Genomic DNA, 144179 nt, shown 5'->3' on the forward strand with positions numbered 1-144179 from the left:
AAGAGAGAACAGCACGTGCAAGCTTAAGGCTGTGATGACGTGGCGCATGGTGCTGACATGTTCCAGGAACTGAGATGAAGCCAATATGACCACAGCCCAGTGATGGAGGGGACAGGCACAGACTGGGGTCTTGCAGTCATGTTAAAAATATCCGTCAATCTCCTAAGAACAAAGGAAAGTCATTTTGGATAGGGGAATGATGAACAGATTGCCATTCCTGGATGTACCTAGGCGTCTGAATACTTATCCAATTGTTTATCCTAGTGAAGTATCTCTCAGCTGGCAGATTAATCGCAGATCTGGTTTCTGTTTTGCTTTGTTTTGCTCTTGTAAGTTTTGCCAAGCAGGGTCTGCCTTTTGAGCCACTTCCCTTCCACCCTCACAATTTCACTTTAATTGTCTAGGAGAATCTTCTGCTTCTCCTCCTTCCAACTTTCAGGCCAAATGGTGACAGGAGTCTTTGGAAGAAACTTACATTATTAAGAGCCTGGGGTTTGCAGAGCAGATAGGACTGAGCACTCAGGAAGTTTTAGAGGCGAGCTTAAATTTCAGTATCAAAACAGAAGGCAGTACGGAAATTTCTCTTTGTCAGAGTGGAGGGGTTTGCCTCCACTCCAGTCCACGATGTTGACTTCATTCCAAAGGGGGAATCTGGGAACGGCTAACTCCATTTTGCCGTTTCAGTTCTCTTCTGGATTGCCTGTTGCCCTGGGAGCTTCGGAATTCACAGGAACAAATCCCTTCCCTTCCCTCAGCTCCAGCGGTGACTGCGGTTCTAGGCTGGGGTGCAGAGCTGACTCGGGGAAGTACACCAGGCTGGGTGTGTCAAGGGAAGCTAAGCTCCCAGGGCATGCACAAGGTTTATGTCTGGTGCCTGCAAATCCCCAGGCAGAATAATTCATTCAAATGGCAACAGAGTCCTGCTCAAGGTGGGTGCCCAAGATTCAAGCACAGCTGTACCTCAGGGAGGCCTGGCAGTCTTGCTCCTGTGGCCACGGACATGGGGCTGATGCACTGTATGTATTTTATTCAAAATAACTGCTTCTTGACAAGGAGACCATGACTCCAGTCTTAAGCAACCACCTTCATTAACTGTGAAGGATGGAAGCTATTGTCACCTTAGGAGAAAAAGCAGGAGCTGTTAGTTTTGTAATTATCTCCACTCCATTTGCTGACCTTTGACTTCTGCCTTTTATGCATTCTGAAACTCACCCTCCCACCCTGCTAAATCAACCCCAATTCTGGGAAGTTTCACATTTTCCCCTCAGCTCTTTGGACCCATCAAAGAAAATTTTCTTTAATTTAAAACAATGTTCTATGATTGCAATGAAATGCAATTAACTCAACAAACAGACCTGGCTTTGAGGCCCAGCTCTGTGTTTTACTATTTCAGCAATCTAACCCCATAGAACCTTAGTTTCTCAGCTATACAATAGTGGAGATAATAAAAGTCATGTCGATGGGTTGTTGGGGAGATTAAATTCAATGAGATGATGCAGTGATTGGCATATAGCATATGCTCAATAAAGCATACACTATGTCCCCCACTAATCCAGGCAGCAGTGAATTATCCGGGGATTGATCTTATAGAGAAATCTGGGACAAGAAGAAAACCTGAAGTTTGTCCACTGCAGCTCAGTTCTGTGCCTTTTTTTTTTTTTTGCGGTACGCGGGCCTCTCACTGTTGTGGCTTCTCCCATTGCGGAGCACAGGCTCGGGACGCGCAGGCCCAGCGGCCATGGCTCACGGGGCCAGCCGCTCTGCGGCATGTGGGATCTTCCCGGACCGGGGAACGAACCCGTGTCCCCTGCATCAGCAGGCGGACTCTCAACCACTGCACCACCAGGGAAGCCCCCAAGTTCTGTGTCTTCTTTGGTGGTGCAGAATTTAGACAGGATTTCCAGCAGCTCTAACTGCCTAGGTGAGGCGGTGTGGGTGGGGATGAACCACCTGCTAGACACAGCTCTGTGTTACACAGATGAGCTTCAGGACTGCGTGCCCTTCCAAACAAATGGATTCATGTAATGGAAGTACCAGTATTCTTTATGTAGAGTCCAAATGCAGAGACAGGGTAGTTCCAAGCCAATAAACTCAGGGTTCCAAAGTCTTAATTTCCTAGAATTTGGTGAAATCCTCCCATAAACTGCTGGTGGGTGAGTTTGGAAACAACAGGCTAATCAATCCCATGCTTCATCCCTGTCTGTAGCTAATTCCACAGCATGGAACCTTCTCACTGGGCCTTGGGGATGCTCACTTTCATAGCCCTCCATTGAGGTGACTCATAGTTTGTTTACTGAAACTTGGATGGGCTTCTGGGCTCTGTGCAAAGTGTTCCGGAAACAGCCCCTGTCCTTAAGTTCCTTTCCAGTCTTCTGTTTGTGAGTAAAATTGTGCTTCTCTTTGGCCCCAAACGTACCTGGTTCTTTGCTACCTCCAGACCTTGGCTTGTGCTGTTTCACTTCCAGAATACCGTCTCTGTTCCCTCCTCTCCTCCCTGTTATCTCTGCTTGTCAACATTCTTCCTATTTGATTTAAGTTCAGTTCAAATACCACTCCCCCTTCCTCCTCTGAATTCTCAGCTTAAAGTCCTCATCTTATTCAAAGAATTACTTGGAGTATCATTTCTCCATGTATACATTTCTCTCCCCTAATTCAGTGTAATACACTAGGGAGAGAAATCATCATTACTAGTCTTGGTGTCTCCCATGACATTTATAGAACTTAACAGTGGACACTAAAGGTTGAGTGATTGATTGAGTGAATTCATTCATTCCACAAATATTTACTGACAGCCCACTATGGACCAGGCACTGTTCTAGATGTAGAGGATACAGAGGTGATTAGATAGGCAAAGTCCCTGTTCTTGGGAGTTCACATTCTGTATGAATAAATTCCAAAATTGTTTAAAAGTAAAGGCAAGAGATGTTAAAAAACAAACAAACAAACAACAACAACCAAAAAACCTTGATGTTATCACAAGACAAGAAACTATTGCAAATATCTACTCTCTTTGTTATTCCTATCCTGATTTTCCCATCGACTAATATTTGATTTAAATTACTACCTTCTATTGTTTAGTATTTGCTGGGAACTCTGCTAAGTGCTTCACAGAAAATATTTCATTTCATCGTCACAACAATGCTAAGAAACAAGAACTAGTAATCCATTTGAGGAAACCATAGCCCCTGAAGGCTAAATAGCCTACCCAAGCACAAGAGCGTAAGGGAATGAAAACGCTGAGATTAGAACCCCACTCTACCTGACTCCACACAGACTATCTCTCAACCACTGTGTTGTACCAACCTTCAAACCTTAGCAACAAGAGTCTCAATGCTATAAACCACATGACCTACAGTTTGCATTTGTTGGTCTTCTACTAAGCAAAGTTTCCCTGAAACCAGCCTTCGTTGCCAAAACTTTGCATGCCCCTTCTGATATACATTATAAACTGGAAACATTTTCTCCATAAATTTCAACCAGCTCAATTGCTACATTTAGAAAAACATGAGTCCAGTGGTTCCTTTCTCCAAAGATCATGTGTTGGGACAGCAGCCATTGTAACCTGGGGTTCACCGTGTCACATGCAGCAACGGCTTAACCCCTTGGCAGGATTGCCACACCCGTCCACCTAACATGGCAAACTACTCACAATGTGTCCATTCTCCACACATTGTCAATGATTAATTTATAAATCACCTTCTAAAGCTCTCATGATTTCAACATAAGATGCCCCTATTGGGATTTGATACAATTCTATCCAATACCATCCCTGTGGGAAGCAGATCCAAACAGAATCAGTTGACCTTACAGGCAGATTCATGTAGTCCTTAAAATAAGGCATTGCGGAGCCAGCCCCCCGGTGGAGAACGACAGTCTTTCAAATTTATTATCTCCACTGACTATGTCTAGAACACACTCCTCATTCGATAAATGTCTGTTGAATAAATGAATGAGTAAATGATTTTTTGAATCATTCTGAAAATAATTTAAGGTAAGATGTATAGTGTGGCCAAAAGAACATTGAGCTTGCCGGTTTAAAAAAACAAAAAAGAGGGTTTAATTCCTGGCTCTGCTACTTAAGACCTGTGTTGTGTGCGGCATCATGCAAGTAAATGAACTGCTTTACAGTTGCTATAAAGTGAAGATAATATTATTCGGCCCCACTGTTGAGAAGAAGAAATTGAATAACATGGAAGAGCACCCAACAGAGTCTTGGTACACGGTAGGTCCTCACTGTTGTTTCTCTCCTTCAAAAAAGAAAATCCACTTGGCTGGGTTGCACTTTTCTGTAAAACATAAATGGAAAGAGTTAGATTAGATCTGGGGTGCACTCTTCTCTTGAAACTCCTTGTTAGGAGAAGGGGGTACGGGGTAGGGGTTCTATAATTTTAAAAAGTCATTGACAGGCCAGAGGCAAGTGCTGAGTTACTCTACTTGCTGGGAAGTCGGCAGTGGCACATTATCTCACAATGGCCAGGTTGCTGTGCTGCTTGAAATAGCTGCAGAATTCACAGGAAGACTGTAAGTTAGTTGAACTTCATAATGGAGGGAGTTTCAAGTAAGCAGAAGTTCCAATTATTCCACATCAGTGAATGTTACTCTCATCTTCCAGAGGTTTTCAGTCCAGTGATCTGATCTATATCCAGATATCACTGAGTCCAAATAAGGGAGAATGAAGTGAGCAAGATCTCAAGAAAACACTCAAGAGTGCTTGAAACCCGATAATGTAACATCAGCTCATTTGACTTTTTCACCCATTTCCATAGGCTTTGCCATCAGGTAGCTTCAAGAAGGTAAAGCTCAGGGCGCAGGTTCCGGGTACAGAGCAGACTCTCAAGAAATGTTACTGCCTCTCCTCACTCTTCTCCTATAAGAGATCCTGATATCACAGCCACGGTATTTGGGCAAAAGCTAAAATTTGAACAGAGAAAGAGGAATAAGAGAGTGCAGGGCAGTAGCTTTAGCAGCTACCAAGCTAGTGGCTTTGAGCATGTTTTTCACCTGTGTAACTGAGTGACAACCACTTGCAAGTTAATTGTCTCTTTCTACCCTCTTATTGGTTCTTTGAGATAAGTATGGTTATCCTCCTGGTGACAGATAAGGACAACGGCTATTAGAAAGGTTAGAAAGTTCCCCAAGATCACACAGCTTGTGAGTATTAAAGCCTGATTAGAACCCAAGTTCCCTTTGACTGCAGATTATGGTTCTTATCTCCATACCTCCAGATCTTCAGCTCTAAAATGGCATCTTAATCTTTTCCAAGCTCTAAATATCTAGCAATTTATTATTTAATTCATTCAAAAATATTTGAGGTTCTACTATGCTAGGTAGAGTTGGGTGATATTGGGAAGAATAAAACATGAAATTTAAGATCTATGTGGACACACATAATAATAACACAAGATAGAAGTAGAGACAGTCCCCAAGGGGTTCTAGAAAAAGGGCCCAGGGACTTTAGAAGAGGAAGGAATTTGTTTTGCTGAGCAGGCCAAATGAGACTTCCTGGTGGAGAAAGAACCTGCTCTAGACCTCAAATGTCTACTCAATGTCCAGAGCAAGAGACTCTTCTACTTCCAGGGACTGAAACTCCTGAGCTTTTTTCTGCTTCTCCATTAAAGTTGAGAGAACCCCTCTGTGAATTGAGAACTTGATGGTATTTTGGACAATTTAAAAGCAAGAGAACTCCGAGTGCCCATAATAAAGTACACTTCAAAATGCTTGCTTTAAAAGGTCATGACATTTAAGGTTCAGTTCACCTAAATTCTTCAATTCATCATCTTTGTCATTTATTCCATAAATCATGGACACATGGACATCCAAATAATACAGGAACCTTACCATAAAGCTTCTCCTCTTGGTTTGGGAGGGTACAGGGTTTAGATTTCAAATCCTTGACACTAAACAGAGCTCTGCTTGGGTAGAAGTCATGCTATGGCAACAGCAAACACAAGGACACTCAGTATTTGCCAGGTGTGGTTCTAAGTGCTTTACATATATTATTCTCATTTAATATACACAGTTACCCTATGAGGCAGATACTATTAATATTCCCATTTCGCAGATGAAACTCCAAGAGGTTAATTAATTTGCCAAATGTCATCCAGCCAGTAAGTGTCAGAGCCCAGGAATAAACTGAAAAAGCCCAATTCTGGAGAATATGCTCATCACCACTATTCCACATGGCTTCCTTCTATGCTTACACAGATTGATTTACCTGGTTTAAAAGTAATAAAGGAAGAAAAACTAGCACTATTCTAATATTTGGGGAAAGCCAAAAGTGTTTTGTTGTTTGTTCATCTTTTTGTTTTACTGTAAACTTTTGGTTCAATGCATAGTCATGTTTAGTGGTCTCAATTTTGTAGGCTTAGATTTGAAAAATTATTGTTAAAATTTTTGTATTGCTATTTTCCTAACTATAAATGTAAATCAAGGTCATTGGAGAAAAATGTTTAAATACAGAAGAGACAAAAAATAAAACAAGTCACTTATGAAGTAACCCCTGTTTACACTTTGGAGTATTTTGTGGTCAATTATTTTTTCCTATGTAGAGCTTTAGCTTTTCCTTCTAGATATGCCTATTGAGGATCATGGCATACGCAGTTTAGTTTCTTGATCTTTGTCCATTTTGTACCTTGTTACTAAAAATTCTTCTGAAGCCTCATTTTGAGGGCAGAAAAATATTCCACCAATTGGATATTCTATGGCTTATTTAATCAATCCTCTACTTTAAGTATTCAGACTGCTTCCATTTTCCTAATTAAAATAAATGCTTCAATAAGCATCTTTGTACATTTTTATAACTGATATTACTTTCTTAGGCTTTGTTAAGATTATATCAGATTTGCTTAACTAATTAATTCCACAAATGCTAAATATCTACAATGTGCCAGCTGCAGGGCTTGAGGATACTATGGTGTTACTGGGTCAAAGGGGAGGAATATGGTTAAGAATCTTGACATGTGGCTCAGTGCTTCATTTGAAAGGTTGTTCTAGTCATTTATGCTACGTGAGCTGTTGAAGGGTTTGCATTTCACTGAATCCTATATGGATTAAGAAACATATTTTCCAGTTTGAAAGATGACAATTATTTTTCATTGTCGCCTTTGTATTTCTTTGATTTTGAGTGAGGTTATACTTTTTGGTATACTTATTATTCATAAATGTTTAATTTTTAAATTCTTGTTCAGGCCTAGTCTAATTGAAGAAATTTCTCATTTCATATTTCTTTATAGCTTGAAAAAATGCAAAAATACTGCCTGAAAGCCTTAATGTTGCCTTTTAGTACCCATAAAATTCAAGGTCAGGCTTTTGATGCATCCAGCTCTCAGAAACCTGGGTTACTGGAGAATATCAAAAATGGGCCTACTGTATGAACTGAGGGCTTAGAATTACCTGGGCAGGGATAGTAAACAAATGTGGGCAGAGGTATAAAATCTGTTGGTCTCCTGGCTGAAGGAAGTTAACTGTATTAATAGTTGGAGATCTTCTTTCTACAAAATAGTTTTTAAATCCTAGTTTTGTCTCTAAGGTTAATTGTTACTTAATATAATAGCATAAATTAGCATAGTCATGTCACTTAATGGAACATGTGCATTTCACTGAATCTTAGATGCATAAAGTATTTCAAAGTACTTTAAAAAGATTTTCACAATCTATTGTCAGAAATGATATCCATTTACCTTTGCCATATTCCATCATTTAGAATTAACTAGGTCCAGCTCACACTCAAGTGGTCACACAAGGGCATGAAAATCAGAAGGTGGAGATTGTTGAGGACTGTCTCTGAGGCTGCCACTCACACTCTTTATGCTTTACAGTTTTATTTTTTTCATAGCACTTATCATTAGCTAAAATTATTTGCTTATGTTTTTATTGTCTATCTCCCTTCTCTAAACCGTAAGCTCCATAAGGGCAGGGGCTTTGCCTTGTTTGCCACATTACTCCCAGAACCTCCTCTGTAACTGGCACATAGTAGGTTTTAAATAAACATTGTTTAGTTACTTAATTAATTTATTTATTAATCTGATAAACTACAATGGACTGGGAAAGCAGTATTTTAGTGGTCAAGGGCAAAGTCTGTTAAGTCAAACAGACCTGACTTAAATTCCTGTCTTTGCCACTCACTAGCTGTGTAACCTTGGGCACATTGCCTCAATGTCCACGTCTGGAAAATGGGGATAACAATATGTACCTTGTTGAGTTATTGGAATTCACTTTAACCATATATAGAGATATGCAATATCATATATATTCACTTTATATCATATTGTATATATGTATTTTACTGTATTTATTTTATTTTGTATATATACACATATATATTTTAATACTACATAGATTTTATACCATATATAGTATATATTTTATATAGTATATATATTTTATATTTTTATATTTATTTTATATGTAGTATGTATGTGTGTGTGTATATATATATATATATATATATATATATATATATATATATAAAGACTGAGAGAGAGAGAGAACTTGGTACACAGTAAGTGTCCAGTACATGGTCATTATCACTACAATTATTACAATTCAAAAGATGATTCTCCTGACCTGTGGGTAAACTCAGCCCAGCAGCTGATGCTTTGCACTGGGCTCCTCTGCTGTGAACAGCTGCCTGAAGAGGAGGGTGTGTGTCACTTCCTCACACCCACCCAGGGTCTTGTTTGGCCAAACTTAGCCATAGAGAAGGAGAAGTTGAGGGCGGGCATCCCAAAGGAGAGATCCATGTTGTGTGGAGCTCGTTTCTAGTTACTCTCCAGCTTCTGGCCACTGCCCTCAGGTCGAGCTGCTGACCCTCACGGTGAGCTTGTGCCAACCCCTCCACACTCTTTCACTCTGGGACCCTAGTAATGGAGGGGGAGGCCTTGCCCTGAAGTTTCCCAGTGCCACCTGGGGTTTGGGAGCTAGCTGCGCCTGACCCCGAAGGAGGGCAGGGCTCTACAGGAAACCAACCCTCAGCACATGTCTTGCCCATCTGAACTAAAGCGCCAGGGTCACAATCTGATGAAACAAGAGAAGTCAATCAAATTGGGGTTAAAATTTTCCACTTACAGCAAATGATTCAGAGTTTCACACTAAACAACAACAATACATACACACATTTATAGTAATAATGTGTCAATTATGTCTTTGTCCACCTACTCCACAAACATTCATTTAGTACCATGTACCAAGTGGATTCACAGATGGGAGAAAGGATATTATAAAACCATGACAGAGTGCCACAGGAGCTTAGAGGGAACACCTAATTCAGATAGTTATAAGGGACAAAAAAACATTGAAATGGGTTTGGAGGAATAAGAGATTCCTTCCTTCAACTCATACTTATCAAGCTCTTACTCTATGCTCAGGGAAGTGCAAGGTAATGGAGAAAAACAGTGAATAAGATACAGTTCCTGCCCTCAAATTGCTCATGGTGCTGTGGGGAATCAATCGGTAGGTGGGAAGTCTCCTGGGAGTAGATGGGTGCAGGACTTTTGGAAAGGGAAGTCCGTGGCTTGTTTGGGAGACAGTATGGTAGGTTGGCTAGAATACATGAAACGCAGGGTGAGGGGAACTTGGCGGGAGTTGGTGGGAGGCAGCCTGAAGGGAGAGGTTTGGTCTCGATGTGAAGAGCCTCATGCCAAGCTAAGGAGTTTCCACAGTATTCTGTAGGCAACGTCAGGCTGTAGAAGGTGTGTGCAGAGGAATGATGTTACTGGATCCGTGTCTACAAACACCCCTCAGGCACTTGTGTTATGTATAGGTTGGGGAGAACCATTTTCCAATTTTCCAAGCAGGAAATGACTGGGCCCTGACCTAAGACATGGGCAAGTGCAGAGAGAGAGAGATGGGGAGAGATTCAAGAACTAGATCAGAGGAAGAAAAACTATCACATATTGGGAAATAACTGCCTATTCTCAAAGGATGTTAGAGTCCTTTTGAATCACCTACTCCATCTCTGTTTCACGGATCAGAAAACATTCTTCCAGGAAGGTCAATAATTTGCCCAAGCATACAGATGCCAGCTTTATCCAGTCTGAAGTGACATCAGTAATTTTGGTTAATGCCATATGTATTAGCTTCTTAGGACTCCTGTACCTCAAACTGGGTGCCTTAAAATGACAAATTTATCACCTCACTTTTCTGGAGGCTAAAGTCTGACTGAAATCAAGGAGTCAGCAGGGCTGGCCGTGCTCCCTCTGAAACCTGTAGGAGAATGTGGTTTCCTGGCAATCTTTAGTGTTTCTTGGCTTGTGGATGAAGCACTCCAATCCTCTGTCTTCGAACTGCATTCTCCCTGTACATGTCTATCTTCACACCATCATTATCTTGGAAGGACACCAGTTTTATTTGATAAGGGACAAGCTCCACTCCAGTATGACTTCACTTAATTTAACTAATTACATCTGTAATGAACCTATGCCCAAATAAGGTTGCATTCTGAGGTACTGGGGGTTAGGACTTCAACATATTTTGGAAGGGGGACACAATTCAACCTATAGCACCATATCAAGTTGTCCTGACACAAAATGACACTCTCTTGGAATGAATTGGCTTCACCTTGCCTAAATACAGGAAAGGATCTGCTAGGGCCTATATACAGAGGTCCAATCAATCAATCAAAAACAGGCAGGTCTGGACTCTTGGTTAAAGTGCAGTTGCAATTTTACCCATTTCTAACTTCTCTGCTTGGATTTGAAATGATTGTAATAACGGAGGTAGGTCAGGAGATCTCAGATTTCTGTTTCCTTGTATCCCTACTCAGTATCTCCATTCTGCTGTCCTAATATGGGCTGATCTTTCACAAATCCCTGAGCTTTGCCCACAAGCTATCAGTTTATCTCTCTGTAAAGTGGGATGAAGGTATCTTCTCAATGCCTTCTCTCTGGTGCAATAAGCCTTGAGTGAACAGAGAATCTAAGACATTGTATCTTAGACAGCAAATGCATATTTCAAGAGAAAGGCCCTGTTGAAATAATAGAATGTTACCGTTTCTGTAATCTTGACTGCTGACTAAAGAGGAACCAAGGAGTCTAAAATAGCTAATTTGGTCTCGCCCAGGAAGTACACCCCCCACCCCGACTTCCTCCTGTCTTCTCCTCCGGGCACCACAGCTGCTCTGACCTCTAACCTGCCCTGGGGCTTTCACATCCTCTCAGACTCCCAGTCTGTCCCAGTCGCAGAACGCTTTTCTAAACTCTGGGCACAAGAAGCATGTCCCCTTCATGGATGTTTAGATGAAGAAGGGGATGAACAGGATGGGTTCAGCTACTTGACAGTTCCATCTTTCTTGTCAAGAGTGCCAGGGCTTTAGAGAAGTATCAGAAAGCCCACCGCATTCATCTCAAGGCTTCCAGAAAAGTGAAACTTAGATCACAATAAAGCCACCTTCCTTTGGAGTTTGGGGTCATTCAAACAGAGCCTGAGCTGAAATTTAATTTCGTCCTAGCAGTAAGGATTTGCTGAGCAAATTAATGCTAGAGTGTAAACAAGGCTTCCCAAGTATGCCTAAGAGCCTGTAAAGGACGACCCGCTTTCAAGGCTTGGAAGCAATCCTTTTTCATGCTAATTACAAACCCTTCGGTATTTGTGAAAGCGGGTCCCTCTGGGATTTCTATTTGCCAACAAGTTGTTTATTTCCAGTGTAAAGGGGGCGGTGGGTCTATGAATTATTGAGTAGCTACAACGCGCCTGCCTGTGCTCAGTGAGAGATTGTTCCTCTGTATCTTCACAGCCATCCTTGAAGTTAAGCATTGCCCCAGTCTGCACCTGTGGAATGGAGATTTGACCCCAAGGGGCAGAGCTGGTAAGTAGTGGAACTGGGATTCAAACTTGGGTGAATCTGATCTCCAGAACCCGTATACTTTCCTCCAGCAGAACCACCCTTTGAACATGTTAGGTCTGCTTTTCTCTAAAATAAATTCCCAAAGTCAGTCTTCTCAATATTTCAAAATGGCTTGCCCCTAATTAGCCTTAATTAGCTAGCTTTTCTCAACTCTGTCTTCATTTCAGTAATGAGGAAAAAAAGAGGCAGTCGTCCAAGAACCAAGCTGTCGAAGGAGAAAGAGGTTACGGCAGGTCTGGGCTTATAAAATCCTAGTCCGCGGTGCTTCCTGAGACCTATGACACTGAAGGAGACAAGGTGGAAAAGCACTCCCTTTTTGTTACATATATTTTGCTTTTGGAAAGATGTCTCCACCACTCGCAGGAGAGATGCCTCTGGCCTTAGCGCCGAGTTAGTGCAAATTGTCCTCCCACAGTGCAGGCTGGGTAGGTGAGGAGCCGGCCTGGGAAGTGTAAGAAAGAGACTGGGATGCTGCGTGAGTAGGTTTAAGCTTTTGCGCCCTTTTCCGAGTCTGCTGTCACTGTATACTAAGGTCAGAAAAACTAACAAAATGCCAGAAGATAACTGCATGTTCTCAGCAGTACCACAAAGCTCTACCCTCACCAGCGTGAGCCGACTTCTGCAAGTCACCTCATAACCTTCCCACTTATTTTTAAAGCATACACAAAACACATTTTAGTGCAATTAGAGAACTGGAGATTTTGACTCAGAAATGAAACAGCTGTTGACTTCCAGTCTGCCCGTCAGTAGAGAGGAGACTTGAAAAATCAGAAGCAAGTTCAAACTCTATAAGGTACAGTATTGAACTTCATATGTAGCTCATGGGCCCAGAGCTGCCCAGCAGCACATAATGCATGAAACGAAACAGGTTTCAAACAATTATAAGGCATGACATATAAATCAAGCCTTTAAAATATTTATTAATGCTGCATTTTTAATTGCCAAAAAGTACTCGCCGGAGAGCATAGCTATGACTCTTATTACCCATAGGACTGGCTGTTTGGACGCGAATAATCTTAACTGCTTGCACGCCCATTGGTACCCTTTCAGCTGAGGAGCCATTGAGTCTCAGCTTCAAGAGCAGAGGAAGTGCAAAGAGCCTCTGCACTTCAGAGCTGAGCTTGCTTTGCTAGGAGACCGTTGAGCAGAATCCCAGCACGCTCTGATTTATTCTGCCTGCTGATTGGCGGTTCTCCTGGCCGCTGACGTCATCCTGTTGCTGGGTGGAAAACTTCTGCCGCACCGTCCTCGACACTGACTTCATTCAGATTGTCCTGAAGGGGACGGTGTACCCAACAGTGAAATCAGATTACAGCTCAAATGGAATTAGAAGGTCTTCTTTTTGTGTGATTGTTTCAGTTACCTTACGCCTCTTAAATGATAGCGTTTCCCCCTCCCCCATAATCTAGCAACCCGTTTTGTGTGGCAGTGTCTCCTCCAGGCCACCCAGCCCCCAGCACCCTCTAGAGCACCATTTTCCTTTGAGTGTAGATGGAAGGTGTTTTAAATATCTCCCAGTTGAGGCTGGCTTTCTGACTAGTTTACGTTTCCCTTTATCAACAGATTTGAAGTATGTCCTTACTTGCCATAATGATTGTGAAGTAGAGCTTTGGACTTTATAAGAAACCCTTTCTAGCTTTCATTTATTCTCCCAGTATTCTGTGAGGCACGGAAAACCAGGAGAAGTGAGGGCTCACTTGTCTAATTGCCTTTTACAGATTGCAAAGCCCTTTTTATGTTCATCATCTATTTGTCCCTCACAGCAATCCCACGAGTGAGGTACTATTACCTCCCCGATTTTGTAGATAAGGAAACAAGCCTCCAAATATTAAACTCTTTGCCAGCCACATAGCTCATAAATGACAAGGTGGGGGACTCAAACTCAGGCTTTCTGACCTTCATTTCTGAGTTCTTCCCACTCGGACATAGCATCTTCTGGTTCTGGGAAATTAAGTGGTTTGCAAGAGCCAGTGCAGAGTAAAGAGCTAAACCAGTGCCAGGTCCCACCAATCCCCCCTCTCCATACAGGGCCTTTTCTTCTAAACCTCTTGCTAGATCTCAAGAGGTTTTCTTTAGAGATGTTCTTAGATACACATTTATTTTAGAAATTTTTAGGCTTTCACAAGCTTTTACTTATTAAGTGCAGCTTTGAGGGGGAAAAAAATAGAAGCCTAATAATTTAGATGCGCATTTGCATACATTACATAATGCTTCTATAAGGGGTAAGAGTCTCTAGTTGCAGGCTTATTTTAACTTTTAATAGAATGACTTTGACAGAGCAGAAATAGCAGGCTTAGTACCCAGCTCAGGTGCTTAGATGTCAGAGACATTTTTGCCCTGGCAAGTGGGGCTCCTCCTCATCTCTGAGCAGACACTGGATTTCTCTTGTCGATCTCCAGCTGGGATGATTAACTGCTCTTTGCTTGGCTTTCATCTTGCCTGGCACAGATTTCTCTTTCATCGCATTCATTGCTCCAAACCCTTTCTCTCTTGAACTTTTCATATCCATTTGAAATAGTTCAGCTTCCCTAAGTTCCTTTTACATAAGCAGAGCAAAAAAAACATGGAGCCCCTCCATGGAACCCCTGGTTTGCTCAGGTGAAAACAATTCTCCCCCCGATCCTTATTTTTCAGTGAGACAGAATCCTTCAACAAAGGCTGAAGAGACAAAAATGTTGGAGGAGGGAACGTGGGAGTGAGGGGCACAGATGACTCAGACACCAAAGTGTAAGTTTTTATTTTCTCTCTCAATCTCTGTGGCTGCAGCCCCCAAACACATAGCACTAGGTCTTATGTTTCACGATTGACATAGCTGATTTCATGGACTTTACGTGCTTCTATCATTTTCCCAAGAATTGCCTTTTTCCCTCTGGGGACATTGTGGCACCATGTGTCCCCCTCCATCCTCCTGTCTCTCGCTTGCTGTGTGTGACTGATGCACACACGTCACTCTCGATTTCAGCAAAATGCTCTCTCTGAAACTGGCTTCGTTTCACACTGCTCAGATGTTCATGTTTTCACTGCCTGTGAAAGTGCAAACTTATTGATTTTTATCTTTCTGGGTTATTTTAAGGTAACAAATAATTTTTCATATTGATAAATAGAATCGGTCTCATGGACACTCCAGAGTGAACCTAGACAGTTCTGACATCCAGATCTCCCCTCTCTGTTCTGTGAACACAGCGCACCTTCGCTCCTGCTATCCTTTTGCATGAAATGCATGTCTTTAAAAATGCACAGTTAAGGGGGCTTCCCTGGTGGCGCAGTGGTTGAGAGTCCGCCTGCCGATGCAGGGGACACGGGTTCGTGCCCCGGTCCGGAAAGACCCCATATGCCGTGGAGCGGCTAGGTCCGTGAGCCATGGCCACTGAGCCTTCCATGCACAGGATCCACAACGGGAGAGGCCACAGCAGTGAGAGGCCCGCGTACCACAAAAAAAAAAAAAAAAAGGACAGTTAAGACAGTAAGTGTTTGGGAAAAAAATCCTTGGCCACATAGCTTGTTGATGGCAGTCAAAGCTAAAATGAGATTCCAACCTCACTTAATTATTCAACGAATATTTTCTTGCTGAAGTAATACATTAATGTAGGCTTAGAATTTTGTATAATATCCATCCAATTCCAGAGCTTTGGACATGAAAGTCCTCTCCTGGGATCCCAGGAGTTAGAGTCACCCCCCTTCTCCCATTCCTTCCATGCCCCTGCTCAGCCTGTCACTCTCCATTGGGAGGGTCATTTTGTCTAGAAAGTGATAGAGAGAATCAGCTTCATAAGTGTACATCATGTTCTAAGGTAGACAGTCTCAAAGGGCACTTCTAGCACAGCATTCTAAGTCTCTGGGCCCTTTGCAGAATTGTGTGTGCTGGCTTAAGAGTCTGGGTGCTGGAATCAGGCCTCATTCAAACCTCAGGTCTGCAACACACCAGGAGCCTGGGAAGAGGGACAGAAACCAATATAAATGTGTAGGCAATTTAATCTCCCCCATTTATGTCATTTTTTAATAAGTCAAGAATAGTCATATACATACCTCTTATAAATGAGGATTAAATAAGATAATGCCTGTGAAATCCATATTATAGAACTGGGATGTGGGGTGTAGAAAAGTCCCAATAAATGTTACCAAGAATTTTTTAAATTTTTTATACCATTTTTAAATGTTACACTCCATTTACAGTTATTAAAAAATATTGGCTATATTCCCTGTAGTACAATACATCCCTGTAGCCTATTGTACACCCAGTAGTTTGTATTCAATACCTCCCTCTCCCGACCGGTAACCTCTGGTTTGTTCTCTGTATCTGTGAGTCTGCTTCTTTTTTGTTATATTCACTAGTTTGTTGTATTTTTTAGATTCCATGTATAAGTGATATCATACAGTATTTGTCTTTCTCTGATTTATTTCACTTAGCATTATGCCCTCTAAGTCTATCCATGTTGCTGCAAATGGCAAAATTTCATTCTTTTTCATGGCTGAGTAACATTCGTGGTGTGTGTGTGTGTGTGTGTGTGTGTGTGTGTGTGTATACCACATCTTTATCCATTTATCTGTTGAGAGACACTAGGTTGCTTTCATATCTTGGCAATTGTAAATACTGCTGCTAGGAACACTGGGGTGCATGTAACTTTTCGAATTAGTGTTTTCATTTTTTGTAGGGGATATATACCCAGGAGACAAAATGCTAGGTCATATGGTAGTTCTATTTGTAGTTTTTTTGAGAAACCTCCATACTGTTACCCACAGTGGCTTTACCAATTTACATTCCCACCAACAGGTTACCAAGTACTTTTGTCAAACTGACAGAATTTCAGATACAATAAGAAAAAATCAAGGTAGCAAGGTATTAATGAAAGCAAATTTCAAAAATGAGTTACCTGTAATATCCCATGGTTAAAAAAACGTAAGTGTGGGAATTCCCTGGTGGTCTAATGGTTAGGACTTGGCACTCTCATTGCCAGGCCCTGGGTTCTATCCTTGGTTGGGGAACTAAGATCCTGCAAGCCGTGCAATGAGGCCAAAAAATAAATAAAAGAAAATATGAAACATGCAGGGATAATATGAAAAACTATAAATTTGTCTAGATGATTAACATCAAAAAGAAGGATTTTTTTTTTTTTTTTGCCTCACAGCATGTGGGATCCTAGTTCCCCAACCAGGGATGGAACCCATGCCCCCTGCCTTGGAAGCACAGAGTCTTATCCACTGGACCACCAGGGAAGTCCCTGATTGCTGTTATTAATGACCTTTGCCAAATTAAACCATGGCTGTTATTATATTTGGTATACCTGTTAACCAAAGTTCTGTTGGCAAAATCCAGCCAATACGTTGGGCACCATACAGTATTTTTTTCCTAGAAAGAGTCTTCCTATCTTGTAGCTAGAGATAAGTGTACTCTTTATAAGAATCCATAGCACCTGTGAATACCCACATCACAGTATGTGTGACATTGCATTTTAATTTTGTTACCTATCTGACTCTCAGTATGGGGCTGACATACCCTGCCCATGAAATTGGGGGATTAGTTATGTGCAGAAGAGGTTACACATCTCTTTTCTCCAGATTTCACTGCATCACTTGCAGAATCTCTAGGATAAACTGAAGACACTAAAAACTTTTATGAAATATCAGGAGATGTTTTAGAAAGCAAAGGGTATAATACTGTGGTGCCGACTCTGGGGAATGAATGTGAGGCCTTATTACTGACCCGTGTAAAGCTAAACTGGCCACAGACCTGGGAAAGATCTGGAGGGCTAAACTCTATATTTCAATCCTTGAAACGTATCAAATAGCCTGGCTGTTTCTGCAAATTCATAAAAAATTATTCAGGCTAAGTCACTGAATAAAGTGTGTATTGAGTGCCCACCATATGCAATACACTGTGCTTGCTGTTGGGAATATGGTAATGAGTAAAACAGCAGCCCCGTAATGATGGTCAGAGAAGTAACAAAATTAAAATGCAATGTTACAAATACTGTGACACAGGTATTCACAGGTGCTGTAGGTTCCCATAAATAGTGCACTTTAGCTACAAGATAGAGAGATTCTTCCCAGGAAAAAATACTATAAGGTGCCCAAGATGTATTGATTAATCAGTCAATAATCACCCAGAAGGGAAACTCTGTTACTACCGTGCTAAGAGGCTTAAGGTCCCTCTGACACCTGTCACCAATTTTTAATGTAGGGTCTTAAGTTTTCTTAAAAAGAGGACATATTCATCACATTGGCATGTGACATAAAGTTGGGAGAGAGAGCTAGAAAATTGATGACCAAAGCAAGATTCAAAAAGATATCGCAGGTTGGGACGATGGCCTCAAACCAAGAAAAAATGTGAAATTTTGTATAAAAATATACATAAGAACAGAAAGAGGGAAAACTGGCTCAGAAGCAGCCTATGTGGGAAGACTCAGGGAATGATTAACTGGAAGTTCTTCTTGGTCTGACTGTAAGCTCCTTTAACAAAGGAAAATGTCATTACTAAACTATGGTATCCTTGAGGGCAGGAATCACATCTTAAATATTGAATACCCCTCCCTTGCCTTGCATAGGACCTAATACAGAGTGTGAGCTCTGTAAAACTTTCTTAAATGGAGTCAAAACTAAAGAGCCCAAAGTAGTAGACTCCACGAACGAATGGGCTTTGGTCAGAACCATCAGGGAAGACTATCAGCTCTCCTCCTATGTACCACCTTCCTGATACTGCTCTGGGCTTTCTCCTCCTAGTTTCTTCTTGCAATAAAAATCAGAATCCTCTGCATGATTGACAAGTTGACCCCATCTCCCACCTGACCTCCAGCCCCACCTCACAAGACCTTCCTCTATCCTCACACGCTGCTCTAGCACTTTTCATTCCTCCAAGGCCCCAATGGCCCTTCCAGCCTGGTCTCTGATGGGAGACTCCACCCCACCCCCTCATACGTATACACATGTGTTCCACTTGCTTCTCCTGGTTCACCCTGGCTTTTCACTGTAACCTATGCAGGGAAACCTCCCCTGAGCCCCCAGCCCTGGGCATGTCCAAGTTCCTGATATGTCCCCTTTTTAGCACTTATCACCATCATCATCCAATGCTGACCATGGAATTCTTGTTTCAGATCCGCCTCCCATGCAAAAGTGTGAACTCCATGAAGGTGCAGACCTCAGCTGTCTTGTGTCTTCACCACTGAATCTCAGGTACCAAGAGCAGTATTTCTCAAGTTTTAATGTGCCTATGAATGAATGAATGACCTGGGGGATCTTGTTAAGCTGCGGATTCTGATCCAGTAGGTCTGGGGTGGGGACCGAGAACCTGCTTTTCTTCCAAGTGATGCTGATGCTACGGGTCCTCTGAATCACTTTGAGTAGCCAAGTCTTATGGCACAGCTTGTTCCCGTGTCCTCACTGCCTTTAATCCATCCCCTTCTTTCCATCCTTACAGCTATTGCCTTAATGGAATCCTTTTGCATCTCTTATCCAGATGATCTTTTCTCCCAGCTGTTCTTCCTGCCTCAGTTTCCTAGAGGTCCAACCCCTGGGTCTTACACCTTCAAAGTGTCTTTCTAATATGTAAACCTGTCATGTTGTTCCTCTTCTTTCAAAACTTTAGAGATTCCCTGTCACCTTGTAGGAAAAAAGTCTAAGCTCCTCAGTATGGCATTCAAGGCTCTACCCTGCCTACTTTTCTGATCCTACCTCTTTTGTTCTCCAATCTCATATCCCACACTCCTGACCTATCAAAGCCTTTGCAGTTCCACGGACTCACTAGGCTGTTTCATTCCTCCCTACCTTTGCTCAGCTGCTGACTCTCCCAGAAATACCCTCCCCCAGCTCCATCTGCCTGTCAGAAGTCCACACTCATATTCTGAATTACCTCCCCTTGGTGGGAAGCATTTCCAAGGATTCCCCTCTCCAAGGAGAACTGGCAGCTCCCTCATTTTCTTACCAAGTCCAAGCTCATACTGCTCACCACATGACAGGTCAATAAATTGAGAGACAATTTGTTGAGGCAAGGAGTAGGGACTGTATTTGGAAAGCCAGCAGGCCTAGAAGATGGTGGACTAGTGTCCCAAAGAACCATCTTCCCTGAGTTAAATTCAGGCTTTCTTAATACTAAAAGAAGAGGGGGTAAAGTCCTGGTTCCAGGATGTGTTAATTTCTTCTTTCCTGTAGCCATTTACAGGTGGGCCTGGTCAGGAGGTTTCCTATGGGCTAAACAAAGGTATTTTAGCTTAATGCTCATTATATGGGAGGCAGGGTTCTCAGAGATGAGCCATTATGTATACCTTAAGCTATAGGCAACATCCCTTTAGTGATTAACTTGTAGCAAAAGCAATAGAATACGAAGGTTAAAGTAATTTGTTCTTCCCTATTACAACTTGGGTTTCACTGTAGCTGTCTATGCTGGACTATCTTATTTACAGCGCAGCCTCCTCCTTCTGGGCAGTGAGTCCTCTGAGCACAAAACTGTCTCATCCATCTGTGTTACCCTTACACCTGGCACATGGGACACTTAAGGCATGTTTAACACATATGAATGGATGTTATCATGCTTTGCTCCAGGTGCCATATTTTAAAGGTGATGCTTTGACACAGTGGAGTCCTTCTAAGGAAGGAACACCAGTACTGGTCCAGAATTCCCGTGACATGAGAAACAGTTCAAAGAACAGTCTAAACATAAACCCTGAAGAAAAGATGTGCCTGCACGTTGTAGGTGCTCAATATTTATTGAATGGATGAACAAATGAGTCATAATAGCTCTCTTCATATGGAGCTGTCAGGCGGAAGAGAGCACACACGCATCCTGAGTTACCTGTAGCTCCCAAAGCTCCTACATTATATCTAAGGCAGAGATTTCAGTCCATTAAAATAATGAATTTCCAGGCTTCCCTGGTGGCTCAGTGGTTGAGAATCCGCCTGCCGATGCAGGGAACACGGGTTCGTGCCCCGGACTGGGAAGATCTCACATGCCGCGGAGTGACTAGACCCGTGAGCCATGGCCTCTGAGCCTGCGCGTCCGGAGCCTGTGCTCCGCAAAGAGAGAGGCCACAGCAGTGAGAGGCCCGTGTACCGCAAAAAAAAAAAAAAAAAAAATGTCCTAACAAGACCAAGATGTACCAAACTGCACTTCCTCTAGGAGCCATCTAAATGATTTCTTTCTCTTACAAGGATAAAAACAAAGTAACACAACACATTCTCTGGACCAGTTAGAGTTATTTTTGTGGCAAATGACAGAAAAAAGTTAAGTTGTGGGTGATTTATTGCCTCTAATGATGTATGTCATCAGGATCCTCTCTCTCCCACCCTCTTTCCCTTTATCTCCCCACTCCCCACTTTCTCCTCTGTTGGCTTCAGTGTAGAGACTCCACACACAGCTCCAGCTCACTTCTCCCCAAAGCAAAGAAAGGACACGCTCCTCTGACAGGACCAGCTGGAACTGTGGCTGAACAAAGCCCAGTGGCCCCAGGAAAACGGTTCTCTGGTACACAGAGGATCACCTACCAGTGTAGGACCCAGTGTACCTGGGGGAGGAGAATAAGATGGGACTGAGGGTGAAGGAGGGGGCAATTTCCTAGACAAACACTGGCTAAGAGTTACCCGAAGGAAAAATAAGAGCTGGAGGACAAAAACAGCACTTAGCCACCGCGGCCTGAACACTTGTCCCTATTCCAGAACTTATAACTGCATTCAGTATTACATTTGCCCATAATATAAATTCAGCTGACAAACACTGGTTATTAAAAATTCCTGAGCAATTCAACCCACATTTTACTAACCTAAAAAGATTTCACTATTCCTATGACACAGACTAGAAGACTTTTTCTGCGTTGACTCTCTTTATTCATTTCTTCAAAAACAATGTTGTTACTGTATTGAGGATACAATGGGGAGGAAAACTGTCCTCATGAAGCCTATAATCTCGCAGAGAAGGCAGCCAAGTAACATGACAATCACAAAGCAGGTGACAAGTACTTTAAGAAAATAACTCGTCTCCATATTGTTGTATTGAGATAGAAAACGATAAAGCGAAAGTTTCATCACACTCCCTTATGACCAAACGTCGTTTTCTTTGTTAACACGACTAGCTGCCTCTCTGAGTTAGGATGTCAACTGGCAGAAATGTTATTTTGGCTGAAGTAATCTCAATGTTTCCCTGGCATAGCAGCAGAAGAAAAGGGATCTTCTTGCTTGGAGCGCTCAGTTTCAAAGCTGGAAGAACTCATGGATGTAACATCGCAGATATTGGAAATCTTCACCTTCAGAGCACAAAAAGCAACAGATCACTTCACGTGAAATCAGCAGCTCCTATCAGTGGCTGGGTCTATCAAGAATAAAAAAAGGAGGAAGTGAGGAGATTAGCAATGTCTTGATTCCCACACCATTTAATCCCTTGTGCCACCCATACTTCCCACTTAGTCATCAGTTTCACTTATTTTTCTCAGGTTGATGTTTTGAACTTCTATCATGATCCCACAAAGTATATGACCTCTCAGATGTCACCTTGGCTGTGGACATCCTTTTCTCTGTCCATAGTGACATGGCATACTACTCGTCTTTCAGAATCTGCAGTAGGTGAAAAGGTTTGGGTGATACCCTTTTCTCAGGCAGAGAATAACAACACTTTCTTTTACTTGCTGCTCCAGCCTTGATCATGTATTTCAGGTTATTTAGGTTTTGAGTGATGGCAGTGGTTGCTGAATTACAAAGCTCATCAGAATTCTGATCTCTGCTTCTCACCTTGTTTTTAAAAATTTTCCTGTCGCTTATTAAAATCTTAGTTGCTGTTGTTAAGTAGCAACTGTGTTAACACTGAGTTAAAGAGACATCTAAAATAACTGCTCTGGATTATTTTGCTATCCCTTCTGCAGGAGGCACAGATGTGGTGCACTCAGGTGATCGAAGAGGCAATGGGTTCCATTGTAATTGCTGTGGGCCCAGCTGGGCTGACATTTTAATTTCTGTCTCTTTTGTGGCTTCCATTATCCTGGGGGCCAAGGTAAGAACGTGTCTGGAATCACAATTTGTGGAAGGTTAGTGAAATTCTGGAACAGGGCCAGGACCATTCAGTGCTTGGGATGGATTTCTTGGAGTCTCTCCAAATGTATGGGTTGTCCATTAGTGCCACGTGGCCAGACCTGAGTTTTGAATAGAGAGTTAAGACAAAATTATGCTTACAGCAGCCTGGTTGTACAATGGAAAAAAACAGAACAGAGGTGAGTGGTCTGGAGAGGGTTGCTTCAGTGCTTTAGAAAGCTAGTTCCACAGAGAAATGCTCCCTGGGTGTATAAAGGGTTTAGGGTGCTTAGAAAGCCGTTCTTAAATAAATATAAAAGATGAATTACAGGGAAAATAATGGCTAAGACTGAAAAGGCTCTGGTTTGGGGAAAATGTTCTGTCTCCCAAAAAGAAGGTAGTTCTATGTAATGAATAAAAGCATGGCATTCTGGTTCAGCCTGGGTGGGTGTCCCAGCTTCACCAGTTATCAGCTGTAAGACTTTGAGAAAGTTAACTTCTCAGAAAAGCAGCAGTCTTGTGAAGTTACGGTTAAATGAGGTAAGACATATAAGTGTTTAGCATAATGCCTGACACATAGAAAGTGTTATTTCAAGCCTTATAAGGAGACAATCTAAAATGTTATAATCCAGTGGCTTATAAGGTTTTGGGGTCTCAAACTACCTCGGAAATTTGATGAAAACTATGGATCCTTGTTCGTCAGGGGAAAAAATGCACATATATAAAATTTTTATGCACGGTTTTAGGGAATTCAAATATACAAGGAAGTACAACCATACACTTCAGGTTAAGATTTTTTGTTCTAGGGCTACACTCATTCCCAAAAGAGAGAATAAAGACATCAGTTTTATTTATTTTTTATATTTTTTGATGATTTATAATTATAGTCTCAACTTTTTAGAATTGGAGGGAATTTTATCTAGTCTAAAGCCCCCTCGACCCCTGCTTTTTAGGAATAATAATATTAAGGTCCTAGGAAAACTTGTTGTTTCAGATAAACAGGGAACTCTATCAATTTCACATTTCTATAATTAAAAAGCTTAATTTTCTCTTTATCAGCTACCCTTCATGTTCAAGATGCTCCTTAAAATTTAGTATATTTCTACTCCAGTTTTAGTCCTGTTCTCTGAAATACATTTACAGCCCTCAGAAGCTCACGTTCATTCAAAGCCCATGGTATTTACAACGATCTTTTTTTTCCCTTGTGTATATTAATTAGCATATTAAAATCGACTCTGCCATACCTGTTTGATATTGTGCTATTTGGTGGAGAAGAGCCTTGCTGAAATGCGGTACTAGAGTAACAATTCCATCGGGCGGGAATTCAAATTAACAAAGACTTATTGGGCACCTACAATGGGACAGGCTCCATTCTGTGCACCTGGGATACATGATGAAAAGAACTCAGACAGAGATGTGTGCCCTCAGGGAGCTTACAGTCTACCACGAACATGGTCTTTGCTTTTGGAAGGATTTGGCTGGGGTTGAGATTCTGTTCATGGGCAGGACCAGAGCTAATCTGAAAGGTTATTATCTACATGAATGTCACCCACGCCTCCATCACTGTTCCTCAAGGATACTTGCCTTCATTTGTTTCAACAATAGCTGACTCAGTACGGGCAGCACAAAACACAGAATGGCCAAAGTGTGCCTGGGCAAAATCCCACTATACCTTCCCCCTGGCCAGAGCATGAACCACATCAAGCAGCAAATAGGCCATGCTTAGGTAAGTCATCTCTAGGCTTTCCACTGCAAAAATAGTTTAAGCTCTTCTCCCTTGCTTCCTGGATACTTTGGGTGACTTTTGAGGGGAATGTGAACAAGAGAGCAAAGGTACCGGGGTTGGCAGTTTGCTCTAGTGAGAAGGGAGCAGAAAGTAGGGCTGATGATATGGGAAAGAGTCAGATGAAATAAAAGGGATGGGAGATTGGAACATGAAAAGTTGGAAGTAGGTCAGATAAGTGACACGCCAAAGGCAAGAGACATTAAAAGGCTCTGAAAAATCATGTGATCTTGTTGAATCTGCTTCTGGAGAAGCAGAGGTGACACAAAGTTGGTGTAGCTAACATGTCACTGGGATCCATGGGCTCTGAGGAATTCACCTAATCTCACTCTGAAATAGGGTAGAATGATGTCAATGAAGCCCCAAAGATAAAGAGCAAATAGAACCAAGCTGAGGGGGGCGCGGAGCTGGCAGGTGGAGCTAGAGCCGCTCTTCACCCCCAGGTCATTGTCCTGTCTTGGGGCTCAGATGGCTGGTCTTCACTCTGAAGATACTTTGGGCAGCTCCAGGGCTACAGAAATTAGGCCACAAACACACCCAAGCATCTGCCTTCCCTTTGATTTTTCCACCTAGAAAAATCTTACTGCTGCTTGTTACCCTCCACATCCAGAACCTTATCCTTGTCTGGCTAAATCTACTCCTTAGTTCCTTGAAAAAGGGGAGAAAATCTTCTTGATGTTCTCAGGAGGATCCAACTCAGACTTTGCTTCCGGCCCTTTGTACCTGAGATATCACTGCACAAGCAACTAAGAACTATAGTGAAAAAGCAAAAATTATGTTCATGACATCTGAGGAAGGCGAAATCAACCTAAATGAGTTACATCATTTGTTCAAGAGAACAAAATCATTGTCTTATGAGGTGGTAATGCGGTGATTTCTTTCTCGTACACTCAGAATCTGCAAGCCGCAATATTTTTGTCAGATGAATCGCTTATCTCTTCCCCCAGTGAATGCTATGATAGACAACAGTATAAATATCCTGTAGCCTGGGCCCTTGGTTTTGTAAACAGCCATGAAATAAATAAGGCATTTTGCCTGATGACCAAGGCAGACTCATAAATAGGTTTCTATAAACAGAGGGCAATTGTAAAAGGCAAAGAGGAAAGAATCCATGGTTTGGTCCATGCTTTATATATCCTGCCCATTACACCTCCCAGAAGACCCTCTCAGCCCAGACCTATATTTAAAAAAAAAAAAAGACAGACCTATTTATAGTATGGTTAGGTTCTTCTAGAGTCATACAGAATACATGAGGTATATTATCTTTTGTGATTTTGTCCATCTCCCTAAAGGTAGTTACCTCCTGTAGAATAAAACTGAGAATCATCAGCTATTGGCTAGTAGGCAAAGTTCTTGATGGCAAGAGCCAAGGCACTCTATCTTAGGACTCCAACTCTTAAATGGGGATAATACGTCCTGTTCATTAACTGGCAAACTGCAGTTCTTCAGTTAAAAGCTTAAGGAATGGGATTTCCCTGGTGGTGCAGTGGTTAAGAATCCTCCTGCCAGTGCAGGTGACACGGGTTCAATCCCTGGACCAGGAAGATCCCACATGCCACGGAGCAGCTAAACCTGTGCACCACAACTACTGAGCCCATGCGCTGCAACTACTGAAGCCTGTGCACCTAGAGCCTGTGCTCCACAAGAGAAGCCACTGCAATGAGGAAGAAGCCCACACACCGGAACGAAGAATAGCTCCTGCTCGACACAACAGGAGAAAGCCCGTGTGCAGCAATGAAGACCCAATGCAGCCAAAAATAAAGAAATAATTAAAAAAAAAAACTTAAGGAATGATTATGACTCACTATCTCTAGCTTAGCAAAAAAGATTTTGTTGGGAATTCCCTGGCAGTCCAGTGGTTAGGACTCCACTGTGCTTCCAAAAGCAGGGGGCTCCAGTTCAATCCCTGGTCGAGGAACTATGAGGAACTAAGATCCTGGAAGCTGTGAGGCATGGCCAAAAAAAAAAAAGAATTTGTTGAGAGCAGGACACATAAAGGCATATATCCATGTGTGTGGACGCATACACTCACCTAATGCGCGTGAGAGCCCAAGTCCCAGAGAAGATGGTCCTTCTTCATCTTCATCTAGAGAGAGGTTAGAATGGGGGTTACATTGTGCTCATTTAATTTCTCCAGACACTTAGGTTCTTCATTTTCTCACAGGCTCTCTGACACAGAATTCTCTATCTTGTAATGTGATTGAACAGACTAACTAAAAGAAGACCAAAATGTACTTTGCGAACACAAGTGCAATAAAGATGCTTTGATGATCAACCTTGCATGTTATCAAGTACTTGAGGCCCTTTTAAATCAAAACAAACAGTGGTAAATGGCATCAGGGAACCCAAAACATTAAAATTCAAGTAAATTTCAATTGCTACTAAACAAATATATTATTGTTGTATGAAAAAATGTTTAAATAATAATAGCTAACATTTATTGAGTGCTCATAATAGGAGGGACACTGTTCTATGCACTTTACATAAATTTTTTCATTTAATCCTCAAAAAACCCTACAAAGGGGCTTCCCTGGTGGCGCAGTGGTTGAGAGTCCGCCTGCCGATGCAGGGGACACAGGTTCGTGCCCCGGTCCAGGAAGATCCCACATGTCACAGAGCGGCTGGGCCCGTGAGCCATGGCCGCTGAGCCTGCGTGTCCGGAGCCTGTGCTCCGCAACGGGAGAGGCCACAGCAGTGAGAGGCCTGCGTACCACACACACACACAAAAAAAACAGGGCTTCCCTGGTGGCGCAGTGGTGGAGAGTCCGCCTGCCGATGCAGGGGACACGGGTTTGTGCCCCAGTCCGGGAAGATCCCACATGCCGCGGAGCGGCTGGGCCCGTGAGCCATGGCCGCTGAGCCTGCGCGTCTGGAGCCTGTGCTCCGCAACGGGAGAGGCCACAGCAGTGAGAGGCCCACGTACCGCAAAACAAAACAAAACAAAAACTACAACGTAAGTACTAAAAAATGAAATTTGAAGAGTTTTTGAACAGCGACTTGATTATACAATACCGAGATAGAAAAAATTTCACCCGTACAAAGTTCTTAGGTAATACATTTCAGGTCACAGCTTAAGTTCCACTTGTGTAATATATTTCCATTTGTTTCCATTCCTCAGCATTCCAATTCCCCATAGACATGTGACTTTCTAGGTGTTCATGTCTTCTTGAAGAAAGAGAAAATGCAAAGTGACAAGCCTTGAGTATACAGAAATAACTGTAGAGTTAGTGTATCAACAGCAAGTCCAACACGACCACAACCCTTCTAGTATGGCCCAGGGAGAAGCACCACTTCCTTTAATTTCCCATCCACAAAGTTTCCAAAGGTGTGGCAAAAACAATCCTTGCTGGTCAGGTGAAGTACCTCCTTTATTTTCCAAGGTCTTAGCAAATCCTAAGAACTATTTTACCTACAAGATAGAGAATGGGTTCCAGGGTGGCTGAGCTCAGAATAAGCCCAATATAAATGAGAGAGAGAGAGATAAGGAGAAGGGGAAAGGGAAGAAGAAGAAGAAGGAGGAGGAGGAGGAGGAGGAAGGGGGAAGGGAGGGTGGAAGAGGGAGAAAGAGGGAAAGAGGTGAGGGGAGAGGGAAGGAAGGGAGGAAGGAGGGGAGAGAGAGAAAGAGAGAGACTTAGAAAGGGAAGAAAAAGCAGCGGCTCCTGCAGAGACAAGGCACGTGAGGCACAGGAATGGAAACCAAGAATATTCCAGATCTATTCTGGTTAGCTGAGTTGAGCTCCTCCAAGGCTAGTGATTGGCCCTAAGGAAACAGATCACTTGTTGAGGCATGTTCCTCACCTGGCAAGTTGAGTCAAAGTAAAGCATTTATACCTGTTCATATTTATATGCCTGGTCCCCTTTGTATTTCATAAAGACCACCACAGTGATCTTTAACCTGCAAACTGACACAAAGCTGCCCTCATTCACTTTATCTTTTTCTTGACTAACTACTTAGTTCTTGGAAAAATTCAAGGACATTTAACTTTGATTTCTGTTTTTACTTTTTAAAAAAATCTTCTTGGTTCAAAAACTCTAGAAAATCATTAAACTGGGCCAGCAGGCATGAGGTCTGAATGAAGGATAAAGAGTGGAAAGAGAGAAAGCCTTTTGTCTCTCAAAGTTTTCTTCACAGGCAGTTGCTCACGTAGACACATTAGAATCACTTTGACATTAAACTTGGAGAGAAGCAGTTCGGCTAATAGATTACTGATCTCCATTCTCCAACTGGGAACACAAAACGTTCTAAAAAGTTTGAGAGCAGACTTTCTTGATGAAACGTATGCTTAATGAAACGTAAAAATTTTCTATGTGCAAAAATCAAAATGCGGTTTTCTGGCTCAGCGCATTCCAGTTCTTTCTTTTGAATGTCTGACTTTTCACATCCATTTACTAATGAGAACTAAGAGTAATACTTCATATTTGTAAGTGCTTGACAGGTAAGGGAAGGAAGATGGTTTTAGTCTCTTTTGATTGAAAGAAACAGGCACACTCAAGTTACTTCACAAAATTAGTGGTGGAAGGAGATTCAGATAGGGGTAGGGGCGGTTATAGGGATACATAGCAGGGACCAGAACTGGAAACACCCAGGATCAAAGGCACCTCTAAATACCAGTGTCTTAGTGTCTTAGCCTTCTTTCTGTGCATTTTCTCTATGCTTCTTTCCCAACCAGCTTCCTCAACCTTTACTCTCTATCTGTTCTGCCCCTTCATAGTTTTAGCGTCCATATGGTTCATGGCATCCTCTCACAATCCGACTTAGCTGCCAGCTGGCCTGGTGCCTTAGTTTCCAATTGCTGAATTTCCCAGAAAGGCAACTGATCGGCCCAGATCATCATTTTAAGCTAGTCCATCCAGATGGCTGGCCAGGTCACAGAATGTCTGCCTTCCAGCAAGCATCTACCGCTTGGTCCACTCATCTGAGACAAGGGGCAAACACACAGTATAGAGCACCACTGTGTAGAATGAGGCCACAAGCAGAAAGATTTCCTTAGAGGAGAATCTGGATGGGACAGGTTGAGATAAATATCTCTAGTTCGCTGGCAGATTATGTGGAAACCAGTTCATTCATCTTCTTTCTTAGAGGAGCTAATCTCAACCAATATCGCAATGGACCCGGACCATCCTTGATACAGCATGTAAGAGGAGAAATGGCAACTTCTTTCCTCTCCCCTCTCCCTAAACTTTATCTCCATTACATCCATCACTTTACCTTCATGACTAACCAAGTGCCTAGGAATCATCAGACTTATATATCAAAACATTTGGCATTTCAACTTAGAGTGTCAACAAAAGTATTTTTCACATCCCAGGATCATTTAGTTTTATTTTAGAGTAACATGCCAGTGGGCAATAAAATATTAGAATAGGGAATAATGCGTATTTCTTTTCCTACTCCCATAGCATAGAGCTCAGTAGGAATCCAACTACTGGAGGTGCCCACACTATATTTGGTGGATGTTGGGAGATCTAAGTCAGTGGACCTCACAGTTTGGTAACCTATCACAGAGAATTAGTTCAAAGAATATTTACAATATTCTGAATGTACAATGCCAAGGCAGGATTGAGTAATACTATAAACACCGGCATCAAGCAAATCCGGGTTCAAATCTCAAATGTCTTGGAATAACTGTGACTTTGACCAAACTTTTAATCCCTATAAATCATTTGAAAAATGGAGATAATAATAACCATTTCATAGGCATCTTATAAATATTAGGTAAGATAATGTATATAGGATATTGCAAAATGACTGGTACATAGTAAGCATTCAGTAAGTGATAGTGGTTGCTTCTATCACTATATCTATTATGATTATAGTATCATTACCATGGATGTTGTGGGGATTAGAGAAAATAGGTTAGAGATATGAGGATTACCTTCAAATACTTCAGAGTCTTAAGAGAGATAAAATGGATGTACCTCTTAGAAATGGTGCCTACATTTAACTTGCACATGCACGGATGGAACTCATCACAGTGATGGCCTGAGTGAGAAATGTCAAGTGTGAAATAATGATGTTAAATGATATTCTTTAATCTGGAAAAATAAGTTAAACAGGGATAGTGCCTCTTAGAAAAAGAAAGGAGGATTGCTTCCAGCATAAAAGTTTGTCTACTGTACTGTAAGAAGTCAGGATTCATAGGAGTTTTATAACTGGAACAGGAACTATATTAAAGGAGAATTGAAACAACTAGATGAGAGTTGCAGATGGAAAGGACCTACTGGATGGAATATGGGGGAGTTACTGTCAGAAACAGTGGACACCCCGCCACTTGGGTTTCCATTTTACTTCCTCAGGGAGGCCTGGACCAGGTTAGATTCCCCTGCTCTATGTTCCCTTCCTGTGTTTTCCCTACTATAATACTCATTACATATTGGCATTACTTGTTTGAAGTCCATCTTCTCTGCTAGATTATCTGTTCTGTAAGACCCTGACTCTCATGTTTATCACTTTATCTCCATGGCTAGCCAAGAGCCTGGCACATGGTAAGTACTCCACAGACATATGTTGAGGAAATTAATGTGTGACTGCAGGAATGAATTGAGTAATGAACATGGAATTAAAAGGTGATTTCATTATATACTCTTCTGTATTGTTCTCTAGTATTTATAAGGGTTAATCCTATCCTCCTGTTGACATTGTAAATTGCATGGAGACACAGCAAGAATTCTGCATCATGTGTCTCCATCATTACCACTAAGGCATCCAGTTACAGGCATAAATGCTCAAAGGAGCTTTCTGAGTTCTTTGCTAATAATTCTCTTACCCTCTATTCTCCATTTTCTATTTATCTTCTACACCAATGCAGAGATTATACCCCAGTCTCACTATTAGATTATAAACTTATCTTTTGTTATTTTTTGTCGCCAGAACTTACTACTTGCTGAGGGTCCAATAAATAAATGAGCAAATTAAAGACTATCTGTACAGCATGTATTTCACAGCATACTCTTCCAAAGTTGCAGCCTTCCAGAATCTTACAAGATGCTATTGTGATTCCAAGCTTGCAGCTCATGTGGGAATGCCAACATTTTATCTTTGAAATTGCTGTGTTTGTTACATTTATATAATTGTTGAAAGTTGCTTCTTGCTAACAAGGCAAATTTTACCTTTGCATGAAAATCATTTTACAGTTTTAAGACAACTTGGGAACTTTATTTGGTAAAAATATGTGTACTTGCTTTCCAGTTAACAAACTCTAATACATCCAACCATTTCATCCAACAAGCTTTTTCAAGCACCTCCTCTTAGGTTCCAAGCACTTGAAATACTCAGATGAATAAGACTCATCCCTGAAGATGCTCCAAGTCTGTATGTAATTGTCACTTTCAGAAGGTCTGAAAGTTGAAGTATAGACTGTTTCCTTCCAAGAGTCCCTTCAATCCCACCTCAGTTCTACATGTTGATTTCCTGCAAATCCTTCACAATAGAATACTGTGTCATCTAAGATACCTGAGTCTAAAAATTATAACTCTTCTGTGCTCTTATTAATTGGATCGTACTCCCAAACTCCTTCACTCTCATGTGGATTTTTGTGTTATTCACCCACTTTCCTTTCTAACGCCCAGACAGCCAGCATATTTTACAATGATCTTTCCTTAAAATATATAAAATTATTTCTCTATGTACATCTGAAAGAAGGGCATTGAGAACTGGGGAGAGTGAATTTAGATTATCAAGGAGATGAACAGACTCACAGAAGAAATAAGGGAACAAAGGAAAACCAAGGCAACTTTGGGGATTTTTGAGACTAGAGCTGCTTTTACTTTCTCCCTGCTTACTTGCAGAAATTCTCCTACTTCTCCTATCCTACTAATCCTGCTTGCACTAGATTCTCATGGAAATCCTAAGACAAAAGAAAGTCACAGAATTTTAGAGCTTGGAAAGGTCTTTGCAATTCTCAGACACGGATTAACCACAAATTTAATAAAATTTAAACTTTAGTGTCCATCACTACAACTGGCCCCTTCCAAGGCCCTTGGAGAGGCCAGAGCAATGTGTTCACGTGGTCATATTCTTAATTAAATTTCAAAAGCAAGCTATTTTAACCATTATTGGTAAAGACCACGGTCTCTTTTCACTCAAGTTACCTCTTTCAAACTCTCCTTCATGCTGGAAGAATTGGGAAGCCATGTGTATTTTTGTTATTCTGGCTAAGGGAAAGTTAAGATGCAGACACCTTTAGCCTGGGTTTGGTGGGTTATATAGAGAGAGCAAGATCAAAGTCATTTCAGTGTGTGGTTGTTGTTTTGAGTTGTCCCAACGTACGAATGGGTTCTAGGAATATTTCTATCACCCACCGGGCCAATTCACATGCATCAGATCACAAAGATATAGGTTGGAGGACATTTCATGATGCATAACTATCCTAGGGCACTAGACTAGAGAAAAAAATTGAATTACTTTTCTATTTTCTCCATAGAAGATAACATTTCAAAAATCATTGTCACATGAAGAGGAAATCAAACTATACAGCCCAAAATATGTAGGGAAAAAAGTAATACAGGGTTGTGTCAGGTAGTTAATTAATAGAGATTTGTTATTTATTTGGATTTTATGATGTTTATAGTATTTTCAACTTTTTAAAGTTTATTGATTCTATTGATGATTTTAAATAAGTATTTGCTTTCATAAATAATTTTGCATCCATAGTTTTATATTCTTTTATTAAGGAAGGTCCCCACGTTATATAAGCTTCAATTTTCCTACAATCTGGATTTGGCCCTGACCCTACTTAATCACCCTTCCACATTTAATAGATAAGAAAACTGAGACCCAAAATCACATCGTTTGCAGCACTACTGAAATAAACCCTGGATCCTCTGACTTTCTGTCCATTGCTATTTCTACTACCCTACATTATCTTTTGAGAAGTACCTTGAAAATCAAAGATCTTCACAGAAAAAAAAAAAAAAAAGAAACAAAAAAGATCTCCTGACCACAGTATATAATAATAGTAAATATTTACATAGCATTTCTTATATGCTAGGCATTGTTTTACAGTGCTTTACATATAGCTCATTTAACCCTCAAAAAAACTCTATGACTAAGCTAATATTAATATCCTCTTTTCAGATGACAAAAATCGAGACATAGAAAAGTTAAGTAACTAGACCAAGGTCACACAGTATGTAGAGAACATAACATCCTTTGTATTGTGGCAGCTAGCAGCAAACATTTTCTGAGGGCTTGCAATGTTCTAGTCACTTTGCTGAACACTACAGTGCATTAATCTCATTCAATCTTCACAATCACTCTTTGAGGAGGTAGCATTATAACTCAGTCTTACAGATAAGGAAACTGAAGCCTAAAGACAGTAAGTAACTTGCCCAAGGTCATATATCTAGTAAGGGGCAAAGTCAGTGCTCAAATCCATATCTGACTCCAGAGCCCAGGCTCTTAGTCTCCGTGTGATAATGCCCATCAAAGAAAACACTTTCATGGTCCTTCTACTATTGCCACATTCCCCTTGGCCCCTTTCTCCTAAAGCTACAATTAGAATGGGGATGCGGGCAGACTTAGAATAAGGAGTGGGGTGAAGAGTGTAAAGGACATAATAGTCCCTTCTTAGACAACTGTCCTTCCCATTGTGTACACCCCCCCACACACACACACACACGTGTCAGGGTACCTAGCTATCCATCATGATATTCCTTTTTTTTAATATATTTTTTTGTTGAAGTATAGTTGATTTACATATCATGATAATCTTTACATCTGACCCCTTTCCTCAACGTTTGCTATAGCCAAGAGATGACAAGTTTCTTTTCAATTCATATTCTATAATAAAGTTAAGAGGGACAGTCAGCAGATCAGTAATTTAGGTATTTAGGTGCTGGAGAAAGTTTATAGAGGTGGCGAATCCTTACAAAGATCAAGAAGATAATGTAAATAAAGTGGCAAAATAGAACCCAAAAGAGTGACAGAGATGTTGGTAAACTAGAAAGTACATGTCCGAACCCAAATAGCAGGTACTTGGTTCCAGCAGATGGTTGCCATGTGGCAGTATGAGTCCAGTGTGATCAGATCTGACAAATTTTCAAGAGACGCCAGAAATCTAGATTTGGGGAGGGGGGCAAAGTCTCCTAAATTATAAATATTTAAAGTAATTCAATGTTTAAAAAGCACTGTGCTGGCTAACATCTTGCAGGCCAAACAAACAACAACAAACCCACATCTGAGGGCCTCGCTCGCCTTTGCAGTCTGCTTTACATGGGGTTAAATGCAGGAAACTCTGAAATAGGAAGTTAGAAGAGAAAGCCCACAAAATGTTGGATGTTGGTGGAATATTTGTTCTTTGAAAAATGAGCTTTAGTAAGAATAATTTTCTCGGTGGAGGTGAGCGATAGAGGGGGTGGGATGGGAATGGGCACTAAAGCAGTGGCCTTTTTGGATCAGATCCTCTTAATTTCTCCTTTGGAGTAGTACTGGTCTTGGGCCCCGGGAATCTAATTAACAGCTCAAAGGGAGCAATCAATTTATAATTGTGTGAAGTACAAATTCCTTTGTGCACAAAACAAATTACAGTATTTGCAAATTTGTAAATAATGCAGTACTTTCCCTGAAATCCAAAGGCTCTGGGTTCCCCCAGGGAAAAGAAAAAGAAGTCTGAGGAGGCAAAAGTTAGAAAATGACCTATTGTCTCAAGAAATGGGATTTAAAAAATATCTTTAGTAATTGATTTTTTTCAATCGAATCCTTATTTAGGAACTATAAAGGGGCCCGTTCTTAGGTCAGTAGAATGAGAATATCTAGAGAAGTAAACAGTTTCAAGTCCAAAGGTCACAGCACGTTACTAACAGGGTATCTTCTTTCAAAAGCACCGAGCATAAAAATGTGCCTCAGCCCTCCCTCCCTACACCCTTGGTTTGTGGTAAGAAGTTCCATTTTATAAAAGAGATAGCAAGTCCCAGTTATGATCATTATGTACAATGTCAGAGAAGGAATTGGTGACAGATAAGGACACGAATCCAATCTCTGCTTTGCAACAATAGTTGTTTTGAGCCATTCAATTCACAAATATGTATTGGGATCCTTTTATAAGTTCCTGTAGCTGTTATTAGAGATTCAAAAGTGATGTTCTAGAAGAACTTATGGTGTACTGAGGAAAGTCAGAGTGAAAACTCCTTATTTTCTCCAAGATTTTTTAAGCATTTCTCTTAAAGTTGGTTGAGCTAGGAGTTGGGAGTGAATAAGTGAATGTAGTCCATCCCTGCCCTTAAGGGGTTCACCAGTCTAATGAGAACATAGAATTTGAACCAATCATTTCAGTATTGAGCTTGATGCTAAGGAAGAGGTATAGGAAAGCACTTTGGATGCTTTGGCAAGTGCTTATTTCTACCGGGAGATCTTTCAAAGAGAAAGAGATGGAGGGCATTCGAAGTAGAGGTAAGTGGACTATTGACTGGCCTTCCGTAGGAGGACAACAGATCAGATTTGTGCTTTCAAATGATTCTCTCCCCTGTGCTCTTGTTCACTGTGAGTTGGTTGCAAATTGGTTAAACCTTTCCACAAAATATTTTAGCAAATTGCATCAAAAGCCTTAAAACATATTCATATCCTTTAGGTTAGAAATTCCATATCTAGGAATAAAAGATGCTGCCAGAAACTTATACATGAGGAAGCTTATCAGAGCATTATTTATAATCATGAGAAACTGGAAACAACCTACATGTTCCATAGTGGAGTAATGGTTAAATAGTTTACGGTACATCCAAGCCATGTGATTTTATGCACAACTAGGAAAAAAAAGTCACATTAAAAAAAAATAGTTCAAAACAAGCAAAAACTATTTTTAAATGATGTAAAATGTTTAATGAAGTGTCATTCTCATTTTGTAATTAAAAAATTAAGAAGTAGTGCTCCACATTGGTTGTTAATTTTCACCCAGATCTTACTTTCCTAAAGTTCTTTCTTGTTTTAGATCAACCAGACAACAAAAGGGGCGGAGTTTTTCCTTGCTCTGTACAAAGTTCAAAGAATGGGCTTTTGTTTCCTTCCCTCTTAACTAACAATGCGATCCAGGATTTGCAAGTCACTTATTCTCTAAGTTACAGTCTCCTTCTGGTATCCAGGCTAGCTGGGAAAGAAAGGGAGGTCAGGTGAGGAATGGAAGAGAAAGGAAGGGTCCAGAAGTTGAACATTACCGTGAGAGGGGAGAAGAAGGCTGATGGGACTGAGGGTGTGAGAACCAGAAGAAAGGGTGGTCATTGTGTATTGAGAATGAGTTACTGGACTGGAGATTTCAGGGGTGGGACACAGACACATATATCGTGGTTCAATAGAAGAAATGTTACAGTGCAGTACATGGTTGACTGCCAAATAAATGACAGTATAGACAATGTTATAACAGTTTGGAGGATTTGGTGGAGAGGGCCATCATTTGGTCACATACATGTACATGACCATGGATCAATGAAGAGATTCCTCTAAAACCTCCTTTTAGCAATCTTTGTTAGAGGGTATAACTGTATAGGGCTGGCCTCTCTTGGCCTCCCTCTTGAGAGATTTAGTTATGGAAGAACTTAAAGGACTTCACTGTGAAAGAATTTAGTTATTAAATAGAAGGAAAGGATATAAAAAGTATATGATAGAAAATAATTTGAAGTTAAAATACTGTTTGAGAAAACTCAGTCTCTGCACAAAAATTCACTTCATCCTTCAATTTCTCCTTTCCTTTAAAATGTATTCACATAAAATCTGCTTTACAAGCCAGGAATATAACTCAAGATATTTACCACTAAATGGGGACACCTATGTGTTTCAGTTCTTAGGACAACTGAGACTTCCTTTCTCCCTGGATTTCTTGGTTCTCTGCGTTGAAGTATACATAGTAATTTCTCCCTTTGCTGAATCTTCTTGTTCTACAGTTTCTTCTAACTGCATGTTATACACCTTTCCCATGCCATTGCTATTCTAGGCTCTATAAATCTGCACAGCACCAAGAGAACTTTAGCTATCCCTAGTTAAATGGATCAACACATTTACCCAACCACATAACTTAGACCCTTTGGGGGGTTTCCAGTCTATTTTAATCTATTTAAACCTGACACTGGCAGATTTCCATTTCCTTTGTTCCTTGTGTAGACTTGGTTTATGCCTGTTGGTCTCTAAAAGGGACAGAGAGGAGGCAGCTGTTGAAAAATGAGGAGATTGGCAGTTTTAACCACACAATTTGGTCTAATAGCTTTGATATACTAAACTTGCTAGCTCCTCCAAGTGTACCTTTCTGATTTTGCATCACAACACTACACTGAATCCCTAAGGAAACCAGGGTAGTTTTTTAAAAAGAAAGGGAAGAAAATAAAGAAATGCAAACCAGTGAAACCGTTCTTTTAAACCATCTCCACAGATTCATTCTGCCAACTGCAGGCCTTCACAAATCCTCGTACACCAGAGACCTTTAAAAAAAGAGAAGCAGAGAATACCGATCGTGTTCTCAACAGCAAAAACAGGTGATGTCATAACGCACAGTCCTATGTGGTCCCGGCCAAGGCAGGGTGGGGAGCTGGGGCGCCAGTGCGCACGGAGCTGCGCGCCAGTGGGCAGAGCAAGTTATCTCCGGGGTCCGGAGGACACCGGTGAGGACCGGGCACCAATCAGGTTCTCGCTCGGAGCCTGCCTTTGTTCTCACTGGGGAGCAGGTTTCGGGGCGTCTCGCGTCGGGAACCAGCATTCGACTAGCATGCGCGCTGCTAGCCCCTCGGGAGACCTGGCTCCCCCACTCGCCTGTCCCCCACACCCTGCCAGCCTGAGCTTTCCCCAATTGCATCTGCCTTCTCTCCCCAGAGCGTGAACGCCAAAATCCTAAATCCATTTTTAGCTTCGGAAGAGGCAGGTCCAGCCCAACAGTTTTAAATGGCAATTTGTTCTCTGAACCTTCGCTCCCAGGCAGAGCTCCATGCTCTGCGTTTATCTAACCAGCTGCCTCAGAAGGACTTTTGGGTGGAAGACAACCCTGTCTCTTTGGCCTTTCCGTGTTGGACAAATAAAGGAATTTTCGTTGCTGAGAGACTGCGAGAAGGGGCTTTAGCTTTAGATGGAGGAGGAAACCACTCACCCACAGGTTTTGTGTCTTTTCTTCCCTCTACCTTGATTAATGGTGCAAATATACTTAAACATCTATCCCCTACCCGCTGCCGAAGCCTCAGGTAACTGGTCTTTTGCAAAACAGGGCTCACGATAAATGATGCATAAAGTTCTTTGAGATCCTTGGATGCAAAGTGCTACGTGATTGCAGTCTTCTTTACAGCTAAGCTAAGATTTTGGTTAAGAGAAAGCCTAACCACTGCCCTGACGGTAAGAACGTTTCAGCTCCCCCCACCCCCACCCTCTTTCTCAAGAAATCAGGAAATATTTAGCTCAGTCTTAGACCCACTAGCGAGCTCTAGCTCCCAGTTATTTATCTCATTCCCTCACCATTTCTGCAGAGATCTAGACCAGGGGCTGTGCCTTGTCTTAGGGGAGGGGCTGGGCTTCACGGGGTTATTTGCATATGACACACCCCCTTCCTCCTACTGGTGGAGCAGCACACTGTATTCCCTCCCACCCCACTACCTAACTAACCCGCCATCTCCCTTCAGTTCGGAGCCTCGGAGACAAACTTAACTTGCCCAGAGATTCAAGGCGTCTTCGGCCTCTCTGATTGGCCGGTGCAGCTCCCAGCCGGGCTCTAGTTGCTCATTGGCTGTGGGCTAGCGCCCGGGGGGCGTGGCTGGAGCGGTCCGATTGGCGGGAGGGGGCGGTGCCCGAGCGTGGAGGTGGTGAAGGTGGTGGGGAGGCGGGGGCGGGGCCGCACTGAGGCGCTGCTGCTGCTGCTGCGGCGGCGGCGGCGGCGGCGGCGGCGGCGGCGGCGGCGGCGGCGGCGGCGGCGGCAGCGGCAGCGGTGGCGGCTGCTCGTCCTAGCCTGGCGGGGGCGGGGGTCTGGAGGATGGGGGCGGGTGGAACAACGGGCCGGTGAGGAGCAGCCGCCACCGTCTCCGCCGTCGCTTCGACAGCCGCCGCGGTGATCGCTTCGGGCAGCCGTTCGCTTTCGGGGCGTCGCCTCCCATCCCGACATCCCGCCCGGAGGACGCTGAGGCTGAAGCGCGGCCGGCGGCTGGGGGACGGTCCGGCCCCTCAGCTGCGCGGGCGGCCGCAGTGACAGCCCGGCCCCAGCCCGCCGCCCGCCCTCGCCCTCGCCCTCGCCCTCGGTGCCCGCAGCCACGATGAACCGGGGCAGCAGCAGCCCGTCGTCCGCCGCCAACTACCTGCTCTGTACCAACTGCCGGAAAGTACTGCGGAAGGTACGGGCTCGGCCTGGGGTCCGGCCCGAAAAGGGCGCTTCCTGCCGGCCGCGGCTCGGGCTGCTCGGCCCCGGGGCGCACTCTTGGAGCAAGGCTCGAAGGGATCCCGGGGCACCTTCCCTACGCCGAGACCCATAAAGGGGGCATGGGTTGAGAGTGGAGTGTTTAGCCTGCTGCTGCTTTTGATCTCTGCCGGGACAGACGCTAGTCCCCAGGGGTTGGGGATTTGGGGGCGCGGGGGTGGCGGGGGGGCCTGTGGTCTGTTCCTCCGTTCACCTCCTTACCTTGCCACCCCCGGCCTGCTCCCAGGGCGGAGGGAGGGACGGACCTGTTCGATCCTCCTCCCAGTGCTCTTGATGGAGGTCGGTGTGAAATCAGAACTGCCTGGTCTGGCCCAGAGGAACCTGGCTCCCTCTCTGCTGTGCCTAACTCTTGCGGGTGTTGTTTTTGTTTATTCGGTTGCTTCTGCCTTCCTTGCACGCTTTCCCCGAACACTCCCTTTTTACATTCTTTGGATGGTCGTCTTGTGGCTGCCGTTCGATCCTGAAAGGAACTGGTAAAGCAGCTTGAACTTTATGCCCATGGGAAATGCTATTCGACGTTACAGTTTCTCAAGCTGGGGTTGGGGGAGGTGGAGACTGAGGTGGACGTGAGTTATCCCTTTTTAGCACTTACTCATCCCCAGCCCCCCCGGTGTTGCTCCAGAAAAATCAGACGCACAATCAGCTTATTGCTTCCCAGAGTGACAGAAAGTTTACTCCAGTATTGTTTAGCTTACTTGGCTTAGTCGCTCCGTTAAAGGGGGGTGGGGTGAGGGGGCTGTGAAAAGATGTCGTTTTAGACCGAGAAAAGCTTTTAATCAGACTTTAACAGCCGCCACTGGGTAATATTATAATCAGTTTATTCTTCTCGAGACTCTATTTTTACATTTCATTAAGTGGAAACAGTAGTTGAGGTGCTTCTGTTTGTCCAGTACAAATGAATTAAAATTGCTGAGCTGTGCAAATGCGTCGGGACTGAAAGACTAAGATGAATACGGCACCGTTTTTAGTCAATTTCTCTAAATACAGTTCAATTGGGATTGTTCTTTATATATTAAAAAAAAAAAGAAAGAAAGAAAGCATGTAAGTAAGCAAGCTCAAATATTTGCGCTCTTTGTCCAAAAACTGTTTTTCTTCCTCTGTGGGTCAGGCCAAGTGCCAATCAAAGTTGTTTTTCAAGCCTCTTTTCCCTGCAGTAGGGCTGCTGCTTCCCCCCCCGCCCCCCCATTTTATTTGAGAGCACGAAGAAAGCAAAGGGGTTGCATATTTGAAGTTAATCAAACAGTGAAATATGCCTTAAATTGTGTTTATCGGATATGTTTTTCTTGAAACAGATTTTTATTAAATGTGCATGTTGAGTATGTGCAGTTATTTTTTTCCATAAACTCTGGGATCAAATTACAGTTGATACTTGCTCAGCTCATTGTAGGGCAGCTCGTGAGAAATGTAATGGATCAGAAGCGCAGAGCAGCTTAGTTGAATGTTAACTCTTTCACTTCTGGGCCAGATGGCATCTGAACTTAGCTTTTTAAAAAATGATGATGATGATTTTCCAACTTTAAAAGTGATGTTATGTCTTTAACATAAAAAAAAAGTGTTGTTGAGACATGTTTGATTAAACTAAAGCCTGGTTTAAAAAAAACAGCTAATTTTTTTTTTTAACTGAATAAGGGAAAAACGATTTTTTGGATTTTTTTTAATGGCTCTGGCAATTTGGTGGACTAATTAAATTTTTGGAGGTAGTATTAAGTTTCAAAATCTATTTTTCTTTTGAGAGAACCATGGCTGTGGATCCATGACCCTTTGCTAGCTTTCAAGACATCTTTATATCTTTCTCTTAGCTTTTAAGAAACTATTTCTATTTACCTAGAAGGAACATCCTCATTTCTAGCTATTATTAAAAGACAGAGGTAGTATATGGAAAATGGATATTCACCATTTTCATATCTTATAATTGCTATGCACACCTCTGCTAATTCCCAGTTTTTAGTAACTCCAAGGTATTTAATATTGATTCATGCAGTAGCATGAAATAACTTTAGATGGAAATGGGATTGTTTGAGCCAGTTATGGCATGACTTGGCAAACATTTGTAGCTTTTTAAGAGTGCCTTAAGTGCTCTTAAAAGATATCAAGTGTTTAGCATTTTAAGTTCTTCATCATTCTAAAAATAGCATGTAAGAGTTTTCTAATAAATGGTTTTCTTTTTGATAGAAAGTATATAACTCTAAGCAAAATTCATCTATAATGCTCAAAATGGGATTCTCTGGATTTATCTTGTGTTTTCCACTTAATAAAGTGTTCAGTAATAACCATGTGAGTCACAGCATTTTGAATTTTAGTTCAGTGCAGTTCATGATGGAAGAATGAAAATCATGCACATCCAGTGTGAATTACTCTTTGCTGTTATAATCCTCATTAATGATGGGGGAAGTGTTACCTTTATTTATGTGGCATGACACCTTTTTCTCTAAGTGGCTTAATTTATGCAGTGTATTGAATTTGGGGGGAACTTCAAAAAGAACTGGATTCACCTTCAAAGAAAATAATTTGGTTCAACCCAACATCTGAAAATTTAATTGTATATTGTATGAGAATTACATTTATTCTTAGAAGTACCTTCATAATTTTGATTCAGCGTCTTCCAAAAAAAAGAGACTTCTTCACGTATTAAATATACCTAATTTGGTAACCTTAGGTCAGTAAAAAGAATGGAGAGGTAAACCACATAGGGAAAGAAATGAACAAACAAAACTCTCCTCAAATCTATAACTCTTACTTATTCTAACTTGATCTGTTATCAAAAATAGTTCAATAAAGGTTTTAATAAAAGAGGAAATGTTTCTATTGACTTTGGAAAAGTTAATGAGTTGTGAAGTGTAATACATTTTACTTGAAGAAATTCCACTGACAACTAGATAAATTTCAAAGTGGAGTGCCAAACTGCATTAAGAAAGGTAGGTAACTCTCAGTCCACTCGTCTTCCAATAAATAAAAGGGTGCATATTACAATGTATTTTGAGTATTGAGCAGTTAGTGCTACTGAAGTGAATAAAACTCTGCACTTTAAGTTTGAGGATTTACCATTTTATAATTCTTAATATGTTTAGGTAGTTCCAGTGATTTATCTTTGTTGGATATTGCACGTTTTCACCTTTGCTTATATGATCGCTTATTTTGACAACTTTTTGATGAGTGAAGAGACTGGGAAAATAAAATGGGAAATATTACTTTAAGCCATATGAACCTCATTTTTATAGTCAAACTTGTCAGTTAATAGCAGTTTTATATGGTTCAACCAGAAGAATGGTATTGCTTTGACTGTGGATGAGTAGCTGTATTTTTCTTTGGTTAATCAGGTTTCTTATGTACATATTTTTGATTGTCAAAAGTAGTTTTTTTATTTAGTTTTATCTGAAAATGAACTATACAGAGACCAAGCAGTGAATTTATGACAGCAAGCCATTATGCAGTGGTTTTCAGACTGCTTTTTACGGAGCCCTAAGATGCTTCAGTGTTCAAAAGTACTTGAGTTGGATTAAATTTTAAGTACTTTTAAAAATTATAATTTAAAAATACAACCACCCGAAAATCTTTTGTTACAAGATTATTCTTGTGCAGGCCTTGAATTAAAATTTATTCTGCTCCCTTTGTACATATATTTGAACATTTTTGTTAATAAGACATTGTTCAGAAAGATTGTCATTGATTATGAAGGCACTGGCCTTTAAAAAAACTTCCTTCCTGTGCATATCTACTCATGTTCAATTTTCACTTGTGAGAAAAACTTATCAGTAATTGTTCATTTATAACTAAAACACTTATAAAAACGCTTTTGTGTATTTATGTGTTTCATAGTCCAGATTTAATGTAAGGTTTTATTTGTAAAGGGATTCTACTGCTTCTATAACCTCCCCACCACCAAATAAATAAACTGCTAAAATATAACTGCAAATGTGGTGATACTGGGAGTCACAAGATATGCTCATCATTAGGTCTTTGATAGGTCTTTGAATTTTGGGCAAGTTAGTTAACTTCTTGCAGCCTAGTTTTCTCTGTAAAATGTACATCATTTCTACTTGCCTTGCAGGTTGCTGCATAGCTAGAGAGAGGTAATATGTGTTAAAGTACTTTGTAAGCCATAAAGTACAACTACAAATATAAGAAAAACAAGTCTATGTATTTTCCCTATTCCTAGAATAGGTCTTTTGTATGTTGTGGCAATATATTTCAATACATACAGAGTAATTTGGTTAGTCTTCACTTTTCTGTCTTGTCTAATTATTGCCTGTAAGTGAGAGATAAAGATATTATGCTTTTAATTAGAGTGATCAACATACTGATTTTTATTTGCATATTCTACCCCTCCCCCTCCTTAAATAGTAATCCAATGCATTGATTTTGACGTTTCAAATAATTAAATAAAATAAAATTGCCTTTTGGACACCTCAGCAGATGAGGGATATTGGTATTAAGTTTGAAAAGACTAAGAGTTAAGGATGATTGTGCTTAATAGAAGTCGGGGCAAATCTAGGGTAAAGCAAAGAATGTTTAATTATTTTAATTTAGGAGAAGAGCTTGGAAGTAAAAACATGTCTCAATCTTTTTCTCCTGATCTCTTCATCCTCTTTTTCCCCTTTGAAGGGACTGGGTTATAACTTATGTTTGGGTAGACCTTCACAATTTTTACAGTGCTTTCACATTATCAGTTGATTCTCGTAAACTGAGAAAATTTTAAAGGCATGGACTCTGTCATACAACTCGTATGAAGTCCATTTAATTCTTAATACCGCCTCTGTAATAAGCTAAAAACTACATTCAAATTGTCCCCTGTAGTATTGAGGCCATCAGGGAATATCCATCCCCCCCACCCCCCAGCTTCAGCATCTGTGGAATGCCTATAGGTACCTAAAACTCTCCAGGTAATATTAGTTGGAAATGTGACTTTTAGCCACTCTCTGACACATTATTGCAGATCAACTGGTGGGGAAGGAGAAGAGTTAGCTTGGCTATTTTTATTATCTCTTTAACAGTAGTTTGGTTAATTCTTTAACAAGGTAAAGCACAGTTCTCAAATATGATCTTCAGATCCTGGGAGTATCCAAGACCATTTCAGCGGGCCTGGGAGGTCAAAACCATCTTCATGATCATACAAGACTTTATTTCTTTTTTCACTGTGCAAAAGCAGTGGAGGTAAAACTGCGCTGGCCCCTTAGTGTAACTCAAGGTAGTGGCAACAAACAATAATCACTGTTAAATTTTGTTAAATCCTGACCCTTGAGTGATGAGAAGTATACTATGTGCTTCTACTGCACAGTAATCTGGTTGTCTCTAGGGAAAGAATCTGTGCAGTTGTTTTAGTTGCCGGCTAAACTAGCCACTTTTAAAATGAACCCCATTTTTACTTAAAAGAACACCTGTTAGGCAAACTTTGGTTTGTCAAACTTGGATATTTGATAACAATTTTCTTAAGATTGAGTAATGTGACCCTGAAAATTTAAGGAAAAACACTGACAGTATTTATTGCCAGTGATAAAATTCAAGCTTTCAAGGAATAATTCGAATTTTGGAAAATGTATATCTGTCACCATTAGCCTGAAAGCTTCCCAGTTCTTAAAGGTTCTCCTTTTGAGAGCAAGCGTGATTAATGGGTGTGATTTTTTTTTTTATAGTATATTATATTACAAAATGTGTCAACATTTGGAAGATCTGCATGACTCAATGAGCCAGTATCTTTTAAATGACCAATGCATGAAGACATTGCTACTCAGAGCCTTTCTTGCCTTTTCAGCTCAGAACCAACCAATCAGAGCACGATGGACATAATCTTTGCCATCTGACCATTCTTTTTACCACTGCCAATGAATATTGTCAGTTGTTTTCCTTGAATTTTCAGAATCACTTGACTCATTTTTGAGAAACTGTTTATCAAAATCATGCATGGGTGAAAAATCCATTCAAAATACAACATAGACAAATGAATTTTAATATAATATAGAAAGTTAAGTTTCCTGATTGGGCTTCAGATTCCACATTGTGACTCACCTTTCAGAAGCTCTACTTGTCAAGTTTTGGTGTAGTATCAAAGCAGAATATTCACAATTATCTCTTGCATTGTCCAACTAAATATCTGTGTGAGGCCAGATTTTCCTTCCATACCTTCAATCAAAACCTATCACAACAAATTGAATACAGAAGTGGATATGAAATCCAGCTGTCTTACATTAAACAGACATTGAAGAGATTTACAAAAATGTAAATCTCTTCTGTTTCTTTTGTTTTGAAAAATAAAATTATTTTTTATAAAAAACATGTGCCATGATAACATGTAGTGGATTTGTTATTATTTTAAATGAATTAATAGACATACAAAAATTTCTGTTTTAACTTCTACACTAAATCCAATAGTAAATATTGACAGTTATACTGCACACATAAACAGAAGCTCTTTGGGGACCTCAAGAGGAGGTCCTCTTTGGAGTTCCAAGACCAAAACATTTGAGAACTGCTGAGCCAGAGATCCTGACAGCAGTGTATGTTGCATATACATGTAATTCTCTAGAGTGTCTATGGGGGAAATAAAAGGCTAATATCACTGGCAGAAAATGTAGATAAACCCAACCCAGTCATCTCTGTTCTATGTGGGGATCACTTGCAGATGCTGCCTAGCACCTTTCAGTGACATCTTAGAAGCTTATCTAGCACCACAATACAGATGGTCCTTGATTGAGGACTTACAATTTTTTGACTTTATGGTGGTGCAAAGGTGATAGGCTTTCAGTAGAAACTGTATCTTTGAATTTTGATCTTTTCCTGGGCCAGTGATATGCTTTATGATGCTCTCTTGTGATGCTGGGCAGCAGTAGCAAGTGGAGCTCCTGGTCTGCCATGTGATCATGAAGGTAAACAGCCAATTTACTTACAACCATTCCAGACACATACAACCATTCTGTTTTTCACCTTCAGTACAGTATACAATAAATTCCATGATGTATTCAACACTTTATTATAAAGTAGGCTTTGTGTTAGCTGATTTTGCCCAACTGTAGGCTAATGTAATTGTTCTGAGCACATTTAAGGTAGGCTAGGTGTATTAAATGCATTTTTGACCTAGGATATTTTTGACTTGATGGATTTATTGGGATGTAACCCAATAAGTGGAGTAAGAGCTGTAGTAAGACTTAGACTAGCTAGAGATATCTTTCTGTAAGTTTTGTGAGCATCCCTTTACCGGGGATGGACAAAAACAAAGCTCTTTGGCTCTAAAGGAATGCTCTCCTTAGTACTTACTATGCAACAACTAAAGAATGGTCAGATCCAAAGATTATGTCCATTGTGCTCTAATTGGTTGGTTCTTGGCTGAAAAGGAAAGAAAGGCCCTGAGTAGCAAGGTTAGCCTTTTTTTCTTGAAAGCTGAGAAGTGTGGGAGAAGCAACAGAAGAAGGGACAAGAATCAGAAGAAAGAGGAGTATCAATGTAGACTACTGATAACTAGATTGTTTCAATAAAGAACAAGAAAACCACTACTGTGGACAGGAGATAGGACAGCTCTGAATGTGGAAGTCCCTAAATATTGCAGCCCTCTAAGGTATAGGGCATTTTCCACTTTGTGTGTGTGTGTGTGTGTGTGTGTGTGTGTGTGTGTGTGTGGTTGGGAGAGGGGGTGTTACCCTGTACACAAAGCTATGGCAGCCAACAACTACCTGTAATTCAGTGTGGTGTTGAAGGCATGGGCATAAGGATCTATCTGACTACATCTGCTGAGACCTACGAATGACTACCAGTAGCTGACCTGTCCATTAGACATCACTGTGGTAGGAGTGGGGATAGAGGGAGGAGGTGGAATTCACAATACACAGTACATACGTTGCCAAGCCAAAACATTTAGTCATGTATTGTGTTAACAGTTATGTTAAATGTATGAGTAGATGTATAAACTATTTGAAAATATCTATCCTATACCATCTAAGCCTACAGTTAACATGTAGAATTTCTATTGTTCAAATTTTTTCTTAACACCTTTGACACCTCTAAAAAGTCTTTCCTAATCTTCAAATTTTTTTTTCTTCTGTTTTCTGGACTGCCATGCTAGTCAAGTATACTGCATTTATTGCACTTTGCATGTTGAATTATAATTAAAATTTATATATATCTTTCCCCTACTAGGTTGCCTCTTATTGGATCAGGTTAATGGAAAGTTTATTTTTAGCAAATATTGGCAGTACATTTATATTGAATACAGTATAATCTAGCTAAGAAAATGACAACTCTTTTCTCACTTTCCAAGATTTGTCTGTTCTTTATAGCCATATTTTGTCCTCTTTATTGATAAGATTTATCTGAACACTTTGAGAAGTTTAATAACAAAAATTATTTTTTCATCTTTGTGACCATGAGAATGTTTCGATTAAATATCCTACCACTTTTTGGAGGGAGTTCTGATAGGCAGCAAGAATGTTAGTTCACTAAAAGGATCAGGACACTGGCCTTAGCAGTTGGTCTCTCTCAGAAATGTAAAATGGCCATTTCTTTGATAGGGACACATGCTTCATCTCCTGGAATCTGCTGGAGTTCTCTAAGGGAAGGCTACTTTAAAGGAGTAACCTTTAAACCTCAATTTCTCTGCAGGTCTCCTCCTGAGGTTTGTTTCACCAGAGAATTCTGACTAAGCCTTTCCCTCTTCTACCTCCCCCAAGTCTTTTACTTCGGAATATTCCCAAGCCAGCTGTGATCTCCTTGGCCACCAAGGAGATCAGCCTTGGTAACTGTTAACCAGAGAATTCTCCATAGGCCTGGACTACCTCTTAGCTAGCCTTTACTTTTTAGATCCTCCCAGAAGTTGTTTATTGGTCTATGGGCCAGAATACTGCCCCGCTAAGGGACACATGAATATTATGGGTTATTCAGTGGTGGGTTGCATTTTGCTGCTCAAAGCTAATAAGGAATGACAGCCATTTTACCTATGTTTCACAAAGAATGTATTGAACATAGCATATGCGTAAGTATGACCAAGTGTAAAACTGGCTGACTAGGGCCATGTTATTTCTTGTACCAGAGATTTTTTAAAGTATAGATTTGAGTAAGACTTACTTTCTCTACTAATTAATAGCTACTTGTACCGCAGGTATATGTTCTCATTTCTAGATACATATTTTATTTTTACACCTTCCTATATTGCAAGGATGTAACTAGGCAGTTGAAGAAATGAAATCTCTCTTTCTTTTTTTTTTTAGATATATGCAGAATTAGAAAGGTCAAATTTACCTCACAGGTAACTAAAACTGGATTTTGTGGAAGATTATGGTAATTATCTGAGACTGTAACTCTTAGTTTTGAAATGCATTTTATAATGTCAATAACAATAGTAGCTTCTATTGAATACCACCTATGTGCCATGGACTGTGCTAAGTATTCAGGCCCTACATGTGTATTATTATATTTAATCATCACAACAAACCTATAAAGAATTATTATTCACACTTTATGGATGAAGAAACTAGAGCTCAGAGAGCCTTAGTTACTTGCTTAAAATCATAGTACCAATAAGTGGCAGACTCAGGATTTAAAACCAGTCTAACTCCAAAGCCTGGCTCTTTTTTTTTTTTTTTTTGGTACGCGGGCCTCTTACTGTTATGGCTTCTCCCATTGCGGAGCACAGGCTCCGGACGTGCAGGCTCAGCGGCCATGGCTTACGGGCCCAGCCGCTCCGCGGCATGTGGGATCTTCCCATACCGGGGCACGAACCCGTGTCCTCTGCATCGGCAGGCAGACTCTCAACCACTGCGCCACCAGGGAAGGCCACAAAGCGTGGCTCTTTATATAGCTATAAACACTGCATTCCCTTGTACTCCACATGTTTTCTTTATGTACAAGATTCAGAAAACGTAAAATTAATGAAACAATAGGACCTGATTACTTGAGATTAATAGGAGTGATTTCAAGTTCAGATATTTTCTACTACTTTAATTTTACATGAAAAATGTATTTTTTTCTCTTTATAAGATTAAATCAATGAGAATCAAATTGAAGTTCTCATTGAACAGTTTTGACCTATCTAGTTCATTGTTTTATCTATGTAAATCTATTGTTAATTTTGTGACCATTCTTATCCCAGGATATATTTTTCCTAATTTCCCAGCAAACTTTGACCGACTCCTTTTGCCAAGCAGTCATACATTAGTTCAATAACATTGATTCATTCAATACTGCTACAATGTCTGTGACCAATGACACTGTGAGAAACATTTTACGTATTGTGTCTCATAAAGAGGACCTCTAGGAAACATTCTCACTTTTTGGTAAATTTTTTTTTGCAGTAACTAAGAATTAATTTATGAAGATACAAAGTAGCATGAATGATTATTTCCACTATTCATTTTATTAAGTTAATTAATTAATTAATTTTTATTTTTGGCTGCGTTGGGTCTTCGTCACTGTGTGCAGGCGTTCTCTAGTTGCGGTGAGTGGGGGCTACTCTTCGTTGAGGTGTGCGGCTTCTCAGCGGCAGCTTCTCTTGTTGCGGATTATGAGCTCTAGGCATGTGAGCTTCAGTAGTTGTGGCACGCGGGCTCAGTAGTTGTGGCTCACGGGCTCTAGAGCGCAGGCTCAGTAGTTGTGGCACATGGGCTTAGTTGCTCCACGGCATGTGGGATCTTTCTGGACCAGGGATCGAACCCGTGTCCCTGCATTGGCAGTCAGATTCTTAACCACTGTGCCGCCAGGGAAGTCCCTCCACTATTCATTTTGGCTTCCTGTGTTAAGGCAACAATGATGATGAAAGAAAATGAAGAAACCCTGGGACTTCATCCTTCCACTGGCCTTCCCCTACCAACGCCCCTACAATACTGTGTCTACAGAAGAGTTTTTTGTCTTACAAAGGGAGAGAGATTTGTGGGAAGACGTGGTTTTGCTCTTTGTTAATTGGAACTCTTGAAAGTTTTCTATAGAAATACAGTTAAGATATCTAGTTAGGTTCTGCAGTGCTATTAATGTAACTAGTATTTTCAATAGCCATTTACTGATTAGGCTGGAAACCTAACTACTAGGTATAACATTGTTTCCAGGGGAAGATACATTGTGAAATCGTAAGTAACTGCTTCACTGGAGCTATCTTTCCTAACTTGTATGCTTAACACTAAGAAAGGTAATGATTTTGACAAAAAATATTTTTTAATATGTTCACTCTGAGGATATGTTTGGTTATTGGTTGTTGTGTCTAATAAGAAGACTTCAGTCTCATCCAATATTCAAGTAGGAGTTGATGGAAGGGATAAAAATTGTATGATAATCAGGATGTTGACATAACCGAGGGCCAGTATCAAGCTGGCCTATCTTTCTTCACTTTGTGCTCAGTAAGACTCTAGTCCAGAATGGTGCATTTTAAGCTGTTTCTACTACCCATTGTTGTCTTTAAGGTAATATAAATGAAAAAAAAATAATCAATTTTAACTCCCCAGCAAGTTTCCTTTTTATTTGAAATTAGGAATTTAACATGTGTATCTTAATTCTTTTGGTATAAATTAATAAAGAAAACAAATTAGCCCAGCAAATTTACTCCCCTCAAAAAGAATTAAAACAAAACAAAAGTCACCTAAGCTAAAGGTACCTTAGCACTAAACCCCAAGTAATGCTCAAATTCTTTTATCAAAGCTTTTTTGTATAATATATTACTTGAAATTAATGAATTCTCAGATGGAGTGTGGAATCCTATTTGTGTTATAGTTTTATTTTTTTAAGTATGACATATAGTTAATAATCTTGTGAGATATCAATTGTTTTATATTGTACAACTATTAAAATGACTACAAGGTCTAGGTTCTAATATTCTTTACACAAAGTACATTGATTATTGAGCACCCAAGATTAACATGAACTTATAAGTATTCTTTTGACTATGCAAGAGACCTATTTAATATTTAGTGCCCTTAAAAATGAGGGGAAATATATATTTTGGTAAATAGGGTTGTAGAATTTTCCTTTTTTGGTAAAAATATATGGATTGCCATTTAACGCTCATTCTGTGTCTCAATGCTATCACCCTTTAATGGCTTTCATATTCTTAAGCAGGCAAGAAATGTAAAGGCTGTAAGCATTTATAAACCACTCACATACTTTGTGAATATCTTTCATTCATTTATTCATTCAACAGACATGAAGTGCCCCTGCCTGTTAGACGCAGAAAGAACACCAAGTGAGGACATCAGGGTTCTTGCCTAAGCAATGTGATGAGTCGCAACACACACCTGGATCTCACAAAGAGATCTTCGAGATTATGCCCCTTCCTTGGCAGATAGTATAGATCATGTGTGGCAACTGTTTCTATAAAGGGGTAGATAGTAGGTATTTTAGGCTTGCTGGCTCAAAGTAAGGGCTAAGTAGCTGTCTCTGTGACAGCTTCTCACTTCTGCCTCTGTATTGTGAAACCAGCCATAGACAATTCATTAAAGAATGGATTCAACTTTATTCCAATACAACTTTATTTAGGGGTCCTGAAATTGCAATTTTGTATAATTTTCACGTCATGAACATTCTTTTGATTTTTTTTCAGTCATTTAAAAATATAAAACCCATTCTTAGCTCCCAAGCAGCAGAAAAAGAGGTGGCAGTCCAGATTTAGCCAGCAGTCAGAAGTTTGCTGATCTCTTGGTATAGAAGCAGTGCAAGGCATTTTGCATCAGAGATCTCGGTTAGGTGACCTTTCTGATAGACCTATTAAAAAGTTTTTTCTATGTAATTCTATCTACTTTCATTAATCAAAAGCCAACTATGTAATAAACATGACCATTTGTAAAAACATCTAACTGGAATGACCTGCCTATTTAGTACCTGGATAGATAGCATGTAATTTGGATGGATCCAAAGTAAAACTTTAAAAATCTGTAGATACTGAATATACTTGAAAGCACATTTGTCAGGTCATTTAGCACCTATAAACAGAGTGTTTTTTACCTCTTGAAATTGTCACACCTTGTTTGAGTTCAGTGGAAGTGCCATTAGTATTACAGAGGCTAACATTTTAATTAAAGTTACATTTCGAGAGTTTTCCAAAATCTAATATGAGTTGTTTGGATTGATATGTCACAGTGCACAACTAATCACTTAAGAATCTGTTTTTGTACTGGCCAGAGTCCCCGTGTTATTATCACAGAGCTCTGTTACTCATATTATCTTTGAGGTCTCACATGAAGAGAATATACAGTAGTTCCAAGACATTCCTTATGACTACAGATTGGCAGTGCAACAAGCATTGTAGTTTTTTGGGTTTTTTTTTTTTTTTTTTTTTTTTTTGCTGTACGCGGGCCTCTCACTGCTGTGGCCTCTCCCGTTGCGGAGCACAGGCTCCGGACGCGCAGGCTCAGTGGCCGTGGCTCACGGGCCCAGCCGCTCCGCGGCATGTGGGATCTTCCCGGACCGGGGCATGAACCCATGTCTCCTGCATCGGCAGGCGGACCCTCAACCACTGCGCCACCAGGGAAGCCCTGTAGTTTTTATAGTAAATAATTTTAAAGAGTTGAACTCTGTCTTATTCCATTAAAGTCCTAATTCCTTATCTACCTTCCTCAACCAACATTCACATAGAGGCACTCAAGAACATTAAATGAAATGAACACATGCTCCAGAGCTGACAAGAGTAGTACCTGAATGCAGAGATATGTGAATGTTGGTGTTGGAGGGTGTGTGTGAGGGGAGGATAATTCCATGGAAACAAACCCTTCTGGTGAGTAGAAGTGATGGCTATCAATAATTTAAACCTGGAAATTCATTAGCTATTCAAAATACTTTTTATGGAAATGAACTTTAAAAATTTCACACTGAGCATTTAATCAGTGAATATAATATGGCACCATTTATCCAAGTCCCACATTTGTAAAAGCATCAGTATATGATATTTTCCATGCTTGAGATCTAATGATACCCAGAGCAATGACGCAGCTAGTGCAATGTGCAAGATTCAAACCTAGTCAGTCACTCAGAATTTTCATTGAAATGAAAAACGGTAACTATGCATTTTAATAATGTGTCCTCCAAACTAGATCTGGTAGGGAGTTCTACTGACCAACTCTTGTTATGATTGCATATGGTTATGATTATATATGGGAGAATTAAATGTACATAACCCATTTGTTGATACGGATGATCATTCTTGTTCTTCTGTCTTGTAAAGTAATCACAAATCTGAGGCACTTGGTTTAAAAAAAACAAATTTCCATAATGTCTAAGCAGCAAATATTAATGGAACACATTTTACTTTTAATTGACGTTAAACTTCTCAAGGTAAGTACATGACATCTATGTGTTTTTCTATTGCTTCCTTTACTAATGATCTGGATCAAAGCTATTGCAGAGAACATATTTGTCACATGGCAAATGGAAAGATTTTATAATTAACGAATACCTGGATGATAAGTTCATTTAACTTCAGATATTTTAAAGAAACAATTTCTTACTGAGTAGGAAACTAACTCAGGTTCCTGCCATCAGTGTGCTATAGGGTGTTGCATCTTTTAGAGTGCCAGTAAAATTTGAACCTGTGTGGCAGTGTGCATTTAGTAATTTTAGCATTTAACCAACCACTGTGTTTCATGAAAGGCACTCTGATGTCATGAAAATGAAGTAATTTGTCCTCTAGAACTCCTAACTTGTCAATCACTTTTTTTAGTGACAGGTATGCATTTCATGACCATAAAAAAGGAGAGGTGTGCATTGTTACTAAAAAAGGCCATTTCCTTTTATTCTATCTTTATAGTCATTTTAATGCATTTTAGTGTTTATGGGTAATTAACTATCTGACAGAGCACTTGAAAACTAAAACATAATGTGCTGTCAGTTTTGGATCAATCAATCCAAGATCAAGGATTTCTAAAAATGAAGATGTAAGTCAGTGGAAAAGCTAGATGGGACTCATAGAAACTCGATACATATACATTTTCTGGAGCACATGTAATTGTCATAATTGATTTACAGTTATTTCTAAGAAAAATTTACATTCAAGTACTAGTTCCTCTGCACAATTTAATAGTAAATACTTGTTTTTCAAGGATTCACAGGGGACACAAGCCATTTATTGCTGGTCAGGGGTTTATTTTCCTGAATGTCATTGTAACGTCACAGCAGTTATCCAACCACTAGATAGCAATTTTTTAAGAATTAACATAGTCTTGATTGAATTAATAGCCTTTCCAAATTGCTATGATTTACTGTTTACCCCGAGGGACTGAAGCTATTGTTTTCTTTAAAATGGTTCATTTTGGGAAAGATTGAAGTAATTTATTAACAAGGAATAACAATCCTCTAATCTAAGGAGTTTGTTTAAGGTCTAGGACAATGGTTCTTGAAGTGTGGTACTGGAGCGAGCAGCATCAGCATCACCTGGGACTTCGTTAGAAGTGCAAATTCCTGTACTCCATCCCAGACCCGCTGAATTAGAAATTCTGGAGGTGGGACCCATCAATCTGTATTTGAATAAGCCCCTCAGGTGATACAGATGCACTCTGTGGATTGAAAATTACTAGTCTAGGATTCTTATCTAAATACTTCTACAAATCAAAATTTATGCACCCATTTTATGTTCAGTATGTGTTATCAATTATTTGAGAAATATGGTAAAGGAGGAAATTGTTTCCAATTAAATTGATTCTAAAGCTCTACTCTTTAGAGATAATAATGGCAAGTACCAGCTCTAGAATCAGGAAGATTTCTTTTGCCTGTTTTAAAAATACAGATTTGAGACTTTCAAGTACAATTTGCTCTTACCTTGAGAAAAATATGTTATTATATTGTTGCTAGATTCTGAACTTCAGCTTAAGGGAAAAAAAGAGATGGGTTTTGGAAACTTGTTTATGACTGAAATCAAGTGAAAATATCTCCTGGAATTGCTTGTCTACATAAAAATAGGTGTTTTAGCACTAACACTGGTAGACTCTGATGGGTTTTATCATCTTAGGTGACTTTTATTGCAAGGAAGATTGATGTTTTAAGTTTTCATGGAAAATAAATTATCTTAGACATTTTTTTCTTAAATAGAAGGAGAAATGAATATATGTGTCTTAAAGACAGATTTAGAATTGCCACATTGTCTTTTTAAAATTATTTTGAGTCTCTTAGATAAGATTAAATATGTATATAAATTATGAGTGTTCTTTTTTACCTGTAAACTGGTAGCTTACTCTTCAGTTACAAATGGAATGTCAGGAAGCCTGAAAATTAAAATGAAACAAACTTAAGGAATGTATATTACACATGGGCCCTAGATAAAAGGATAGAAGATTGCTCTTTGAAAAGGAAAGATAGTTCCAGTTAGTTGCAGTTCATCTAGGATAGCGAATATAAGTACTTTTATTTTGTTGCATCTAATTTTGAGGTAATGGGAGTTTTCTTCATATTGTCTCTACCTTAGTACTAAAATTTAACCTGTGTTGCTCTTACTCAGGAAAAATAATGGACTGTATTAAATTGCCCCCTCCTAGCCCACTCCCAAATTTCCCTTATGTGTTGGCTGCCCAAGAAGCATTTTTAGTGACTTAATTCTAAACCATGGAGATCGATGCTTTTTTATTGACCACTTTTTTATCCTCCTTCTGTGAGGAAAGGACTAATGTAGTACCTTAAATAGAACTGTCTCCATGGCAATGGGCAGTCAGCTTTTGACTTTGAGACTTATAAAAAAGGAAATTTTAAAAGGCATTTTCATGGTCTAAAATAGCAGTACAGCAAAACTAAGGTATGAGACTATTTCCTGTCAGTTATTGCATGACTGATTACGCTAGCATAACATCTTTTTTTACATAGCACTTTTTGTCTGAGTATTTCAAAATGCTATACAACAATTCCTTCCCTTAATTAATGAGTGATAATTGTTATCTTCAGATTAATAGAAAATTTGAGGAGCTCAGATATAAGATTAGAATTGGGTCCCTGAGAAAAAAGGGTTCCCTAGGTCTGGCTGTAATTTTATTCTCATAAGGAATAAAAATAGTGACTAAATTATGGGCCATTCTTGATTGTATTTAAACAGAATTATCTCTGAAACACTGGAAACAATGACAAGATTAAAAATAAAAGCTTAACAATTTCTGCCATCTTTTTCTAACTGGTTCCTACAATTGGGGATCTGTGCATTACTTCTCCTGTTAAAAGACTTCCCTGGCAACCACCTCCCTTGTTGCCTCTTGCATCCACACCCACTTAAGAGGTAAAGCCCTGTAGTTCTCACTGTTGGGCCACCTAGCCTTCCGTAAATGTCAGGAGTGTGCTGTATATTAGAGGCTAAAGAGTAAGACCACATTATCCTTTGTAATCTTCCTTTGTCCTTTTCTGTATTCATTTCCTCCTTGACAAAGCCTTATCTTAGAATGGGGTTAATTTCCAGTTGAATCATCTCTCAACTTAAAAGTATCATCAGTAGGGGCTTCCCTGGTGGCGCAGTGGTTGAGAGTCCGCCTGCCGATGCAGAGGTCGCGGGTTCGTGCCCCGGTCCGGGAAGATCCCACATGCCGCGGCGTGGAGCGGCTAGGCCCGTGAGCCATGGCCGCTGAGCCTGCGCGTCCGGAGCCTGTGCTCCGCAACGGGAGAGGCCACAACAGTGAGAGGCCCACGGACGGAAAAAAATATATATATATATCATCAGTAAATACTTAATACTCTGATGTTACCGTTAACAAGGGAATTGATTAAACAAATTATGTGACATAAATACAGTGGAGCACTAAACAACTCTCAGGATGTAGACCTATGTGTTGATGTGAACTGATGTCCATAATAGGTTATTGGGTGGAATAAAAACCTTTTTTAAGGATATTAGGTTTTTCCTTTTTAAAAAAAAAATAAAAAGATAATACAGAAGGAGAGACTCCAAAATAAATGGTATTTGTTTCTGGGTAGTGAGGTTACTGGAAATTATTTTTACCATCTGTTTCTCTTCATTGCCTTTTGTTTGTTTTAACAATAAATATGTCTTTTATAAAAATGTTAAGAGCTATTAGCATTTTGAAATAATAGAGTAGAGCAAATTAAGTGAAGGATAGTGCTGAGAGCAAATCCAAGTGAGATGGTAAATTGAAGATGCCTTGAGATGAAAACAAAAGTTCATGCATTTAATAGATATCCATCGAAGCTACAGATAAACTGCCAAGGGAATAATAACGTGTGTGTAGGTGGCTAATGAGAACTCAGATATGTAGACACAGATGTATACAATCTGAAAATGAATGAAGGTACCCTAGCTGTTTCTGTACCATATTCCTTTATGTTATCATAGCAATCATTCCAGGATTTCCCTTTAAGAACCTTATGTACATACTAATATTTAATCAGAAAACTAGTTTTTTCTCTTTAATCTAGAATTCAAAAGATAGCTGCAATTGTATTCTTTTGCTTTTATACTGTATGGTAGATGAGACTTACTGTATTTTCAGAAGTGTATCAAATCTGTAATTTGAACATTATATATTAATCTAGGGGTGTTTTCAATTAAGACCTGAAGATAGGAAAAGATGCTTAATTTGTGAAATAATTTAATTTATAGTCACTTAATTGGTATTTATGTTCTAGGGTTTTTGAAGAATACAAAGGAATACAGAATATAACCTAGATTTTAGAGAGCTTACTGTGTGGTTGGAAAGGAAGATCTTTTCTAAATTATTATGAAGGGAGGTAAAAATGGAAAACATACCCTTTTGGCTTTTTATAGATAATCATAGATTATTATTTATCTGTAACAATTATGAAGGCATGAATAAAGCTTCAATCACCCAAATATGCTAGTGTATCGACAAAAAGGTTAATCAAGTATTAAATATCAAATACTTGTTCTTATTTTTAAGGCAGAGTGATGTGATCTTGATGACTTTCTGCATTTTTAAGGATTTTTTTAAATCTAAATTTTAATTCTTGAAAATGATCATCACATTATAGAGTATCTATAACCAATTATTTTGTAAATGAGTGTTTCTCACTAAAGTAGCTTTATTTTCTAATTTTGTTTTCCATTTTTAATTGTCTGGGTCATTTGTTGAGCAAAATATTGAATTAAGGGACTACTGTGAGTCAATTAATAGTTTTCTAAATCCAGTCTACTCTATAAATCTTTTCTTTGACTTGTTAGATAATGTTTAAACACTTTGACTAGTTACACTGAACTTTATGAACTTGGTGTTGCATAATTCTAATAATAACAAACACATGTAATAGATAATATGGCCCTGTTTTAAGAGCTTGACAGGTATTAGCTCATATAATGTTTTTACTATCTGTTTCAATAGCCTTTTATTCACCCCATTAGTGAGGAAGGGATTCCTAGCTTTGGGTCATGGGGATCACCAAAGAAACAACACTCAACACTGGACAGGTGAGATCAACAGTTTATTAGTTACATATACCACAGCCCAGGGAAAGAAAACACCACATGCCACACAGGCCATAGGGAGGTTACACTCAGGAGTGAGCAATCAGGGGCCGTGGGAGGGAGGTTTTGTAGTATCAAGAAAGTGAGGTACCTCCTGGTTCCTGTGGGAATCTGTGATTGTCTTGCTTGAGTAATTCCATGGCTGGTGGGGAACTGAAACCTGCCATTCAGAGATCAGCAGGAATTGCACCTGGTCCATTTGATAAGAAGGGTTATTTCGTCAAGGGACGTTATCTGCGTGAGCAGAGTGGGGAGAGGAACTTGCGTTTGAGCCATTTGAGGTCTTCCTGATTTCATCAGATGTCTAGGCAGCACATAATATTGAGCCTTAATTTTAGGCTTTACACTATACGACCCTATGAGGTAGGTACAATTATTAACCCCATTTCGTAGATGAGGAGATCAGGTACACAAGCTAACTTGCTTAAAACTATGATGACCACACCTCCAACTGTTGTCTTATAGGTTTACTTTCCTTCAACCTAGATAGAAATTCTCAATATCCAGAAATAAAAGGGAGGCATATAGAAATTCAATGTTTTACACCCATTTCTATCTCGTAAATAGAAGTGAACTGCTTTTGTGTTTGTTTGTTTACTAGTTGTCAGGAGTTTTCATGCATGTGCCCTGATGATTTTATTTCATTTCCCTTTATAAATCTATAAACTCTGATATAAGTGAATATGTTTGCATTTCTTGATTGAGAGTTGTTGGATATAGTCATAATCAAGAGAGGTAATAGATTTGGTTTTTGTCTTCTAAGAGCCTTTAAAAGCAGAAGAAATATTAAGATAATTTGGATTTTATTCTGTCTAGCATGAGAGGGAATGGTCTACTGATCTAGTGTTTCTATGAGTAACTTAGCTATATTTCTTATAAATATAAAAAAAACGTTTGGGTGATAGAAATTTTGCTGGTTTACTTGATTCCAACTTTGGAATTTGCAAATGTGATTTGTCATTATATTTTTAAAAACATACTTTAACTATACAACAGAAAGTAATTGATGGTTATCTGTGATATATATCCTGTTTTATCACTCTAATGATATCAGAACATCTCATTTTTCTTGATAAAATTGGGTATCTTTTTCTGTGGATTTGGTCTTCAAATAATACAAATTAAATTATAAACTGCCTGAATTAACCCTGGTTTTGTTTTTACTTTTGTTTTTTATTATGGCTAAATCTTTGATATAAGGAAGATAAGTATTTATTTATAGAGTATTACTTATCATGAACTATATGACAATTAAAAGCAGAATTTCCACACTTGAGTTTTTCTCATTGCCTTCACCTTGCCTGTGAACTTTGTCAAATTAACTTTAAAAAAAAAAAATAAAAACAATTTCACATCTATTTATTAAGTAGTCTTGAGTCGTCTGGTCCATAGGGATAATAAACTTTTTTAGTATTCCTTTCTGTCTTAATGAGAGCTGTGCTTCACTGATGTAGTGTCACAGTGCAACATGCTGTTAATTCTGCTGTAACATTTATGCAGATTTGTTCCAATTGATGTATTAGGGAATAATTTGAGCATGATGGTGAATTTTGCATTTGCTTATGGGCAATTTCATCCAAGAGAAATACTAGGTGAATTCAGAAAACCACACCCAGTTGACCTGAACTGCCTAGGAATACCCTAAACACACATGTTGCTCAACCATTCACCCTCCACCTCAGTTCACCAGTGTGTTGTTTTTTGTTTTTTGTTTTTCCGGTACGCGGGCCTCTCACTGTTGCGGCCTCTCCGGTTGCGGAGCACAGGCTCCGGACGCGCAGGCTCAGCGGCCATGGCTCACGGGCCCAGCCGCTCCGCGGCATGTGGGATCTTCCCGGACCGGGCACGACCCCGTGTCCCCTGCATTGGCAGGCGGACTCTCAACCACAGCGCCACCAGGGAAGCCCAACCAGTGTGTTTTGAGCTCTGTCCATCCACATCTGGTGTCACAACTTTCCATCCAATTTCAGATCATCTTCCTTCCACTGCTTCATAACTCGTAAGCTGTAGGCCCTCCAGCACGCACTTCCATAAACAATCTTCAGATGTCTTTTAAGGTAATGTGCCATATTTACTGTAATGCTTATATATTTTTTAGCAATTTAATGTGTGTGAAACTTTGATACTATTTTTTATTAGGTTCCTTTTTTAAAGTGTAAAACTGATGCATTTTTTTTTAGTATTGTGCCCTTAACTCACTTTCCCCATAAGCCTGTGGTTTTATTGCATGATTTTGCACAGTGCAGTGAATTTTTAGGGGCACATATGTTATGTTATAGCAGAATGACTGTAACTGAAAAGGTTATCCTCTTTTTTTTCCCCCCAAATTACCCTTGGCTTTTAGTTAATTCATTGTAATACTGTGATTAGCTTAGTAAATTTACTAATTATAAATGTGATAAATCAGGCATAGAAACTCAGTAGATTTTTAAAAATAATTAGATCATTAAAGATCACAGATATCTTTAAAATATGTCACCTGTGAGGGCCACAGAGGGAACTGTCATGTACTCATCACCTAAATTCATGGTTAAAAGCATAATTTATTATTGTAACATTATTAAAATTTATATTTGTGGGAAATTATGGGGAAAAGGAAATTACAAAGTTGTAAAAAATCATGATCTCTAGTAAATTTATATTTATGCATCTACATTTGTATGCTTAGAAAAACATTGGAAGGATAGAAATCACCATGTTAACAGTGGTAGTTTTTGTATGAAGAAATTATGAAGAATTTTTGTTTGTTCTCTGTGTTTTTCTTTATTTTCCATCATGAGTAAGAGTTAAGCTTTATAATGAGAAAAAAAGAAAAACTACAGAGGGGGGAAGAGCACACAAGTTGTGAGGTGCAGTATAGTACTAACAATAATGTAATTTATTTTTCAATGAAGCTCTTAGGAAAACATAATCCAGAATGGAGGGAAATTAGTAAATCTTGCCAGAAATTCTGTGTAAAATTTGAATATAGGGCTATTTTTCATTTTGTGCCCACTATAGTCTTGACACAGTACTAGATTTTTTTTCTTCATACCTTATCTCATTTAATCCTTATAGCGTGTCTTATGAAGTTGAGATACCATCCCCACTTGATGAGAGAATAAATTGAGCCTTGAAGAGATTAAATATTTACCTGCTGCCTTGGATGCTGCACTATTATCAATATAATGCATTACATTTTCCTCTGAGGAAATGTGTGTTTTTGCAACACTTTTGTTTATTTTTTATTTGTAATAAGAAAAACACTATCATATTGTTCTCTAAATTAGAAAAAAGCACTTATTTGGGGGGAAAATGTTGTTAACTTTTGTAGAGAAGGACCCCATTGCCTTAAAATCTTGTAGAACATTGCCACTCAAGGCTTATGAATCTGTATTTCATGTTTTGCTGCTAAAGGAATAAATGTTACTTCAAGGCTTATCCATGAAATTAAACTGGGCCCTCTGTTCCATATAGCATTCTTATTTGATATTTTCATGTTTTTCTCTGAGAAATCAAATAATAACATTAACAAAATACAAAAGAAATCATTGGCTATCGGAAATACAGATGTCCCTTGGTACCTTACAATTATTTAAAAAGTATTTGCCAACTAAATTCTGATGATTCAATAATCACACGTCTATTCAAACTGTTATTTAAAATAATTGTATTCACATGGGTAAGAGTGTCAACTTCGTTAAGTTCACTTCTGCTCTTGAGTATAACATAAAATCACCATTTGATTCATTTTTAAATCCTCTAAAAACTATCATTGGACTAGTTTTATTGATTTGGAAATGTACTTTCTCATGTGAACTTAATCCTTAGGTCTTATAACCACTTATATAATTGTGCTGAGAAAACTCAAGAGTTGTTCCCACTGTAATACACTCCTCTTAGAGAAAAGATAGTTTGGAGCACAACTAGGGAAAAAAATTCTTTGCTTTAGAAAGTAAAATTAAGCTTTGAAGGGCAAACAATAAAAACTCATGGGGAAGATCTGCAGCTTCAGCTTTTCCATTTGTATGCTTCTTTTTGGACCCACTGCCATACTTGGAGGAAGCAAAAGCATCTTCTTCTCCATGTGGAGAAGCAGCAAGACACCCATTAGACAGCCAGCACCAGCTGCTAGCAATTGAGTGAGGCATCTTGACCTATCAGACAATGTGTATAGCACGTACAGATAATTATATACATGTTTGGCATAGCAATGATCATGTGGCTCTTCTTATAGAGGAGAAGAATCTTGTATCTTTTGGAGACTGCATTCTAGGGAAGAAACAGCTGTATCTGAAGACCTCTAAGATTATATAAACTCCCTAAAAATACGTTAGGGAAAATTAGAACTCACAAATATAGACAGGCCTAGTAATCCTTAATGCTGAAGCTAAAAATCTGTAATACATTTTTAAATAGAAATATCTGAGAACAACAAGTCCTCACATCATTTTGTGATGACTTTGAAAAATCATTTACGATATTTATAAAAGATTATAAAGATTGTTAATCCTATAAAGATTACTTACAATGCTTTCATCATTTACATAAAACAGCTTATCATAATTCCTTGATTTATTTGGCGGGAAAAAGAAACAAGAGAAAGAAGAAAACCTTTAAGCAACATGGATCCTGACAAGAAATAGATTTTTTTATTTTTAACTTTTTTGGAGTATGGTATGTTTTCTTAACTGGATTATTGAAAAGAATCTTAGATATACTTAAAATTAAAGTCATTCTGTTTTAAATATGTATACATTATATAATATATATTTATAATATAGGTTATCCTCTAATCTTGGCTTTGTAACGTTTTACCAAAAACTCTTTTTTAGTTTATTAATAGACTATAAGTAAAATGGTTATTTTTAAAATAACATTTATTTTAAACTAGTTAAAACAATGAGAAAGTAATTCTAAAACAAATTGGTTATTTTGCTTCTGAAAACTTTCTACCAGCATTTAGAGCCCCTCACAACATTGTGTATTACCAGAGAATGTTAATGCAAAAAGGCCCTTAGAGATCATCTTTCTCATTTTTTATTTTTCAAATGAGAAAAGTGATGCCCCAGAAACTGATCAAAGTCTCTCAGTGCTTGAGAAGGGAAAAGAACTCAGGTTTTTCGTACCCTTTTCATTATATTACCTTTCCTATACCATTCAGTTACATATCATTCTGTTTATTATTGTTTGAGGTATATATGTCTAATTTCACCAGCTAGGTTGTAAGCTCCTTTTAGGTAGCTTTTATATTGATACTTCATATATTCTTAAGAGAGCTATTACATAAGCTGTTTAACAATGAAGAATTCAGTGCATAACTAGATGGTTATGGATGGTTGTTTGATTTGAATATGTGTTTTTAACTTAGAATGCTTAGTGCAGTGTTCTGGTTCCCATTAGATGTCCTTTTAATGCTTAAAAATTAGTAATGCTTAAATCACATGAATGATCGTTATTTATTTGGAGTTAACCAGAAGACAATTCAGTATGCTAACACTGAAGCCTTAAGTACAGGCCATCCTTAGTTAAAATAAGTTGTCAGTTAAAATAGAATAAGAAAGAACAGAACATTGCATGGATAACATCTGTATGTAAGCTAACCTGGAAAGTGGGAGGAACTATCAAGAGAATGACAAATTAAAGAGTCTTCTTGATGATTAGAAAATAATTATTTTCACAGATCTCAATTGTAACATAATTGCAGCATGTTCCTTCAATCAAAACTACACTATGAGAATTGTTTTGCCAAAACAAATTCAGAAGCTTTGGATGTTGTGAAACAGCGGTCCCCAACCTTTTTGGCACCAGGGACAGATTTCATGGAAGACAATTTTTCTGCGGGAGAGGGGGGATGGTTCAGGTGGTAATGTGAGCGATGGGGAGCGGCAGATGAAGCTTCTCGTGCTCTGCGGCCACTCACCTCCTGCTGTGCAGCTGGTGGTGGGAGACCCCTGTTGTAAAATAATTCTATTCATTTATAATAGGGGTGAGTGTGTGTGTGTGTGTGTGTGGTGTTTTTTAGAACTACCATGAGTCCAGGATGCCAAGAAATGATTTTTAAAGTGGTTGCTGTCCAAAAATTGTTACTTAGTATCATTAAATGTGTAATAGGCTCAGTAATACATAGGAAAATTGTGATCAATCAACATTTATTAAGCACCTGATTTGAATTAATTATTCAAGTTAATTAAGATGGAACACTTCTTTTATAATCAAATTGGTGAGAGAGAAGATAAAGACGTGTAAAGGTATGACCCAGAAAGGTGACAGTTCACTGGATTTGAATGATTCAATATAGTGTATGTAGGAATTCAGTTGGGCCTTATGAGATGAGTGAGCAACATTGTAATAAATATGAAGAGGGGACATGGCATTCCACATGGAGGTTCAGCGATGAAGGAACAGAAATATGCAAAGGAATATTTGGGAGTCAGCAAATCAGTGTAGCCGAAGTGAAGTGTTCAATTCGGGAACACTTGGAAAACAAACACTGGAAAGCTAGGTAAGGGCCAGAATGTTGAAAACCTTACCTTCTTTGTTTCTACTGTACTTCCCCCAATCTCCATCCCCCACCCCCCGCTGGGGATAAAGTAATAGCCTAAAATCAGTAGTGGTGATGGAAACAGAAAGCATAATAGAGTCACTGAAAGAAAGTTTATGAGCAGGCGGTATTAGAACCTGGTATGAAGTTATTAAATGTTATGGTGTTATGCATGATAGGAAATTTGGGTCTTTAAGTGCAGATTAAAATGATAAAGCACTTGACTCTTGCCAGCAATTTCATCTCCCTGAACCCCATATCCTTCCATATACCTGCCTTATAAACGTATATCTCTGGATTATTAGAATCAACCTCAATCCAAGCTGCCTCATTCTCCTGATTTCTTTTATACCACTTGGTGTCACCATTATTCATCCATCCATTCATCCAATTCTGAATTCTGCGAGGCATCCTAGGCGTCTCACTATCCTCATAGCCAATCAGTCAGTCAATTCCATTTATTCTACCTCCTAAAAAGCTCTCAACATAATTCCTTTTCTTAATCCATACTGCTTAGTTAAGCCAAGTCATCTCTTTCCTAGAACTTATAGTAGCCTTATAATGGGCTTTATTTCCTCCAACTTCCCCACCCCAGTCCATTTTCCAACTGATGTCAGAAATGCTTTCTCAAAAGACAATAGCCTTTTAATACTGTCTGTCATTTATATGAAGTCAAAACTCTTGGCATTCATGATATGGCTCTTGCTTATGTCTCAAGTCTTATTCCCTGAGAAATATTCAGGGATCATATAGAAACAGCATATGGTTCTCCAAATGTGTCATGTCTTTGTATTTTCTTTTTTTTTTTTTTAACATCTTTAGTGGAGTATAATTGTCTTTGTATTTTCTATTACTTTTCTCTGGGATGTTGTACCCTCATGGACCTAGCCATCCTTTTCTAGGTAGTCTAACAAATCTTTATTTCTTCGTAAAGAATTATCCCATCTGGAGGGCAATTTTGATCCATCCTCTTGCAGAATTAGGCTTTCCTATCTTGGTCATCTCCATTAAAGCTCCTAACAGGTATTGCAACTGTGCATCCAAATTTATTCACCTCGTGTTTCCTTGAGGTCAGCACCTATGGTTTATTTATCTTTATACCTCCAGTTCTTAGCCCAAGGCCTTTCAGATAACAATCTTTAAAAAAATTTTTTTAAATGTTGAATGAATTAATAGTTCTTCTTTATAAAAGTTACAATGCTTAATCCTAGTAAGGTTTATATATACATAACACATTTTTCCTCTTTAACTTGTAAAGTACCAAAACTTTATTGTAATAATTGCCATTTATTAAATGCCTCTTTCATGTCAGGGACTTTGCTAGGCACCTTTAAAAAACTATCATGAAAAATGTCACTCTACACAAAAGCAGAAAGAACAGTGTAATGAGCCTCCAAAACCTATCACCAAATTCAATATTGGCAAGATTTTGCTACTCTTACTTTATCAATCCTGTGTTGTTGTTATTGTTGCTGAAGTAATTTAAATTAAATCTCAAAACTCATTTCCTTTTACCCCTACGTATGTTAGTATGCATTTCTAAAATACACAGACACATTCTTGTATAGTTACAATGCCAGTGTCACAGTTAACAAAATTAGCAATAATTGCTTGATGTCATTTAATACCTCATCTTATTCAAGTTCCTACCAATTGTTTAATGTCTTTTTCGAGGTAACTCTTTCTGAATTAGGTTCACCATTACATTTGGTTGTTAGGTCTTTTAAGTCTCTCAGGAGTAGTTCCTCCTTTTATTTTTGTTTTTGTTTTTCATGGCTTTAACTTGTTGTTTTCAGCTGTCCTCTAGAATATTTTGTAACCTGGATATTTTTCTATGCTCCCTCATGTTGTCATTTCACTTGCTCCTCTAACCTTCTATTTCCTATGAATTTGAAGTTGAGGCTGAAGGCTTGATTAAATTCAGGTTCAAATTATTTTTGTATACAGACATTTTCCTCATCCTATTTTATGGCTGTATTGATAGGTTAGATTCCTGCAAGTGGGATTGTTGGGTCAAAGGGTAGATGAATATGTAGTTTTTCTAAACATTGTCAAGTTCCTATTGGTGGGGGGGGGTTGTTTGATTTTGCATTCCCACAGTTTTTGGGAATGCCTGTTCACCTATAGTCTAGTCAATAAATATGTTGCCTAACTTGGATTTTTGTCATTCTGGTGTGTGAAATATAATATTTGCTTTTCTTTTTATGAGTTACTTCTTCTGTTAATTGCCCATTCTTTGTTCACTTTTTGATCTGGTTGTTGGTTTTTCCCTCATGATTTTCAGGAGCTCCTTATATAGTTGATATATTAGCCATTGTCTGTGTTAAATTGCAAATATTTGTCTTCTGATTTTGTTTATTGTATTTTTGTACCATACAAAAGGGTTTTTTTTAAGTGTGTGTGTGTGTGTGTGTGTAGTTGAATTAGCAATTTTTTATTGTTTCTGGATTTTGAGTCATAATTAGCAAAGTTCCATTGGTTTGTCTATTTATGTGCTAACACAACTCCTTTAATTATAAAAGTACTATGTTTTACTATATGGTAGAGCTTGCACCCCTTCTACATTGCTCTTCTGTTATAGGGTTTTCATGATCGTTCATGCTTAACTGTTTTACAATTAAGTTTATTTTACAAATAAGGAAATGAACACTTCCACAGAGGTTCTATGACTATGTATTAATGAGAAAAGTAAAAAATAATAATTGTTCTTAATGGTTTCTTAACACTTTGTCTTCACGTGAAGGTTACTTTTAGCAATCCTTTTGCAACTGAAACCGTTTATAAGGATACATAATTAAAAGGAGGAGAGACGAGAGTGTACTGGAAACATTTATTTCAATCAGTGGTTCTCAAAATGTGGCAGTGGACCTCTGGCTTTCAGCACAAATCAAAGCAGTGGCATTACACTGAAATAATAATCATTATTTAACTCACCAGCCTGTATTCACACACACACACAAAAGTCAGTTTCACTGAAGAATATCCTTGATGAAACAGTAAAACTTATGCATTTTATTAAATCCTGACCATTGAATACTTATCATTTTAATAGTCCCTGTTTCAAAATGGAGAATAAAAACAAAGCTCTTCTCCATGCCAATGTATGGTGGCTGTCTTGAGGAAAAGCAGCTGTGGGACTGAGTTGTGAGCCAAACTAGTCAGTTTTTTGGACATCATTTTTATATGAAAAAATGACCGACTCATAGCTATGATTATTCAAACTTGAGTATTTAGTAGATATTTTTATTAAAATGAACAAAGCGAATCCATCACTCCCGGGAAAACAACTGATAGGATTTATCGCCAATGATAAAATTTGAACATTGAGGAGAAAAGAATTTTGGAAAACAGGTATCTTGACCACGAGCTTGACCACTTCTCAAAACTTAAAGATTTTTCTGATATGAACAGTGCTGACATTAACACATTTTATTTTAAATAACATATTCAATGTGTCAACTTTGGAAAACCTGTCAAATGCAGTGATCCACTATTTTCTAAATGACCAATGGTTAATAATACAAAATCATGCATGGGTAAACAATCCCTTGAAAGTATCAGATAAACCAATGGATTTTTTTTTAATTTTTTAATTTTATTTTTTATACAGCAGGTTCTTATTAGTTATCTGTTTTATACATATTAGTGTATACATGTTAATCCCAATCTCCCAATTCATCCCACCACCACCACCACGCCCCTGCCACTTTACCCCCTTGATGTCCATACTTTTGTTCTCTACATCTGTGTGTCTATTTCTGCCCTGCAAACTGGTTCATCTGTACCATTTTACTAGGTTCCACATATATGTGTTAATATACGATATTTGTTTTTCTCCTTCTGACTTAACTTCACTCTGTATGACAGTCTCTAGATCCATCCATGTCTCTACAAAGGACCCGATTGCGTTCCTTTTTACGGCTGAGTAATATTCCATTGTATATATGTACCACATCTTCTTTATCCTTTCATCTGTTGATGGGCACTTAGGTTGCTTCCATGACCTGGCTATTGTAAATAGTGCTGCAATGAACATTGGGGTGCATGTGTCTTTTTGAATTATGGTTTTCTCTGGATATATGCCCAGTAGTGGGATTGCTGGGTCATATGGTAATTCTATTTTTAGTTTTTTAAGGAACCTCTATAGCCTTCTCCATAGTGGCTGAATCAATTTACATTCCCACCAACAGTGCAAGAGGGTTCCCTTTTCTCCGCACCCTCTCCAGCATTTGTTGTTTGTAGATTTTCTGATGATGCCCATTCTAACTGGTGTGAGGTGATACCTCATTGTAGTTTTTATTTGCATTTCTCTAATCATTAGTGATGTTGAGCAACTTTTCATGTGCTTCTTGGCCATCTGTATTTCGTCTTTGGAGAAATGTCTATTTAAGTCTTCTGCCCATTTTTGGATTTTTTTTTAAAATATTGAGCTGCATGAGCTGTTTATGTATTTTGGAGATTAATCCTTTGTCCGTTCATTCATTTGCAAATATTTTCTCCCATTCTGAGGGTTGTTGTTTCGTCTTGATTGTAGTTTCCTTTGCTTTTCAAAAGCTTTTAAGTTTCATTAAGTCCCATTTGTTTATTTTTGTTTTTATTTCCATTACTCTAGGAGGTGGGTCAAAAAAGATCTTGCTGTGATTTATGTCAAAGAGTGTTCTGCCTATGTTTTCCTCTAAGAGTTTTATACTGTCCAGTATTACACTAAGGTCTCTAATCCATTTTGAGTTTATTTTTGTGTATGGTGTTAGGGCATATTCTAATTTCATTCTTTTACATTTAGCTGTCCAGTTTTCCCTGCAGCACTTATTGAAAAGACTGTCTTTTCTCCATTGTATATCCTTGCCTCCTTTGTCATAGATTAGTTGACCGTAGGTGTGTGGGTTTATCTCTGGGCTTTCTATCTTGTTCCATTGATCTATATTTCTGTTTTTGTGCCAGTACCATATTGTCTTGATTACTGTAGCTTTGTAGGATAGTCTGAAGTCAGTAAGTCTGATTCTTCCAGCTCCGTTTTCTTCCCTCAAGCCTTTGGCTATTCGGGGTCTTTTGTGTCTCCATACAAATTTTAAGATTTTTGTTCTAGTTCTGCAAAAATTTCCATTGGTAATTTATAGGGATTGCATTGAATCTGTAGATTGCTTTGGGTAGTATAGTCATTTTCACAATATTGATTCTTCCAATCCAAGAACATGGTATATCTCTCCATCTGTTTGTGTCATCTTTGATTTCTTTCATCAGTGTCTTATAGTTTTCTGAGTACAAGCCTTTTACCTCTTTAAGTAAGTTTATTCCTAGGTATTTTATTCTTTTTGTTGCAATGGTGAATGAGATTGTTTCCTTAATTTCTCTTTCTGATCTTTCATTGTTGATGTATAGGAATGCCAGAGCTTTCTGTGCATTAATTTTGTAACATGCTAGTTTACCAAATTTATTGATTATCTCTAGTAGCTTTCTGGTGGCATCTTTAGGATTCTCTATGTATAGTATGTCATCTGCAAACAGTGACAGTTTTACTTCTTCTTTTCCAATTTGTATTTTTTTTCTTCTGTGATTGCTGAGGCTAAGACTTCCAAAACTATATTGAATAATAGTGGTGAGAATGGACATCCTTGCCTTATTCCTGATCTTAGAGGAAATGCTTTCAGTTCTTCACCATTGAGAACAATGTTGGCTGTGGGTTTGTCATATATGGCCTTTATTATGTTGAGGTAGGTTCCCTCTATGTCCACTTTCTGGAGAGTTTTTATCATAAATTGGTGTTGAGTTTTGTCAAAAGCTTTTTCTGCATCTATTGAGGTGATCATATGGTTTTTATTCTTCAGTTTGTTAATATGGTGTATCACATTGATTGATTTGCATATATTGAAGAATCCTTGCATCCCTGGGGTAAATCCCTCTTGATCATGGTGTATGATCCTTTTAATGTGTTGTTGGATTCTGTTTGCTAGTATTTTGTTGAGGATTTTTGCATCTATATTCATCAGTGATAATGATCTGTAATTTTCTTTTTTTGTAGTATCTTTGTCTGGTTTTGGTATCAGGGTGATGGTGGCCTCATAGAATGAGTTTGGGAGTGTTCCTTCCTCCGCAATTTTTTGGAAGAGTTTGAGAAGGATGGGTGTTAGCTCTTCTCTAAATGTTTGATAGAATTCACCTGTGAAGCCATCTGGTCCTGGACTTTTGTTTGTTGGAAGATTTTTAATCACAGTTTCAATTTCATTTCTTGTAATTGGTCTGTTTTTATTTTCTATTTCTTCCTGGTTCAGTCTTGGAAGGTTATACCTTTCTAAAAATTTGTCCATTTCTTCCAGGTTGTCCATTTTATTGGCATAGAGTTGCTTGTAGTAGTCTCTTATGATGCTTTGTATTTCTGCAGTGTCCATTGTAACTTCTTCTTTTTCATTTTGAATTTTATTGATTTGAGTCCTCTCCCTCTTTTTCTTGATGTGTCTGGCTAAAGTTTTATCAATTTTGTTTATCTTTTCAAAGAAGCAGCTTTTAGTTTTATTGATCTTTGCTATTGGATCATCATGTTTTCGTTGTCATTTATCTATAGGTATTTTTTTATTTCCTCTTTGATTTCTTCAGTGATCTCTTAGTTATTTAGTAACGTGTTGTTTAGCCTCCATGTGTTTGTGTTTTTTACTTTTTTTCCCCTGAAATTTATTCCTAATCTCATAGCATTGTGGTCAGAAAAGATGCTTGATGTGATTTCAATTTTGTTAAATTTACCGAGGCTTGGTTTGTGACCCAAGGTGTGATCTATCCTGGAGAATGTTCCATGCACACTTGAGAAGAAAGTGTAATCTGCTGTTTTTGGATGGAATGTCCTATAAATATCAATTAAATCTCTCTGGTCTATTGTGTCATTTAAAGCTTGTGTTTCCTTATTAATTTTCTGTCTGGATGATCTGTACATTGGTGTAAGTGAGGTGTTAAAATCCCCCACTATTATTGTGTTACTGTTGATTTCCTTTTTTAGCTGTTAGCAGTTGCCTTATGTATTGAGGTACTCCTATGTTGGATGCATATCTATTCATAATTGTTATAGCTATTTTATAGCTGTTAGCAGTTGCCTTATGTATTGAGGTACTCCTATGTTGGATGCATATCTATTTATAATTGTTATATATTCTTCTTGGATTGATCCCTTGATCATTATTTAGTGTCCTTCCTTGTCTCTTGTAACATTCTGTATTTTATAGTCTATTTTATCTGATATGAGTATTGCCACTCCAGCTTTCTTTTGATTTCCATATTCATGGAATATCTTTTTCCATCCCCTCACTTTCAGTCTGTATGTGTCCCTAGGTCTGAAATGGGTCTCTTGTAGACAGCATATATATGGGTCTTGCTTTTGCATCCATTCAGCGAGCCTGTGTCTTTTGGTTGGAGCATTTAATCCATTCACGTTTAAGGTAATTATCAATATGTATGTTCCTATTGCCATTTTCTTAATTGTTATGGGTTTGTTTTTGTAGGTCCTTTTCTTCTCTTGTGTTTCCCACTTAAAGAAGTTCCTTTAACATTTGTTATAGAGCTGGTTTGGTGGTGCTGAATTCTTTTAGCTTTTGCTTGTCTGTAAAGCTTTTGATTTCTCCATTGAATCTGAATGAGATCCTTGCTGAGTAGAGTAATCTTGGTTGTAGGTTCTTGCCTTTCATCATTTTAAATATATTGTGCCACTCCCTTCTGGCTTGTAGAGTTTCTGCTGAGAAATCAGCTGTTAACTTTATGGGAGTTCCCTTGTATGTTATTATTCATTTTTCCCTTGTTGCTTTCAATAACTTTTCTTTGTCTTTAATTTTTGTCAATTTGATTACTATGTGTCTCGACGTGTTTCTTCTTGGGTTTATCCTGCCTGGGACTCAGCGCTTCCTGGACTTGGGTGGCGATTTCCTTTCCCATGTTAGGGAAGTTTTCGACTATAATCTCTTCAGATATTTTCTCGGGCCCTTTCTCTCTCTCTTCTCCTTCTGGGACCCCTATAATGCAAATGTTGTTGTGTTTAACATTGTCCCAGAGGTCTCTTAGGCTGTCTTCATTTCTTTTCATCTTTTTTCTTTATTCTGTTCCATGGCAGTGAATTCCACTATTCTGTCTTCCAGGTCATTTATTCATTCTTCTGCCTCAGTTATTCTGCTATTGATTCCTTCTAGTGTATTTTTCATTTTAGTTATTGTGTTGTTCATCTCCATTTGTTTGTTCTTTAATTCTTCTAGGTGTTTATTCTTTAATTCTTCTAGGTCTTTGTTAATCATTTCTTGCATCTTCTTAATCTTTGCCTCCATTCTTTTTCCGAGGTCCTAGATCATCTTCACTATCCTTATTCTGAATTCTTTTCCTGGAATGTTTCCTATCTCCACTTCTTTTAGTTGTTTTTCTCAGGCTTTATCTTGTCCCTTCATCTGGTACAAAACCCTCTGCCTTTTCATTTTATCTATCTTTCTGTGAATGTGGTTTTCCTTCCACAGGCTGCAGAATTGTAGTTCTTCTTGCTTCTGCTGTCTGCCCTCTGGTGGATGAGGTTATCTAAGAGGCTTGTGCAAGCTTCCTGATGGGAGGGACAGGTGGTGGGTAGAGCTGGGTGTTGCTCTGGTGGGCAGAGCTCAGTAAAACTTTAATCTGCTTGTCTGGTGATGGGTGGGGCTGGGTTCCCTCCCTGTTGGTTGTTTGGCCTGACGCAACTCAGCACTGGAGCCTACCTGGCTCTTTGGTGGAGCTAATGGCGGACTCTGGGAGGGCTCACGCCAAGGAGCACTTACCAGATCTTCTGCTGCCAGTGACCTTGTCCCCACAGTGAGCCACAGCCACCCCCCCCCGTCTCCACAGGAGACCCTCCAACACTAACAGGTAGGTCTGGTTCAGTTTCCTATGGGGTCACTGCACCTTCCCTCAGGTCCCGATGTGCACACTACTTTGGTGTGCCCTCCAAGAGTGGAGTCTCTGTTTCCTCCAGTCCTGTCAAAGTCCTGCAGTCAAATCCCACTAGGCTTCAAAGCCGGATTCTCTAGGAATTCCTCCCTCCATTGCCAGACCCCCCAGGTTGGGAAGCCTCATGTGGAGCTCAGAACCTTCACTCCAGTGGGTGGACTTCTGTGGTATAAGTGTTCACCAGTTTGTGAGTCACCCACCCAGCAGTTATGGGATTTGATTTTATTGTGATTGAACCCCTCCTACCATCTCATTGCTGCTTCTCCTTTGTTTTTGGATGTGGGGTATCTTTTTTTTGAGTTCCAGTGCCTTCCTCTTGACGATTGTTCAGCAGTTAGTTGTGATTACAGTGCTCTCGCAAGAGGCAGTGAGTACACGTCCTCCTACTCCGCCGTCTTGAACCAATCTCAAACCAATGGATTTTTATGTAACAGAGTAAGAAGTTTATTGATGTGGTTTCAGATTCTACATTCCAACAAACTTAAAAGCTACTACTTGTCAAGTCTTAATGTAGTGTCTGTGAGGCTGGATTTTCTTCATGTTGTACAACAAACAGATTGGATACAGAAGTGGATATAAGAAACCCGTTTTCTTTAATTAAGCCAGATATTTGCACAAATGTATAATGATGCTACTCTTCTTAGTAAATTTGTTTTGTTTTGTTTTGGAAACTGTAGTTTCAAAAAAATTCATTTGTGTTAAAATGTAATGGGTTTATTACTTCTATTTTTATTTTTATATGAATTAATATTTAAATTTTTTCTTTGATTTAATTTCTAATATAATAATTATTGATAGATATCACTCACATTAACAAAAGCTTTTGGGGTCAATAATTTTTAGCAATATAAAGAGGTTCTGATATCAAAAAGTTTGTGAGCCATCTACTTACATGAGCATAACAACTGGTTTTAATTCTGATTATAACAGGTTTTAAGTTTACCTGTATAAAGCACAGTTTTGTAGTCCTCTGTTAATAGATTTAGGGATTGACAAAATAGAGATGAAGAGATGAAGTTCGTGAGACAAATCCTATTTTCTATTATAGGCAAAAATTAAAACGCAATTGTTCCTTTCAAACTTCTATTCTTTTCAATTGTATTGAAACTGAAGTTTAATATAATTCGATGTAAAACTGAACATACTTTAATTTGCTCAGTTGTGTTCCTGGCAGGCTGTGTGAAAGGTACTTTCTCAGTTTAAATGAGAACATGAGTTCTTGTTATTTTTAACAACTCAGTGTATAAAGAAGTACTGGTTTTTCAAATGGCTAAATGCTTGTTTTGAAAATCTCTAGAAATCAATTGTATTTAATGTTTTTTTCCCTTATTCCTCTAAGCTGAGCAAGTGACCTGTATTTTGTTAATCATTGTGTTTTGAAAAACCTGGAAACTGTCCTGTCATTCTGTTTCATTAGAGTAACTTAGAGCCCTTTTGATTTTGTTACAACATGGGTGGTAGATACTATATACAGATGTTTGACTTAAAACTCTACTTTTCCTTCATATACCAGGTAACTACATTCACGGCATGTTTTTTGTTTCTCCAAAAGACTAGTAGCTATCAGCCATATACTGAGTAATATTAGAATGTTCTGTAACCATAATTGTCTCTAATAGGAGTCTTAATTTCAAAAACTCCCAATTTTTATTTCTTTTAATCTAATTGGGACATAATTTTAATAGGTAAAGCTTTCTAAAATTAAAAGCAAGTTTTACTATTACACATTACAGAACATTAAAGATTGTTTGAGGGAATTCCCTGGTGGTGCAGTGGTTAGGACTCTGCACTTCCACTGCCAGGGGCCTGGGTTCGATCCCTGGTCTTGGTGAACTAAGATCCCACAAGCCTGCGGCACAGCCAAAAATAACTAAATGAATAAAAATTGTTTGTACGGAAGTAAAGCACTTCTTAATACTTTTGTGGGACCTGGGGAGTGATCTTATAATTAGTAGTAGAAAAGTATTTTGTCTATATGTTAATAAGGAAGGATTGAGTTAGGTAGCTTTTATGAAGTTGCATTATCTCAGGTACAAGGCATAGTTCTCTTCTCATTTTCTTGGCCTTAGCCCAAAATTTTACAGCATGTTCAATGAGTATATTTTGTCATTCTGCATCTCTAAAGAAAGTGCTTAACACTTAAAAGCTTTTATAGGAGCCTTTGTTGCTCAAGATCAGTGTCACGGCAGGCAATATTATTACTGGTTTTTAAGAACGTAGTACAAATTATAGGAAGTTGCAGGTCTTGCTTGTTTTAACAACATAAAAAGATAAACAAATGGAGAAAAGTGAATATTTGTCACATAGGGGGCCCAGAGGGTACAAGGAAGGTAGTGGATTGATGTCCAGGACTGTGGTTATTAGTTTAACTTATTGGTATTTCTCAATAAGAGTACAGAGAACTGCCTCGAGTCCACAGGATGCTCTTCCCTGCTGAAGGAAGAGAAAAGGGATGCAAGAGCCTGTACCAGACTCCTGTCTCCTCAGTTTAACTCAACAAATGTATGAGCGTTTACTATTTTCATGTTGCTGTACTGTAATGCTATAGATACCATGTTAGAAATTGATCTTGCTCTTTAAGGAGCTTACTTATGGTCTGAAGGGAGTGATAAAATAATGATATATGTTAATAGCTATAAGAGAGAAACAAAATATAATTGTGAATCTTAAGAAGAATAGATTTAAATTACTAGAAGAGCTTGAGAGTTGGTGGGAGTGGAGGAAGACCAAAAGAGTTGGTATTTGAGCTGGGTCTTAGAGGAAGAATGGGTAGAATTTCAATAGAGATAAAAAGGGAAGGCAGAGCCTCAGAAAATGCTGGTTCAAATCTGTCTAACTTCCACAGGACACAGAGAAGGTCTGCCATATTAGAAATACCAATTTTTAATTTACAAGTAAACCTAACTTAATTGATTTACGCTACTCTGTGGTATTACATGGAAAGTGGAAAATGAGGTGCATTCCTTGCTACTTGCCTCTGGATGGCACTGGACTTGAGCATGATTTTAGGTTTACTTTCAGTTTAAAGGATTAGCTAATGGTGTAGTTTAAAGGCTATCCTAGGCCCATATTTGTTCTTTGTAGGTTTGTGTCACTCTGTGTTTGTAGAGGGTACTTGTGGTCCTTTGTTTTTAGAAGTTTGCTATTTCATAGACAGGGTGTAAATATGAAAACTTGCCTGCACTTTGAACAGGGTCACCCATGTGTTCTAATGAGTAGAATTTAAGGGATTTTGTTACTAGCCAAGGGGAAGCTCATTTAGAAACTCAAAGTTTAGAAACTTTGCTCTATGGATATTTATTTTTAATTCTTTTAGTGCTAGGATGAGGTCCACTTATCTTTGTATACTTAATTGCATCTACTACCACAATTACTGCTGATTTCTACTAGTAATAGTAGTACTCATGGCTACTGTTTCCAGAGTACTCAGTAGGTGAGTTTGTTTATCTTTAAGTCCACAGGTTAGAAAAACAAAATTTATCTAACTGTTCCTACCAAATGGCACACCAAGCTTTTTTGTTTTTTTAGTGAGAGTTGCTTAATTCATTTCCTGTAACTCAGTTTTTGAAAAGAGATGCTGTTATTCAAATGGCCATTATGTAAAACTTTCAGAAATGGACCTGAAGTTTACCTGACACCATACACCATACTAAAGTTTAAATATTCCAAGATGAACAAGGTACTGTCCCAACCCACTAGCACCAGACAGCTTAGTAGGGGAATGAGGAGGTAGGGAAATTGATAAATGCAGTACTTTTAGTGGAAATGTTTTGAGATTTCAAGTTAAAAATCTTACTCAGTATGTGTTGTTGAAGAAGGCTGAAATTCATGTTATTAGTGACAAGATCTTTGCAGTGATCCTCAAGTGACTATACCCAGAGGTGGAGCTGTTGCAGGAAGGGCTTGGTAGCCTTGGTTTTAATAGCTTGGTTAGAAGGGGAACTGAAATCTCAGGATCTTGGAGACAGGATTCCCCACTTACGAAGGGGAATTTCAAGTGCTCTTAAGAGTGTCTGCAAATTTCTGCCACACCCTACATGTGGGGCTGGGCTCCTGGTGCTCTTGGGGTCCCTATACCACTCTATCTCCAAGGAATAGAAGAGATGTTGTGTGATTTGCAAGATTCTTGCCCTTGATGCTATTGCTGTTTTCTGCTTACCAATCTTTTCTCACTAAATGACCTTAGATCTCACTTAGTTATTATAATACATATCTTTATTGTATTGAAGGTCAATACATATTTTAACCTAGAGTAGAAGTCACAATTTTATTAAATAGTCTTTTAGGCCATTTTGGGATGGTGGGAAGTAATGTATATTCCAGGTAATGACAGACATTTAAATTTGAGTTTACTATAAAATTAAAAATCTATTACAATTAATCTAATTTAAAACCCATCCTTTTCTCATTTAGGGATAGACAGTTTTTAGAATATCTCTGTGTTCTTTTCCATTTGCCCTTTCCTTCTGAAATATGTAATGTCATCAATTTCTATAAACCCAGTCATTATTCCTGAGATTGTCTGCTAAGGAATAAAAAGATGACATCAGTATTATTTCATAGCATAGAGCCACCTACCCATCTCTGCCCTTTCTGCAGTGGTTTCTGCCAAAATGGAACATCTAAAAAGAAAAGAAGGAGAGTCAACAACTGTAATTTACTGTTTGTATTGATAATTGCAGTTAACTTTCTTATAGTCACAATTAAAATTTTTATTTGGGGCATGTGTTTTATACTTAAGATATTTTGTCATTACAGTATGTTAAAAAATGTTGAAGCTATTAAACTATCTTCTAAGGATATCTTTAAAAATCTTCAAAAATTGAGGGATTAGTATGTTAAGTGGAGTCAAATTTCTGTTTTGCCAGAATTTTTTATATGTTGAACACATTTTTTAACCTCTTAGTGTCTGTATGTAAAGTTAATTATATACATTACTCTCAATATTATTGTCTCCCATAGATATAAATTCATAAGCAGCTTTTACATTTTAATGGATAGAATTTGTATGTTTTTTGCTTTTTCATTTTTAATGAAATAAACTAAAGAAGAGAAATGTAAAAATTAAATTGAATAATTTATTTTAAAGATATTTAGTAGCTTAAAATGCAGCAATTAATTCTCCTTAGCAGTTGGCTTTTTAGGGGCAAGTAATTTGCTGATTACCTCTAAAGTCTCATAATTTTAAGAATTCCTAACGTCCACGTAATTTTCTAGTGGGATTAATTTATATAAAGTGATCTAGTAAATTGCCTAGCAGTTAAGTGTCAAAATAAGCAATTTTCTAAATATAATTCATCTTTATCCTTTTAGTGTTTTGTTTTCCAGCACATAATTACTTAATAGGCATAATTTCACCTGATGAATTTCAAGCATAACTTCTTTCAGCTATAATAGCACATCTGAAAAAAGAAACTTTCCTTATGTAGCATTCTTGAGATCACAACCCTTGTAAAATAATCTCTTAGGACACATGGAACTGATACATAAGAAGTATCAGTTCTTATTTTATAACTAGTTTTTTTCTTGATTAAAATTGTAGGATTTTATGGAAAAAAATTTAAGCAAATACTGTGACTGCTGTCTAAGATATTTGAAGACAAATCACAATTAAATTTACTATTGTTTAAAATGTCTTAAATATTTTATACCCCCTTTTATTTTTAACATCAGTCAACATTTTAGAGAATTTCCTTTCTTCTTTTTAAGTTAGTGCTTTGAAAGTTGTCATCAAATTAAGACTCTGAAGAATGGCATCTGCCAACTTTTCTGCCATTGTCGTTAATTTGTTGGTTTTATTGGTTTTCCAGTCTTACTATCCAAATAATTTTTATATTTCTATGAAATTACCTTAATACTTGTTTATTCTGCTTATGTTCATTCCTGAATTTTTAACGATTTTTTATCTTTGCATTATCAGAGTAGTTGAAATCAAGACAAATCAATGCTATGGAGCAGTGCTATACCATAGAACTTTAGGCAATGATAGAAAAGTCCATCTTGGTACCCACTAGCTACATGTGGCTCTTATACACTTTAAATGTGGCTGGTGCAATCAAGACACTTAGTTTTTAACTTCTATTTAATGTTAATAAATTTAAAGAGCCACATGTGACTAGTGGATACTGTGATGGAAAGTACAGTTTTTTAAAAATCCAGGACTTGTTTTTTGGTTTTATTTTTTCACAGAAATGAAACAAGGTTTATGATTTCAAGGTCATTGTGTAAGATTCACTAGTATGATCAAAGTCACATATTCCCCAGGATAAGATATTAGCTTTATACTTAAGAGAGGAAAACATGGCAATATTATACCTCAAAATTACTGTAGCTATGGGTTACTTTCACTTCTAATATAGAACAACCCTGGAATTCTTCTATTAAGAGTAGCATCTGTTGAGAAAGTATATTACAGCTGTTCCAGTTTGGGGTGTTTTATTGTGCTTTAGGGAAAATTGACAGAAGAAAAATAAAAAATGAGATATTATTTTGTCTTGTACTTTGCGAGTTTTTTTACATTTTTATGTGTTATCTCCTCAAAAGCAAGGGCCTGGAATTGACATGATTCTCAGCTGTGAGGGGAAAATATTTCTCAGCATGAGAGACACTCTTATGGTTGAGATGGAGCTGGGGAAAGGGTAACTGAAAGATTTTGTTGGGAAAAGGCAATTATAGGATTTAGCGGCTGTTTGAATGCAGATTCCTAGGATGAAGAGTCAAAGATAACTCTGTAAATTGGAGCCAGGGTTACTGGTGTTGTGTGGTGATTTATAACTTATAGAGGAGAGTGAGGAACAACCTGTTTAGGGTAGGAGATTAGTTTGAAACATGTTGATTTTAAGGTTCCAAAATGCCCCAGCAGTTCAAAATGCCCCAAAGCCAGATGGAAGGGCAGAGCAGAGCTAGCTCCGAGCTCAATAGCAAAGATGCAGCAGTCAGTCGCAGGGCTTGCTTGTTTTTCACATCACATGCCCTTCTCTCTCCTTAATCTGCTCCACCCTCCTCCCCCCAATATAGTGAAGCTCAACAGTTCAGTAGAGTTTTGTTTGTATCAAGAAGATGGAAGCTATGGACGAGAACACTCACTTGAGAGAATGAATGTCAATGAAGGAAATGCAAGGAATGTCTAGGAAGAGTGTAGAAGTGTTCAAAGAAGTCAGTGTATTGGATGGTTCAGTGCTAGGAAAGCTGAGCTAGGGGAGAGTTGCCTAGCAAGAAGCAGATGCAAATTGTCCATGGAGGTGAGAAGACTGATGATTGCAGGGGTAGCATCTCAGCTGGGATCTGAAGAGTGTGGGCAGCTGTTGTTCAGTCGGTGTAAAGTTTCAGTTATGCCAGATGACAAAGTCCTGGACATCTGTTTTCAGTACTGTACTGTGCACTTAACTTGTTAGGAGGGTAGAGTTCATGTTATGTGTTTTTTTACCATAATTTTTTAAAAGGGGGAAAAAAAATGTCCTTGATATTTTTTTGCAGACTGTAATATGTGCAGACATTGAGACAAAGATTTTCAGAACTGGCTGATTTTTTTTTTTCTTTTCCTGAATTGTTTCTGCCTGGATTCTCTCTCAATTCGGTTGAGAGGATTTCTGCAATTACATTAAGATGCTTGGTTATGGGATTCAGTAGGTGTGACCATCAGACCAACAACTCTGCAGAGCAGTCATTTAACATTTCAAAAAGGCATTAAAATGCCTGAAGATGTGATTAAAAGAAAATCAGATGTAGTCTCGAGCGGCATTTCTGTGATGGTGGAACCTTCTCTGATGGAGTTGCCTGCACCGGCCTGTACAGTAGGAGCAAGAGCCACATGTGGCTGCTGGCCACTTGAAATGTGACCAGCATGATTAAGCAACTGGATTTTGAACTTTATTTAATTTTAATTAATTTAAATGTAGTCACATGTGGCTGATGACTGCCACATATAAGGCAACACAGGTCTGGAGACTTCAGAAAAGTGAATCAGGACATGAATAAAGTAGGAGCCCAGTCCTTGGGAATTTTAGATTTGAAATAAAAGCTGAGGAAAGGTATTACAAGATATTACAGGGGACCAGAACTCCAGCTTATGGTTGTAAAGGGAATCTTTTGGATATGGTGCTATCCTATTTCTTTTGTGTTTTATTTTATCAACTTTAAAAACATACAGAAATAGAAAGTAGGTGGGGAATAAACTTTCAGGAAAATGAGTTTTAAGTAGAATTTACAAGCTGCCTTGATTGTTAAAAAAATTTTTTTTCACCTTCATATAAATATGCAAAACAGTCAACCGAGACAATAGTAGAGTCCTCACCAGAAAATATGCTTCTTTTACAGAAGCTGGAAGTAAGCTGATCCTTTCAATAGTGACGCCACTTAAAAAATATAACCGAAGAAGGATACATGATGGTATAACTTTAAAATGTTAGTTTTCCCTTCTCTTCAGTGTATAAATAGCTCTCTTAGGTGAGGCCACGTCATCTCTCCCCTGGGCTATTGCACTAGCTTCCCAGCTAGGGTTTTGTTTTGTTTTGTTTTTTGTTTTAGGGTGTTTTTTTGTTTTTTGTTTTGTTTTGTCTGTTTGTTTTGTTTTTGTTTTTGTTTTTTGTCTCTGGCCCAGGGACCACATCACTCCCAGAATTGTATTATTAAAAACACAGATCTGATCACAACTCTGCTTAAGGAATTTTACCTCAAATATGTATACAATTAAAAGTTTCAGACACATTTTTGAAGGATGTTTTTCACTTTTGAAGTTAGTGGGTTAAGTGAACATTTTCTCAGCTGATGAAAATAGAATTGGTAGAACATTTCCATTAGCATATTGGTAGTATGCAACAAGAACTTTAAAGATTTATAACCTAAACCCTAGTAAATCCACATCTGGGAATCTTTCTAAAGAAACCATCTTAATACCACAAAATGTGCCCCCAAGTCTCTATACAAAGATATTCATCATAGCATTATTTATAATAGTGAAAACTCTACATAACTTTATTGGAAAATGACTAAGTAAATGATAATTAATAAAATGATGTCTTCCCATATCACTTTGTATATGTATCTGCTATGGACTATATCATATGATAAAGTTAATGCATTTTTGCCAATCTACTCCTTTTTTGTGTCCCCACTGTGCCTAGCACATTGTGAATGCTCAGTGAATATTTGCTGAATAAATGAACAAATGAATGTTGACACAAATGAAATCGTGTCAGTTGCTTCTTATCAATTGGTTAAAATTAATAGATGTTATATTCTTTTAAGGGCAGTAGTGTGCAGTTCCATTTGTGATGAAACTGTATTTCAGATTTAATTCTCTGCTATTACAGAAAATATTTTTGTAGACAAAATAACTATTTCAGACATTTAAAGGTAAATTCAGTTGATAAATATATCAAGTAATGATTTTTATAAATAAATCATATTAGTAATAAATCATTCTCTTTCTCCAAAGTCCCTGTGTACACTTTTAGTTTATTTTTCTCTCCCTGTATTTTCTCTGAATTTTATGTATTTTTATGCACATAAATAAAAGCCTCCACTTATCTCCCTATTGATACTTTTCCCCTCAAACCTGTGATTTGTCCTCACAATCAGTTCCTCTGACTGCTTTGTTTATTTGAAATGATCAGTTGTCAAGGAAATTGCTTTTCACATACTAGCGCATTAAGCTATACTATATAGAGAGTATTGGAAATTTTATTTTCTATAATTTACTAAGGCTAGCAAAGGGAAGAAATCTGTTATTTTCTTTTAAATTATTTTTCCAGGTAAATCTAGATGATAGTTGATGCAGACAAGAAATACCAATATTAGAAATTCTAAATTATTCCTTTTTACATGGAATCCTCTAATGTACTTCACCAGTAGATAGAGATCTATTTGTCATCACTTCACAAATATAACCTAGATGCCTACTTCTTTCTGAAACATTAGCAGTTTGAGATGATCATTGTTTAATATATTTATTTCAGTAGAACCCTGAAATTGTTGAGTGTGCCAAGCTCCCAAGGGCAAGAACCATATCTGTTTTGCTCACCCTATGTCTTCAGTCTATCACGGTATCTGATTAGGTTCTCAAAGAATTGTTGAATGTCTGACTGCTTCCTAATGAAGTAAGGGATTTAAATAACTGTTTTGTGTTTGGTAGGCTCTTGGATTGTAAGGAACAAAAAAAATTCAGGTTACCTTGTGGAGAAAAAAAGAGAGAGGGGGAAGCGAGAGAAAGAAGAGGTGATTAGGCTCTTCTCTTGTGAATCTGTAGAAACTCTAGTGGTTTTCCCATAGAGGCTGGTATCTGTTGATGCCACTCTGCTGCTGCTTCATTGTTTTCTCTTTGCCTCTGCTTCTGAGAGCTATTTTGTGTCTCTTCTCTGTCAGATTACATTACTTTCCTATAACTCTAGTACTCTAGAATCTTACTGGTCCAGCCAATTACCCTCAGCTCTGTCTGGGTAGAACTTTTTTCATCAAGGCACTCGTGGGCTGCAGATCAGCTTCTGTGTTGATTGGTCTAGTTGGCTGTGGCCAGGACACAAGGTCATGTGAAATAGTTATTGCCATCCTCAGGAATCACCTAGAGCTGCTTCCTCATTTTAGCAGTTTCCTGAGGAGGGCTTGGTGGCAAGCTTAATATTAACACTCCCTTCCAGCAGACATCTGTTCCCATGTTCTTCAGTTTCCCAGTCTTTATAATATTTATAAACCATGGCATAGTCCTTATTTTTATGTAATGACTTTGGAGGGTTTCTATTTCAGAACCTTAGGCTATCACTTTTATTATAGAAAATTAAGTGGCCATTCCTCCTATCTCTTCTGCTGGTTAAAAAGGATTTCAAAGCCTGAGAGTTCTTCATCATGCCTACCGAGAAGGAAGTTAGTCCCTGATTGGATTTTCCTGACTTACAGATAATTGTACTTGAATGGGGACACCAAAACAATTTAACAAAAAAATTAAAAACTTAAAAAAATAAACACTCAGACATACCACTGGCAATCTAGCAGTTGTTAATACTAAATAGTATACCAGTGGAACAATAAGCATTGCTATAGTCTCCATTTCTTAGATTAAATTAACCTTTGCTTCTCCAAGGTTTACATTTTTCTTACTTAAAGCTTCAAAACTTTATATTAAATATGCTTATTCCTATTTTACTCAGAAAGAAGAACACAAGTCAGATCATTGCTTTGGGTAGTTGTATGTAATCCTCTTAGAATTTAACCTTTCCTTTCGCTTTCAAACTTAGGTCTAACAGTGTACTAGTATACTATTAGATATGATTTTATTATGGAGGTTGATGGTTTTCAGTCACGTCAAATATGGGCTAAAAAATCTATGGTGCTGTAGAGTGTTACTGAGGGAAATGACATTTGGGGAGCCCACTGTGTACCCAGCACTGTGGTAGGAGCTTGTCTGTCCCATTATCTTGTCATGCAATGGCCATATGGGGTTTTTGTTGTTGTTGTTTGTGTTTTGCGGGGTGGGGGTGGGGGTGGGGAACCAAAACCTAACACTTACTCTGATTTTACATAATTCTATTTATTTATTCCATTTATTTTAGTACCTTAGCAGTCAATCTGCACCAATTTAACTTTACATAGAAAGTCATCATTAATACATAAAACTTTTCTTTTAAAAACAGGATAAAAGAATCAGAGTATCTCAACCCTTGACAAGAGGACCAAGTGCCTTTATTCCAGAGAAGGAAGTAAGTTGATGTCTTAATATACATAAAATGTGATTTAAAAAATAGCTTAATTATGTCAAAGAATATCTCCATTTTTTAAACATGGAAGTAAACGTGTGTTTTGCTCTTATTTCTTATTTATATGTCAGAAAACCACAGAGGCATTTTCTTTTCAACTTCACTTAAAAGACTGTGCGTGTAATAATCTGCCTTCTTATTTTGGAGTTAGGTAGTACTGCAAAGTTAGAATAATATAAATTTTACCATATTTGATTTCAAATATAACCTTTCTGAACAAAGCTGCTAACGATAATAAAACAATATTATTTTGAAGGTTTAAGGTTTTAAAATGGCTAGTGTTTCATGATGATTATAGATTACATAAATGTTAAGAAAAGACATTTTGAAATGAAAAAGTGAGTTTCCCAACTAAACCTGTTGAAGAAAACATGATATTGTATCGCTAGTAGTTAATCTTTTCATTTGGTTCTAAGTCTCTGGTGGGACAGAATGTCACAGAATCTCCACTCCAAGCTGCACCTTTGATGAGGGGGGGAAGTTAAGATGGTAAATGTTGAAAGAAAGGATGTAAAATGACACAAAGGAGGTTATAATCAATACAAGATTTGTGTACCTTTTTTTTTTTTTTTTTTGCGGTACGCGGGCCTCTCACTGTTGTGGCCTCTCCCGTTGTGGAGCACAGGCTCCGGACGCGCAGGCTCAGCAGCCATGACTCATGGGCCCAGCCCGTCCGCGGCATGTGGGATCTTCCCGGTCCGGGGCACGAACCCATGTCCCCTGAATCGGCAGGCGGACTCTCAACCTCTGAGCCACCAGGGAAGCCCTGTGTACCTATTTAATGGATATATATCTCTATGAAAGATCACAGCAATGTTTAGGACCTGTAGATTCCTAGATGCCTCTAAGTTATACTTGGGCTAATAAAAGTTTAAGGACCACTAAATGAGTTTTTCTCTGCTTCAAGGAGTTAGTAATTCATATTAACTATGGTTATATATACTGATTTACTATTGGCTGCAAAGATATCATTTATCTTAAAGCACCAGCATTATTCCTTTATTGTTCAGAAATTAGTCAACACGTATTTATAGAGTACCTATTATGTTTCTGGCAACGCTTAAAAGAAGGGATGAGTAGAATTTGAATAATAATACATGCCAGGTCATTGCCACAGTCAGCAATTCCATCATGTTCATTTGCCTTTTTAGTGACCTTACCATTTACATGAAACTCCAAAGTTAACAGTAATGTTTCAGGAGCTCAGTGACTGTGGCTGATCTAGGTGGTGACCATTCATTAGAGAAACTGCCGTGCTTGTCCTATTTCCCTCATAGAGCACAGGGTTGCTCTTAGCAGAGTGATTGCCTCATATATATATAAAGACTTCCTGAAACACAGCCATTTACACAGTATGTATTTGAAGACAATCTGGTTTGCAGAAGCAGCTGCTGTTTTCAGGCTCTGTTGCATCATATGAATCTATTAACGTATTTTAGGCATCAATTAAACAGAAGAATCTGCTGCTGGAAAACAAAACAAAAACAACAAATATTCTGTCCCTAATTATATGTAGTTTATCTTGATCCTATAATATTTTTAACTATCATCTTGGTTCCCTGTAGTTGACAAAATGGGAGGAAATGGGCAAATGGAAATATATTTGGTTTTATAATGAGCCAAAGTGGAATTGCCTCTTTTTTACACCATTGTAATTAACATTTCCTCACAATTTACACTTTTCAAACATTACATTTCCTTTGGGATTAAATTTTCCTCAGTCAGTAGTGTCTTTGTATAATTTGTACTTATTTTCAGAAGAGACTGTGAAGCCAGCCCTGAAAAGTAAACAGAATTTCTTAAGAGCAGTGTGGGTCTTTGGAAAGACCATGAGTCTGGACTTTAGGAGATTAGATTTTAGACCAGGCTCTGCTATTAAATAGCTATATGAGTTGAATTTAATCTTGAGTCTGTTTCCTTATCTAAAATAAGGGACACATTCTTCTTAGGTCTAGAACTCTAATTCTAAAATACCAATAAATAATGAACCAATCTGAGAAATACACATCTGATGTGTATTAATTCCCACAGAGCAGGGTCCTTCTAAGAGGTGCTAATAAGCTCTTAACACCTTCGGAGCCAATTCTTGGTATGATGCCCGAGCTGTCATTGTTTATAAAGCTATATGTAAATAATCTATTTTTGAGAAAGCTCTTTTGCTTCTCTCCAATGCAGCATGTTCATTGTAATAATTTACCTTGTTTTTAGTAATTAATATGATAGGCTCAAAATAGGAATTCTAGTGTCCTTATTAATTTTTCAATTAACACTTTCCTACAAATTATCATATTTTTCTTTGTCCCTAAAAAGACTGCAGAAAGTTTTTTTTATGTTGAATAATGAAAAAAAGCAAAGGATCAGTCTGAAAATACTTGTCTTAAGATATAGTGATTAAGTATCTTCATAGGCTATTGAGATAAAATTGTAAATATATGTAATCAGATGCCAGTGCTTTTGCCTCCCTAGTTTTGCCTTATGTGCCTGGCAAAGCAGATGGGAGCTTCTTTTCTCCAATTTCATAGCTGTGTGTATAATGTTTGATAATTTGACATTTGTTGTTTAATAAATTGTGGTCCCAGAGCCAAAAATGCATGGGCTTTCTTTTTCATTTCTGTTTCTAATATGAGCAACTACATAATTTCAGTGTCTCTTAATATAAAAAGAACATTCATTTGCTTCAGTCGTGGCATAATGTATGTAAATCAAGGGTGTGTTTACAAAAATCATGATATTGTTTTGTTTCTTGATTGGAAGGTTGTCCAAGCAAACACAGTGGATGAACGTACTAACTTTCTTGTGGAAGAATACTCTACATCCGGTCGCCTGGACAACATCACCCAGGTCATGAGTCTGCACACGCAGTACCTGGAGTCCTTCCTGAGGAGCCAGTTCTACATGCTGCGCATGGACGGCCCCCTTCCTCTACCGCACCGGCACTACATCGCCATCATGGTGGGCTGTGTTCACGTGACATCATCCTCACTTGGTCCCTCTCCCTCCTAGTATTATATGTGTGTGCTCAGCTAAGTATAATTAGGTAGAAATAAGAACTGAAAAAGCCTGTGGACTTTTGGATTCCAAGTCCATTGGATACATTTTGAATGCTTTAAGCCACTTAATGTACTGAATGTTTCTCATTTAATTATTAGCAAAGTCATTTTCCATGTTTAATCTCTTATGATTAAAGATGCTTGTAGGGTCCAAAGTAATATCTCTAGTAGCCCACAAGTTTTGTTTTGGCTCCTGATAGCTTTCTTTTATTATTAATATAAAACAGGTTGTTTGTGCCATTTTAGTCATTCTTTACAAGGTGAACATCACTAATTTGGCCAAATAAGAGGAAAGTATCAGCCAGCACCAAAGGAGGCTCTGGATAAGAGAAGAATTCTTAAGTGAACTCTAATACTTCTAAGTTTAGTACTTGGTACAAACTAGTTAGCTAGTTAATGTTTGGGGGGGGATTATAAATTGGGGTGATAGGCAGCAGGTGTAATAAGGGTAGAAGCAATGCTACAGTTGGACTATTGCTGGAGGAAAGAAGAAGAAGACAAGATGCAAGTGCTATATATTTGGAGAGGTTAGTGGAACGGCTGGGCTGGCAGAGTGAGCAGAGCCAGCCAAGAGTCAGTTTTTATCCAGTTTAATTTGTTTATGCTCTCACTGAAGTTTTAAACAACAAAAAAGGGCTGCGTCCTGTGTTTTATTAAATGATGAACTTGACAAAGATTACTCAGCTTAAGGTTTTGATGACAGTAAGGCCGAAAGCCAACTTAGAATGGTCACCAGTGAAGAGAGAAATAAGATGTAGAAAATAGAGTAAGACAATACTGTTTAACTGAGAAGCAGCCTTGAGGAAATGAGAGGTGAAAAGTCTGTTTTGCATGGATTTACCAACTTATCAAGGCTGATTCCGGCTTACATATGAAAGAAAGGGTCAGTGAGCTTCAGTTTCACCTCGATAGGAGGATGGGCACAGATAAGGCTGATTCACAGTTATCTCAAAGGGAGTACGAGAAATACTCAAATTGGCGTACATTCTGAATTGCTACAATACAAGTTAATGAGATTTTATTGCTTTTTAAGTAGAATACAGTTGATATCATTTACCATAATGAAATGAACATGTATTTCCTTAACATAAATAGAAAATGGGTTCTAGGTTGACCTGTACCACTTCTGGATGGGAAGTAATTGGCTTCTTGTGACATTAGCTTATATAAAGTATCAGCTTTATGTATTTTTTTTTTTTTTTTTTTTTTTTTTTTTTTTTTTTGTGGTATGCGGGCCTCTCACTGTTGTGGCCTCTCCCGTTGCGGAGCACAGGCTCCGGATGCGCAGGCTCAGCAGCCATGGCTCACGGGCCCAGCCGCTCCGCGGCATATGGGATCCTCCCAGACCGGGGCACGAACCCGTATCCCCTGCATCGGCAGGCGGACTCTCAACCACTGCGCCACCAGGGAGGCCCAGCTTTATGTATTGATTCAAGAATCTATGACAGCATTGTGATGAAAGTTTTAGGAAGAGGATTTTGTAAGAAAAGAATTATTAGCTATAAAAATTAACTTTATCACAGTGATTGGCTTAGTAATAGTAGAATAAGACTATACCATGACTATTTTATCCACTAACTTTTTTCTTTGTGTTTTAGGCTGCAGCTAGACATCAGTGTTCTTACTTAATAAACATGCATGTGGATGAATTTTTAAAGACAGGAGGTATTGCTGAGTGGTTGAATGGTTTGGAATATGTACCACAAAGACTGAAAAATCTTAATGAAATAAACAAGCTGTTAGCACACCGACCCTGGCTGATCACAAAAGAGCACATTCAGGTACTGAGTGTTTCTTTTGGGGAAAAAAAAAAATAGTTTACTAACGATTCTCACTAAGAGTTAATTTTTTAGTTAAGTATTTTACTTAAGACTTAATTTTAAATGCTTGCATATTAGGAACTTGAAAAATAAAAAATAGTGTATTAATATGTGTAGAAAAGATAAATTTAGGATGTCAGTGGGTTTAATTTAAATGTAAATGAATATTTCTCTTCAAGTAATCAGTAATTAGCTTATACTAGTGCTTTAGCGAGTAGCTATAAGAAAAGTTGATTCCTATTTTCAAGCAGTAGATAGAAGAAAGAACATGCACTAGCAGGATAAGATACCTGGGTTCTAGTCTCTTAACTCTGTTACCCACAAGTTTGTGACCTTTAGTAAGTTTACTTCTGTGGGCCTTGGTAGTTCACCCTTCTATAAAATGAGGGACCTAGATTAAATGAGTTCTAAACTCTTTTCTAGATCTAACATTTCATAATTTTAAGATTTTGAAAAAGTGGTTTTGCAAATAAAAATGATTTGCCCACTGGTGTGTGTATGCTTACATGCCTCTAGAAACTAGAACTTAGATAAGAAAGAGAACTGTGATTGACTGGAGCACTTGCCCTTCAAAAGGAGTGTCTGTGAAAGGCCTCCAGGGTGAGGTTGTTGTATAATATGCCTAGCACTGTGCTTGGCACTTGGTCACTATTCAATAAGTAGGAGTCATCATCTAAATCATTATCAGTAGAAGCCTTAGGTATTTAAAATCCCTGCTTCTAATACACAGAAATGTCCTTGGTTTTGTTTTGTTTTGTTTTTTCCTCGTTTTGTTAGTTATTTACCCAGTTAAACCAAACTTAGCTTTTGTCAATATGCATACTCTCAGACTTTTATTATCTATTAGGGATTGTTTATAAAAATATGATCAAAGTTATAGCAATTTGAACATGTAAGGGAATGGAGATGTAGTCCTTGGCTACAATATAACCCCTGCTTAATAATTAATAGAAGACAGTGGAGCCCCATGAATATTGCACTTTTCAAAAAGTTTGAAAAGCAGAGAAAAATGTATGTATACTCGGATTATATAATACTACTTATAAAAATAAAAGAAGATATGTAAAAGTTACATTAGAGTGGTAGTATATGATTGATTTTCCCTTTTTTTCCCCTGAGCTTTTGGTAATATATTAAATTTGTGTGTAGTTAAATAATGGAGAGTAAGGCAAAAGCAGTTTTTTTGGTTTGGGGTTTTAGCTGTGAAGTGAAACAAATGAAAGTTTTACATTTGTGGTGGGGTGGGGGGATGAAGGCACAGCAGGTCATATCCCACGCATCCACACGTACTGAGAAAGAGACAGACAGACAGATAGACAGAGATGGATGGGAGAGGATCCCTGACGGATTAACAGCTGGAATTGGTATTGGAGGGATTACTGCTTTTAATGGCTTCATTTATGATTCCATCATTCATCTGGAGGAGCCAGTAAAATGGCATATAAAAAAGTGCTTTGATATTCTTTATGTCCTTTCAAATGTGAGCTAGTATTCTACAGTTTCTCTCATCTGCAATAGGTTCTTCCTCCGTCAGAGAAGATATCTAAAAGATAACTAAAAGTTAACTTACTGAATAAATTTTTATGTGATTTTTAAGGTAGAGTCTCTACCTTAAAACCTTAAAATGAATGATTTTGCTAGAGAATCTTTAAAGTCCCTTCCCTACTTAAAGTAGCTTCAGTGTTCTTGGATTCTCTAAAATACCTTATTAAAATAGCATAATATGTAAAAGTGCTTTGGAAGCAGAAGTTCCATTGTATATATAAGGAATTTCAGAGAAGCCACGACGTACTTCTGCTGTTAGGTTTGATAGGTTGAATGTAACATTGTTTGAGCAAAGCTGTATCTTTAATATATGAAACATTTTTAAAGGGAATTCTAATTCTAAATTAAAAGCAATTCTAAAATTGCTTTGTAGCATTCTATGATTTTCACTTTTACTCTGATTTGCTTTCTCATTTCAGAAACTTGTCAAAACTGGAGAAAATAATTGGTCTCTGCCCGAACTGGTACATGCTGTGGTCCTACTGGCACATTATCATGCTTTGGCAAGCTTTGTTTTTGGTAGTGGCATCAATCCAGAAAGAGATCCAGAAATCTCCAATGGATTCAGGCTAATATCAGTCAACAATTTCTGTGTGTGTGATCTCGCTAATGACAACAACATAGAGAATGCATCTCTAACAGGCAGCAACTTTGGGGTTAGTTTTCTTAACTGTTTACTTTACTACTATGCCTTTTAACTTGCTACGTTAAAAATATCTAGAGAGGGCTTCCCTGGTGGCGCAGTGGTTGAGAGTCTGCCTGCCGATGCAGGGGACATGGGTTCGTGCCCTGGTTCGGGAAGATCCCACATGCCGCGGAGCGGCTGGGCCCGTGAGCCATGCCGCTGAGCCTGCGCGTCCGGAGCCTGCGCTCTGCAGCGGAAGAGGCCACAACAGTGAGAGGTCCGCGTACCGCAAAAAAAAAAAAAAAAAATCTAGAGAATTTATCTGATTAAACAGGATATTATGTACTTGAAATATTTCGTATAATTTTTATTACTGTAAAAATTTAACCTGTACCTGAAGTTCTGAATTGTCTTAAGGAAGCTTTTAAAGCAAATAGATTATGAATCATATTACAAATCATAAAGCTGCCTCAATTTTCAAAATAAGTGATAATGTAATTTAATATATACCAAATTCTAGAACTCTAGATTAAATAAATCCATTCATATAAACTTTCTGTATTTATAGCTGAAGCAAAAACACTACACTTCTGAAAATGTTTGATTTTGTACATGATTTTCTTTGGAGTTACTGGAAAACCCACTTAGGAACTTAATAACTCTGCTAGTGCCACTATGCATAAGGTGACACTGGGAGATGGAGACATTGACTGGAACAACTTTTAATATTAATAACACCCAATATTATCTTCTCTGGCTCCAGATCGTCGATTCTCTAAGTGAGCTAGAGGCCTTAATGGAAAGAATGAAAAGGCTTCAAGAAGAAAGGGAAGATGAAGAGGCATCTCAGGAAGAAATGACCACTCGCTTTGAGAAGGAGAAGAAAGAAAGTCTTTTTGTGGTCTCTGGAGATACTTTTCATTCATTTCCTCATTCAGGTGCTTTTTTATTTCACTGTCTTTGCCTTTTAGTTGTTCTTAGAACCCTGACAGACCACCTTCAGTATTTTCCATATGGATATGTCCAAACGATTTTACTACCACGTTCCTTTCATTTAGTTCTCCTCTACCTGACCCTGATACCATTGCTTCCCCTCCTATGTTGGTGTATCTTTGAATATATTTCAGATTCAGTTGAGAGGTACTTCAGTTTTGTAGTTCATATTCTATCCTGGATAAAATGTTTTTCAGAGCAGACCAGTTGCTTATAAGGTTAGATAGGAATATTTAATCCATCCTACTTTTGTAATTTTTTTTAATGATAAGTAAAATTCTGTTTCGACAGATGTAATTTGTAAGAAATATCTCTGCCTTTTTTGTGGGTGGGGAGTTATGTGGGAGGATTGTTCTCACACTGCCACTTTTTTCCAGATTAGTTCTAAAATTACACTGCATTTGCATTTCTTTGGAGAAACCTTTGGAATTTTATAAAAATATATTATTTAGGTCATTTTCTTAGATTGAATTTGGAAGAATTCATTCTGTATTAAAAGCTAGGCTTCTTTGCTCTAGTCTTAAGAACACATTTTTTCCCTAATACTCTGAGAGACTTTGAAATAGGAGGGAAACTTTCCAATTATGACTAAAAAAGATATTGAACACCACATAGTAAACGTTATTAAAATAGCATAGACTCAATAGACTTTGAAAGCTTAAACCCTTCAAAGTCATCAATCTACATAACATTTATTTTTAGAGTTCCCTTGGTTTAAAAGAGGGCTTCAAAATGACTAGTCATAAAGCTAGTCAGTCTCATAAATCCTGAGGGTAATTGATTTGGCCATGACTTGTTTGTTAAATATAGCACTGACCAATAGCTCTCAGAAGTTTTACCAGGAAGAACAAGACCCCCTTTTATCATTTTGCCAATGATTTTTTTTATGAAAGATTTTATCTACCAAATTAGGTATATTTAGTAATAATTCCTCAGAGCTTCTAACCAGCAGGAAATGCCAAATATAAAGAAGCTTATTGTTTTGGTTATTGATTATTTGGTTATTCATACTACAAACATTTATTGTACCCTATGTAATCTCAGCAGGGTGCTAGGTACTAAGGTTTCCAGGCTAAATAAGGCATGATTCCTGCCCTCTGGGCGGCTCTCCTTGCTAGTGGGAGAGAAAGAAATAATTACAATACATGGCAGAATGTGAAGGGTATATGGACCCAGTCGTGGTGGGGGAGGAGTGTGGACAGAAGGGGTCCTGGAGGAGGACTTCCTCCAGCTGCTTGGCTCAAAGCTAAACCTTAGAGACTTGAGTGCAAGGGAGTCTGACAGTGGCTGGGGGATGGGGAGTTGGTGGTGAACAGCATACCTGGCTGAGCCAACGCACGGTGGTAAGGAAACAGGATGGTGGGTGCAGAAGCAAGTCGTTCTTCATTAGGACGTAACTCACGAGGTAGGTAATGTGAGGAGGAAGCTGCTTAGGTAGGTAGAGGCCTTATCATGATGACCTTTCTAACCTTAAAGAGCATGTAACCTGCCCTATTTTGGACATGTTGAGTTGCGATGTCTCTAAAGCTTCCAGTCTGGAGACATCTAGTACAGCGCTTCTCAAACTTTAATGTGCACTTGAGTCACTGAGGAATCTTGTTGAAATGCAGATTTGTATTTGGTCCATCTGGGCCAGGACCTGAGAAGCCTCATTTCTGTCACGTCTCCAAGTGATGCCCGTGCTGCTGGTCAGCAAACCACACTTGGAGCAGCAACTGTTGAGCAGGAGAGGGTTTTAAGCTCAAGATAAAGTTTTGGAAGTTATCAGCCTATATTTGGGAGTTAAAGTCTAAAGCGTTGTTTATAAAAATCATCCAGGGAAAACAAATGGGACAAAGGAAAGTAATGAGCCTTCTAGGTAAACCAATATTTTAAAATGTAATTGTATTAAGGTTAGTAATATCTATTCACTTTTAGACATTAATTTTTGTGTGTATGTATGAAAAATTTTAATATACATCTCTTTATAACTGAAAGAGTAAGTAGACAAAAATCCAGAGAGTATTTAAACTCATTTAGCACACTTTAGCTAATTGATATATGTAAAACACTATATCCCAAACTGCAACATATACCATTTTTTCAAGTGCACATAGAAAATTTCCCAATGTCAACCATATACTGTTAATAAAACCAATTTCAACAAATTTTGAGATTAAAATTTCATGGAGCATAACTTTTGACTATAATGGAAGTAAGCTAGAAATCAGTAACAAAAATAACTGGAAACTTCTCAAGTGTTTAGAAATTAAGCAGTATACTTCTAAATAGTACAGAGTGAAAGAAAAAGTTACAATGGTTAGAAAATACTTGGAGCTGAATAGCGGTGAAACATGGCATAGACATTAATTTTTTAAAGCTTGTCTAAGACCATTAGAGCTTAAAGGACATATAAATGTTTTATTTCTTTTAGGTTTTTTTTTTTAGTATTGAAAATATATTTTAGAATCCCAGTCTTTACCTTCTTGGATCCTTGAGCAAAGACTTCTAGCTTCTATAGTGAATTTTGACTATCAAGTGTTAGACCCTAGCCAAAAATTATGTTCTGATTTTAACAGAAAAGGCTGCATCATTTATAAATTATTCAAGGAAATAAATTGTTTCATTATTAACTCTTCACCATTCCCAGTACTAAATTTGCTGGTCACACAAAGATAACAGAAAAATGACTCAGTATGTGGCTAATTGAGTTATTTTTATAGACTTACTACGTTTTAAAATGGGAATAGAAATTTATTTTTCTCTATAACAAGTTTCTTGGTTTGATCAGTGTGATAAAAGCATTTTAGATTCCATGCAGAGATTCTAAGAATAGTTTTTCAAACCTCTTGGAGAAATTAAATGTTTAAAGTGTTCTACAAGGGGTGAATTCTGTAGCTTGATAACAGAGTTAACTAGCTTTTATTGTTTTTTTCTTTTTCCAAGTTAGAATGGTGTTCCATTACTGTAACATAGTATTTTCTGTAGTATATTAGTAGCCACCTCTTAGGAGCAGAAGAATGCAGATAATATGTAAAATAATATTTTGAGTCCAGAGTTTGAAATATTTGTTTAGATAGAATTAAGATTAGAGTTTTAGATTTGTCAATCAGACACATTTTTTTTAACTTAACTTCTTAAGGTAAATTTAGGAAAAAAATATGTGTAGTGTGAGAGAACTTTGTACATTTCCTTCTATGGACAAAATTGTCTAGAAAACAGATCTTGACTGACTCCTAATTTGAAAATGAATAGATGGATATTATTTGTAGGATAAATTCTATCACATTTGGTTTTACTCTTTATTGTTTATTTTAAAATGTTTAAAGTTCCTGTGACAACTTAGAAATATATATGAGCAAAACAAAAGCTAAGAGCAAAGTCAAAGGAGCCAGCTGTGTAACAGTCAACTCCAGGATCGATGTCTGCCAAATTAGACCACCTGGTTGTACAGTGTGGGGGGAAGATCATTTCAAGAGAGGAACTATTTTATAGAACTTATTTATCAGTTCTATAAAATAAGTTTATTTTATAGAACTGATAAATAAAATAAGTTTATAGAACTTATTTATCAGAGACTTACTCACTGGTCTTGGTTTAACCCACAAGACTCCTAGTTTTCATAGCAGCCTCAGTGATTGCTACTACATTTTACATTTTTGGCTTCATTTATATTTATTATGTGATGGACTGAATTAAGGAAAGCATAACCTCGTCCATACATGTTAAGAGATAATGCATTGAAAACACCATTTTTTAAGTGTTTCTATTTATCTGAACACAGAGGCTGGAGCACAAGGAGACAGGGCAGTGGTTGTGGGGTTGGGTGGGAAGAAGCCTGAGCTTTCTCTTCGGAGAAGTGCAAGTCACCTAAAAGCTTCAGATCAGTTTAAGTAGTTTAATGTTTACAAGTTTCCCACATCATCTTAAACTAACCCACACTGTATTCATTACTGACACTCAGTACTGATAATGGTATTAGTAACTTACAGTTAGTTTTATTTCTTAAGTATATATTTCTTAAGGATATATTTATTTTCATATTATTTCTTAAGCATATAAATGAAACAATGAAAAATAGATATTAAGTACATAGCATAGTATCTGGTATATTGTAAGTACTCAACAAATGCTAGTTTCTTCTCTTTATGTGTAATAAGTTATGTAAGATTTTAATAAGCTGTTTCCTAGGTTGGGTAGCCTGGGCACTTGAGCTTTCCTGCCTATATTAAGCACCCTAATTAGTCCATGCCAAGGGAACTAAGGAAGGGTCAAAACTCATGAGAAAAGAATAATTGCTAGGATTTTCATGAATAGCAAAGATTAAAGATAATTCAGGTACTACTAGTCTATTAGGTCTTTCAGATTAATTACTGTAATTGCACTTGTATTTTAAGCTTCTCAAGACTGTCCACTTGAGGATTATAATTTTTATTATGTCACAAAATTGTTTCATTAACTACTTATTTAATATTTATGTATTTATTAAATGTTAAATTTATTTAATATTAATTAAAACACTTATTAGGAAAATACTGTTCTTTATGTGGAAGAAACTAGTGTTTTATTTTGAAAAATATGTGTTCATTTTCTAGAGTAGAAGGTAGTAAATAAAGGTTGTTCATTCCCTTTTAGTGGTTGAAATCAGAAAAAAAGTAATTATAAAGACAGACTAACCTAGGGGGAAAAAAAAGTAAGTTAAAAAAGAATTATCTTTAAACCAAATTAACATGCATTGGGCATTTACAATTTTTCAGTGGTAAATTTTTAATATTATCAAGTATTCAGAAGTCAACTATCTTAAAATATTATTATAGTCTTCTGTCTTTCTGAATGCCATTTTGATAATATTCTAATCACAGTCTCAGAAGCACATTGTTTACTTCATATGTTGTATACCTTGTTGTTTTCATGTACACAGAAAAGCGCATGTATCTTAGGTGTAAAACTTAATGAACTTTACACACAAACTGATCCTTCCTGTTTAACTGGCACCCAAATCAACTAAGGGAATAATAGTGGTACCCAAAAGTCTACTTTCCTCCCTATTGTGAGCCCTTACCAGTTCTCCCTGGATGCCTCTTTGTAAGCTAAAAATGAACTCTATTGAACTAATTTTCACTGTGAATACATCCAGATGAAACACCATATAATTTTAATAAAATTCATCTTAACATTAAACTGAATTTTAAGTGGTCTTTCACCTTCATCCCTTCTCTTTCCCCACATCCTACTTCATCCCTTGGAGAGATCAAAAAACTTTTTAAGCTTTATATTCAAAGGCCTGTGCTATCTTCCTTTTCTAAATAAGTAAAACACATGTATTGATCCTTGACTACTACTATTTAGATATTTAGTCAAATTTTTGCCTGGGTAACTACAGCTGAATGTTACGATTGCCAATATTTTTGGTAATGAAATTGTCTTCAAAACTTCAGCTAAAGATATTTTATGTGAATTTAAGCCATGTAGTCAATATTGTCACTTTGGAAAGCCATGGAAAAGCTAAGCGAAAAGTGGAGGAAAATGAAGCTGATTCATTTGTTCTAACTCCGTATGGTTTCCTTAACACTAGGTTGTTCATTATTGTCCTTAGATTTTGAGGATGACATGATTATAACATCTGATGTCTCCCGATATATCGAAGACCCTGGTTTTGGGTATGAAGACTTTGCCAGACGAGGAGAGGAGCATTTGCCAACGTTCCGAGCTCAGGTATGAGATGCCTTTAATTCAGAGAAACTGGAGAAGAGATACTGTCATTTTAATTGTAAAATGTTGAAATGTAAATAGATTGACTTCTAAATAAATTAATAGAGCATTTCGATAGAATCTGTAAATATCTTTATTTAACCTAGTTTTCGGCCTTGTCTAATTTGATGTCCCAGTTGATGGATTATTATTTCAACATTAACCCCCTTAGAAGGCAAAAGGAAACTGCTTTATTCAGTTACTTGCATTATTACATGATAGTTGTATAATGTCCTTTTTTGGAGAGGGCAGGGAGGAAATCGAGTGATATGTTCACATTTATAGTAAAAAAGGCATTTTGTAATAACATCATATACATCAGTAGTTATGGGCTTAAGGGCCACCCCCTCCCCAGCCCTAGAAAAGAGCCATAGTAGTGACGTAGTTCATAAAAAGAGTATGAGTGTGAATAAAGTCAGACTCCTCCGTGCTTGCTTCATATGATCTGCTAACCATCCGTGTCACTGAGTAGGTTTAGTCACATAGGAATATTCCAAGGTCTTCTGGGGTCCTTCCAAATGACGGCATAGTTTGCATAGTACTTGACGACAGGAGGTAACCAGAGTTCATCACCAGTGTGCCAAACCCTGGACCCACCGAGGAAACAGCACAGCACTCCCATCTACAAACTGATGTGAAGCATTCTTGGTAAAGCTACAAACTTGGAATTAGTGAAAGAATTACGGACTTTGAAATATCTCCACTTACTTGCTTCAGTAGTTATACTTAAAAACATAGACTTTAAATGGAGAGTGACCATTTTGTAATTGGAGATACATTTTATTTTTTTAGGACTATACCTGGGAAAATCATGGGTTCTCCCTGGTGAACAGACTTTATTCTGACATTGGACATCTTCTTGATGAGAAGTTCCGCATGGTCTACAATCTCACCTATAACACTATGGCCACCCATGAGGATGTTGACACAACCATGCTGCGCAGAGCTTTATTTAACTACGTTCACTGTATGTTCGGAATCAGGTATGGTCATCACGGAGACAGTTTTATATGTTTCTAAGTGAAAATTCTGGCATGCGTCTTACTTCTATCCCATTGAGGAGTATATGCTTCTGGGGAGAAAATATTACATGTGGACTTCTGATTTTTAAAAATTAATTCTGTCTTATAGAAAAGCATTCTTCTTTGTTTAACTGTTACGAATCTTAAAATGCATATATAACTATAGTAGTTAGAATCTACTAGTTAGGGAAAAGAATATCAGTAATTATTGGGGATAGGAGAGAATCACTCAATTTGAGAAACCTTACTGGATGAACTGGACATTTAAAAATGTATATATTATGTCCCTTTAGATAGCAATAAGAAGTGCTGGTTGGTTGGTTGGTTAGTTTTTGGAGGAATGGTAATTAAGGTATAAATAAAACTAGGGTAGAGTCCTCCCTCATAAAGCTCACATAAGCTCACATAAGAACACTGAAATGAAACTGTAAGTCAGTATAAATTAGTGGTCTCTAAATTTAGAAAATTAGAATTGAGAGGACAGGGAGTCAATGAGTGAATGAGACTGAATGGTCTAATCAGGAAAGCTCTTTTGGAGGACATCCTTTTTGAGCTGGGTTTTGAAGACTTTTATGGAGAGGGATTTGTAGAAAGAGAAAATCCCCTTCAGTCAACTGAATGAATACATTCAGTTGACTAAAGAAAATCCTCATTCAGTCAACTGGATGAATACATTCAGTTGATCGTTTCTGATATAGTATCAGAAAGCCTTTATGGAATGGAATTAAAATTCAATTTGTTAAGCAACAAATGGTGGTTTCTATAACTTTTTTAAAAATCCCAAATTTCCTGAAAAATCAACTAATAATGAAATAGTCCACCTAAAGGACACTATTACAATGGTAAATAATAAATCTGCTATTTGCCCATTTGCCATTCTAGAAAGAATCATCACACTTTAAAACAGGTATTATACCAACCTAATTAAGCAAAATAAACACTAATAGATTTTAATTCACTTGCAATAAATATGTATTATATTCAAGACAATAAATAACAAATATTATGGTGATTATTTTTCTCTGTTGGATGCTACTAAATAAAGTTTATATAAAATCCTGGAGGCTTTTTTTTTTTAAACTAAGCATTATGTTTGGGTTAAAAAGTAACAGAAAATATAGAAGAGAAATCCCAGAAGCTCCCACTACTGCATTTACCCTTGTATCTGCCTCTGTGCCTGTTTGCTCTTTCTTCTCTCATATTATGGATGAACTGTCTATACTCCTGTGCTCTTGGGCATAGAATCCCATCTCCTCTCATCTTCAAAAGATCCCTGTTCTAGCAATTCTCCCTTCTCCCTCCGGCATAATCAACTTTACTCTCTTAATCAGATCTTTCCCATCAGTATATAAACATGCTATTATTTCTCTCATCATCTCAAAAAAGAAATTCTTTCTTCATCCTTCTTTTCCCTCTGGCTATTGCCTCATGTTTCTGCTCCCATACACAGCAAATCTCTTTGAAAAAGCTTTGTATGTCTACTGTCACCATTTTCTCATCTCCCATTCTCTTGTGAACCAACTGCAGTATCAGGCTTTTACTCCTGTTATGTCAACAAAGCTGCTCTTACTGAGGTTGTCCGTGACCTCTGCATAGCTCCTTGCCACGGTCAGTTCTCAGTAGCATCTTCTTTGATTAGTCAGTAACATTGGACGCAATTGATTATCCTCTCTTCCTTGAAATGGGAAGCCCTAGACTCCTGCCTTAGGGCTCAAATGTCAGCATCTCAGAGAAGCCTTCCTGCCCACCCTATCTAAAATCACAATTTCCCTCCCAGCCTCCAGTTGCATTTTATCTCCATACCAGTTATCACTATCTGATACATTGTATGGTTTTCTTTTTCATTTCGTTCTTTTTTCTCCAGCAGAATTTAAATTCCACGGGTCCAGTGATTTTTGTCTATTTTGTTCATTTGTGTATCACCAGTGCCTAGGGGAGTAGCATGGCACATAATAGACACTCAGTAACTATTTGTTAGGTGAATTAACGAATGAGCTTTTGGTATTTAATTACTAGATAATTATTGTGTCTTGGTATAATTTTAGAAATCAAAAATTTTGATTCTGTCATTCTAAAGCTTGTTGTCATATCGCTTATAGGTATGATGACTATGATTATGGAGAAGTTAATCAGTTACTTGAACGAAGCCTGAAGGTTTACATTAAGACAGTGACCTGCTATCCTGAGAGGACTACCAAGCGCATGTATGATAGCTACTGGCGTCAGTTCAAACATTCAGAAAAGGTGTGTTTCATGACTAAACCTTTTACCGTAGACAAATATTCAATATAAGAAGTAATGATTATGAAAAAATTATACATGAAAATATTAATAAATTAGCTCCATCAAAGAAATGGAAGTGGCATCATCTGGCCATCTGTTTTTCTTTCAGTGATTTTAAATTAGGATTTATTGAGTATTAATGAAATTTTGGTTCTGTGTTTTGTCCAGTGTGCTGTATAAAGTAAAAGTTTAGCACTGGCCTTTGAAAGATTGGATCTGAATATTGATATTTTAAAAGTACATTTGGGAAACTGTCCACCATCCTACTAGTAAAAATCAAACCTTCAGAGATGCTGTGTGAGCTATAATTTTATATTATTGTATGCCCAGAAGGCATATCCATTTAGAGATTCTTTCACTCTAGCCATTACAGTTAACCTCTTAGAACAAGGGTTTCTCATTCCAATTTGGTAATTTGGTATTTTGACAATATAATGGATTTGGATCTTTGAGTCAAATATGTTATTATATGAGGATATTTCTTTGGATTGAAATATATAGGAATCCTTATTTAAGACCTAATAAATGTTAAGGATCTTTACTAGTACAGTAAAGATATACTATATACAATATACTAGTACATACTAGTACAGTATAAGTATGGCTATAAATCCTAGGTCGTTGACCTTAAAGGCCACGAATCTTCCATTTATATCACAGTTTCTAAACTTGAGAGTAAGAAAACCTTTACAGGGTCCTAATATTCACTCAGTAACCATATGACTTTGATAAAGAATGTTATGACCTCAATCCCTAGCAGACTTTCTTGAAGCCTTAGAGCCAATCACACATCATATAAATACCCATTTACCTCCAGCATCTCTCCGAGATGGATCGCTATGCTCTGCTTACATGTTTGCATTAGATTTTCTCCCTTTACTAGGTGGTATCTAGAAATTCTCCTTACTCATCAAGAGAATAGATCCAACAATACATCTAACCTATAGAAAGATATCAAAATAATCTAAATATATCACAACATATTTCTTTGTAAAAATTTTGAAAATATGCGGGTATATAATTTAACCTATCAGATGAGCTGTATCCCCCCCAAAAAAGTTAGGTGCTTGTTCACAGCTGTATCTGAAAGACTCTAGGCAAGCTATGCATATCTGAGTACCAGACACTAATTCCAAACTGCTTTAAGCTTCACATTTTCGCTTTAATATCTCCCAAGTACAGTCATACCTCAAAGATATTATGGGTTTGGTTCCAGACCACTGCACTAAAGTGAATGTCACAATAAAGGGAGTCACATGAATTTTTGATATCCCAGTGCATATAAAAGGTATGTTTACACTATATTGTAGTCTATTAAGTGTATAATAGCATTATGTCTTAAAAAACAGTGTACATACCTTAATTTAAAAAAATACTTTATCACTAAAAAGTGCTAACCATCATTTGAACCTTCAGTGAGTCATAATCTTTTTGCTGGTGGAGGGTTTGAAATGTTGTGAGGATTCGCAAATGTGACACAGAGACACAAAGTGAGCAAACGCTGTTGGAAAAATGATGCCGATAGACTTGCTTGACGCAGGGTTGCCACAAACCTTCAGTTTGTAAAAAACACAGTACCTGTAAAGTGCCATAAAGCAAAAAGCACGATAAAACGAGGTATGCCTGTAAATAGTAAGAAATGTTTTTAAAAGCTTTCCTAGGAATAAGCATAGGCTATAAGAAACGTGGGGCTGAGTTTTAGCCATATAAAATTTTACAACTGGAAGAAAGTATAATTTGTAGGAAAATTGTGATTTGTAAAAATTAGTTTTATTTTATAGCCCAAAAGATTGACTGTCTTTACATAACATTGATCCTAACAAAATTATTGGACTTTTTAAGACTTTAGGGGTCATTTTTACTGCTCACTTTTTTTTATAAACGCAGTGTTCTTATGAGTATTACATCATGTACACACATAAATATGCCCAGGCATGTGTGTTTGTATATGTGTCTATAATACCCATGAAAAACATTTGTGAATGTCTGATATATGAAAAAAAAATTAAAGTTTTTTCAGTTGTTTATAATGGTCGCTAAATTGGTAACGCTTTCATTTCTAGGTTCACGTAAATTTACTTCTAATGGAAGCACGGATGCAAGCTGAGCTTCTCTATGCTCTTCGTGCCATAACTCGGCATTTGACCTGAAGCATCATCCAGGGAAAATGTCATATATGTGTAAAGACCTTTTCACATAGGATATACATCAGAAGCTGTTTGTGATGTAGCATCAAACATTATTCAATTCTCTAGTGTCAAAGTTTTAGCCGTTTTTTTGGGGGCGGCTGTAATGTGCAATGATGTATTTTCTTTTTCTTGATGCTTAACATGACTAACAATTGCAAAAATAATACTGAGGAGCACTACTTGGCATTGTTTATAGTTGGGTTTTTGGATACTGATCATAAATCATGAACCTGGTTTGTTAATGCTTAACTTCAGTGCTTTGGGGTTTGTGTGTATGTGTATTTTTGTTCTTTCCTTTTTTTTTTTTTTTAAATATGGAAAAGCGCTTACAATCTGCTCAAGCAATTGTTTTTCAGATATTGGAATTCAGCAATGAATGACCTCCTCTGGCCATTCTAGAATTTTAATGTTGTGTCCTAAATCTGGTGGAGGAGAAGCATGCGCTGTTGAACTAAGCTGCTCACAGGACACTCATCTGTGTCCCCAGGAGATTATTTGTCAGGCACTGTTTATTTTTTTTGTTTGTTTATTTGTTTGTTTTTTTTTACTGCTATTGGCGATAACATGAAATGTGATACAGCCATTGTCCATAATTTAATGTGAAATTGATCATGATGAATTCTATAGCATGCTACTGAAATGCCAAATTCAGCTAGTTTCTTTCTCTTCTGGAACAGAAGTTTCCGTTTTCCATATCAGATGTATATATTAAAAGTGGAATTATGCACAATCCTTTCTATCACTGACAGTAATCCTCAGTCATCAGAAATAATCAGTGCTTGCAGGGCTACTTACAGTTCATTTAGTTGGCACATATAAACATGTACCCACATAAGACTGACCAAAAATTTTCTTTGCACATTTTTCTTTTCTCATAGTGTTTTCTATATTGCAGTAAGCAGAGGAAGGTTAATATACCTATATTTTTTCCTTGTTAGGCTTTTAGAACTTATTTTCCATGGTTTTTCTTATGATTGATAGGTTAAACAGTTTATTATTCAAAAGTAAAAATTGTGTTTCTATGCATTAATGTGATTGAACGACAACAACAAAAGAGTGCAATATGTTTAAAAAAATACACAACAGACTTTCCCCCTATTATGTCACTGCAGAAGTGTCCTTTTAACACAGAGCCATAAAGAAATTTGGTTCAGATTTCTTTATCGCCCAAGGCTTTTGCCTTCCTGGGGTTGAACAATGTTCCTTTCATAATGCCAAAGCATCCCCTTCCCCAGAAAAATCTCTTTGGACAACTGGTTAAAAAAAGATCTCAAGTCTTAAGGGAAGAAAAAGCATCCCAAAAGTCACATTTTTGCATTGGTTTATGTTGCTTGATTAGATTATCTTCACAGAGCACAACATTATGTGTTTATAGCTTTAATTTATATTATGTTAATGAACCAGTGAAGTGCCTAAAGAGATGCTTACAGCTATCCAGTAGGACACAACTGCACTGCTTAAACACTTTTTGGTTAACTAAGGGTGACTTGAATTTTACACAAACATGCTAATTGTTTTAAAACAGATCCATTTTTTCATAGTGAATAAGATAGTTAAAATTTTCCATTAGAGTTCCCACAAAGATTTCATTTTAGACTTACTTGTTATCTAGGACTTACTTTTTTTCTCTCATGAAAGAATTGTGGACTAGTGTTCTGTTCAATCATTTTCCCCACCATTTATCATCCTTTTCTGGTACAATCCATTAGGTTGCTTTCTTTTAGGCTTTGTTCTAGATAAGAAAATAGAAAGATGACTGTAAACCTATGAATATGAGATAGTTCTGCATTTTTAGATTCCAGGATTTTGTTTGAAATCTTCCACGTGAGGAAAAAAATTGCTAATTTTTTTTAAGACAGGGTGATTTATTTAAAGAGATTATTCAAAGAACTCGTATCAGATCTAGTCTGTTTTGTTTATTGCGTATACCATATGTTGATTTTATGCCATATCACATTATATAGATATGTGTTAAGTACGAAGAAAGTCTTTAGGGGAATGGCAAAATATGAATGACAACATGCATGTCCATTTGACTTCCCTAATTTTAGAACTTTCAAGTTGGGGATATCCTTTACTCTTGACTGTTTTTTTTTTAACTAGAATTCTTTCATTTAATATCCCTATGTTTTTGTGCAGGTGACCTGTATTACAGGATAAAAAATGATTTTTATATATTGAAAAGGAGGAGAAATTCTCACAGAACACCATATGAGCTTTAGACCAAAAGGGGAAACAAGGTTTAAGTAACTAAAATGGCCACTTAGTTTTTGTTTTTTGTGTTCCCCCCAACTCCCGGAAATGTAGGTAGTTGGAGTTGGGTTATGGAAATATTAGTGCCTTTACTAGATCTCTTTCCTAGCAAGGTTTCTTATTAGCTCAGCATCGATCTGTCTCATCACTAATCAGGAAAATCAATTGACTTGGAACTATAAACAAAGACAAAACAATATATTTATGAACCTCACTGAATCAGCCTAGAAAAGTTGACTTTGAAGGTGCCAAAGCACCTGCCAAGATGCAGCACGCACAGCCTTCCAGGTTGTGAAATCCATTGTACAGCGAGTTTGCTGTGAACTTCAGCTAATGCAAACTTGAAATTCTGATGCGGTTTTCCAGGGTGGTATTTTTTCAGAGTATTGAATTTACTATGTAGTAATTTATAGTATAGCTTTTTATATTAAAATGTGATATTTTTAAAAGAGATATCTGGTTCAATTGGTGTATTGATGTGACTATACGATCTGCTAACCCACCCCTTGGGCTCTCCTTGTGCCAAACTGAGACGTGCAGGTGTGTGTGAGAAAAGCACACGTGAATGGGAAGTCTCTAACTCCGTTGCTTATTATTTTCAAAATAGTCTAATAATCCACTGATATATATGCTTGGTGGATAGCCGTTTACTTTTGAATTTCAAATTTTCCGATTTCCAGTTATAACTCTCAATTTCTCAGATCACCTTAGGAAAATCCAACTACTCTCCTCTCTAAAAGTAAATCTTGAACCCAATCCCTTGACTGCAGGAGTGGCCAGGCAGGTGCCTCCTTGGAACCTTCTGATGAGGCTTCCTCAGATGGACTCATGATTATTAGAGGAAAACAGGCTTTTGAGATGGAACAACTTATTATTTCTTCACCTTTTGGAGCTAAGGATACTATCTCAGTCTCAGGAAGAATCTTTGTCCCATTTGGGGTACTTTTTAAATAAAGAATGGCTAGTGTGGAATCTGGGGCATGGCCTTGGCCTGTAATTATGACTTTAAACTCAAATAATAGTGACAGAGCAACACAGGACTGTCTTAGAACAGAAAACTCGATGTCAGCTTTATAGCAAAATCATATTTGAACCAGAGCCCCTATTTTAATTGTATTATAAAGTCCCTTAAATTGGGATTGACCTATATACACTAACTAGTATGTATAAAATAGATAACTAATGAGAACCTGCTGTATAGCACAGGGAATTCTACTTCATTTCGCTGTACAGTAGAAACTAACACAACATTGTAAAACAAACATACCCCAATACAAAATAAATAAATAAATAAATTGAGTCCCTTAAAGATTTTAAATGCTTCTAACAACTAGTTAACATTATTCCTGAGCAACTTTTTTCCCCACCTTATAGAGTTTTTAAATCCAAAATCTTAGATCTTTATGCCACAGCAAAATGAAATTATCAACGAACAATTAAAGATCTGTACTTAAAAATAGTTCACCACTTTCATGCAGAGCGCATGCATATATGATGGTAAGATTCTTTTAAACACTAAGGACAATTTGTCAGGGAAAAAAAATTTCAGTGCATATTATAAAAATGATTTGCACTGTGCTAGTAAAATGAGGTTTTTGTTTTGTTTTATGTTGTGTTTTAAAGACAATTCTAAATCATTCCTCTGGAAAGGAAGACCTTAAACTCTTCTCTTTATCTAAGGGGACTTTTTCTTCTTTTATGCAAATAGACAGTCTTGCATGAAGTGAAAATTATGCAACAATAATGTTATATAAATAGTAGAGGAAATTTGCTAACAGTATAATTCAACAGTAAACTGAAAGGTATATGGCTCCTCTATTCAGATCGAGTTTTAAGTTACGTAATTTTATAGTCAGAACTTATTCTAGGTGGCCATAATCATAAACTATGTTTCCCGATTATATCCCTCTGGAGACTGAGAATCAAATAATCTTTCCTTAAAACAGTACTGTAATATGAATGTATTCATCTCAGTCAACAGAACTTCAGTGCCCCCTGTATGTGGAGCTTACTTCCATGCTAATTTGGCTTCGTTAGTAGTATCCGCTCAGGTGAGACCTAGAACAAAAATATCTGGGGTGAAATGGATCATAGAGGTAGAGGTACCTGTCAAGGCAGAACCCTGTGAGGAAGGAAGAGTCTTTCAAAGAACACATGGACCATAATTCTAAGAGCGTGGCTGCTGTCAGCATCACACACCTAATCTAAAGGAGCACTTGCTATTGTGGGAGCTTCTGCCTACATTCAGCCCGTCCTTTCCTGCCTGCTTTCTCTTCCTCCAAGTGCCTCGACCTCTACCACGCTCGCTCTCTTCCCCTCCCCTCAGCCCATCTTGGTCTGAGCACCTTTTCACAATCCAAACGAAACATCACCAGCCACCTGCTGATCGTCACCAGCATTTACTTTTCCCAGTTACTTCTTCTCCATCCATGAGGAATACGACTTGTCCCAACTCCCCCTACCATCTAGCTATATTTTGGCTAACCTTTGCCCTGGACACCTTACCAGATCTAATGCAGCACCACGTATAATCTCGTCCATCCCATACTGTTGTACCCTTTCCCAGCTGCCAAAATATCTTGCTCTCCTCTACCTCATCCCCAAAGAGCCTATAAACTCAGAGTATCCAACCTTTTCATGGATTCACTCTCCGTTGTTCAGTAATACTACTTCCATATTTTAAATAAATCATAGAAGATTTTTGCCTTCTATCAAAGTAGGAATCTTTATATTTATACATGATACAGAAATTGAACTATTTCTACCATGCAGAATTTAGCCTTTAGCAGGATTTTAAAGTGATTGAATTGCCATCTTAACCTGGATCTATATTTGGTTAGTCCAAGTTATTTGAATGTAAAGTGAAAATTCTCCAGCAATCCAGATTGATCTGTAACCTATCAATGGAACAGGAAGTTTCTGGCATACAAATGGGTGGTGTTTCAGACATTTGTTTTATTGGTGTCATTTGGGCCTCGAAACACATTTCCGATAGAAGGACATATGATAAAGGATGTTTAGGTGGTCCCATTGGATCACAGAAGAACATTTGATTTATAATATAGATAAAATACCATAAAATTGGCTACATAATGGTTTGATCAAGCTTCCCTAGGTTAGACTAAGCTTCTAACCCCTATTCCTACCCTATTCTCATGCGGGAAAATGAGCTACAGGATGAAAAGGGAATGCATTGCCTTCGTAGTCCTTACAACCATGGCTGCAATTCTGGTATATCCAGACAGTATCATTAAGGAACAGGAAACGCACAGAAGAGGAAGTAGCAGCAGTTCTTCCTCTCTGGCCAGTGCCTGCTCAGTGTGGTCCATAGATGAACACTGTCAGGCTTCTAACGTGGGGCGTGTTTATCTATAGACGGTTGTCTGACCTGAAGACAAACCCCCCTTGTTTGAAGGTACAGATTATTATGATCTACAGTGGTATTTGGATGACCTTCCACGCCCGTTCATGAACAACCCAACCTGATAACAGAGTCTAGTCAATTCCTTAAAGGGCCCAGAAATGAATAGATGCCTAGTTAAGAAATGAGACTTGAATGATGGAGACTGAAAGGATGGTTTTTATTAAATCATATGTCATGAAGTGTTCATTCTAGCTTTAATTATGACTGCACCACCATGAAGTCCAGAGCTGAAAAAAGAAGGAATATGGGGGCGGTGGGTGGGGGGATGCATATCTGATTCTTTTCAATGCTTGTGGATATCTTTGAAATAACAAAATGCATACTATAAAATAGCCATTAGAACAAACACCCCATCTTACAGCTCATAGGACAGCATCAAATGTTAGTAAGTCTAAATATGATAAATGTAATTTTTGGTATATAAATTTGCGAAAACAGTCTATTTTCTTGCACCCCTCAGTTTAACCTCTTAAAAATGAATGTATAATTTTAACAGAAAGAATATCAAAAGGAGAGACGCTCTCTAGTCTTTATTGTTAAAATATTGTTTATGAATGCTGATTAGCTTAAGTATATGCAATATGACACTTACTGAATGAAACTGATTATATATCTCTTTCTTGAGTTAGTCTTTACAGATTGTCAACTGACTCCCAAATCTGATAAGGAAGGATCAAAAGGTAGGATAAAGGAAATGTATCAGTTGGGTAGCCAAGAAATTTCCTTTGTAAGGTTGAGACTGTTTTCTCCTTTCTGAATTTCACTGGTTCGCTAAAATAAAGGGTAAACGTTAAATGGTACCCTTGTTCCTCAAGGAAAGAAAGTCATCCCAACTCTATATCTACTGCAGATAATTTCCTTTACATCCATATATCTTCCCTGGAAAGAAAATGCAATTTTTCCCTTCCTCTTTCTCCTCACATTTACTCTTTTCAATCTGATAAGATAGACACAGAAAGCAAACCACAAGCCAGTTTGGCATCTTCTCCATGCTAATAGAATACTCACAGCCACATGCACAGTTGGAGCAAGGTTACAAAGAACCCTGTCAGGTCAATTTGGAACATGGCCTTGCTACTTGGATTAGCTCCTTCAAACCTGAAAATAACTTTCCTGGTCATGGAAGAACTGGATGTATCCTTTAGCTTATGAAATAGGATTTGAACTTGAAATCTCTTTTTTTTTTTAACCTGATTTTGCAGATCAGCTACATCATGAATGTATATATTAAGACTTGTAGCTGAATTGCACATGAAATCAGATTGCCAACTTCTTATCTTTCAATTTTAGAGATCATTTTATCCTTAAGTTGTGAGTGATATATGTAGCATGCTGTGAAACGTCTGTTATAGTTCTTTAATTCATCAGTATTAATACAGAATTATCTTTTGCGTTCCTTGGTACTTTTTATTCCATGTAATCAGAAGCTGTGATGTTTTGCCTTTGTAGTCCTGTGCTTTGTTACTGTAATTTTTTTTTACGAAGCACGTGACTTTGGACTAACGTGAGGCGGATGACGTGATCTTTAAGACTGCTATATATCTATCAGTCTCTTACTATATAAGGTTTTCAATTAGAATAAGCTTTTATCAAATAGATCATTGATGCAATTTAGGATTCACACAATTTTCAGTGTCAAATGGCAGTCTTACATTTATAGTTTCAATTCTGAAAATAGCAAACTTGCTAAACAGCCACTTTAAACTTGTTCAGGCAAATCAGACCCTGCTGTAGATATAGTCTAAGTTAGTTAACCATATAAGGCTTTTCAACTATTATGCCCTCCACATAAGTCAGCAGTTAAGAAGATTATAGAACCCATGAAAGCTTTTTGTATGTACAACTAAGTTTTATTTTTCTTGTGTTGCTGATTCTACAGTTCTGACTAAAGCTGACCTGAATGGATCAGTTTTTGTGTAATATTCTAGTGCTTTAATGCCTCTTTTTTTTTCTTTTTTTTTTGGAGGGATGGGTAATATTATTTGAACAGATGCAGAAGGAACTGTTGGTGAGTCAAGGCAAACACATTTGAAATAAAGGAACTGTGTATTAACATGTTAACAATTCATAACTGCACTTTTTATGACATTTTGAAAATCTATTTATAGGTACAGAACAATGGGTTTTGTTAAACTGTATCACATTTATACTTGCAGAAATTTATTTCATTGTTATTAGTAGGAATTTTATTGGTTCAATAAAATTGGCAAAACTGAACACTGTTTGCTTTTATATATATATATTTAAATTAATATTGGAGTAGCACTCTTGCCTAGGTTTGTTTCTGCTTAAATTATTGGACATGCATTCTGAAAGACATCAGCATTGTAAGAGTCATTTTTTTCCCCTTATTTCTTCCTGACCCACAGTCTTCTTACAGTCACTTGATACTGCCTTAATGGAATACTGCAATAGTGTAAGTTGTGCAAAACGTACAGTTATTGTTACCCTTGAAAATGTCCATTGTGATCTCAGCAATAGGCAAATTAGTTTCACTATTATCTCTTATTAACCAAAAATAGTAAGGTAGAATGTGGAAAGCGGCATTGAACCTGGTGTCAGAGCTTGAATTCAAAGCTCGTTTTTCACATTCTACTAGCTTTGTGACCTTAAGTAATTTGATCTCTAGGAACGTTGATTTCTGTCCCACGATCTGAGGGGGATAATGCCTTCTTGAGATGGTTGTTTGAGATTAGGTGAAGTGTAATAATGTATTTGAAATATGCAGTATAGTGATGACTCTGAGCGAATAAATGAGGAAGCCCAGAGAATACTCCTGTCGCTAATTGAAATAAAGAGTTAGGAAGGAGAATTTGGGGGGAGGGGGGTTTATACATGTGTAATGTGAGGTGATAGTAAGACTCCCAAGTAGAAATGTAAAATAGTCTTTGGGAAAGTTATAGAGGATGTGCAAAGCCTTTTGTGCAAGGTATTCCAAGGAGAGCCCTTTTTACTTCTCTTAGCTCGCTGATTACATAAAAGTTCATAGCAAAGGCAAGAACTCTCCCTTTGTGCCATGTGTCCAGCTGTACTGGGAGATCAGCAAAAACCAGCTTCTTGCTGATTAGAGTCTGTCTTTTTCAATAATATGCAACCTCTGGGGGAGATAAAGGACACGACACATCAGACCAAACTCAGCCAACAGCTAAGTTTCCACTTCTCCCCCAGTTCAAAATCCAGCTTTTTGACCCTAGCTCCCTAGGAACTGATTAATAACTTTGAGCCATTTTTAAAAGTAAAATGAAGCTCCTTGTTTACGTGTGTATTTGATCTTTTCACATATATGATCTCATTTAATCCTAATAACTTTGTAAAGAAATGATAACATTTTACAGAAGAGGAAACTGAGTCTTGAGAGCTTTGCCCAAGAGTTGGCACCTAGAATCAGCACAGTGGGAATTTGAACTCTGTCTTTCTGATGCCACTTTTATACTAAACTTCACTATCTTAATTCAGCCTAAGTTTCTTAGGTTAATGGTATAAATGACTATGCTCTCAACATGACATTTTAACTGAAAAATAAAAGGATAGTCCATGCTCCAAACAAGAGGTTAGATAACTTACCTCTCTGGCTAACTTGCAACTTTTTTTTAATTTTAAAAAATAGATTTTTTTCCTCCAGTCCCGAATGGGCCTTACGATTTAAAAGATGCTCCCCGAAGGAAAGGTTCACAGACCAATATATAAAAGCAGGACTTGTCAATTTAAAGCCCAAAAGTTTCGCCAACGAGAACAATAAGCCTGATCCTAAAGAAGACTCAGGAAAGCTTACAACCATGTTACTTTTTTATTTTTAGGACCATTCTGTATGGTGGAAGTTACCAGTGCAAAGTCATAGTTTCTAATGTATGTAATTTTCTTCTCCCATAATCTCACGTACTGGACATGTTTCAAAACACAGGTGGGCCCAAATCTTTCCATAGAACTCTTTTTTTTTATATATAAATTTACTTAATTTATTTATTTTGGCTGTGCTGGGTCTTCGTTGCTATACACGGGCTTTCTCTAGCTGCAGCGAGCAGGGGCTACTCTTTGTTGCAGAGCATGCGCTCTAGGCACGCAGGCTTCAGTAGCTGTGGCTCACGGGCTCTAGAGCCCAGGCTCAGTAGTTGTAGCGCACGGGCTTCGTTGCTCCGCAGAATGTGGGATCTTCCCGGACCAGGGATCGAACCCGTGTTCCCTGTGCTGGCAGGCAGATTCTTAACCACTGAGCCACCAGGGAAGTCCCTCTTTTCTTTTTCTTTTTTTTTTTTTTAATTCATCCATAGAACTCTTTAAAAGGAATTTGAGACAAGAATTCTTAATACTCCCTCTTACACTGGCCTGCTTCTAAAATAAACATAAACGGACCCTTCATCTTCACATCAAGAGGAAACTCAGGAAGAGTCTCCTGGTTACAGTACTTTCACCGCCCACTGACTGTCTCCTTTATTTGCTGAGGCAGCAGTTCCAGCCACTTCACACACACCAGCTGCTTCACACACCAACCACTTTACCGTGGCCCATCGCTAACTCCCTCCTGCCCTGTGCTGTGGCCACCAGCTCCGTGCAGGCTGGGGCCAGGTTTTCCCAGAGACAGTGGGAAAGCACCTCTTAGGTCTGGCTTCCTGTCCCGGGGCTGCTCTGAGTGCTTGTGGCGGGGTGCCAGATGGACCTGCCTCGACACTGATCATGCACAACCATAAGTGCAGGGAGTTAACAGTTAACCCCTGAGCAGTGACTAACTAGAGACAAGGGATGAGTGTTTCCTTCTTTCCATCTCCCAGGTTGCAGTTCGGAGACTCAGAGGGCCTGGTGGAATCGAATACCAGTCTACTCTTTCCTCCTTTTCCTATTTCACTACCCCTGTCCTCCACTCCGGCCACTTGATCTCAAAGAAACCTTGGTCTTGGGCCTTGCTTCCTGGAAGTCCACGCCAAGAAAAGGCAGTGCAGTGCAGTGCTGGGGTTTATCGAGCAGGTCCTAGAATAAATTCAAATCTCAACTCCACCATGGTGAACTATCTGGACGTGAACTACCTGATCTTGTGGTTCCTCCATTTCCTCATCTGTAAATACAGATAACAGTAATAACAAAGAAGACATAGCCCTTGTCGTTAAGAAGGGGGAAGTGTGGGTAAGAAGAGGGTAAAATAGGCAACATCAGACAACATAGGAAAGAAGATAATAGCTTGTAATGTGGGGTCATAAAAATAGCCATCATTTATCAAGTTATCATGTGTCCTATCTAAATATTAGGAACTTTAAATACATTATTTTATTATAACCCCCCTGCAAGTAGGTATTATCCCCATTTTAGAGGGTTAAAAAGAACCTTCCTTCCGAGGTAATGAGCATTAAGCTAAAATACCTTTGTTTAGCTCACAGGAAACATCCTGACCAGGTCCACCTGTGAATGACTGCAGGGAGGAAGAAATTAACACATCTCCTCCGGAGGCTGATGGGAGCCAGGACGTGTTTGACTTTACGCCCTCCTCTTTTAGTATAAAAGGAGTCTGCATTCTAACTCAGGCAAGATGGTTCTTTGGGCCACGAGTCCACCGTCTTCTCGGTCTGCTGGCTTTCTGAATAAAGTTGTTATTCCTTGCCTCAACAACTCGTCTCTCGATTATTGGCCTGTCGTGTGGTGAGCAGTATGAGCTTAGACACAGTAACCAGATGCCAAATAAAGAAGAGAGTCGTGCATTTTTGTCTGCTGTTAACAGTGATGGCTTTTAAAACAGTGAATATTGGAACAGGCACTTCTAGCATTGCTACGATTTGCAGAGACTGAGGGAACTACATGTTTAGGCAAGGAGGTCGGAGGGAGGAAAAGCCTGCTGCAACATGCAGTGCACGTGTGCGGGACTTACATTAGAAGATGAATTTGGAAATTGTAATTTGGTCAGATGTGCAGGGTCTGAAAGGTCGGGCTAAAGGACTTGTATTTATTCATTTGGAAAAGGAGATGAAAGCCATTTTCAATGGGTCTTTAGCACAGGGATGGATGTGTCCCACTTTAAAACAATAGCATCTCCTTGGCAACCAGAGCCCAACTAGAATTTCAGGGCAGCATGGAAACAAGATCTGCAAGGTAACTGCAATGCCTTCTTTGGGACGTTTTCTGAATATCTTTTTTTTTTTTTTTTTTTACCTTTTTCCTATGACTTTTTTTTTTTTTTTTGCTTTATAACAAACTTAATCAGTTATACATATACATATGTTCCCATATCCCCTCCCTTTTGCATCTCCCTCCCACCCTCCCTATCCCACCCATCCAGGAAGTCACAAAGCACCGAGCTGATCTCCCTGTGCTATGCGGCTGCTTCCCGCTAGCTATCTACCTTACGTTTGGTAGTGTATATATGTCCATGCCGCTCTTTCACTTTGTCACAGCTTACCCTTCCCCCTCCCCATATCCTCAAGTCCATTCTCAAGTAGGTCTGTGTCTTTATTCCTGTCTTACCCCTATGTTCTTCATGACATTTTTTTTCCTTAAATTCCATATATATGTGTCAGCATACAGTATTTGTCTTTCTCTTTCTGACTTACTTCACTCTGTAGGACAGGCTCGAGGTCCATCCACCTCATTACAAATAGCTCAATTTCGTTTCTTTTTATGGCTGAGTAATATTCCATTGTATATATGTGCCACATCTTCTTCATCCATTCATCCGATGATGGACACTTAGGTTGTTTCCATCTCCGGGCTATTGTAAGTAGTGCTGCTATGAACATTTTGGTACATGTCTCTTTTTGAATTATGGTTTTCTCAGGGTATATGCCCAGTAGTGGGATTGCTAGGTCATATGGTAGTTCTATTTGTAGTTTTTTAAGGAACCTCCATACTGTTCTCCATAGTGGCTGTACCAATTCACATTCCCACCAGCAGTGCAAGAGTGTTCCCTTTTTTCCACACCCTCTCCAGCATTTATTTTTTCTAGATTTTTTGATGATGGCCATTCTGACTGGTGTGAGATGATATCTCATTGTAGTTTTGATTTGCATTTCTCTAATGAGTAAAGATGTTGAGCATCCTTTCATGTGTTTGTTGGCAGTCTGTGTATCTTCTGTGGAGAAATGTCTATTTAGGTCTTCTGCACATTTTTGGATTGCGTTGTTTGTTTTTTTGTTATTGAGCTGCATGAGCTGCTTATAAATTTTGGAGATTAATCCTTTGTCAGTTGCTTCAGTTGCAAATATTTTCTCCCATTCTGAGGGTTGTCTTTTGGTCTTGTTTATGGTCTCCTTTGCTGTGCAAAAGCTTTTAAGTTTCATTAGGTCCCATGTGTTTATTTTTGTCTTTATTTCCATTTCTCTAGGAGGTGGGTCAAAAAGGATCTTGCTGTGATTTATGTCATAGAGTGTTCTGCCTATGTTTTCCTCTAAGAGTTTGATAGTGTCTGGCCTTACATTTAGGTCTTTAATCCATTTTGAGCTTATTTTTGTGTATGGTGTTAGGGAGTGATCTAATCTCATACTTTTACATGTCCCTGTCCAGTTTTCCCCGCACCACTTACTGAAGAGACTGTCCTTTCTCCACTGTACATTCCTGCCTCCTTTATCAAAGATAAGGTGACCATATGTCCGTGGGTTTATCTCTGGGCTTTCTATCCTGTTCCATTGATCTATCTTTCTGTTTTTGTGCCAGTACCATACTGTCTTGATTACTGTAGCTTTGTAGTATAGTCTGAAGACAGGTAGCCTGATTCCTCCAGCTCCATTTTTCGTTCTCAAGATTGCTTTGGCTATTCGCGGTCTTTTGTGTTTCCATACAAATAGTGAAATTTTTTGTTCTAGTTCTGTGAACAATGCCAGTGGTAGTTTGATAGGGATTGCATTGAATCTGTAGATTGCTTTGGGTAGTAGAGTCATTTTCACAATGTTGATTCTTCCAATCCAAGAACATGGTACATCTCTCCATCTATTTGTATCATCTTTAATTTCTTTCATCAGTGTCTTATAATTTTCTGCATACAGGTCTTTTGTCTCCTTAGGTAGGTTTATTCCTAGATATTTTATTCTTTTTGGTGCAATGGTAAATGGGAGTGTTTCCTTGATTTCACTTTCAGATTTTTCATCCTTAGTGTACAGGAATGCCAGAGATTTCTGTGCATTAATTTTGTATCCTGCAACTTTACCAAATTCAATGATTAGCTCTAGTAGTTTTCTGGTAGCATCTTTAGGATTCTCTATGTATAGTATCATGTCATCTGCAAACAGTGACAGCTTTACTTCTTCTTTTCCAATTTGGATTCCTTTTATTTCCTTTTCTTCTCTGATTGCTGTGGCTAAAACTTCCAAAACTATGTTGAATAAGAGTGGTGAATGTGGGCAACCTTGTCTTGTTCCTGATCTTAGTGGAAATGGTTTCAGTTTTTCACCATTGAGAACGATGCTGGCTGTGGGTTTGTCATATATGGCCTTTATTATGTTGAGGAAAGTTCCCTCTATGCCTACTTTCTGCAGGGTTTTTATCATAAATGGGTGTTGAATTTTATCGAAAGCTTTCTCTGCATCTATTGAGATGATCATATGGTTTTTCTCCTTCAATTTGTTAATATGGTGTATCACGTTGATTGATTTGCGTATATTGAAGAATCCTTGCATTCCTGGAATAAACCCCACTTGATCATGGTGTATGATCCTTTTAATGTGCTGTTGGATTCTGTTTGCTAGTATTTTGTTGAGGATTTTTGCATCTATGTTCATCAGTGATATTGGCCTGTAGTTTTCTTTCTTTGTGACATCCTTGCCTGGTTTTGGTATCAAGGTGATGGTGGCCTCATAGAATGAGTTTGGGAGTGTTCCTCCCTCTGCTATATTTTGGAAGAGTTTGAGAAGGATAGGTGTTAGCTCTTCTCTAAATGCTTGATAGAATTCGCCTGTGAAGCCATCTGGTCCTGGGCTTTTGTTTGTTGGAAGATTTTTTTATCACAGTTTCAATTTCAGTGCTTGTGATTGGTCTGTTCATATTTTCTATTTCTTCCTGATTCAGTCTTGGCAGGTTGTGCATTTCTAAGAATTTGTCCATTTCTTCCAGGTTGTCCATTTTATTGGCATAGAGTTGCTTGTAGTAATCTCTCATGATCTTTTGTATTTCTGCAGTGTCAGTTGTTACTTCTCCTTTTTCATTTCTAATTCTATTGATTTGAGTCTTCTCCCTTTTTTTCTTGATGAGTCTGGCTAATGGTTTATCAATTTTGTTTATCTTCTCAAAGAACCAGCTTTTAGTTTTATTGATCTTTGCTATCATTTCCTTCATTTCTTTCTCATTTATTTCTGATCTGATTTTTATGATTTCTTTCCTTCTGCTAACTTTGGGATGTTTTTGTTCTTCTTTCTCTAATTGCTTTAGGTGCAAGGTTAGGTTGTTTATTCGAGATGTTTCCTGTTTCTTAAGGTGGGATTTTATTGCTATAAACTTCCCTCTTAGAACTGCTTTTGCTGCATCCCATAGGTTTTGGGTCATCGTGTCTCCATTGTCATTTGTTTCTAGGTATTTTTTAATTTCCTCTTTGATTTCTTCAGTGATCACTTCGTTATTAAGTAGTGTATTGTTTAGCCTCCATGTCTTTGTATTTTTTACAGCTCTTTTCCTGTAATTGATATCTAGTCTCATAGCATTGTGGTCGGAAAAGATACTTGATACAATTTCAATTTTCTTAAATTTACCAAGGCTTGATTGGTGACCCAAGATAGGATCTATCCTGGAGAATGTTCCATGAGCACTTGAGAAAAATGTGTATTCTGTTGTTTTTGGATGGAATGTCCTATAAATATCAATTAAGTCCATCTTGTTTAATGTATCATTTAAAGCTTGTGTTTCCTTATTTATTTTCATTTTGGATGATCTGTCCATTGGTGAAAGTGGGGTGTTAAAGTCCCCTACTATGATTGTGTTACTGTCAATTTCTCCTTTTATGGCTGTTAGTATTTGCCTTATGTATTGAGGTGCTCCTATGTTGGGTGCATAAATATTTACAATTGTTATATCTTCTTCTTGGATCGATCCCTTGATCATTATGTAGTGTCCTTCTTTGTCTCTTCTAGTAGTCTTTATTTGAAAGTCTATTTTGTCTGATATGAGAATTGCTACTCTAGCTTTCTTTTGGTTTCCATTTGCATGGAATATCTTTTTCCATCCCCTTACTTTCAGTCTGTATGTGTCTCTAGGTCTGAAGTGGGTCTCTTGTAGACAGCATATACATGGGTCTTGTTTTTGTATCCATTCAGCCAATCTGTATCTTTTGGTGGGAGCATTTAGTCCATTTACATTTAAGGTAATTATTGATATGTATGTTCCTATTCCCATTTTCTTAATTGTTTTGGGTTCGTTATTGTAGGTCTTTTCCTTCTGTTGTGTTTCTTGCCTAGAGAAGTTCCTTTAGCATTTGTTGTAAAGCTGGTTTGGTGGTGCTGAACTCTCTCAGCTTTTGCTTGTCTGTAAACGTTTTAATTTCTCCATCAAATCTGAATGAGATCCTTGCTGGGTAGAGTAATCTTGGTTGCAGGTTTTTCTCCTTCATCACTTTAATTATGTCCTGCCACTCCCTTCTGGCTTGTAGAGTTTCTGCTGAGAGATCAGCTGTTATCCTGATGGGGATTCCCTTGTGTGTTATTTGTTGTTTTTGCCTTGCTGCTTTTAATATGATTTCTTTGTGTTTAATTTTTGACAGTTTGATTAATATGTGTCTTGGCGTATTTCTCCTTGGATTTATTCTGTATGGGACTCTCTGTGCCTCCTGGACTTGATTAACTATTTCCTTTCCCATATTAGGGAAGTTTTCAACTATAATCTCTTCAAATATTTTCTCAGTCCCTTTCTTTTTCTCTTCTTCTTCTGGAACCCCTATAATTCGAATGTTGGTGCATTTAATGTTGTCCCAGAGGTCTCTGAGACTGTCCTCTGTTCTTTTCATTCTTTTTTCTTTATTTTGCTCTGCAGCAGTTATTTCCACTATTTTATCTTCCACCTCACTTATCCGTTCTTCTGCCTCAGTTATTCTGCTATTGATCCCATCTAGAGTATTTTTTATTTCATTTATTGTGTTTTTAATCAATGCTTGATTCATCTTTAGTTCTTCTAGGTCCTTGTTCACTGTTTCTTGCATTTTGTCTATTCTATTTCCAAGATTTTGGATCTTGGAAATAGAATCTTGGATCATCTTTACCATCATTATTCTGAATTCTTTTTCAGGTAGACTGCCTATTACCTCTTCATTTGTTAGGTCTGGTGGGTTTTTATCTTGCTCCTTCTCCTGCTGTGTGTTTTTCTGTCTTCTCATTTTGCTTATGTTACTGTGTTTGGGGTCTCCTTTTTGCAGGCTGCAGGTTCGTAGTTCCCTTTGTTTTTGGTGTCTGTCCCCAGTGGCTAAGGTTGGTTTAGTGGGTTGTGTAGGCTTCCTGGTGGAGGGGACTAGTGCCTGTGTTCTGGTGGATGAGGCTGGATCTTGTCTTTCTGGTGGGCAGGTCCACGTCTGGTGGTGTGTTTTGGGGTGTCTGTGGACTTTTTATGATTTTAGGCCACCTCTCTGCTAATGGGTGGCATTGTGTTCCTGTCTTGCTAGTTGTTTGGCATAGGGTGTCCAGCACTGTAGCTTGCTGGTCGTTGAGTGAAGCTGGGTGCTGGTGTTGAGACGGAGATCTCTGGAAGATTTTCGCCGTTTGATATTATGTGGAGCTGGGAGGTCTCTTGTGGACCCGTGTCCTGAGGTTGGCTCTCCCATCTCAGAGGCACAGCACTGACTCCTGGCTCCTCAATTTGGGATGATTTGTTGTCTATTCATGTATTCCACAGATGCAGGGTACATCAAGTTGATTATGGAGCTTTAATCCGCTGCTTCTGAGGCTGCTGGGAGAGGTTTCCCTTTCTCTTCTTTGTTCTCACAGCTCCTGGGTCTCAGCTTTGGATTTGGCCCTGCCTCTGCGTGTAGGTCGCCAGAGGGCGTCTGTTATTCGCTCAGACAGGACAGGGTTAAAGGAGCAGCCTCTTCGGGGACTCTGGCTCACTCAGGCCGGGCGGGAGGGAGGGGCACGGAGTGCGGGGCGAGCCTGCAGCGGCAGAGGCCGGCGTGACGTTGCACCAGCCCGAGGCGTGCCGTGCGTTCTCCCAGGGAAGCCGCCCCTGGATCCCGGGACCCCGGCAGTGGCGGGCTGCACAGGCTCCCGGAAGGGCGGTGTGGACAGTGACCTGCGCTCGCACACAGGCTTCTTGGCGGCGGCAGCAGCAGCCCCAGCGTCCCACGCCCGTCACTGGGCTCCGCGCTTTCAGTCGCGACTCACGCCCGTCTGTGGAGCTCCTTTAAGCAGCGCTCTTAATCCCCTCTCCTCGCGCACCAGGAAACCAAGAGGGAAGAAAAAGTCTCTTGCCTCTTCGGCAGCTCCAGAGTTTTCCCGGACTCCCTCCCGGCTAGCTGTGGCACATTAGCCCCCTTCAGGCTGAGTTCTCGCCGCCAGCCCCAGTCCTCTCCCTGCACTCTGACCAAAGCCCGAGCCTCAGCTTCCAGCGCCTCCCGCCCCGGCGGGCGAGGAGACAAGCCTCTCGGGCTGGTGAGTGCCGCTCGGCACCGATCCTCTGTGCGGGAATCTCTCCGCTTTGCCCTACCCAGGTATGTGGGGAGTTTCTTGCCTTTTGGGAGGTCTGGGGTCTTCTGCCAGCATTCAGTAGGTGTTCTGTAGGAGTTGTTCCACGTGTAGCTGTATTTCTGGTGTATCCGTGGGGAGGAAGGTGATCTCCGCGTCTTACTCTTCCGCCATCTTACCCGGAAGTTCTTTCTGAATATCTTGAATAATTTCCTGAATACTTTTGCACATCCCCCTGGATGATGTACTCCAGGCCATGATTGGTAAAGCCTAACATACTCGAAGCATACAGTTGCCATACAAGGCCTTACCTTCCCACGTATGTGCGCAGAGACTCTTTCAATGCCCAGGACCAATGTGAGACCCTTCAGAACTTGATGCCTTCTAGCCATGCAATACCTAAACAGATAAAGATTAAGTGATGGATGTGGTAGATTGTTTGTATAAATGGCACCATTTGATGTCCTCCCTGGACCCACACGCTTTGGAATGTGACTTTACAGCTTATTAAGAGGTAGGGTCTGTTTCTCCACCTCCTTGAATGTGAGTTCTTCCTGTGACCAAGTTGGCCAAAGCGTGGCAGAAGTGGCATTGTACAAGTCGCAGAGCTAGGCTCTAAGAGGCCTTGCACGCTTCCACACTCTCTCAGAATCTGGCCACGCCTGGGCTAGCCTGCTGGAGGAGGAGCCACTTGGAGCAAGCTGAATTGCCCCAGGGGTTCTGGCCAAGATGTGGGAAAGCCCAAGCAAGATCAGTCGAGTCATTTAGCCTGACTGCTAGCCTGACAACTGACTGCTGACTCAGGGGGGTGCCTCACCCAGCCCAGTTCAGATCAGCAGAATCACCCCGCCAACCCACAGACTCATGAACAGCATTGTATTGTGCACCATTGAGGTTTTATGGTTGTATGTTACACAGCATGGCTGTGGCAGTAGATAACTAATATAACATCAGTGCTGGAGGTGGTTAGCACTTCATCCACAGAGAAACTGGATTGGAAAAATTATTCTTATATCACAGTCTATGAAGGATAGCCTTGAGAATAGTTGTAGGAATTTTCATTTATAATCTCTAAACTAGAGTCAATGTCGTTGGTAACAACAATCAGCCCTTTGCTCATCCCTGTCCTCAGAATGTTCATCTTCATGGGGTGAAATGTATCACATTCCTGTTAAGTTTGTTCTTAGGTCTTCATCCTCAATATTTTGGATCCAGAGTATGACTGTACTCATAACGGGGCTGGTGAGGTTAGGGCCAAAATACCCAAACTTTAGAGTGTAAGGGTCACTGAGGAACTTGTTAAAAATCCAGGTTCATGGAACCATCCCCATTAATTCTGATTTAATGAATATGGGCAGAGATCAGGAGTCTCCATTTTTTTAAAATTTTTTAATTTTACTTTATTTTTTTATACAGCATGTTCTTATTAGTTATCTATTTTATACATATGAATCTCCATTTTTAAAAAGTATCTCTGGTAACTGGGGGCGGCATGGTCAGACTTTGAGGGGAAAATTGTTCAGGTTACAAGACGAGCTTTCCAGTTCTGAATGTAATAAAACTATAATATGGGGTCATGCAACCAGGTAATAATTGAAGTCTGTGAAAAGAAAAAAAGCAAACCAATCCACAGAAAGACAAGTGGACACAGAAAGTAATCATGAATAAGGTACAAGGAAAAGAAATATTTTTCTCCTGGCCTTTCACTAAAGTTTCCAGCACTACTTCTATTTCTACCTCAAGTGAAGTTTAGGCTACATTAATAGTTGTCAACCATGTTGCACTTAGAATCACATGAGGACTTTAAAAATACTGATATCTGAGAACCCCACACCCACCCCGAGATTCTGGTGGAATTAGTCTGAGGTGTAAGCAAGACATTTGGTTTTGAAAAGCTCTCCTGGTGATTCCAACGTCCAGCACATTTTGAGAACCAGTGGACAAAATTAATAACATCTCCCACCAAGTAGATCTCTTCCTAACAGTGGAAAGAATCACAGCCCAATTTATGACCTCCAGGCAGAATGGAGAGAAGACAGCTGGATTAGGCAGAGAAGAAAAGGAATTCTCATCTGCTTCTAAAATCATACTTCATGGCAGAGTCTTAGAAGTGCTGGGACAGTGAGCATGGAAAAATACACCCAGTTCATATGACCTCAGGAAAAGAAGTCAAGTGCCGATGCTTGCTTATGGGCAGAACGAGTTTTGCATACTGAAGTCATTCTAGATGTCTCTGTCTCTATATGCAGTGTGTACACTTAAAAGTGTGGTATAGAGGTTACATCGGGTCTTTGATAATTAACTCTCTCCCTCTAAATCTGTGGTAAGAATGCTTGTCTGGTATTTCAGATATTTCTTGAATGCACAGATCCTGTGTGATGTACAATAGTCCCATGAAAATAAGACTTAGGGGAATTCTTTAAAAACTAAATGGACTCTGGAAGATTACAAGTCTAAGCAATGGTTCTCAAACCTTCTCCCTGTGCATCGAAATCTACAGGGAAGCTTCTTAAAAACAGAGATTCCTGGAAACCAACGCAACTTACTGAATCAGAATGGGAGGTCAGGGGCCAATACAATTTCCCTTTTTACAAGCTCCCCACACAAATTTTTATGCACTCAACACCACAAGAGTTTCCTTTTGAGAAGCGTGTATCTTTGGGGACAGGCCCCCTTAGGGGGTTTTTACACAGAGTTACACAGCCTTAAATCCACTTGGACTGTCTCCACCCTCTCTCCATGTTCAGTATATGACTGGGAAACCAAAGAAGGTTGCCATGTTATCAAAGCAGCAAATCAAAAGACATCCAGAAGAAGCTGCATCAGAGATGGGTTCCTGGGCTTCCCTGGTGGCGCAGTGGTTGAGAATCTGCCTGCTAATGCAGGGGACACAGGTTCGAGCCCTGGTCTGGGAGGATCCCACATGCCGTGGAGCAACTGGGCCCGTGAGCCACAACTACTGAGTCTGCGCGTCTGGAGCCTGTGCTCCGCAACAAGAGAGGCCGCGATAGTGAGAGGCCTGCACACCACGATGAAGAGTGGCCCCCGCTTGCCACAACTAGAGAAAGCCCTCACACAGAAACGAAGATCCAACACAGCAAAAATAAATTAATTAATTAATGAACTCCTACCCCCAACATCTTCTGTAAAAAAAAGAAAACAAAAAACGCATATGCCCTTTAAAAAAAAAAAAAAGAAAGATGGGTTCCCCATGGTGAAAATGAGCTCCCCATTATAAACTTCCGTTACAAATGTCTACTGAAATGGAACTTCTCACTCAAAAGGCAAAAACACTCTTAATGCTCTTGATACACATTTCTGAATTGCTTCCCAGAAAGGTTGTGGCAGTTTACACCTTGCCAATGTGCATGAGATGCCCATCCCTATGGTCACAAGCACTTCAGACAAACTGTATCTCCTACATAAGTTTGCCCAGAGCTGGCCTTGATGGGATAAGATAGAAATACACTGTGCCTGGACCAAGGAGTCAGTGAGGGGCAAGGCTCAGACAGCCATGGGACTTCTGAGCCAGAAAGAAGGACTCTGACCCCCTGATTGATTCTCTGTGGTTTTCAAGAGAAGTGTGCTCTCAGCCCGGAGGGGCTGTGGCAGCCCCAGCTGCTTGGCAGAAGGTTGGGGGATGCTGCCTATGGAAGCAGCTCCTCTGGGCTGAGGCCGGGGCTGACTCCATGGAGAGGGCCCCCAGGTGGGGTAAGAGAGTGACTGAGAGGGTGGGAGGGCAACAGAGGCGGCGAGGTTGAAGGCTTCAGAAGACCCTGTCCTCTAACTTCAGGTGACACAGCCGAGTTATCCCTGTGCCCTCTCTCAGCTTCCTGGTGCTGCTATGGGACTCCCGGCTGCTTGGGGCTGTGCCTACTAGACTTCTCCTAAAACAACATGCCCATGTCTCTGAGGGGTAGATTCTAGCCAACTCCTTCCATGGAGCACTTTCTATGTAAAACAGTATTCTGTACCTAGAACTCTTTTTACTCAGTTCTGGTGGGCCCCAAAGGATTTAGGAGTTGGCGACGTCCTCCCATATTCCAAAGTGAAATAATGGCTCATGAACTCAGGAGTAGCAAGAGAGGTCCTCCCACACCTCTTTGTGATCCTTAACCTCAACCCCTCTCCTGGCTATGAAAGAGCTGAGGTTGAACAGGCAGGAGGCGATTTCTTTATGAAGAACTATGTTTGAGCTCCTCACAGAGACCTTTCTGAGGCATTTATACACGTCTGGTGGGGTTTAAAGAACCCCATGGACAGTGTTCGCCTCCAATCTAGAAGAAAGCACACAGGCTAGATTACGACTCAAGTTGCCCAGGTTGGCATTTGGCAGGGGACGGTGCGTGAGCACTCTTAGACCAGAGAAGACCTTGGAAGATAAGCTGGCTGGAGCCATCTTGAAGGGACACTGTCTAAGAGGGGGCCTGCCAGAGGAAGGTAGGATCACAAGAGGGCACGCAGAGAGTGCATGTCCTGAGTCAGTCCCCATGTTGTCAAGGCTGTTTCAAATTGTGTGTGTGGAGGAGGAAGGGGATGACGTGATCGGATCTGCATTTCAAGAACATTCTGGCTGGAGCATGGAGAATGGAGGGGACCAGAGGAGCAGTAAGAAGGTGTGTTAATAAGCCAGTCAGGTGAAGGAGCAGGTAGCATGGACCAGGACGGGGACTGCAGAGATGGTGAGAAGTAGATGGATCTAGGAGATGCGAAAGAGGTCAAAGTGATTGAATTGGGGGGAGGGTAAACAAGGAGGAGGCACCCACGACCTCTTGTTTCCTGGTTTGCCCATGCAGCTGCCTGATGGAGCCATGGACTCAGAGAACCCTGGAAAAAGGCCAGGTTCCAGGGGAGAGACCATGCGTTTTGCCTCGGTCATGGGAATTCGGGGTGACTTGAAGACACACAGACAAAAATGTCAAGTAAGTAAATGGAAGCTTTGGGAAGGGGTGAGATGGCTTAGGAAAAAGAGTGAGACATGAAGGCAGCCTAAGAGCCCACCTTGAGAAACTCAACAGTCAAGGCCAGTACGAGAAGAAGGCACCAGTGCTGGGAAAAGAGGAAGAGAAGGAGCTGCCAGAGACCTGACCAAAACGCCATGTGCTGCACCTGTTCTCAACGCTCACTGCACAACAGGGAATAAAATAGATGAGTTCCCTGCCTGCACAGAGTTTACAGTCAGGGGCAGGGGGCAGGGAACAGTAAGCAAGAAAATCTTAACATCATAGAACTAGAAATTGGAATAAAATTTGTAAAGGGAAAGACAGGGAACAAGAGTGAATTGTGGGGCAGGGAAGGGTTCTTGGAGGAGGTGACATTTATGCAGATTAGCTCACCCACACAGAATGCTAATTTGGGGCAGCTGTCCCAAGGTAAATGTCACTGGGATCCCTGGCAATTTCTTAAACCCTTGGCATTGGAGGCGCCAGTGCACAATTAAGAGGGAAGTGTTTGGAGAAGGGGAACTCCCTGGTGCCTGTTATCTGCTTCCCCACTGGAAAATGTTCTTCCCTCCCCAGCTCCTTCCCTGCAGCTGCCAGGGGCCCAGTGACTAAGTGTCTTCAACTAGTGAGTGTCTCCCCCAAAGAACGGGAGAGGACCTGCAGAACTGACCTAGGACACAAATGCCCGGCTGGCCATGAATGGGTGGGAGAGAAGCTGTCACAGGCCCTGGTCCAGTAGGAAGGTGTTTGGGCTCTTGTTCCAGGCCTGAGACCTGAAGACCTGGCTGGCACTGGCCCCTAAGGGAGCCAAGTCCTTGTTCAAAGCCAAGTGCCCCAGAGGGTGTCAGGTACCACTCAGCCGTGCCAAGCAGTCAGCAAAGAAATGCTAACTGAGGTTGCCATGGTGATTTCTGTGCTACAGGCACACAGGTGGGGTTGGGGGGTGGGTGTCAGCTGGCGGTGCCTCTGGGGCCTGAGCCTTGGGAATACAGCCCAAGAGCTCCACCACCCGCCTGAAAGACACCCCGGCCTAAGGGTGCATTTATACACTCAAAGCCCCTGTCAGACTGCTCTATTGGATTTCTTTAATTGATTTCTTTCAAAGTAAACAGTATAGTATTATTTATATACAATCCCATTAACTAAGCAAATGGGAAGCCCTGTTTTAAGACAGCCTCCTTAAGCACTGTGAGAAAGTGGGAAGCCACAGTGAAGAGCTTACACTCTGGGGTCAGACAGACGCAGGTTCAAAATCCAGCTCCACCACCTGCCAGCTCTGCCCACTACCGGTTCAGTGACAGGCAAATTCTGAAACTTCCTTCCGCCTTCCTTTGTTTTTTTTTTTTTTTTTGCTTTTTTTTTTTTCTTTTGCGCTACGCGGGCCTCTCACTGTTGTGGCCTCTCCCGTTGCGGAGCAAAGGTTCTGGACGTGCAGGCTCAGCGGCCATGGCTCACGGGCCCAACCGCTCCGCGGCACGTGGGATCCTCCCGGACCGGGGCACGAACCCGTGTCCCCTGCATCGGCCGGCGGACTCTCAACCATTGCGCCACCAGGGAAGCCCTTTCCTTTGGTTTTATAGGATGAGGATGACAGAACCTTCTTTGCAGGGATGTTGTGAGAATTCAACGAGATGATATCTGTAAGGGACTTGATAATAATAGGAATGGTAACAATGCTAACGTTTATCGAACACTTCAAGTACATCGAACGTGGTCAAAGTGACTCACCCGAATGAATTAATGACCTATCTCATGGAACTGGAGATTCTTAGGCTGAGATCCTGAAGATCCTTTCCCAACCTTAGCCTGACCCCACCATTCTGGACTCCTTTTGTGATTTTACTCCCTCCCCAGGCCAGACACAAGTCCTTGGCTACAGCTGCGCCGGCCTCTCTTCTCCTCCTTTTCCAGCCGCTGCCTTCTCTCACACCTCTGACCACGCTCCCCCCTCCCTGGGTTCACTGGGCGCCACCTTGGTCTACCAAACTCCTACTCATCTTTCAGGGTGCGGTGCAAATGTCACCTGCTCTTTGAAGCCTCCCCCGCCGCATCCAGGCAGTCAGCTGCACCCTGCTCCGTACTCCCACACACTTCCTGCACACCTTCTGAATGATAATAATAAACACAAGTGCCAAGCACCGTGCTGAAGTCCTTTATTTTAGCTCATTCAATCCTCACAGGCACCCTATAATATAGGCTTGGTAATGAACCCCGTTTTAGGATGCAAAACTTAAGGCCCAGAGAAGCTAAGTAACTTGCCTAGTGCCACATAGCCCATAAGCAGCAGGGCCAGGGCACAGGCCTTCTGACTCCAGAGCCGGTGCTGGTAACCACTGCACCAGACTGCTTCTCCCTGCCGCTGGGGGCCCAAACCCACCTCCTCCAGCAGGTGGGGAGAGCCAGAGATTGCGCTGCATTCATTTCAGCAACCCTGCCATCCAGCATAGCAGCTGGCGCCCAGGCACATGCAAACTCCCCCTCCACGCAACCCCACACACACTAAACTAGACTATTTAAGGAGAAACCACTAATTCAGTAAACTCACCCATGTGTCCTGGTCTCTTTTTCTTTCTGCCCTTGATTAGGAAACTCAGCTCTGAGTCCTATCCAAGGGGCCCAGTAGAGTCTCTTTGAAGTTGATGAATAATAAAGAGCTTCTTCAAGTTTACTGAATTAAAAACAAACAAACAAACAAAAAACAGCTGTTTTTTTCCCCTGGGGAGAAGTCTGGAGCCTAATGATAAAATAGAGACATATTATTTGTCATGACACCTTTTCCCATTGAAAGGAAGGGAATCCATTTCTAAAGAAAAGAGTAATAACAGAATTCAAAAGGTAACCGGGCTTCCAGAAGGGTCCTCCTCTGTCTGGGCAGCTCCCAGAGGCAGCTGTGAGGCCAGAAGAAGTCTTAAACAGAGAGCTTGAGAGGTCACCACTGGCCAGGAAGTCATAGCAGCAGCCCAGGGACCCCAGCCCATCTCAGCACCTCTCAGCCAGCGCTAGTTGGGGAGGCCAGGAATCGCAATAAGGGGAGAATATTTGAAAAATCTTTGGAGTTAGAAAGACTGAAATGTTGCCCAGCCAGTGCTGGTCCCTTTGTTTGTTTGTTTGTTTGTTTCCCAAGTCTAGTGTCTACTTTGGGTGTTTCCAGGATTCTTGCCCTTTCCTCGTTGGAAGCAGATCATGGCTGGGGCCAACTGGTCCTTTGCTCCAAGTCATCCGTGTTCCTCGGGACTTTTTCCCCCCTAGAAACAAAAGGTGGGGCTTTGTCAAGATTCAGTGGCATTCCTCTCAAAGCCCCAAGGCCGCCTCAGTTCAGCATGCACAAGAGGGGGTCTTTGAAGGTGCTATGGCTAACTTCCTAATAAAGCAGGCCAAAAAAGAACCAACATCTTTCAAATTCAGGCCCTAATCAGCTCTGTAAAAAATGGATTTTTTAGCCAAAGGTTTAAATTTGGACAAAAGCCTCGGATTTGAAAAATGCTTGAAACTGGAATTGGGAGGGGACGGGGGTGTGGTAAGGAAGCATGGGAGCGGGGAAGCAGTGGTACAGGGTTTTGCATTCAGTCTGCACTTACTGAGTTCACGGGTTTGGACCTTCCTGGTCCCATTGCTAAGTATACCCTGAGCACATATTTGTACCAAAACTCAACACGGAAATCAAAGTTATATGTCACAGGGTTGCTGTCCGTGAGTGATTCACCATCCCAACAAGGACAGGAGACCAAAAATAAGCAAACATCTGCATATAAAGGTCTTGGCACATGGTAAAGGTCTCTCAAAGTCACTTCCTGGCCTCCCTTCGGGCTGCTGGAGAGGAGAATGATGCGACCACTGGTGGTGTCTCTGGGTGGGGAGGAGCCCTCTCACCTCGGAAAGAGAAAGATCACTGTGGATCTGAGTGGCCAGCAGGACTGGTGAGGTGGGAAATGGCCAGGGGGTCCATGATGAGTCAGAATTGGCTGGTGGGGGGCAGGGGTGGGTGGGCAGGAGGAGGGTAGGAATGGAGGGCAGAACTCTCGATCAGGGGCGCCGATGCCAGGCGCAGTGGTTGGGCCTCACCCGAGTTTCACATAGGAGCCAGACTCTGACAGCCATGTATGTGTTACGTGTGTATGTGCCTATGTCTGTTTGCTTGCTTGCTTTTTGCTTTAATATTTTATTTCAAATACTTAATACTATTATAATATTCTGAATTTGAATGTCTAGAGTGGGGGAATATTTGCTCTTCGATTTTCAATTTAGTTCCAGGCCCCGTTCCTATTACTCATCACTCAATTCATACATTTATGTCCCCTGCCCACACTCCACAGAAGCTTATGGCCTCAGCCCTATAGCTAACAGGGAAATTGGACATCTTCAGAATGATGTAGATGGTGTTCAGAGCTGTCACTTGCATGTAGAGTTGCCAGATAAAATACAGGTGCTCAGTTAAATCTGAGTTTTAGATAAACAGAAACTTTTGGTGGGGGGGCCATGCCACACGGCATGTGGGATCTTAGTTCCCCAACCAGGGATTGAACCTGCACCCCCTGCGTTGGAAGCACGGCGTCTTAGCCACTGGATGGCCAGGGAAGTCCCCTAGATAAATGGAAACATTTTAGTATGTCCATACAATGAAAATTATTCATTTTTTCTAAATTTCCTATTTAACTGAACATCTCGTTTTTGGTTTTTGCTATATCTGGTGACCCTACTCCTATAGCATATGTCAAATTAATGGGAAGAAAGAGAGGGTAAGACCAAATGCAGAAGTTGTACAGCCCCAGAAAAAAGAGACAGATAACAGCTCCTATAGTAGGGCAGATGGCTGGATTGGAGATGAACAATGTTCTGAAAAAAGAAGGAGCAGAACATGCAGCCTGGTTAGAGACATGGGGCCAAAGCAGAGAATAACCCAAGAGTCACAGAAATGCAATTCACGCTATAGCTCCACCACACATGGGTAATTAGACGAGATGCTCCCAGCCTCGGTTTCCCCATTACCACCTCCTAGCCTGTGGAGATCATGGAAGTGTTGCATAAACAGGAATTGTTATCACAAAGGCCCCAGCCCTGTTCTTCCCCTCATACACCACTGCTCCAGCCAGGCCTCTTCCATGCTGTCTCTGCCCAATTATTTTGAGCACAGGGTAAATGTCCCCTTGTTCCATCTCCCTGCTGCCCACTCTTCCACATGGGCACTTGTAGGACTCAAGAGTTTCCTGTCCTTGGCAAACTGGATGACCTTTCCTCTGCTGGGTTTTTTTTGTTTTGTTTTGTTTTGTTTTGCGGTACGCGGGCCTCTCACTGTTGTGGCCTCTCCCGTTGCGGAGCACAGGCTCCGGAGGCGCAGGCTCAGCGGCCATGGCTCACGGGCCCAGCCGCTCCGTGGCATGTAGGATCTTCCCGGACCGGGGCACGAACCCGTGTTCTCTGCATCGGCAGGCGGACTCTCAACCACTGCGCCACCAGGGAAGCCCTCCTCTACTTTTTAATGAGCCGTTGGTAAATGTTTATTAGGGCAGAGATGCGAACACAGTCCCGCAAGCCAGAAGCCAGAAGCTCTGACCATCCAGGTCGCCATCAGCCCATGACCAAACAGCCTCTGGGTCGCAGCGAATGTACTTGGACCTACACCTGGTTCCTCTACCAGGCAGAAACCTGCTTTGCAGACGACGCAGGGCAGTGGTCCTGAAACTGACCCTCCCCTCCCCACTTTCTGTGACTTGGGACAGATCGTGTGGCTTTTCCTTCCAAACGTAAGGTTTCACTTTGTTACTGGATGTCCTTTTATTTTCGTTGTTTTTTTCCTTTCTTCATATCCATGTTACAACTAGTGCTAACACTGCAAGTGTCTAAACAATTTCTTTCTGAGTTACACTTGATGGAGACATATGACGCTCTCTCTTGCTCGGATTCCTTCAAGTCACTTGCCCCACCCTCAGAAAGCTTTGCCTTCCTTACATACAGGCCCAGACAGGGGCTCAGGACGGGAGCTGCACTTTTCCTTGGTCTCTGTTGCCACCTGCAGGATCATTTGGGGGAGAGTTCAAGGACCCTGGATGGCGGCACAAAGAGAAGGCAAAGGCAGCGTGGAGTCTTAGGGCTTCACCGGTTGTCAAGAGATTTCATAAGGCACGACCTCATCGCCTCTCTGGCGCTCCAGATCCAATATTTAATTAGCTGGATGGCTTTGTGCAGTCAATTCTGTGAGTCTATTTCCTCATCTCTGAAACAGTATTTGATATCCATAAAATCGCTTTGATAGTGATTATTGAGGGGTCACTCATTCATTTATGTGTTTATGAAGCAAACACCACATCAGATACAAAGACATGAAAAAAAAAAAAAGATTTCCTGGAGGAAATCACAGTCTTACAGTGGCATCAGTCAAACACATAGGAAACTGTCCGTTGTTGTGAGAGAGGTACGACAAAAGTGTCGTGGGAACTAAGTAGTGACTAACTCTGTCTGGTGCAAGCAGGGGAGGTTTCACAGTGGAAGTGCCACACGAGCTGGATTTGGAAAAACAAGCTGGAGTTGACCAGAATTCAGAAGAACGCACAGGAGTCATGCACCATATAAAGAAGAGGGGAAAGGACATTCCAGAGAGAGGGAGCAATGAACCAAAATGCTTTGACTCAGCTTGCTCTAGAAAGTTCCCAAGGAGTGAATGAACTTTCACATCCTGCAGCAGCCTTGGTAGGAGAGAAGTGTGAGGAGAGAGAATTTTTCCAACTTCAAAGCCAGGAGGCAGCCTCTCACGCTGCCTATGGCAAGGCCCAGTCCTGGCAGGAGTCTAGGATGCAAATGAGGAAGAGGAACAGATCATTCAAGGCAGGATTGGGAGGTTTGCTCATGACCCGGGCACTCACCACGTGGCCTTGGCTAAGTGAGCCATCCTCTCCATGCTTCAGTTTCCTTATTTGCAAATGGAGATAATGATACCCACCTCAAGAGTGTCCTTGCAAGATGCAAGCAAAATCATTAACCCAGTGCCTGACGCAGACATACGCAGATATATTAGCCAGTGGAATTACTATCAGAGGTGAGCCTTCAGGAAGTTATTTTACCTCCCCAAGCCCACGTTCCTCATCCATAAAATGAGAATAACAATGTTTGCCCTGCACGCATCAGGAATTTATTGTGACGATACCATCAAGAAATATAAGCTGTAGGGCTTCCTTGGTGGCACAGTGCTTGAGAGTCCGCCTGCCAATGCAGGGGACACGGGTTCGTGCCCCCGTCCGGGAGGATCCCACATGCCGCAGAGCGGCTGGGCCTGTGAGCCATGGCTGCTGAGCCTGCGCGTCCAGAACCTGTGCTCTGCAACGTGAGAGGCCACAAAAGTGAGAGGCCCGCGTACCACAAAAAAAAAAAAAAAAAAAAGGAAGAAATATAAGCTGTAAAGTTCATATAAACCTGAGTTACAAACAAGAGAGAAGAGGATGAGATCATCAAACCTAGATTTTTAAGATACACTGAGTGCCTGCTACTTGTAAGGTATTTTCACTTTCATGACTTCATTTAACTTTTCCTGAAGACAACCTTCTGAGGTGAGTACCACGTTTATTTTCATTTTACGTGTGATCCAAGTAAGAGTCAGAGAGGTTGGTTTGTCCATTTACCAGATGCTCTCAGAGCAGGCCCTGTGCCTGAGCCATGAGCCAGAGAGGATCATGGGAGTTGTGATGTGCACGATGGCACCTCGGGCTCAGGGCTTGGACTCCGGTGTCCCACTCATCTGCTCGCTGATCTCTCCAGCCTTAGGGTTTTCAGCACCGCCTATATGTATCCCGACAACCCCCCATTTCCATCTCCAGCCCAGCCCTCCCGAGACACGAGTGTCTGCCTAGCCAACCTCTCCACTGGCTTTTCTAGTAGATACCTCACCTGAATATGTCCAAAATACAGCTCTACTCCACCTTTTCTCCACAGTCTTCCAGTCTCAGTCAGCAGCAGCTCTATCCTTCCAACTGCTTGGAGTCATCTTCTATTTCCTTCACACCCCACAGGAGGGCAGGAATCTTTTTTCTCCTACTTTGAAAACTACATCCAGAATCTGAGCACCTCTTTCCACCCCTGCCCCGAGAGAACCTCCCCGGATCATCGCCATGGCCCTCATTTTGTTGTTACCTCCTATTCACAGCCAAGTGTGATCCTTGTGAAGAGGAAGTATCCACCTGTTGGGCAAAACCCACGAATGGGTCCCCATATCATTCACATTAGAGCTCATATAATGCCTGCAAAGCCCTATACAATTGGCCCCCTTCCAACAGACATGCTCTAGTTATTATATTCATTGCTTATTGTCTGACTACAAGCTCGGCCAGGGGTCCTATACTGGCACATAGAAATACGTCTTGAATGGATAAAATGACTGTACAATGTTTGATTACATATAGGAAGTGCTATGAACAAGATGTGCTTCTCTAAAAGGAAATTCACAGGGAGAGAGCCAGAATCAAGCTAGATCTTACAGCTCCAAGCCCAGGGCTCATCCCCTAAGGAAGACAGTGTGCAAGCCAGTGCCTGGCACAGAGCAGGGGCTCCCACAAGCTCGCTGAACTGGAAACTGAAGGGATTTCAGAAAGCAGGGAAAGCCTTCCCTCACCCTCTTTCAGAGGCTGCCCAGCGTCCTGCTCTCTCTTTCTCTGTCTCCCTGCATGCGCCCATGCACACACCCCAACGCCCTGCCTCCCTGGGCCTGCTTTCCTTCAGGTGGGGGCCTTGTGGCTCCTTAAAATGTAAACAGCTCTCAGGAGGGGGAATAAAAAGAGAGTCACCAGGACAGAGTCAGCTCACACTGGCTGTGCTAGAGAGGAGATGCGCAGGGACCCTCTCCTCTTACTGCAAGTGATGGGGAGGCCAGCACTGCTGGATCTTCTGGAGGACCCCGATGAGGAAAGGGAACGTCATGGGAAGGAATGGCTGTAAACAGGGAAGACCTAAGTCCCACCTCAGCGGTTGGGTGGAGAGAGGAGACGTGCCTAGGAGCCCTCGAGAACTTGGAATAAGGTTGCCCTCTGCCGGTGAACCTGTGAAATCAGCCAACAGAAGAAGAGTGCAGAGATAAATGTGCAAAAAAACAGCCCGACTAAACCGTAACCTGAGTGCCTGTATTAACACACCGCACATGGGGCGCATCACAAAAGAGAGGAGGAAGGGGACACGGATCTAGGTAAGGGCGAGCCTTATGGGGCTCACGGAAGTATCTGGTCACGTTGAGATGGGTTAACAGACTGTCCGATCTTAATGTCCCCATACCTTCGATTCATCTAACTCTCCAGCTCTGAGTTCACCGTTTCCAGCAACTTCGCCGGCTCCGGCCTCCCACTGGGCTTGCCAGCAGCGAGGAGACGCACCCGCAGGCGAGCTCACAGGTGTGGACCCCAGCCTCCCTTTCTCGGTGTACATGAATAAATGACGCTCCGCGTGGCTAGCACCGCCCAGCCCTTCCCAGGCGGGTCACCAGTGCTGTGCGGGCGCCGCGCACAGGTAGGATCCAGAGGGGGCGAGCGGGGCTCGGATCCCGGAGCCGAGGGCTGGCCTCCGACGCCCCAGCCGCCTTCCCGAATTGGGATCGGGTCCCAGCCGGGTCTCCAGCGGGTCCAAGGGAGGCCCAGAGGGTAACGCAGAATTGGGTAGATGAGAGCGCAACTTTCTGGGAAGAGTCTAAGGCTTCCTTCCCTCTGACGCTCAAAGGCTACCAGTCCTTGGAAGGGGAGGAAGGACACGATCCGGCCAGCGGGAAGGAGCCTGGCTCTCCCATCCGGACTCGGCCTACTTCTTTGGGCTCATCCTCCCCGCAGTGCCGTGTCACCAGAGAGGCAGGGAGCGGGTGGGTGTCGGGAGCGGCGGGGGCAGGACCCCAGACCCACAGGCGGGCACGGCCGACAGCGATCACAGGGAAGAAAGATTCTCTCAAATCCCCGTCCCCTCCTCTTTCGAGCCCGGGCCTCGGGAGGGGAGCCCTGGAGGCAGCGGACAGCCCCCCAGAGAACCGGGTGGCGACCCAGCCGCCCTCCTCCAAGCGGAGACGCCTTCCCCACCACAGCCGTCGTGGGGCTGGGGAGTTGTCAAAGGAGGCGCCGGGTTTCCTTGTAGAAGGGAACGATGTGTGTGGGGTGTGTGTGTGTGTGTGTGTGTGTGTGTGTGTGTGTATTTTCCATCTCCCGGTACTACAGTGGGGTGAGGGTGGCTTAAGTTTATCCCGGTTTCGGGCCTGTGAGCCGTAGCATCTTTTTCAGGCGCCGAAGAAAACAGGCTGAGAGGGGCTGGGAAAGGAGCGCAGATGCCGAGAGGAAGGGGCCTGGAGGTCACCATGCCGCCTCCCCGGGGACCTCGGAACTTGGTGCGTCCACACCGCCGGCGGGACAAGACTCGATCCCGCCCAGGAAAGGGGGGGGCTTTCTCTCCGGCCCACCCCCAAGGGAAAATAAACGGCCTCTGGCACTTTGCTGCATTCCTGATTTTTAACAAAACTATTGTTGGAGGTTGGCCCCTGTGCTTGCTCCTCGGCGGGGGCAAAGCTGCCCACTCCCGGGCCCGCGGCGGAGCCAGCGCCGCCCAGCCGGGAGGCTGGGAACAATGCCTCTTTGTAGCGGGCCCTCGAGGCAGCTGCGGCCCGCCACGCCCAGGGCCCTCCCCTTACAGAATTCCGAAAGCAGTCGCAAGCCCTGCTCTTCCTCGAGGTCTCGACCTGGGAAGAAAGCAAAGCACCCTTCCTAATCCTTCCGAGGGGGTGAGAGAGAAGGGAACTAACTTTTCCTGCGCTCCGTGTGTGCCAGCCCTTAAATCCTCTCTGGCAGCCTTGTCCAGGGAAATTATTACCCGCCTTTAGTTTATGTGCCTTGTGCCAGGTCCCGCAATGGTAAATGGCAGAGGGGATCTCAAACTCAGCGCTAAGAGAAATTACATATACATATATTTTTTTCTTTTCACCACCCAGGGTTGAGGATTAAAGCCATTTTGACATTGTCCCTGGCATTTGCTTGACTCCAGTTCTTCCATATGCCCCAAGAAATAACATCTTTCCACCCCCTCTTTCACCCACCTCCTTGGTTGCCTGATTGCAGTGGTCACAGTGTGACTGTTTGGGGGGGTTTCCTGCCTCCTCGTTTGGGTCTGAGAGAACAGTGCCATCTGCTGGGTGTGCTTCCAGAATGGTCCTCTTCTCTCCGGCTCTGGCTTGTCAGCCCTCACTCAATGCTCGCACCCATCTCTCAGTGCACTGCCAGGACCTGGGAGCACCTAGTCCCTCCCAGCCACCTTGCAGAAGGGCAGAGCCTCAGGGCTCCCATCCTCTGAGGGACTATTGGCAGTATCCACAGGCATCCACACAGGATAGAGCCAGTCCCAGGCCAAAGGCACGGAGCAGTGGGTGCTGGCTGTGGGGTCGCTAAGGGACTACAGACCCAAAGTAGAGACTGAATGGCTTCTTGGGTGAATACTGACATGGGAGTGCTGGTTATTTGCGGGGAGGCAAAGATGCGGTGCTTACACTCACAGCTCCATACATTACAAACGTCTTCCCCGACCCCACCCCACCCCTTTCCCTGAATTCTTCCTCTATTTGCACTAGCTGTGAACCACTTGTTGCCAAATGACTCAGTACATATGGGAAGTTTAATTTATTTGAGGGAGGCCTGTATGCTATCTGGATACCAACAGTCACCAAAAAAAAAAAAAAAATTTTTTTTGAACTACCTAAATAAAGATAAAATGCCCAGTACTGGTAACTGATCGATGCAAAATTTGCAGCCCCTGATGGACCCTGAATGTTTGGATCAATCAAAAGCAAGACCAGGGCAATATATGTGGGGTTCATGGACCTCAGTAATTTTGAGGCAAGACGGTCAAGTGAAAAGTGTGTAGGCTCCAACCTGGCTTAGAATACCAGTTCTGACACAAGCTGTGTGATCTTGGACCAGTTACTCAAGCTCTCAGAGCTTCAGATTCATCTTCTACAAAAAAAGAAATAATAGTTCTTTATTTTGGCACACTTATTGTGAAGAGTAAAGGAAATAACATATTCGAAAGTTCCTGTAGTACAGAGAGCGTTCATTTTATTGTTGAAAATTCTATTAGTAGGGGCTTCCCTGGTGGCACAGTGGTAAAGAATCTGCGTGCCAATGCAGGGGACATGGGTTCGAGCCCTGTTTTGGGAAGATCCCACATGCTGTGGAGCAACTAAGCCTGTGCGCCACCACTACTGAGCCTGAGCTCTAGAGCCCGCGAGCCACAACTACTGAGCCCATGTGTCATAACTACCAAAGCCCACGAGCCTAGAGCCTGTCCTCCGCAACAAGAGAAGCCACCACAATGAGAAGCCCGCGCACCGCAACGAAGAGTAACCCCTGCTCACGGCAGCTAGAGAAAGCCCGCACATAGCAACAGAGGCCCAACACAGTCAAAAATAAATAAATAAAAATAAAAAAATTTTAAATAAATTAAAAAAGAAAATTCTATTAGAATTGAAGCTAAAAATGATTTCTGTGATCACGTGTTTAAAACCTCTGGAAAGACAAGCCATCGGAGGTCTTTGGGTGCCTCAAGCAGGATCTGCAGGTATGAGAAGGGAGAAGGAGAAGGTAGAATGGGGTCTGGGGGTTCAGGGACTTATTTCCCTCTTGGTTTCCCAGTTTGGGTGCAGAGGGAGGAAGCATGGTGTTCTGGCAGCATGAGTATGTTTTGGCAACATTTCAAAAATTGTCCCCTTTTCTGATCAACCTGCCCAACTCCAGTCTCTTCCCTTCTCTCCTCCCTTCACTCCTTTCTCCTTCTCTTCCTGTTTCTTCCCACACCCATGAGATCGCAATTAGTCCTTTTGAATCTCAATTTCCTCCTCTGAAAAGCTTGTAATCAGAGTAGTTCAAGGCCTAAATGTAAGGCCACAGATACTATAAAACTCTTAGAAGAAAATATAGGTAGAACACTCTGACATAAATCGCAGCAATATCTTTTTGGATCCACCGCCTACAGTAATGAAAATAAAAACAAAAATAAACAAATGGGACCTAATTAAATTTAAAAGCTTCTGCACAGCAAAAGAAACCATAAATAAAATGAAAAGACAAACCAGAGAATGGGAGAAAATATTTGCAAACGAAGCAACCAACAGGGATTAATCTCCAAAATATAATAAGTTCATGCAACTCTATATCAAAAAAAAAAAAAAAGAACAACCCAATCAAAAAGTGGGCAGAAGATCTAAGTAGACATTTCTCCAAAGAAGACATACAGGGAATTCCCTGGTGGTCCAGTGGTTAGGACTCAGAGCTTTCACTGCCAAGGCCTGTGTTCTATCCCTGGTTGGGGAACTAAGATCCCACAAGCCAAACAGCATGGCCAAAATAAAAAGAAGGAAAGAAGAAGATATACAGATGGCCAAAAAGCACATGAAAAGATTCTAAACATCACTAATTATCAGAGAAATGCAAATCAAAACTACAGTGAGGTATCACCTCATACCAGTCAGAATGGCCATCATCACAAAATCTACAAACAATAATTGCTGGAGAGGGTGTGGAGAAAAGGGAACCCTCCTACACTGTTGGTGGGAATGTAAGTTGGTACAACCACTATGGAGAACAGTATGGAGGTTCCTTAAAAAACTAAAAATAGAACTACCATATGATCCAACAATCCCACTCCTGGGCATATATCCAGAGAAAACCATAATCCGAAAGTATACATGCACCCCCAATGTTCACTGCAGCACTGTTTACAATAGACAAGACATGGAAGCAACCTAAATATCCATCAACAGAGGAATGGATAAAGAAGATGTGGAGCATATACACAATGGAATATTACTCAGCCATAAAAAAGAATGAAATAATGCCATTTGCAGCAACATGAAGGGACCTAGAGACTATCATACTAAGTGAAGTCAGACAAGAGAAAGACAAGTATCTTATGGTATCACTTATATGTGGAATCCAAAAAAATGGTACAAATGAACTTATTTACAAAACAGAAATAGAGTCACAGATATAGAAAACAAACTTATGGTTACCAGGGGGGAAATGGGGAGAGGAATGAATTGGGAGATTGGGATTGACATATACACACTACTATACATAAAATAGATAACTAGGGACCTCCCTGGAGGTCCAGTGGTTGGGACTTCCCCTTCCAATGCAGGGGGTGCAGGTTCGATCCCTGATCGAGGAGCTAAGATCCCACATGCCTTGTAGACAACAAACTGAAACATAAAACAGAAGCAATATTGTAACAAATTCAGTAAAGACTTTAAAAAAATTAGATAACTAATAAGGATCTACTGTACAGCACAGGGAACTCTGCTCAGTACTCTGAAATGACCTATATGGGAAAATAATATTAAAAAGAGTGCTTATATGTATATGTATAACTGATTCACTTTGCTGTACAACAGAAACTAACACAACATTGTAAATCAACTATACTCCAATAAAATTCTTTTTTATATTTCTGTTTTAATTTTTAATAGAGTAAATATCAATAGATAGAACTCATGTAAATAAAAAGCTTTTTGAGATCCTCAATAATTTTTAATAGTTAAAGGAGCTTTGAGTCAAAAGTGTTTGAGAGGGCTTTCCTGGTGGCGCAGTGGTTGAGAGTCCACCTGCCAATGCAGGGGACGCGGGTCCGTGCCCCGGTCTGGGAAGATCCCACATGCCGCGGAGTGGCTGGTCCCGTGAGCCATGGCCGCCGAGCCTGCACGTCCGGAGCCTGTGCTCCGCAGCGGGAGAGGCCACAGCATTGAGAGGCCCGCATACGGCAAAAAAAAAAAGAAAGGTTGAGAACTGCTGCTTTAGATATATCATCTCATTTTATCTTCAATCATTCTTTGAGATTATTATTGGATTTTCAAATGAGTTGCCTGAGATTCAGAGAGAATAAGTAACTTGCTTAAGGTCACTCAGCCAGTTAGTAGGTGCTAGAGTTTCTATAATTAGCTACTGGGTGTGTATATAGTTGACTAAAATAGTACAAAACAGCCAGGTAAGGCAAATCAGGAAAAAAGAGCAGGATAGTAGGCACCTGATAGTAATTGATCAAGAGATAAAAATGTAGGAAACTGAGGTTTACAGAATACATATTTTTGTGACCAGCACCACAGAAATTTTTGTATGCCCTTAAATTCTATTGGGGAACCTTGTTATCATTCAGAGGGACAACCAACATCATGCTAGCTTCTGTGAGGGTTATAGTGCATTTGGCTGGG

The 144179-nt window shown here is 39.6% G+C and overlaps 1 protein-coding gene and 2 long non-coding RNA genes across 7 annotated transcripts; 2 read left to right on the plus strand and 1 right to left on the minus strand.

Moving 5' to 3' along the window:
• Positions 1-21640: 21640 nt before the first annotated feature.
• On the minus strand, positions 21641-38758 carry LOC307056712. The gene is made up of 4 exons (XR_013811028.1): positions 38669-38758; positions 37928-38009; positions 26641-26694; positions 21641-22133 (listed from the first exon to the last, which is right to left on the minus strand). It is a non-coding gene; the product is annotated as an uncharacterized lncRNA (long non-coding RNA).
• An 866-nt stretch (positions 38759-39624) lies between these two features.
• SESN3 (sestrin 3) lies at positions 39625-117066 on the plus strand. Of its 5 annotated transcripts, XR_013810974.1 has the most exons (12): positions 39625-39893; positions 86421-86486; positions 89298-89495; positions 91192-91374; positions 93378-93614; positions 94347-94521; positions 100152-100270; positions 101099-101289; positions 103428-103572; positions 112107-112157; positions 113847-113893; positions 116837-117066. XR_013810974.1 is itself a non-coding variant. In XM_079707406.1 (11 exons), the coding sequence occupies exons 1-10, from the start codon at positions 39816-39818 to the stop codon at positions 112125-112127; spliced, it is 1413 nt and encodes a 470-aa protein (XP_079563532.1). In that variant the 5' UTR covers positions 39625-39815; the 3' UTR covers positions 112128-112157; positions 116837-117066. The 5 variants fall into 5 exon arrangements, 4 of the variants coding, with proteins under 4 accessions (XP_079563532.1, XP_079563530.1, XP_079563531.1 ...); XM_079707406.1 differs by lacking the exon at positions 113847-113893; XM_079707404.1 differs by lacking the exons at positions 113847-113893; positions 116837-117066 and adding an exon at positions 105675-105791 and having other exon boundaries at positions 112107-112131.
• Positions 117067-138074: 21008 nt separating this feature from the next.
• On the plus strand, positions 138075-139407 carry LOC307055292. Its single transcript, XR_013810975.1, has 3 exons — positions 138075-138146; positions 138256-138348; positions 139216-139407. It is a non-coding gene; the product is annotated as an uncharacterized lncRNA (long non-coding RNA).
• Positions 139408-144179: the final 4772 nt, after the last annotated feature.

This window comes from Hyperoodon ampullatus (genome assembly GCF_949752795.1).
Source record: "Hyperoodon ampullatus genome assembly, chromosome: 7".
Lineage (NCBI taxonomy): Eukaryota > Metazoa > Chordata > Mammalia > Artiodactyla > Ziphiidae > Hyperoodon > Hyperoodon ampullatus.

What these genes read in the sequence shown, in the direction of transcription:
- SESN3 (XM_079707404.1), top strand. Translation starts at nt 39,816, where the DNA reads ATGAACCGGGGCAGCAGCAGCCCGTCGTCCGCCGCCAACTACCTGCTC. An exon ending in TAACAGGCAGCAACTTTGGG is followed by an intron (nt 93,615 to 94,346) that starts GTTAGTTTTCTT and finishes CTCTGGCTCCAG; the next exon opens with ATCGTCGATTCTCTAAGTGA. An exon ending in AGTTCAAACATTCAGAAAAG is followed by an intron (nt 103,573 to 105,674) that starts GTGTGTTTCATG and finishes TTTCATTTCTAG; the next exon opens with GTTCACGTAAATTTACTTCT.